Below are 142,511 nucleotides of genomic sequence, written 5' to 3'. Positions count from 1 at the left end.
AGAGAGATTCGGTAGCAGGTCCTGGCTCACAGAGCTGCTGAGGCGCAGAATTGAGACATGCACCACGAGTTATGTTTCTGATGGCTGCACAGAACGGCCTAGGACAGACTTCTCACAAAGGAGGCAAGATAAGCCTGGCTCAGTGTTCATTCTCACATCTATTTGTGCATTTATTCGCTTTTTCATAACTAAGCAATCACTGAGCACTTACTCTGTGGCAGGTACTGTGCTGCGTGTTTAGGATCAAACATCCATAAGACACCATCCTGCCCTTACTGAGAACCATCCTGCCCTTACTGAGAACCATACTGCCCTTACTGAGAACAGTCCAGTGGAGGCAGGCAGTGAACAGTATGATAATGCACAGGGGAGGGCCGCTGACCTGCCCCGTGCGGGTGAAGACTGTGTCAGAGAACACTTTCAGGGCCGACACCTGGGCTCAACCCCAAAGACTGGGCCAAGGTGAGGAAGAGAGAAGAGAGCAATGCGCCAGACAGGAGGGTCTGTGCAAACGCACAGCCAGACCGAGAGACGACAAGCTCTACACTGAGAACCACAGGCAACTTGGTGCATGGTGCTTGGGTTTCATCCTGCAGGCCCCAGGGAGCCATGGAGGCCAGACACACCCACAAAAGCTCAGGCAGGCTGCAGGGGGGAGAGGCAGGAGCCCGGAGGGGCAGGCGGAGGCTGCCACGGTACAAACGAGGACAACAGAGATGCAGAAGAGCAGGGAGATCTGAGAGATGTTTGAGGTTAAATGGGCGGCACCTAGAGAGTGACCCTTGAGGACGACTCATGTCACCCCTTGCCTCCTCCCGCAGGCTGTCCCCGAAGAGTTCCCCACAGGGAGTTTGGCACCGGATCCATCCTCTGCTGGGTACAGACAGCAGGACTGGAGGCCTGTGGTCACCACGTCGCTGCCTCTGTGGGGTGTTGAGTCTCTATGGAGCCAGGCCTCTGTCCTGGGGCCACCGACCAGGAAGGGTATGTCCTCTCCCAGTGCAGGAAAGGGTTAGCTCAGGAAGCCTGGGTTTCTCAAACCCTGCACGTTCCCGAGAAAGGCCTGACTTCAGGAATGGTCCTTGGCAGCTCCTGGGAGATGATCTCTGAGCCTGGAATATTCTGCCTGGTAAGAGTGTCTGTCTGCCTCAGGCCTTGGGCCACGCCTTACCGTCCAATCAGATACTAGTTGTTTATGCTTTGTGGTGAGCACCTGGCTTTCTCTGGGGGCTGGAGTCTGAGTAGCTGAGGTCAGCCACCTAGCACCGCATGCCCACAGGACAGACCCCCCAGTAAAACCCTGGACACCATGGCCTGGGCGAACCTCCTCGGTTGGCAGCATTTTGCACGTGTCCTCACACTCTGCTAACCGGAGCATTACGCACATCCTGCCAGTTCTGCTGGGAGGGACACCTGGATGCTTGTACCCAGTTTCTCCTGGACTTTCTCCCACACGCCTTTTCCCTTTGCTCACTTTCATCTGTATCCTTTCATTTGAATAAACTCTAACCATGAGTGGAACAGCTTTCCTGGGTCCTGTGCGTTCCTCTAAAGAATCATTGAGCCTGAGGGTGGTCTTAGTGACCTGGGACACACTCCACCCTGGGCGACAGCAGACGAGACAGCTGGAAAAGCACCCAGCCCCAGAGTGGTATTGCACCCAGAGCAGATGACTGAGTGAGGCCACGTGCAAACACCTTTAGTGGGACACTGTGCGCTGCGCAGAGCAGGTGGGCAGGGTGCCCCGGACACGGGGAGGATATTACCCAGAATTCCAGGTCACTCCGGGATCTCCCCAGGGCCTCCAGGACCTTGCTCTGATGCTGACCTCTGGGAGCCAACAGAGCACTTCATCTTTTCCTTTTCAGCCTTTTCAAAAATTCTAATGTCCTCCCTCGACTGTTGTTGCTCATTTCTTTTGCCAGGTAGTTGTGAAATTGGACCCCTAATGCAGGCACTTTCTAGAATTTACCCTGCAAAACAGATGTGAGAGCCTACGTGTGCCCCAGAAATGTAATACATCGCTGTGTGTACATTTATCGGTTATTCCAACAGCACGCTGTGATACAGCAGGGAAATTAAGCTTCCCAGCAATGGGCATGGTCCACAGCCAGGAAACCTGAGGCTTGCCTGGATGTAAGTACAAGCTTCTTGTGCTCACTCTTTATTTTTACCGCTGCAGGTTTGTACGTAAAACATGAGCTCTAATTCATGAGCGGCACCCACCTCCTCTTCACATCTATCTGGAAAAGGACTTAGATTGACAGGTCTTTCTGCTCACCTGCAGCCCGCGCTCATCCTTGTTCTCAACTCCAGGCCAAGGCATTAGGACTTTTGATAATATTTCAGTGAAATGAATGACTTTCAAGAGCACATCCTTTCTGTATTTGTAAAGCTGCTCTCCAGTGCCGCCAGGCCCTGCAACACTCTGGCTTGGTGTTCCCTTTATTATCTCCGCTCTCTGCTACATTGCGGCCTCGGCTCAGCACCTGGACCAGTGGCAAGCAAGACAGGCACTTCCTTACAGGCGCTTGCTCATGACCTTATAGGAGGCAGGGTTCAATGCGGGAAATGGAAATCTGGGTATTTTAAGCAAAAAATAATTTACTACAGGAGATGCGTAGTACTAAGTTATCGGGAGGGCTGCGGGAATGGCTTCTAGGCCGGGCTCCAGAAGGCCAGCAGGGGAACTGTGGAGTTCAAGGCCGCCCTGCCACGCCTGCTAACCAAGGCCTGCCCTCTGCTACCTGTACCACAGCTGCCTCGAGACACCAGGAAGCTCAAGACTGACCTGCTGAGGACACGCCCTGTGCCCTGGACGTTGCTCACCAGTCACAATAGCCAATGGGGCAAGAAGACTGCCGCTGCCTCACTTCCACAGTTCAAATCCCGCTCGTGCAAGTAAGTGGCAGAACCTAAATTGCACGCAACACCCCAGTGGCAGGGAAAGCGAGGCAAATGAACTTTCCAGAACCCGCAGTACAGGAAGCACACGAAGAGGCGAGGATGGGGCTTGTCAGGCAATGTATTGCACCCTAATCCCAGCCCCAGTAAATTCCTCCTTTAGCATTTCCTCTTCATTTGAAAACACCAGGGGCATCTCCACAGATAGGTCTCCTCCTATACCAGGGGCATCTCCACAGATAGGGCGCCTCCCAAAGCGAAGATCTTGCCCCTTGAGCTGGGATATTCCAGCAACAGTGTTGGAGGAACTGTTCCAGGTGAGGGTTGCTACACTCAAACACTTCCCGGAAGAAGGAAAACATTCAGTACAAGCATCAGGGAGTGTTCAGATGAGCGAAGAGTCAGCTGAGAGATTGTTGCCTGGAACATTCCTGCCTCCCTCCCACAGCAGGCCCTTCTCTGGGCCCCTCCAGAGATCTCTGCCTGTGATTGTGTGTCACCTGAGATCTGTTTGCTTGGCCCAGAGGTGGAGAAAGGCACTCTTCCTGCCTCCTCTCTGCCACCATGGCGCCTGGGAACGCCAGCCATGGCTGAAATGCCTCGTCTCTGAGGTGACACCACGCCTGATAGGGACACAATTACTAGAAGAAATACCTTCAATGTTACCAAGCTGTTGAAAGTCTCAGACACCTCTTGGAAAAATGTAACCTAAGAACCAATCTCTGGCAGCTGTCCACTGATCTCAGGAGGCGTCAGGGGCAGAAGTCACTCATTCGATAACTATTATTGGGTGTCAACTACATACCAACCACAAGGTTAGGTGTCAAAGACACACACACACACACACACACACATGATCGTGCCTGGAGGGAATTCACCATCAAGCAGAGAAAGCTGACGAATGAAGCGGCATGCTGGGGAAGCACAGGATGCTACAGGAACACTTTTAAGAGTGCAACAAGGATTGTCAATGATGCTTAAAACTGGAAACAAAAGGTTGGTGGAGGACATCATAAAAGATGTTCAAGTTAACATCATCTGAACACAGGATCAACCCTCACATCTCTAAAAGTGAAGCAGCCAGTCACTATGGCCCTCCCAATGTGATGGAGCAGAGAGCATGTAGCACCCCTCATGGAGTTGTACTTCAAGAAAAAATGGCACTGAGTCTATACTAGTATGTCTCTGATTTAACGCCCATTCACAGGAAACACCAGCGTTAAAGGAACATGTTAAATGACACTAAAGGGATGCAATCAGACCAATTCACAATGAGGGAAATCCTTACAGGGGAAATAACTTAGTTTCTTTGACAAATAAATTGAAAGAAATAGCAAACATATAATAGGAGGAGCTGATAAAGATTTATAAAAACTTACGACACAAACCAAAGAATGCAATTTGTAGATCTTGATTCAAACAAATCACCCATAAAATGACATTTGGGGGACAATGATCTGAACTGAACATGAACTAGATATTAGGTGACATTAAAGGATTATTATTAACTTCGTGGAGAATGACAATGGCATTGTGGTTATGTTAGTGTTGAAAGAATTGAGTCCTTACATTAGAGATAGATAAGGAAGAGTTCACAGGTCAAATGCTAGGATGCTTGGGCTGGCTAAAATATCCCAGATATGTTCATATGTTACACGCATTACTTGCACAGCTTGAAAAAGAAAAACTAAAGGGTAGGGGCCAGCTTTTTCTTATTCACCTTTAACATGCAAGAGAGGCCTCATTTAATCGGAGGGGTGGGGCAGAGGCATGTCTATGGAACCAGGTGTCAATGATGGAGGTTACTGCAGGGAAGATGCTGAGGGAAGCAGAGAACCCGGGAGGATGTGCTGGAAGACCTTGCTACTCAAAGAGTGGTCCATGGCCCATTGGCATCTCCTGTGTCATTATAAATGGCAACATCTCAGGCCCACCTCAGACCCACTGAACTAGAAACTGCATTTTAACAAGATCACCAGGTAATTCATGCGCCTGTGAAAGTTTCAGACCCACTGCCCTAAGTGCAGCTCGTCTTTTGATAAAGTTGCTTCATTACCCATCTCTGAAAGCTCCGAGTGACCGAATCCAAGATTTCATGCAGAATCCCCCAAGAGCACGGATTTGTGTATTAATCTGTTGCAACACCTACACCGGTTGCCTTACTAATGGCTGATCCACCATTTATTCCTGGCCCCCAGCCACACAACATCCTCCCTGCCATGCTTCCTAATTGGTAATCTGCCACCCATGACCTTGACCAGATGGTGTGCTGCCTTGGGACCCCTGGCCTCATCAGCTGATTCCACACTCGGCCAGAACCATATTACAAAGGGAGGCCAGTGCGTGGAGCATCCGTCGAGATGAATGGGCCCCCAAAGATTGTGGCATGCAATTAAAGGGAAAGAACTCTATTAAGTATTTTTATGAGAGGCCACGGCCCTTTACAGATAGGGGTCACCAGCCCTGCTATTAATCTAGTCTTGCTCTGTCCTCCAAATAGAAAATACTTTACATATGAAGGGATATGAGGAGGGCACAGGGCAGCTGGGAAGTGCGTCAAATCCACTCAGATAAGGGGGACTGTCTTCTCCATCAGTGGTATCTCTGCTGTTGGGCAGAGCCAGCCTCTCTGTCTACTCGGTGACTGACGTTTGTTCAGGCACCTGGCTGTTTGGTGATATTCATTCTGGTGACTGCTTTGATGAATAGGGTCTGAGGAATTTCACACTTAATCTCTGAGTTGAGATGAGGCATGTGGCCACCATATCACAGCCTCTTTCATGAAGTGTCTCAGAAGAGATTCTTCCCATCTTTCTGCGTATTGGCCATCAGACATGCTCAGCACCTTCAGATCTGACTCTTTTTGTTTTGCCTCAACTGCCTGGGAGGTCACAAAGGCGGAGCTGAGCAGCAGGGCTGTGTGTGGGGCGGTGGACTAGGATGTGGGCGCTGAAGCCAACTGCTTGAGTTTGAATCCCAAGCCTGCTGCCCCCCAGCTGTGTGACATGGACATGACTTACCCCTCTATGCCTCGGTTTCCTCCATGAAAAATGGGGATGAGAGTGACTTCTACCTCATAGTCTTGTTGTGAGGATTAGATGAGGTACTACATGCAAAGCGCTCAGAATAGAGCCTGGACTGGAGTGAGTGCTCATTAATGTTATTTATTATCACCTATGCAAACACTTGCATTCCAAAACTCATTCTCTGACACCCACTGGGTCCCCTGCAATTCAATTCTGACACTAGCTACCCAGTGCAGCGCAGTCCCCATGACTTCAAGGTGAAGTCCTTCAGCAGGACTTCAGGTAGTTAGTGTCATATCCCACAAGATAAAGGGCAAAGTCCCCAAGACCGTCCCTACTTCAGATGCCAGTTACAAGTGACATCCCAGGACACCTGCGCTCCGGTCGGAGTTGGCTACAAATTCAGGGATTTCCATGAGCCCCCTCTAGGTTTGCTAATTTGCTAGAATTACTAAAGGCTACAACCTGGGAACCACTGAATGAAAGAGATGCATTGGCAAGTTCTCAGGGGATGCAAGAGCCTCCTTGCCCTCTCTTGGGTGTGCCACCCTCTCCCCACCAGGAAGCTCTCCTGAGCACTGGCGTTCAGTGTTGACCTGGGGTTCATCACATTGATACGTTGGATTAAATGAACTCAATTTCCAGCCCCCTCTGCTCCCCAGAGGTCAGGGGGTGGGGTTAAAGTTCCAACCCTCAAATCGCAATCAGGAACTTGGTTTTCCTGCCTTGGCCAGCCTCTCTCTGCCTTGAAACTATTTAAGGGCCCAGTGAGAGTCACCTCTTTAGCATAAACCCAGGTACGGTCAGAAGGGACTCTTATGATAATAAAAGACACTATTGTTGCTCAGAAAATTTCAAGGATTTTTGAAACTCTGTGCCAGGAACCAGGGACAAAGGCCAGCTGTATTCTTTATTCTATCACACTAACCAAATATTCTGAGCACTCATACTGGGCCAGGTACTATGCTGGGCATTGGGGAATCATCTGTATTTTCAATGGTTTTCATTAAACCACAGGCCTGGTAGACAGTGCCAATTCAGTCTAAAGGCCAAGGAGGACCACGAAGCTAAAACATGTTGAGTGCCTGCCATGCTCTGCAAATACACATTGTTTCATTTACTTTCAATCCCAGAAATTAGAGGTTTTTAAGCCATTTTGATAGTGCATTCTAATTTATCAAACATATTCACAATCTCATAAGTATATATGGATTTCATTATGAATAAAATACCTAAGGCATTGTAAGCTAATAAGAATGACATATTTGGATGATCGCACTTCCCAAAGATGACCCTATCAACAATCTGTTCCTACCAACTGTGTTTGCCGTGTGACACGGACCCTCCTGGGCTGCAGGTGATGGCTGCGTTCCTTCGTCTTGAACCTGGACAGAACCCAGCTAGAGGAGACCATGGAAGGAGACACTGCTCTGCTTGGCTCTTTTTCTCTTGGGACATGTGTCCTGGGCCCTGAGCTGACACTTAAGTGCAGATGGCTCTTGAGGGAGGAGCTGGCAGTCAGCAGCAACCCTGCAACTTTATTATTTTTGTTAATTTTTAATCCTGACCTGAGGATATTTTCCCATTGATTTTTAGAGAGTGTGGAAGAGAGAGTGAAAGTCAAAAAGAGATATCGATGTGAGAGAAACACATCGATGGGTTGCCACCTGCACAAGCCCCAACCAGGGCCCGGGCTGGGGAGGAGCTTGCAACGGAGGTACGTGTCCTTGAACGGAATCGAACCTTGGATCCTTCCGTCCTCAGGCTGACACTCAACCACTGAGCAGGAACGGTGAATGCCACTCATCCACTTAGTGAGGAAGACTCAGCTAAATCAGATACAGACTGTAACCACTACGCGGCAGTGTCCTGCTCGCATCCTCTCTGCTCAGAGCCTCATCATCACCCTCGCAATAAGTATCCAAGCCCCATACCTGGGACCGCATCCTCCATTCCCTCACCTGCACTTGGGCACCGGCCTTCTGATCACCTGCAGCCTCCGTTCAGTCTCTCACAATGAACGATGATGGAATAAGTCGATACATCTGAATCTGTGCAAGACAGCAGCTCTTTCCAAAGTCTACATAACTCGTCAATGACGGCAGAGAGAAAGGGTCCCATTTACTTGTATGACAACCCTCTTATGTAGAACAATGGCAAAAACTAAGAGAACAATCCCTAAAGGTGCCTGACACTGTAGGGTTGAGGGCAGAAGCAGGGGAGTCCTGGTCCAGCCGTAGTCAATTTGTCTCAGGTGACTCGGTGTGGACAGTAAAATGACAGCACCAACAACTAGCCTCACTCACTTTTCCTTTAAATGTACCCTCTTCAAGGCTTTATTATCTGTCACCTACGGTTCCCATGATCCCCCAGAGCAAGATTTTTCATCTCTTGCACAGTGTAGCTTTCAGGGGGACCTCCTCCCCAAAAGAGAATTCTGTTAGCCCCAAATTTCCTTTGTAGCCAAGCCTGTAAGAACTCACCTATTCTCAAAAGTCGGTAAATTTATATTCCTCTTTCCCTGCAGGGGATCGAGGAGAGGAATGGAGTCGGCAAAAGCATTCAACTCACCAGTTATTAACGCTGTGGACGGATTATGTTCTCTGTGGACGAGGAGGGCTGTGCTTTCCATTCTGGGCCAGCACTGACCGAAGTATCTGGGGAATAAAAACTCATTTTAAAATTAGCCCAAGCAAAAATACATAAGAAAATGCATTGTAAAAAAGACTCATATGGTGCAGCGGCCAGATAATAGGATTTTGATCACCCCCCCCGACTCTGGGCGGTCTCTCCCCTGCTCTCCCTTCATTTGCATGCATAATTGAATGTTGACTGCATGATGAACACCGAGGAGAAAATACTGCTGTGAAATGACCAGGATGTGCCAAACTGGTGCTGTTCTAACCTGCAAGGAGCCCCTCCCCTCTCAGGGCCTTTCCTCTGTTCCCACAGCCTGTGCCTCCTCAGACGGTAGGCCAGGATCTCCATTCACAGGGCTGAGGGCCCTTGTAGGGCTGAGCTAGCTCTCCGCACCCTCGCATTTCCGCGGACATTCACAACTCCCAGGAGATCCCGAAATGACATTTCTTGACATTCACGTTTGCTTTTGCTCTCTCCTCTCATCCTTTGGAAAATATTCGGAAGATGTGATCTTTTCCCAAACATAGAGTGACTTCAGCATCTTGACTCCTGGGCAACCTATGCGTGTGCCTCTGCATCTCTGCTGTCCCTTGTCACAGGAGTGAGAGGGTCAGAGTTAACTCAAGAGAAGATGGGATTCATTCTCTATGCCTTCGAAAGAATGAGAAGGCTGTCCATAAAGGATGATGGATTTTATTTATTTATTTTGGCTAATCCTCACCAGAGGATATTTTTCTATTGATTTTTAGAGAGAGTGAAATGGAGGGGGAGAGACAGAGAGAGACATCAATGTGAGAGAGAGACACACACATTGATTGGTTGCCTCCTGCCTCAAGCCTGCAATCGAGGTACATGCCCTTGACCAGAATTGAACCCGCGACCTTTCAGTCTGCAGGCTGACACTCTATCCACTGAGCCACACCAGCTAGGGCCACAAGAACAGATTTATTCACACATATGAGTTGTTATACAGAGAAAAGAAAGTTAATTGTGGAGGCAAACTCACTTTTGCCTTTATGGTAAGAGCGTCCAATAGCTCGGGCCTGAACTTAGCGGAGTAACACCCAGAAAGTCTTTTCTCCTCCCGCCAGGTGAGCAGCACCGGGTACCCGAGCAGCAGAAACCTTGTACCTTAACCCCTCAAGGGTGTCGCCCGCGTGTTTCCGGAGCATCTCTAAGGGCCCCATCAACCTCAGCGAACTGCTCTGGGCAAGTTCTCTGACCTTCCGGTGAGCTGCCTGTCTGCTTTCTGTGATGATCCATTGACCCGAGGGGCAGGGGCAACCTGTTTTCCTGTCCACCCCTGGAAATTACAGGGTTTTCATGGACTCTCCTTAGGAAGAGAGGAAATGCCTTCTAGGTCCTTGAACTTCATGCAAAGTAAGTACAAGTGAGTCTTCTACAACTGCCCACACAGGTGGCTTCCTCAGCCCATTTCACTACAACCAAATGGCTTTTTCTCCCCCTTACGTATTCCCCATTTTAAATCTAGACTTACAAATGCAGCCATTGAAGGAAGAACAAACTAGTCTTTGGGCCTAATGTATTTTTTTAAATAATGAGTTTTTAAGAATGGAACCGATGTTGGCCTGCCTTCCTTTTGTCTGAGTACAAGCTCAGCACAGTGTGCAGGGGGTGCATGTGCTCCGACGCTGCCCAAGGATATGGGTTATTATTCCTCCCCCCTTGACCAGCAGGGTCTCATCTCTCTTTCCCTTTCAGCCTTTTGTTTGAACAGATGGGATTGGGGAAGCCAGGGAAGAAAGCCATTCTGTTCTCATTAACTCTCCCCACACACAAACACAAACCTGGGCTTTGGGGACTCGGGGACTGGGGCAGGGACGCTCCCTCGCTGCTGCCATCGGGACCTGATGTTCTGAGATACAAAGGCAGCCACGTCCCATGGCAATGAGACTGCCAACCAGCGAAATGACGCTTATACATGTTTTCATAAATACGTTCACAAAAATGTGTGCCTATATGATCCGCAGCAGAAGCAAATCGTAGGTGCACAGAATAAATCACTCTATTTATACTACACAGAATTCAGAAATCTTTTCCATTGCATAGTGATAGCTCAGAGTACACACAATATCTTTGTGATGAAAGGTAAAGGTGATCTGTGAACTGTAAGAGTCTGTCCCCATTTCTCATGTCTTCTCTCTATACAATAGAGTTGAAATATACTGAGAAGGGTGGGGTTCCTGTCAGTTCATGCTCTTTTGTTCAGCTGTCACGTAACGATTATTAATAAGGTTTCCAGCTTGGATGGCCTTGTGTGTGAAACCACTCCTGACCAAACGAAAGGTCACAAAACTGGAAAGCTATGGTCAAACATTAAAGATTTTCTCTTTCGGGGTTCTTATAAAAGTGTAAGGCTTTTAAATGTATATATTTTGAGAGAAAGTCAAAGGCTTTGTAGAACCAGATGTGGGTGTGTGACTGCCCTGGTGAGCCAATTCTGGGAAGTGCGATCTTTTGTTCTTGAAGCTGGAATGGGAAGTGGTCTGGCCTATTTGTTAGATTGCGTTTGCTTTCATTTTTTAATTTTAAAATATATTTTTATTGGTTTCAGAGAGGAAAGGAGAGGGAGAGAGAGATAGAAACATCAATGATGAGAGAGTCATCGATCAGCTGCCTCCTGGAGGCCCCCTACTGGAGATAAGGCCTGCAACCCCGGGCCTGTGCCTTTGACCGGAATCAAACCCAGGACCCTTCAGTCCTCAGGCCCAAACTCTATCCACTGAGCTAAACCGGTTAGGGCCGTGTTTGCTTTTTAATCTCCATCATCCTCATAATGATGATGAGGACACAGAGGCAGAGGGAAACCGAGCCCGAAAAGATGTCTTCTCGGGGCCCAGATGCTATCACCGAGCTTTTGACTCCAGGAGCCCCAGTCTCAGGAGGGTGAGGGAAGAAAAAAACTGCCCGGGACCAGATGTGTTGATATTTCATAGCCCATCCGCCCCTTCAAACGCAGTCCCAAGGAGGGAGATATGGCATTTATTCTTCTAGGAGGCTTACACGGGTGGAGTATGCAGAATAAAAACAAAATGGATAAAACTATGGAGACAGTAAAAAAAATCAGGTTACCAGGGATCTTTTAAGGGACAGAGGGATGAATGGGAGAGCACAGAGGATTTTTATTTATTGTTTGTTTGTTTGTTTATTTTTTATTGATTTCAGAGAGGAAGGGAGAGGGAGAGAGAGCTAGAAACATCAATGATGAGAGAGAATCACTGATCGGCTGCCTCCTGCAAGCCCCACACTGGGATTGAGCTCACAACCCAGGCATGTGCCCTGACCAGAAATCAAACCGTGACCTCCTGGTTCATAGGTCAACGCTCAACCGCTGAGCCACGCTGGCCGGGAGAGTACAAAGGCTTTTTAGGGAGTGAAACATTCTCTGTGCTACCGTAATGGTGGATACATTCTATTCTGCATTTGTCAAAACCCACGGAATGTAAACCACCGAGAGTAAGCCCTAATGTAAAGTAAGGACGTTGGGTGACAGCCATGTGTCAGTGCAGGCTCATCCAATTAGCAATGTGCCACTGGGGTGGGGATGTGGATAGAGCGAGGCTGCGTGTGTGAGAGGCAGAGGGCGCGATGGGAAATCTCTGTACTTTCCCCTCAATTTTGTTAGGAACGTCATACTGCTCTAAAAAATAAAGTCTATTTAAACAAAAATAAAAGAAGAAAAATCTACTTAAAATAAAATGAAGTGGATCTTGTGGCATGTCTCTTGGTGGGAAGCCCAAACACCCGGGAATATTATGTCAAAAGGCAAAAGCATTTCCAGGCGATAAACAGTCCTCTGTAGTTCTGTCTAATAGTTTCTTGCAGTTTGTTATAAACATACATTATCCGGTTTAATTTTTTATACCCAAAGAAACTTAAGCACAAAATGCTCCAAGCTGAGTTGTGATCAAAAAGAGAAATGGCGGCGAACTCTTACTCTTTATTAACAGGTGTTAATTTATGCACCATATTCAAAAGAACCTGATGAAAATAAAATATCTGGCCGGCTGGCATGGCTCAGTGGTTGAGCGTCGACCTACGAACCAGGAGGTCACGGTTCGATTCCCAGTCAGGCCATATGCCCTGGTTATGGGCTGGATCCCCAGTGTGGGGCATGCAGGAAGCAGCCAATTGATTCTCTCTCATCATTGGTGTTTATCTCTCTCTTCCATTCCCTTCCTCTCTGAGATCAATAAAAAAGTATATTAAAAGATATTTCTTCAACTCTCCAGATCACATAAAAATATACTGATATTTAGCATCCTATTAGGAAAAACAAAACAAAAAATGGACTCTGTTGTATATTGTAATTGTTTACTGCTAAATAGAAAAAACAATTCTCAAAGCATAGATTTGGATTTTAACTAGAAAATCTTGGGATAATTTTCAACCTTTTTATTTTCAAAATGCGGTCGAGATTGACAAGAACAGAGGGAGATGACTGTAAATTGCCCCCCACCCCCCAAACACACACACACACACACACACACACACACACACACACACACGACAGACTAAACTAAAAGGCTGGTGATAAAAAGGCAGCGGATCCCCAAGGGATTGTCCAGCAGGGGTCAGCCCTGGGTTCAGTCCTGCTTAGTATTTTTATTAACCAATCTGAAGGGGGAGGGGCAACCGCATAAACATGAAACCTGCAGATGGCTACTCATTACGGAGGAGGATTTGCAGGTCCGGGAGGAGCAGGAATGAAATTCAGAAGTGCATTTGGAAAGGCGGCCAGAAAAGGACAAAGGAGGCCGGGAGGCAGGGAGCCGGGGGAGCCGCGGCGCTGACTGGGTGCTGTGGGAGGAAGGCATCTGGGGGCAGTTCTGGGAGCACCCCCCAGTGGTTGTTTATACAAGCAAGTGTCACTCCTGCTTGTTGGGGGCACCTACATCCCTGCAGGGGTTTGGAGCACAAGGTGAAGGTCTGTGTGCCTGTCTTCGGGCGCTGGGTTTAGTCATGAGAAGTGGAGGGAGTGTAAGTTGGGATCGCTGCCTTTATGACCGCAGGTGCTCGCCCTCAGGGCGACTTAGGGCACATGGAGGGTTGAAAAGACCAGTGAGCAGCCAGGTCCACGCCATCCTTTATATCCCAGGCAGCCCGTCCTCAGCCTGTCCCTCTGCGCAGCCGGCTCCTCAGCACCGTTAGCACAAAGCCCACTGGCCTGGCCTCCCCTTCCCAGGGGCCCACTCACTGTCTCCAGTGCAGCCCACACATATGTGTTCAGCCTTCCTTACCTGCTCCACAGAAGAGCCATCGCCACTGATGAGACCTCCCCTCTGCTCCGAACCCCCCGCCACCCCCATTGCCTCTAGAACCTGACATTCCTGGGCCTAGGAGCTATCTCCCAAAGAGAGGATAGGAGCTGTCTCCCAAAGAGAGGATAGGGTGCTGCTCAATCCCAGGAATCAGCCTTCACATTGTGTGACTCACCAAATGCCCATCTTTTTAGGCACTTCCAACGGCCGACTGGGGCCTCGTCGTGTTGCTCTAAGGGATACATGACGTAAGAACATACAAAGTGCTTTCAGCGCGCCTGGCGTTCTATAAGGGCTTTTCATTCATCAAAATTATTCCCAGTCTAGCCCTAATGCCACTTTATCCAAGGGTCTTTTCAAAGCAATCTTCCTTGTTTTATTCGTGGTATGTGTTTTATCTTCCAGAAATGGATATTTCCAGGAAAATATTTAACCTCTGTGGATATTGCATGTAAAAGTGATATTTTCATGTAGAGGCTTGACGACCTGCTCCGTGCTCGCACGGGTGCTGGTGTGTGTCACCACTTGCCTCACAGGGGACTGGCTTGTCACGTGACATCCTTCAGCCTCTGATCTTAGCCAACTTCCAGCCTCGTCTTTCACGCACCCCCTTCTCCCCAGGCCTCCTCCCCAGGTGCTGCTCTGAACACCTGGCCTCCTGCCTTCCACGTACATCTGACCCCTCGCCTCTGTCCGATCCGCCGTGGACGTGGTGACCCAGGCTGTCCCGGCACCTCAGACACCTTGGGTTCCCAGGCTGTTCCCTCTTTCTATCACTTCCTCGTCTGGGAAACACACACACACACACACACAGTCAGTTATTCTCTTTAAGGACCACACAAGATGGCGCCTCCTCTGGGAAGTCCTCCCAGAACTACCCTGCTCCCCCCCCTTCTCTATGAAAGTGGGTCTCTTTTTCTGGGGTCCCAGTGTTATACCTCCCAGCACCCTGCTATCGGTCTCCATCTCTATCGCGAGAGTTCCTGGGGACAGAACTGTGTCTGGGTCCACCTACATCTCAAGTTCTAGGCACAGACACCCTCCCTAAGTGTTTCCCAAGTGCTGTAATTGAACTTGCTAATTTCATGAACGGAAGTTGTTCTTTCCAGAGAAAGGAAAGAAGACACCGGGAATCCAAGGATGGCCCCGGGGAAGGGGCAGATCTGGGTCTGGAGAGCCGAGAGCTGGTCTGTGCACTAGCCCCCCCCCCCCCCCCCCCCCCCCCGCCAGAGAGAGAAAGTGGACACCAGCAGCTTTAAATGACTGTGGAACCGGGGCCCTCTGCCCAGGGGAACTGGGTTTGGGTCAGCCACACAGAAGTGCAGGGAGTGAGACTCCAAAACGCAATTTCCCAGCCGGCGCCGCTGCCGCCTCCAGCCCGGGCCAGGCGCAGACTGTGTAATCAGGCTCAGCTGGCAGTCCGGCCGCTGCCACAGGGACGCACGACTGCATTACCGCCCTGTCCCCGGCGGCGTGGCCTCCTCCACGAGGGTTAACACCAGCGACGGTGGAACAAACAAAGGAAAGTGGCAGCTGCTCCGAACACCTGGCCAGGGCACGGCTCCCAATCCGCCCGCCATCACCGCGGACCCTCCAAAGCCTCGCTGCCTAATGAGGGTCCCGCATCTCAGACCGGAGGTATCTGGTGCCAAAGTCATCATTAGCGGAGGAAAACTGTGTCTGAGATGGCGACAAAGGACAGGCAGAACCGATTTCCTGCCAACTCTAGCACTTGCCAACGGCAGGCTGAGTAAACGGGTGGGACAAGGTGCCTCAGTTTCCCTCTTTATTGATTGGCAGGGATGCACCCTCATATCTAAGCTGCAGACGATCGGACCTTTTTGTGAGAGAAGATTCCACTTCTGTTCCTGGTGTGACCTCAGGGACCGAAAGGGGCCTTGCCGTTGTGGTCAGAACCATATAAGCTCATGAGCTGCGGGATAAAACGTGCCTCAGAAAGGAAACGAACCCCAGGAAATGAAATAGTTACCCAGGAGAGGGGCACCTCTGAGGGCTGGGCAGAGACAAGAGCCTGCTCTGTTTCATCGACGTTTGCTGAGGGCTCTGTGTGCCAGGCACACGCTGGGCACTAGGATGCAGGGGTGGGCAGGTGAGCCAGAAGCTTGCCCTTGCTCCGGGAAGCCTACAGTCTAAGGGGGCAAATAGACATTCAACCAATCTTCCCACGTGTCCATGTCAAATTGTACCTCTAAGTGCTGAGAAGGAGCAAAGAATTGTGGGAGTGGTTAGTGGGGGGACAAGTCATTGGGCAAGTGCCCACTGAGCTGAGAGCTGCAGGGCATGTGGGGTGACCCCCAGGAGGAGGGAAGGAGGAGCACTCCAAGCTGCTGGAACAGCATGGGCGAAGGCTTCTGCAGTTGCAGGAAGTGGCAGGCTCATTATTCACTGCACCAGTGTTGTCTGGTCCAGACACTCCATGCTGCAGGTCTTTATCTAGTGGGGAAAACGGTGGCAAGCAAGGTTGCATTCTTCTATGGAGGCAGGAGATGAGGCAGGGGCTCTTCCTGAGTCGGATGGTGGATCTCCTCCTGCGGGGGCTGGAGGTAGGCCCTGTGTTTCACTCGGCTGTCTGGCTAATAGGAACAAGGTCAAGATTCCTGATACAGCTCTTGGGTAGCAAATGGGAAGACGGGCAGGATTGCTCCAAGGAAGGGATTTTAGACAGGGCCTGTGCATTGCATCCTCTGTATCAGTCAGCTATCGTCACAATGATGCTGCAAAACACGTTGGCCCAGAATTCGATAGTTTCTCTTTCCAGCCTTTGCGCTCATGCTCACGGTCTGCGGTTTTTCTGCAGTTCAGCTGATGGAGAACAGGTTACTTGGGAGGCTCTGCTTCGGGCTGTGGGTCCTCTGGGCAGGGCTCCTGGCTTCAGGTTGGGTTCAGGATGGCTCCAGGCATCATGCTGGGGTCCAGGCTGAAGAAGGGGGCTACCCAAGGCATGTTCTCAGGAGAGATCACTGGATGCAAAAGGCCGGCCTTGCGAGCCCATTTTATGGCCTGTGTTCGTGTCATGTTCATTAACATTCAAATGGCCAAAGGAAGTCCCATGGCCAAAGCCAACATCAATAAGGCAGGGATGTCTTCCACCCACAGTGGGGAAGGGCAGGGAGTGAATGTATGTGGAACAATAATCCAACTCTTACAGCATCTTAAGACCAGTGTGTGATTATCTTAGGGCCAGAGACCGGTGTTCTGGAAGGCCACTATTTATATTGCCTGCTACTATTTCCTTTCTGTTCTCCCTTAGTAGTTAAATTCTTTTTGAAAATGTCAGATGGCCTCAGCTGTGCTGTGCAGAACCAAAGGGAAGCAGTCTTGTTCCCCCTGGAGCCTGAGTTTTAAATGGAAACTGATGTTCCCTGGGGTGAGAATCCCAAGTGGGAGATGAGACTCAGGGGCACGGTTTCTAAGGGTCTGTGTTCGGCAGCCCCTCCCCCGGCGTAGATCCTCCTTTCAGAACTCTCCTCTGCTCACTCCTTGGAGGATTCTGGGCTTGATCTCATAAGAAAGCAGTTTCCCTGCGGTTGCATGATATGTCAGACTGCAGCCGAGCAGACACTGTGCTCTCCATCCTCAGCCAAGTTGCCTCCAGTGGACTCGCCATCAGCAAGACAAGACACCACACGCATTGGCAGTAGCTCTGGCCAGCGAGGCCGGGCTCCCACTCCAGGCTTCAGGCACGTCTTCGTGTCCGACCGAGGCGAGCGAACATCACCAGTGCTCTGATTTTAGAGACCAACGCTTTGGAAAGTTACACACACTCCCACGGGGCTCTGAGAGGGGATGCTGAAGGGGATCGGGCTCTGCCACTAAACATCAAAACCCTGTCAATCTCCATGTCACAGAGGTTACCCAGACCCTCTCCCCATTCTCACTCATGGCCAGTAGTTCCCATGAGCAAGGGTCCTCCGACTTGAATGGGCTGGAATCGCTTGGGGGTCTTGATAAAATGCAGATGCGGACTCGGTAGTCCTGAGAGTCTGCATTTCTGATGCGTTCCCAGGGGATGCTGACGCTGCAGAGGGAGGATCGGCAGTGCCTTCGCTCTCGGAAGGAGGGGCAAAGAAATGTTTCTGGGTGTTGCAAAGCCAGGCCACGCTTTGCCCGACATAGTGGCTATTCCCGGGCATTGCTGAGATGATGACCCACTGCCCTGACCCGGAAGCGTCTGTCCCAGGCTCCAGGGTCAGGGCAGTGGCACCTGAGACCCGTGGGCAGTAGGTCATGCTCTTGCCCTCCGTAGGGCTTGAAACTTGGCCACAATCTCACAGAAGACGGAGCACCTGTGCTCCACCAGGCTGGTCACGTGCTGAAGACAGATTATCAGGGAGCTTCAAAGAACGGGGAGCTACCACTACAGGATCCAGCACGCAGGAGAGCAGGGAGAGCAATCAAAGGGCCATGTGGAAGCATAGCCCCAGGGAAGCCAAAGAACCAGGCCAGCTGCGAATGCTGGTCCTGGAGCAGTGACAGATGGGTGTCCTCCCCGTCTAAACTCACCCTGCAGCCCTCATGGACAAGGAACTGGGTCACCTAACCTTCAGGCTCTGTGAGCCAGGTAAGAGGACTGCTATCGGTCACAAAGACCAGACCCTGGGCAATGTCCACAGAGCGAGTCTCAACCAGCACACGGTGAGCTGTTCCACTCTCACCCAGGACTTTTCAACCTCAGCACGAGCGACACTTTGGGATCCGGCAGTTCCTTGCGGTGGGAGCTGCTGGGAGCCTTCTAGAAAGTTTAGTGCATCAGCAGCTTCTATCCACTAGGTGCCAGTAACACCCCAAAGCCCTCCCCACGAGCTGTGACTATCAAAAATGTTCTCAGGCATGGCCAGGTGTCTCCTGGGCTCCCAAATCGCCTGGGCTGAGAACCACTGATCTGGCCTTTGGTCTTAAGCTTCAGAAGGACTAAGCGCTTACAACCCTATTTCCTGAGATCAGAGTTTGCTGTGCAATCCGGTTCCTCTGCTAAAAACCCAGCACTTGTGTTATTTATTTTGGCTGGGAAGCTAAAAGCCATTATGTACATAAAACATTGCCCCAAGCACTGAACAGGGGTGGACAGCGTGGTGGCGAATTACACATTCCCCAGGGCAAGAACCCAGTTCTTGGATGCAGCTCCCCATGTATTGTTATTATTGCGACACTGGGCAAGGGATTTCATCTCTTTGCACCTCAGTCTCTATCTGTAAACTGTGGCCAATCACCGGGACTGCCTCACAGACATCTGAGGATGTTCAGTGCAGTCACTTAGCATGTCCAGTGCTCAGCCCAGTGCTGGGCAACTGGTAAGCCCAGAGATGATCTGCTGCAGCACTATGCAGCTGGGGCAGCATGGACCACGGTCCACGTGTTCAGGGCACAATGACACTAAGCCTTCTTTTTCAAATTTTTTAAAAAAGTTTTTGGAGAAAGAGGAAGGGAGAGGGAGAGGGAGAAGGAGAAGAAGAGGAGGAAGAGAGAGAGAGAGAGAGAAACATCGGTTGGTTGCCTCCCATATGCACCCTGCCCAGGATTGAACCTGCAACCTGGGTCTGTGCCCTGACCAGGAATCAAAACTGAGACTCTTCGGTGCACAGGATGACGCTCAATCATCTGAGCCTCACTGGCCAGGGCTTCTTTTTCAATTTTGTTTCTAATAAGTTCCTAAAATATTAACTCAAATATCTTGCCACTTAAAATGAAACTGTTCGAGGTCTTCCGATTACACATTCCTACACATGGATCTCCATGCGTCGGGACAGGCCAGCTCCTGACGCAGACACTCAGGTCATCACTCGGCTGCCACCGTGGTTTGGGCTTTGGCGGAGCTCTCGATGATCATAATTCCCGATCACTGTGTTTTCTCGTTTGGGCCTATAGCACGCTATTGTACAGAGACAAGAAATCCAAGGCACATGGGTGCTGAAACGCCAAGTTAGAAGGTAGCAAATAAAGGTTAATCAGTTCTGCCAATGCAATACCTTCCTAAGGTTAATTTATCAACCCAAATCTTAATTTATAGATCCAGAAATATCTTAAGTCAGAATCCAAAAAATACCATGATAATTATAGTGAATTTGGCTTTTCATTTATAAGAATAAAGAGACCGCTCACAGCCATCTTGGGTTATTTGTCCCAAAGTGCTTACAAATAGCCTGCTGCCCACCCAGGTGGACACTGTGCCTGCTTCCCCACGTTCCTTTGACCTTGACAATGACCCGAGTGCATTTGGGTATCCCACCCCTTCCTGGTAGGGGTAGTTTAATGGGGGCTTTGGGGGAAGCTGACCCTTCCAGGGTTCAGGGGTGGGCACCTAGTGATCTAATGTTACCTTACGGATGGGAGAAGATAGTTGCTGGTGTTCTATGGGGGAAACATACACACTTTCCTCCTGGAGGTAGAAGAGAGAGCATGGAGTCCAGGAGCTGTTTGCCATCATCTACCAACAGCCAGGCACGACCAACAACATGATGAGGGCTTAGGACAAGAGAAGGCAGAGCAGAGAGATGAAAACAGAGAAGCCCCTGGCTGTTGAGCAGATGAATCATCCCCACCCTGCAGCCCTCCCACCTCCAGCAGCACATGCTGAGCTGGCTGGCGTTGGATTGTGTTATTGGTTACTACCATAATCTCACGGCTGTACCTTCAGCTTCCTAATTATTTAGAAATAAACTAAAAAAAATTATATAAACTTAATTTGTTGAGATAAGTGCAACCTACAGGAATGACCAACATCATATCATCCAAGTAGAATTTGTTCATTTTTGCTTGGATAATCCACACCTAAATTTCAATTTTCCAAGACTTCTGCTTGGAGGCAAAATCGAGCAATGGACCGATTTTACTCTCTCATCCGAAACAACCAAAACATCCAAAGAAACACTTGAAACAGCAGTTTTTAAGATACCGCACACCAGGCAACAAAAGAGCGTGACCTGTGAGAGGTAGGAAACAAATAGCTGGGTTTCTACAGCTGCCCTACAAGCTGCCTGCAGAGCTGCTGGGCGGGGCACCGGGACGGGTGGGCTCGGAGCAGTGTCTGTGTTGAGGAGGAGCTGAGGGCCCAGGGAGACGAAGGCAGCTACGGTTCACAGGGCACAGCACAGACAGAGAACCACTTAGAGACACCCTGAAAGACCTCCGAGGATGCCCCACATTGAGCAGAATACTGGTGAGCACACACATGTAAGGAACCACACAGGAGACTGGGCAAAAGAACAACCCCAAAAGCTCAGACTAGAGGGAACCGAACGCAGGCTTACACACACATGGTAACTAATTTTTGACAAAAGGTGCAAAGGCAATTCAGAGGATGGTCTTTTCCAGAAATGGTGCAAAACCAATTGGATATCTGTATGCAACACAACACAAAACAAAATTTCATCCATACTTCACACCATATTAAAAGATTAACTCACATGAATCACAGACCTAAATGTAATGTTCATGGCAGCTTATGCGTGAAAACAACCCAACTGTCCACCAGTGAAAATGGACAAACAAATTGTGTATATTGATACAACGTAATTCCACGTAGCAGTCAAAAGGAATGAACTGGGTATTAATATATGCAACAACATGATTGAATCTCAAAAAATTATTGTACTGGGTGAAAGAAGCCAGACTCCCCCCCCCCCCCCCCGAAAAAAAGAAGATAATACATGATTCCATCTACCAGGAATTCTGGAAAATGAAAACGAACCCATAGTGACAGAAAAGAGACCAGTGGTTGCCCAGGGATGGGTGTGACTGGGGAGAGATGTCAGAGATGGGGAGGAGGAAGGGATTACAAAGGATACAGGGAACTCGGCAGGGCAGTGCTCACTTTGATTGTTTCATGGGTGTGTGCACATGTCAAAATAAAAGTTTGCACTTGAAATATGTGCAATTTATTATGTCAATTGCACCTCCATTTAAAAAAGAAAACATTTCATTTTTATTTTCTTATATACAGGGTGGGGAAAAAGTGGTTTTCCAGTTGTGAGTACACAAAAAAGAGTTTATTCTTGTGCTATTATTTATTAGTTATCGTATTATTTTCCATATGAACTGTAACCCTACTTTTGCCCCATCCTGTATGTTTCCCAAACCAGTATGCCACTGAAACATTTGTTAACAAATCAATCTTCTCCTGAATAATGATTTTCATTAAACTAAACAGGATGAATCATTTATGAATTGACAAATTACAACTTACTTTTTTCTGTATGTAAGGATTAGAAATGATATTAAAACAAACTTTAGAGTCAACAATAATGTATAGATCTAGAAGTGTTTGAAAATCATTCTTTTTAAAATCATTATGCAAGAATAACGAGTTTTAAAAAATCCCTAAAGAGAGATATTGAGAGATTGTCTATTACTGTTTAAAGATAAGTAAAAAAAAAAAAAAAAATGGAGGGATGCCGATTCAGTTTATTTCTCTTATTTTAGAGGTCTAGACAGGTGAGTGACTGCCCACAGAGACCCATGTCCCAGCTCCTCCTAGGGGTGGGGTCAAAGGAGCCATGGATGGAAAAGTGTGATCGCCGGTACTGTGCTCACCTGTTCGGTCATCGATTCACTGAAGGCGATGAGGCTCGGGGGAGATGCAGGTTATCCATAGAGAGAAATCAGCTGGTTCCAGGGGACAGGCAGCTTTTCTCCATTGTAGGAGGCAGCTTCCACTGGCTTCCCTCTGTATTAGTTCCCGATTGCTGCTGTAACAATCGTCACAGGCTCAGTGGTCAGAACAATACAAATTCATCCTCCTGCAGTTATGGAGGTTGAAGTCTCCAATGGTTTGGCAGGGCTGCTTTCCTTCTGGAAGTTCAGTGGGGGGGGGGTGGGGGGAGGGGGTGAAGGGGGTTGTCTCCTCGCCCTGTCCACCTGTCAGAGACTGCCCCTCCTTGGCTGGTGGCCCTGCACCATTCAAACCTCGCTCCCACCGTCACCTCTCCTCTCTCGGACCCTCCTGCCTCTCTTTTTAAGGACCCTGTGATTACACTGAGCCCATCAGGATAACGGAGGCTAACCTCCCCAACTTAAGGTCCTTAGTCCTTAATTTAATCATCTCTGCGCAGTCCCTTTAGCTGCGTGAGGTAACACATTCACAGGCTTGGGGACTGGACTGGGCATCTTTGGGGAGTGGGAGCACCATTCTACCTACCACACCCTCTGTTTGGACATTCGATATATCCTCTAGGTCCAGGTTTTTCTGTTCTTTTACTGCTTTTCCTAATTCTAGGACAAATGAAGCCTAAACTTTCCATTTACCCATCCCTCTGTACATTTCCTTCTGAACTAAATGCCTCACTTTCTTGTTTTCCTTCCAACTGTTCCTCCTGCACGTTCCTGTAGAAACACCTGGTTCTAACCCTGTGAATTTTGGGTAATCTAAGTTTTCACGTTTTTGTTTTTCCCTGAAGGAAACAGACGCCTCCCCTCCTTGCCCAGAGCAGCCTGGGGTCATGACAAGCCGACTGACCCTGGTCCAAACCCCATCTCTGTGACTTACCAGCGGGTGACATGCAGACGGCTGGACTCTGCTAAACCTCAGTTTCGTCATCGTGACCTGAAAGGAATAATACCCAGCTTTAAATGAGATGACGCATAGAGATGACGTATAGAACGGATGAGCTCAGTGATTGGCTCACAGTGAGACTGAAAACGCCTGCATAGTACACGGCTGGGAGGTGATTCTAAAGGGCAAGATCCAGGGCCTATCCCCGGAGGAGCAGCCTCACATTGTGGGCGGCCACTATTCCCGGCTTGTCTGTGACGTCATCAGCCCCCTGTGAGAGGCATCCAGCGGGTGGTTACAAATAGTAGAAAACAGACACAAGCAGGTTCAAATCCCAGCTCCGAGGTTTACTAGCCACGTGACCCCAGGCAAGTTAGTTAACCTCTCTCTGCCTCGGTTTACCCATCTGTTAAATCGGGTTGCTAAAATTGCCAGCCTCGTAGGGTTGCTAAGAATAAATGAGTTAAATTCATTTAGTGCTTAAAATAAGACCTGGGGAGCGCAAAGTAAGGGCTTCAGGTTTATTTAGTAAATAGTTGATGGGAACTACTGCAGGCAGGACTTGTCTCTGCTCCGATCAGCCTCAGCCTACAGGGGAAAGGGCTGCCCAGTGGGAGAGCGTTTCCGAGGAAGATTATGGTGTGCAAGGGCCCTGAACGCCAGCCCCTGGGCCACACCGAGGGCCTCCCTGAGGCAGTGACGTTTGTGGGAAGCTGGGGTTGTAATTGGTAAAGCCGTGGGGCTGTTTTTCCATGGGGCATTGACTTTGTATTTTGCCTGGTTCTGTTGAGGCGGCTCCTGGTGCAGGGAGCTTGGGCTGCCCGATATTCAGAATAAAAAGGAGAGGAGGTCTTGGGGTTGGAACAGGCCTGTTCTGAGCTGAGCAGAGGAAGTCTGAGGCCATGGAACGCAGGGCTGTAGACACAGCATTTCTGGGACTCTCTCTACCAGGGGAACCAGCTGTATCTCCCTGGCTAGAGGCCTAGCCTGACGAGGGGGAAACAGGATCAAACAAAGAAAGGTGTCATTCCCCACGTTGTCCACTTGGGGGAGCATTTTAGCCAAAGAAGGGGCCTTAGTACATATTGACGTCCTAACAGTGGTTCTCAACCTTCTGGCCCTTTAAATACAGTTCCTCATGTTGTGACCCAACCATAAAATTATTTTCGTTGCTACTTCATAACTGTAATGTTGCTACTTTTATGAATCGTAATGTAAATATCTGATATGCAGGATGGTCTTAGGCGACCCCTGTGAAAGGGTCGTTCGACCGCCAAAGGGGTCTCGACCCACAGGTTGAGAAGCACTGTAGGATGTCTGCTTTGGAGAAGACAGATGCGAGGTTGGACTTGTGAAGAATCAGGCCCATCAAACCCCCCTCCACAGGTAACATTCATCAAAGTCCTCAAACCTGTGGGCTGTGCCAAGGCCTATCCTGGTCAAAGGAAATCCTCGATGGGCGGAACAGATTTTAAAATCTCTGAGCCAGAAAGTGGCCATAGGAGACCCTTTTTCCCACTGGAAATGTGAGGGCCAAGAGTGGGGAGCCTTGACCAAGGCCGCACAGCCAGGCTCACTGTGTCAGACCAGCCAGAACCCAGGCCTCCTGAGTTCCTGGTCGTGGCTCTGTCACTCTGATCTGTGTCTGAGTTGCTCAGATGGGTTTCCTTGCCCTATAGACCGTCCACTGTAGGTATGAACCTATATATTTTATGAACAGATGAAAAAGCATGAGAAAACTGATGCTGAGAAAAGGAAGAGGTGGGTACAGCTCCCTCTAGTGGTGGACTCCGCTCGGGTCTCCAGCGTGGAGGCCTCCCCCTCCTCCCTGGGACTGACCTTCTCAGCAACCTGCTTTCTGTCTCAGCCCCTCTCCTCCCTTCTGCTTCCCTGTTCCCTCCTCAAAGATGCTTCCTGGACCTCCCATTCTAAAGGGCCACCCTCTACCCACTGTCACAGGCTCTCCCTGGACCCTCGTGCGCGCGCGTGCACACACACACACACACTATGTTTCTTTGATTACTGTCTGTCTCCCCGTTGGATGTAAGCTCTGTGAATTCAGGGTTACAGCGTATCTATCCCCAGTAACCAGAAGAGTGTCTTGTACACAAATGTATGTAATTAACACCTTAATGAAAGACCACGGCTTCAAACCCTCATGTATCTATACAATGGATTATGGTGCAGATCAAATTAAATAGTATATAAAATGACCGGGCTGCCTGTCGAGAATAAATAAACACAAGGGGTGCCCACGCACAGAGGGATGGACTGAAAACTGTTAGCAAAAGCAAGGGGCCTGTCTCATGTCCTGTGACAGTAACTGACATGTATTTGCATGAATTTGTTTATTTTGTTATACTCCTTGTTCCAAAACAAAACAAAACAAAACAAAAATACCTGCTATCGGCACAGCAAGATACACATGGCTCAGTCCGGCACGGCCACAGAGCTGGGAGAGTGTGAGGTGTTGCCTTGGGCTGCGGCTGGTTTGTTGCATGCAGAGTTGACTCAGAAATGTCAGAAGCACTTGCTGTTTACAGAATAAATGCAAGTGGGTGAGCAACAAGGCGAAGGAAAACAAAATTAGGAAGCTAAACGGCAGCTGGAGAAAAGGCTGGTACATAAAAAGCAGACCATGAAGAAGCGTCATTAGAAAGAGTGAGGCGCAAATTTAGGTCCTCGTGTCCACGTGGACGGACAGTGGGAAACCTGATTGTCACAGCACATGTCGGTGGCGGTGCCGCCATCAGGGCTGGGCTACGAGGCCCAAAGAGAGTCTGGGATCTGGGGGCAGGGACTTTCTACACTGGGGCGTCTTTCTGTTAATACTCAGCTGGTCATAAGCCAGACTTGAGAGCCAAACTGAAATTTTAAAAATCATCCCTTTGCGCCCGGCCAGTGTTGCTCAGTGGATTGAGCGTTGACCCAAGAGGTCACTGGTTCCATTCCCGGTGGCGGCAGGTGACTGGGTTGCGGGCTTGATCCCCGATGGGGGGCATGCAGGAGGCAGCCGATCGATGTTCCTCTCACACACATTGATGTTTCTCTCTCTCCCTCTCCCTTTCTCTCTCTAAAATCAATTTTTAAAAAATTATCCCGTTGCCCTGGTACTTTTCATCTTTTGCAAGTCAACAGGAAATTCAAAGTCTCTGACTTTAAATAGCTCCCAGTGTTTGTTTGTTTTTTCAGTAACATATAAAAAGCATATAAGAAAAGTAGAGCAAATTCTAAATAAAGATAAGCCAATGAGATTGGGACAACTGGGAACACTTTAGGAAGCTGACCTCAAAAAAGACAAGACACAAGGCTGTCTCCGTCGGAAATCTTTCCCCCTGCAATTTCTAAAGAAAGCAGAGATCGCTCATGCTTGGAGTGGCTGTCCGTGGCCCCATCTTTAACAGCAGACTATTCACCATGGGAAGGAGATGGATTCTGTGATGGGTTTTAATGGTGAGATCTCCAAGATCTCGGCTTCCTGGACACGAAAAGTGATGCCTCCTTGTCAGCCGGACTCTCAGCAGGAGGCCCTCTGGCCACACAGAGGCTCAGGCCCCTGAACTTCCCTTCTCCTTCCACCCCCTGCAAACCCTGTGAGCCACAAGGCCCTCGCTGTGTCCAAAGCTGGTCTCTTACTGAAGGAAGACAAAAACTGGGCCTGAGTCCTAAGAGCCAGAGACCCCTCTAAAATGGAAAGACATGCCCGTCGTGTGTGGCTCAGTGATTGAGTGTCAACCTAGGAACCAGGAGGTCAGGGTTCGATTCCCGGTCAGGGCACATGCCTGGATCACAGCTTGATCCCCAGTGTGGGGTGTGCAGGAGGCAGCCGATCCATGATTCGCTCTCATCATTGATGTTTCTATCTCTCTCCCCCGCCTCTCCCTTCCTCTCTGAAATCAATAAAAATGTATTTTTAATAAATAAAGTGGAAAGACGTGGCCAGACTGTTGTGTGACCAGAAGACATGGTCAAGGGCCACTGAGAGATGGGTGTCTACAGGGAAGTTGTCCTGCGTCAGGTTCGAGCCGCCAGAAGCACCGGGCTCTGGGTGGCAGTTAGAAACAATCGCAGACAAATTGCTAATTTCTCTGACTCTCAGCTCCCCTGAGAGATGAGCCCTGATCACGTCTGCCCTGGTCGCCTGCTGGAATCAAGGAGAAAATGGAACGGAAAGGGTTCACAAGCCATTACTACTAGGAACTAACAAGACATTATTATAATAACCTATGACCCAGCATCTCCAGTGAGAATGAAGTAGGTATAGTAGCTACCATGTAGGCACCAGTTCTATATCATGCTTTTCCATCTATACATTCCAGACCTAACAATATAGTTACTAGTATCCGAATTTGACATGGGGGGCAGCTGAGACCCAGGGAGGGAGAGTGACCCCCAAAGCCCATTCAGCTGTTAAAAGGCAGAGTGGGGATTCGAACTCACACCTGTCACTCTGTGTCTAATAAAGAGGCAAAGGGTAAAAGTGATACATTAGGGGTTCACGTGAAAAAAAAAATAGGACGGGGATGATAGCTGAAAACCTCCGGTTTCTGAGGAAGGCTGCTGAACTTGTATTTAATTTAAAAATGGGGACGGTTGTCATGGCGTCGGCAGAGTTGGGCAGTGGGCAGGGTGGTAGGAGGGAACGGTGGTCCTGGGCAGGCCGGGAAAGGGTGTCCCTGTACCCTTGGCCCAGGGGCTGGGGGAGCCATGTGGGCATGGCGAGTGGCCAGCTAGGGCTGGGCTTCTAAGAAGAGAGGACAGGAGACAGGACAGCAGAAGGTGAAGTCCACTTCGGGGCTCCCTCTCGTTCCCACATCAGCAGTGAGCAGACAGGGGACGGGCGCGCGGTCCCCAGGGAGGGACAGGCTGGTTACCTCCCTGGATAACAGGAGATTCGATGATGGCTGAGGCGCTGCGCACATCCTAACGTCTCCACTTGCTCCCTGGTGCCACAGTCCCCTCTCTCTCGCCTCTCATCTTCTCCCCCTCCCTCCAAGTTCACCTCTCGTCTTTGACCTTCCTGGCCTCAATTCCTGGTGTCCTCGGCTTTCCCTCCTGCCTCCTCCCTCTCTACCCTCTGACAGACCATATCAGCGAATCCCTCAACAGTGGCACGGAGAACTTTTTTTATTCATCACAGGATTTATTTTTAGCCTGAGACAAGTGCATCCTAAAAATGGAGTTCCTGATGGGCCGGGGCTGGGCAGAGCTATGCGCGGTATCTGGGCTTGGCCGCCCAGCCTGGCTCAGTCCACACGTGTGTGTGTGCATGTGCGTGTGTGTGTATGTGTGTGTGTGTGAGAGCCTCGGCTCCCTCCTTCCTGAGCTCACAACTGCAGCAGCCGGACCCGAGGAGGTAAAGACTCAGTTCCAGGGCCCAGCAAGGGCAGGAGGGACAGACCAGCCTCCCTGCCCCCCGCCTCTCTCAACAAGCCCCTAAGGATTTTTCCTCTTTTGTCCTGCACTCAGCATTGCTGGGCAGGACACCCCACTTCTCCCCGATGAAGCGGACGCACCTGTTTGTGGTGGGGGTCTGCCTGCTGTCCTCCTGCCGGGCGGAGGAGGGGCTGAACTTCCCCACGTACGACGGCAAGGACCGTGTGGTGAGTCTCACGGACAAGAACCTCAAGCAGGTCCTGAAGAGGTACGACCTGCTATGCCTCTACTACCACGAGCCCGTGTCTTCCGACAAGGTCGCTCAGAAGCAGTTCCAGCTGAAGGAGATCGTGCTGGAGGTGAGCGGGGCGCTGATGCTGTCCCGGGAGCTGGGGCTGGCCGGCGGGGCTGGAGGCAGGAGGGGCAGGGTCCCTGTCCTGAAACCTCCCTGCACCCCCGTGTCAGGTGAATGGGAGGTACTCTTGTTGCACAGTTGGGATGAGGGAACAAGCGTGGGCCCAGACGCCGACAATGGGGACCATGGACTGTGGCTGTCCCATGCTGGTCCTCTCGATTTTTCAAGGGCATTAGCCCAGCCATGTTTTTCGAAATGTCGAAACTATTGTTAAAAGGCCTGGCTGACATGGGATTCGGGGTTGGTGGTGGGTTTCACTTGGAGTGCTGTTGGCCCACTGGGGGTGCTGATGGCCCACTCAGGGTGCTGATGGCCCACTCGGGGTGCTGATGGTTCAATGGGTGTGCTGATGGCCCACTCGGGGTGCTGATGGCCCACTCGGGGTGCTGATTGTTCAATGGGTGTGCTGATGGCCCACTTGGGGTGCTGATGGCCCACTCGGCATGCTGATGGCCCACTCGGGGTGCTGATGGCCCACTGGGTGTGCTGATGGTCCACTAGGGGTGCTGATGACCCACTCGGGATGCTGATGACCCACTCGGGGTGCTGATGACCCACTAGGGGTGCTGATGGCCCACTTGGGGTGCTGATGGTTCAATGATGTGCTGATGGCCCACTGGGTGTGCTGATGGCCCATTGAGTGTGCTGATGGCCCACTCTTTGCACCCTCCCCGAGATCCCGGAGACAGGGGAGACCTTGACCTTGCGTCTCTTGGTGGGTCAGTGGGGAAAGTGACCAGGTGATGCTCCTTCCCTGTGGTTGGATTTGGTCAACATCTCACCGTGTGTGTGTGTGTGTGTGTGTGTGTGTGTGTATGAAGACTCAGTAATGGGATCTCTTTTCCTCAGAAAGTTCTTGGTGTGAGTTCAGGGCCGACACTGAAGTCAGTTCTTATTTTATCTGCATTACGTGGCCCGTTAGTAAACCTGGCGCTGGGGCCCATTCTCGAATGCGGGGAGCGCGCCCTAGAACTCCCCTGAGAACCCTAAGGTCACTCACACCAGGAGCACCCTGAGTGCCAAGAATCCCAGGAGTCACCAGGTCCCGGTCAGTCCCCATGCCCAGCCCTGCCCAGCCCAGGCGCAAACCTGTGAAAAGGACTATTTGAGAAAAATAGCCACTTATTAACCATCAGAAAGCTTGCCTTCATCAAATACTTTGATGAACAGAATTACCATATAAACCCTTGTGGACTTGAATGCTAAAAAAATAAATAAAAATTTAATTGACTAATAAAAGCCAGGAACGCCACCCCAAGCACATCCAAGTATCTTTGCTGATTTAAGAAGCACTTCAGAATCCTAAGTGTCTCCTGGTGGCCACACAAGCACCTATTTCGGAGGCTTCATGCATGGTGTGTGGTCAGCAGGAGAGCTCTAGTTGACAGACAGCGAAGTGTTTTTAAAACACCACCACTGCCGTTAGATTTTCCTCAGCTCCCTCTGCGGGCTGGAGGCGGACGTTGGGTGCTCTCTGTGGGCGGCAAGTGAAGAGAAACAGGGACAGCTCTTACGTCTTGGTAGTGTGCACACGGGAACATTGCAGGTGGGTAAAACCAGGGCTGCTTAGCCCGTAAAATCCTCACTCCCATCAGCGTCTCCACCTCAAACTGCCCTACTCAATTACTGAGAGGTATTTTCATGAAAAGTTTAAGCGAAGGCATAATGAATCTATGTATATGCTCCTCAGTGTCCCGTTAGCCTAGAATTCACAAAATTAAACAAATGCCAGTGCAAGCAGTGACCCCCGTTTCTGACTGCATGTCAAACTAACACACACACACACACACACACACACACACTCCCCCAGGAGTACATCTCCCTCGAAGACCAATACAAAATCCCAAGAGGGTCTTGCCTCCAGGCTCATAACTCCGCAGACACCTCTGATCCAAGAGCACCCGGCAGGGACGGACAAGGGGGAGGTTCGCACAGGAAGTCGGAGCCCCAGAGGCACCCCAAGCTGGAGTGGATGTCAGTAGAGGGAGGAGAATACAGACTGTGGAGTCAGGAGATCATCACATTTACAGGATAATAATTATACATGCTTACGAGATCATTAGATGAAAATGAACATTTGTTGAATGCTTACTGTGTACAAGGGCTGCCGTAGGCACTTTGTACACGCGGGCTGCTTTGGTCCTTACAACATTTCTATGACGTAGGTGCCTTACTATCCCCATTTCATATATGGGGAAACCGAGGCACGGAGAGGCCACGTTGCCCAAGATCACTCAACTAGTGCAGGTGAAGGCAGTCTTGTCCCTACACGGCACTGCTGCTGGGGTCATGAGACAGGTGTGAGGCTTAGCCTGGAGCCCAGGTCTGATGATGCCAGCTTCTCCCCAGCAGGGCTGAGCAGCTCACAACCTGGAGGTACTCCTGAGGCAAATGCCCAAACCGCGGAGGAGGCCGGGCATCCCTCCAGAAGGAGGGGCAGAGGCGGCCTTTGTTGAGATACCTGTCAGGTGTAGGCTGTTTCTCAGAACCCAGGACCAAAAAACGCCTCCAGAAAATCCATGGGTGGGAAGGGAAGGTAGATGTGAGCCTCTAACTATTCTTCATGGTCAAAACAACTATTTTGTCCTCTTTTTAAAAAAATATATGTATTTTATTGATTTCAGAGAGGAAGTGAGAGGGAGAGAGAGGTAGAAACATCAATGATGAGAGAGAATCATTCATCAGCAGCCTCCTGCCTGCCCCCTACTGGGGACTGAGCCCTAAACCTGGGCATATGCCCTGACAGAAATTGAACGTTGACCTCCTGGTTCATAGGTCAATGGTCAACCACTGAGCCACACTTGTCAGGCTATTTTGTCCCCTGACCGCCTCCCGCCCCCCCCGCCACTGCTCCCAAACGTGCACAAAGGAAACTCTGACTGGGAAGCCGTGGTGGCACACGCCACCTCTCCGGCACTTCGTCCCCAGAGGAACTGTGATGCTGGAGGACCTTGGGCAGTGTCTGTGAGGCCATTCACATACCTTATCATAGTATGTTGTGATAACTGTTCTATTTTAGTGTTAGTTATTGTTATTAATAACTTACTGTGCCTACTTAATAAGTTAAACTTTACCATAGGTAGCATGTATAGGAAAAAACACAGTATGTATAGGGTTTGGCACTATCCTCGGTTTTAGGCATCCATTGGGCATCTCGGAACGTATCCCCGGCGGATAAGAGGGGACTACTGTATACATTTGTTGGATTCAGAGAAACTATGGAGGATCTTCTCAGGCAGTGTTTTAGAATATGAAACTAAGTATTGTGAATCCCTGACTAGAAATATTAATTCTTCAAATATCCACAGATCTGAGCACTCTTAGTAATCTTTGCATTAATAAATGAACGAAAGAGCTGATGAATGGATGACGAAAGAGCAATGCTTTCCACGCCGTGAACAGTACAAACTGGTTCATTTGTTTGGGGTGAGCTAGGTCCCTTGCACTGGCAGGCAAGCCGGGGTCGTGGCACAGAAATAGACACACCATCCATGTGCCTGCACGCCAGGGTGACCCACAGCTCCTGCTGATTTCGACAGGACTCAGCTAGGGTGGGAGGTCCCCGAGCACCCCCTTTCTCCTCTCTGCCTCTCTCTGTTTGTCCCATGGTGCTTTGCTGTCCCACTGCATATTGGAGAGAGAGAATCATTGATTGGCTGCCTCCTGCACGCCCACAACCTGGGCATGTGTCCTGACTAGGAATCGAACTGTGACCTCCTGGTTCATAGGTCGATGCTCAACCACTGAGCCATGCCAGCTGGACTCCTTTATTTCTTTTTAAATTAGATTAATGTTTTTAAAAGAATTGAACATAGTAAAAAAAAAAATTAGATTAAGTCTGTCAGATTCAAGGACCTGCTGGTCCTCCTTGCTCAATCCCACTGACACGTGGTTAAAACTGCATTTTTAGCCATGGGACTCTCAGTCCAATATAGGCACAGCCTGGGTAGGAACCTCAGGCACGGCAAGGCTGGCCCAGCCCTCAAACCCCTTTAGCTCTGGCAAGTGTCCCAGAGGTTTTATTTCTAACCCCCAAGAGAGGGAGGCAATGAAGTGGCCGGAGTCAAGTAAATCTGCAGATGGGGCGAGATGGGGCGACGTAGGAACACTGGGCAGAGAATAGCAGCGCCCGAGGGTTCGGCATTTCTTCCAGCTGTTCGTGCCCAAAGACAGCCTCTCCACACGTGCACCTGCCACGCCCTGAAAGATCCGTGAGGTCAGGCTGGTCTTTGGGGCGAGTCCTCACATGGAGCCGGCGCTCTCTCGGAGGATGTGTGCGCATGCTCAGTCTCACACTGCCCTCTCAGAGCCCAAGTGCCTCAACCATGTGACAAGAGTTTGCTGTGCGGGTCTGTGATAAAGCCCGTGCCTGGGTGAGATGGCAAAGAGACAAGAAGTGCTATTGCCAGAGCATGGATTGTATTGATCATAGGCAAATTCTTCCTTCTGCATACAGGATTAATAGGGAGACAGATTTTACAACGTGGCCAACACACTGTCGATTCAGGAGGTTTTAGACCAGGGATGGGGAACCTTTTCTTGCCCAGGGCCAGCTGGATATTTATAACATCATTTGTGGGCCATACAAAATTATCAACTTAAAAATTAGCCTGCTATATATGGTCAGACATTTAATTAGCTCACCCCTAATGCCTTGGCAGGGCCAGACCAAATGATTTCACAGGCCTTATACGGGCCCACCCCTGTTTTAGACCCCAAAAGCCCTCAATACTCAAGCCCAAATTTAGGAAGCCTGGACATTGTACCCCTGAGGGAGACCTCCTCTTAAAGTCATACATTTTTAAGTTTGTTTTTCAATTACAGTTTACATTCAGTGTTAGTTTCAGGGGTGTGGCATGGTGGTTAGACAATCCCATACTTGCCAAAGTGTTCCCCGATCTTCCCAACGCCCACCTGGCACCACCCTAGTTATTACAATGTTTCTGACGAGCTTCCCTGTGCTGTGCTTTGCGTCCCGGGACCATTCTGTGACCACCAATCTGCAATTCTCTATCCCTCACCTTTCCCACCCAGTCCCCAACGCCCCTTCCCGCTGGCCACCATCACCACGTTATAAATCTTCCAACGGAGACGAGATACCACGGAAGTCACCACTATGGAACTATTGTAAGGACCAGTCCAATGTCAAGCAGTAAGATGAAAAGAAGAGAATCTGTGTGAGTCACCAGGCCTGTCGCAAGCAGCAGCCCTGCCCTTCCAGTGAGCGCTGTGGGCCGGTGTGGAGGGTGTCTATAATATACAGCTCGGCCTTCGCACCTAAATGACTTGTTCCACCAAGAAAGTCGGCCCCTGCCCGCCAGTACCGACCCCTAGGACGGAGCCTCGGAGGCTCCCTGTCTGTAAACTGGATGTGGTTTTACCCTGAGGAGTGGTTTCTTTTGGGACAGCCACCAGGAGAGCGGCCAGCGCGCCGCCCTGCAGCCCGGCTGGCCAGGCCAGAGCGCTCCTCAGTGCCCGGCGCCTGTCCCAGCAGCGCCTACCCTGCTGCCCGGTGCCCACGCCAGGCAGGCCTCTCCTCACCATCCGCCTGAGAGGTGGGCCAGCACACACTCACCTGCCTCCATCTTAGAGGGACACACAGCCATCCTGGCTCTGGACACCCAGCGAATGTGACTGCTCAGAGCCCCACAGCCGATGAGAAGCAGAGCCAGGACTGGGGCCCAGGTCCCCACGAGGCCCAGGTGGAGGGAGCTGGAGGTAATGGATGAGAGCGTGGGCTCTGGAGCCAGAGTGTGCCCCGAGTGATTTATGAAGGAAATGCAGCATCCCTGGGACTCAAAGGAAAAGAGACTACAGCAGCCGCAGCCTCCCCTGCAGGGCCAAAACCACCGGCTTTGATGCGAGGGCACCTGGGTCTGAGTCCTTGCACAGTCAAGGCCTCGAACTGGACATCTGACCACAGGCCGGGGACACTTCTCAGGGCTGGGTGATTCCTGTGTGGAACAGAAACCACTCCCCCCGTCACAGGTCTGAGGAGAGAGAGGAGGGGACGAGAAAGATGACCAGCACGTGCTGGTGCTCAGCAAAGGGCTCTGGTGAATCGTCGTGTCTGTGACCACCTGGCCCTCTGCTTGGTTCTCCACAGTGTTTGCCGCCATCAGCAGATGTTGTCTGGATAAACGCTAGCGGACGTCTCATAAAGTCGCCAAGCAGCAAGGCTCCTCCGTGTGCACTATGGGGAGGCGATCAGAGCCTCGGCTTCCAGCCACTGCTTTTGTTTTGTTTTTCTCACCTAAGGAGTGAGGCTATTTTCCCCACTGATTTTTGGATAGAGTGGAAGGGGAGAGAGAGAGAAACATTGGTGTGTGAGAGACACATCCATTGGTTGCCTCCCGCTCTCCCTGCCAAGTGGGGCTGGGGATTGAACCTGTAACCGAGGTACATGCCCTTGACCAGGAACTGAACCCGAGACCCTTTGGTCTGTGGGCCAATACTCTCACCACTGAGCAACCGGCCAGGGCCAGCCACTGTTTCACATTGAGGAAGTCTCTCCAGCAACAGAGCCCTGTCTCTGCCATATTTAAATTTTATTTCTTATTTATTGTTTTATGAGGAGTACCAACCCAGGGAAGGTTTAGTCACGAAAGGGGTGATCTGTCCCTGGCAGCAGTGCCTACCTTGTGGGACTCTGAGGGAGAGTGGGGTTTGGGCGGCTGGACTGCATTTTCACAGGCTCTCGGGCACAGAACTCTGCTGAGCAAAACTGGGAAACGGCATGGCCTAGCCCGTCAGTCAAATCCATTTTTTTTAAAAATCCACTGGGACGAAATGTGTAGGAAAGAGCTTGAAAACACATTAATTCACGTTTAACAGGATGGGAAATATGTAGGAAAGTGTTTGGAGGAAAAAATCCACTGGGATAAAAAGAAAAAAACCTGGCCTCCAGAAATAGCCCGCTCAGTCAGTCAGTGTGGACGTCGCTAAAGGCTGCACCGTGAGACGGTGCCTGTGTGCTGGAGACGGCTGTAGAGCTGGGTGCTCAGTGTGTGGGCCCGGGGCCGGCATCGGCGCCACCTGGGACCTTGTCAGAAATGCAGCTTCGTGGGTCCCACCTGGACCTGCGAGCCAGAAACTCTGGGGTGGGCTTCCCTCCAGGTTCCAGAACCGAAGCTTGGGGTCATGGGGTGACTTGAGGTGAATTTGTAGGGAACACACTAAGCACGTGCACCCATGCTTCTCCTGCAAGAATTCCATCTCGTTTTTTAGATTAGAAAATAGAAATCAGGGAGTTGTGAGCTGGTCAGTCTCACAGCTGATGAGTAGCAGTCATGGGTTCAGGTCCCCAAGAGGCCCAGGTGCAGGGAGCTGATATAACGGATGAGAGCGTGGGCTTTGCAACCAGAATGTCGGGGTTGGGATCCCAGCTGTGTCACTTCAATGCTGTGTGGTCCTGGGCAAGTTGGTTGGCCTCTCTGTGCCTCCAGTTCCTCATCTGCAAACTTCTACTTCATGCGGGTTTGGGGAAGGTTCCATATTAGGTGTGGGAGCGGGACCCAGCAGGTAGTAAACACCCAATATCCTTGTTGTTGTTATGGTGTTTCTTAACGTGGGGCAGTGGAAAGAACACACAGCACTGGCCCTTGGGTCTTCACTTTGGCATTGGCCAAGGTGATAACCCCAAATAGAACAATGGATAGCCTCCCTCGCCCCAAGGCTTTTTCAGGGGCCACTGATCCAGCCCCAGAGGCCCCAGCATTCACCTGAGTCTCAGGATGTAGCTGTGCCATCCCCTCCCCTGCCTCCTGCGGGCACATCACGTGCCAGCCCCCAGCTATACATAGATCAGGCCTCATTTGAGGGCGGTGGAAAGTGACAGGAGATTACCGGGAGGTAAGCATCAGCTCTCCGGTTTCAGGGCAGGACCCACAGTTGTTGAATCGCTTGACTTGTCGCCAGATGGTATCAGGGACAGTGGGTGAGAACAGCCACTGGGCTCTTAGCTTCCAGGGACCAAGCAGGATGGCAGCCAGGGTATTTTTAATGAGTGGCTTTAGGGACATTGGCTTTGAGCAAAGATCTGTGGCATTTCCCTCCATCCTCAGATTTTTTTCCAGACTCTTGAGCCTGGCGCCTGGCATATTGCAGGTGCTGTCCTCTGAGGCCCAGCGCCCAGTCACACAGCCCAGGGAGCGTGTCCCCTGGTGCTTCTGTATTAACTCCCCCTCCTTTCATGGGCAAACTTCTTGAACAAGTGATCCACACCTGCTCTAGCATGTCCTTGCCACCCACTCAACTCCCTCTGGCTTCTGTCCCCGCCCCTCTCTAAAAGGTCATTGGTGGCTTACCTGTCCTGAAAGGAGAGACTTCACGGGGTCCCCCTACCCCCGGGACTCCCTGCAGCATTCGATCCGACCACCCACTCCTTCTCAAGGCTCTCTCTTCCCGTGACTTTGGAGTCATGACACAGTGTTCCTTGTCCTCCTCCTGCTTCTCTTAGAGTCCACTCTGCCTCCTCCTGCTCTTGCCTCCTATGAGGTAGCCAGTCCCTGAAGATGCCACCCACCTCTCACCTCTGGAGCTCCCCTCGGAGCCTCTCCCCTGAGCTCCAGGTTGGCACCTCCAGCTCTTGGCTGGACTTCCATCGCCATGAACTCATTGCATCTGAATCCAGGTGGAGCTCCTTGCCCCTGGCTCTGGCATGCCCTCCTGACGTCACTGCTTTGTCCTCCACTCTGTTCCCTGGCTGGAGACCTTGGAATCATCTTGCCTCCTCCTCTCCTTTGGTTTCCTCCCTTCTCTCTCCAAAGCCATGCATGGCAGAGCTACCAGGTCCGCCTGACTCTCCATTTGTAACCTCACCTCACAAGTTACACCTTCTCCGTCCACTGCCACTGCCTTCATCTGAGACCAGTCACCTCCCACTTAACTATGGCATCAGTCTCCCAACTGGTTGCCTTTCCTTTCTACTCTCCTTTCTATCTGTCGGGTCTATGACCTCAGATCACCCTCCTCAAACCCAAATTAGCCACACTGCTCTTCTATTCAAACAGCTCCCAAGTCAGAACGACCAGTCCTAATATTCAGAGTCCCTCATATTTTCTCATGTGCCTGGAACACACTACTCCCTTCAGTGTCCCCAAAGAAGCCCTCTGCTCAAGGAAGTCAGCCCGATGCCTCTGTGATGATTGGCATCGAACTAGACTTCATCTTCAAGGGAATAAGTGACCAAGAATAGTAAATCCCAGTGCTTAAGAACACAGGGCTTGGAATCAGAGACCTGGATTTCTGACTTGGTTGCAAGGGCTGGGATGGCCGTAAAGTATGGACAATAACAATATCTATCGTGAGGCTGTTGTGAAGATTCTATGAGATAAAGCATGTAACGTGCTGGCCCAGTTCTTGGCATGCAGTAAGTGCTTCATCAGTGTTGGATTTTCTTCTTAATACCATGACAGCTGGATGGCGTTCTGGACCTTGGACCAATTCAAAAATACCAAAGCCTGATGTAGTGAAATGAAAAGAGAACAGTAAATGCTACTGAGGACCTACTATGATCACGGTCTGTGCTAAACAAAAGTGGGTGAGACATATTTTAGCATCAAGGATCTTGTGATTTCATTAGGGAGGAAGCTAATAAAAAATTAGGTAGGTGCTAAAGGACTAGAAAATAAAGGGTAGAGAGAGAAATATATATATATATATATAGAGAGAGAGAGAGAGAGAGAGAGAGAACACTACGAATGTCTACTTTATTATTGACTTTACATATTATTTCATAGAACTTTTTCCATAAAATTATTTTTGTACTTGAAAGAATCAGCAATGGCTGCCCACTTGGTTGGAGTGTCATCATGTACACCAAAGGGTTGCAGTGGTTCTCAACCTTCCTAATGCCGCGACCCTTTAATACAGTTCCTCATGTTGTGGTGACGCCCAACCATAAAATTATTTTTGTTGCTACTTCATAACTGTAATTTTGCTACTGTTATGAATCATACTGTAAATATCTGATATGCTATATGTGTTTTCCGATGGTCTCAACCCACAGGTTGCGAACCGCTGGGTTACAGGTTCAATTCCCAGTCAGGGCATATACCTAGGTTGAGGGTTCAATCCCTGGTCAGAGTGTGTACAGGGAGCAAATGATCAATGTTTTTCTCTCACATTGATGTTTCTCTCCCTCTACCTCCCTCTTCCTCTCTTTAAAAGTCAATAAAAACATATCAGGTGAGGATTTAAAAAACAAAAACCAAAAAAGAATCAGCAATGGCCAAAGTAAATCCTAATGCTTCCGGAAAGAATGAATGTGTGCCAAAGTCCAGGGGCAACATGTACCAACCAGTAAGAGACAACCCTGTTCTGTAGGGTGGACAATAGGTGAGACCGTCTGAGAAGTAAGCAATCAATCAAACAAACAAAACCAGCAGAGGAAAGACTAAGTCAACAGGATTCCAGTTTTCTGGAATTTAGAAGACAGTGACTCTCTCCTTTCTCCCATTTGTAACTCCACCCCTGCAATTGGCTCAAATGTCCTTGAATTTGTGAAGTGTTTGGGCTAGTCCATCATTTCATACACAGTCTGGTGTCTCTAAGGAACTACATGAGACATGAAAGAGGCACAAAAGGCTCCTTCTCTCAGGGAGCAAGATGCACGGTACAGAAGAGACGTACACAACTCTCACGACTGTGAAATAAGCGTCGGCGCCATGTCTCTGCGATGAGCTACTGGAATTCACAGAAAGGAGGCGGGGGTGAAATACGACCCTGGAGCTGGGCTTTGCAGCCGAGGGTGGCCAAGGCTGGCAGCAACATGAGCGAGCACTGGGACTGGGTGGTAGCCGAGTGCAGAAGGAACATCTGAGCTGGAGATCAGGGCCAGAGCAAAGGCGGAGGTGCCATCCAGCCAAGTGGGAGACGCACACAATGTCTGGCCTGCTCCCCGAGTCATCCGGGGTTCCTGGTCTTGGGGGGAAGGGATCGGGTCAGGAGTCAGCCCAGAAGGCCTTTCACCACAGCCATTCTCTAGTCCCCGCCCCCCACCACCCTCAGTCTCACTGCTCTCTCTTGGGTTGCAGCCGGTCAGCCTTGTGTCACCCTTGGCTTAGGCTCATGAGAGGGGCTCGCTAGGGCTGACAGAAGTGATGACAGAGCTCAAGTGGGCAGGCTTCGGGCCTAATCACAGTGGGAGGCGAGAGTGACGGGTCACTGCAGGGATTGTGCGTCAGTGTGCCAAGGAAGAGGTGAGCAGGTCTCGGCTTGTGTGGTCTTGGCCCATTGGTGAGAGCCGCTTCTGTCTGTGCTTCCACACCTAGGACGGTGAGGAGCTCTGCTCAGTTAAACAGGAAGCCAGGGGAGCAGAACTGAGTTTGTCTGAGACAGCACCTTCCCCGTCCACTCGTATGTCTTCCAAAGTCACATCTAATCAACGTGGGGATTAGGAGACCGTGATTGACATGCCTGGGAGAGGCACACATTTGCATCCACCTAAAAACCAACAAAACGCAGTGGTGTGTGCCTAGGAGACATCAGAGTTAAATTCTGTGTTGAATTTTCAGAGTTAATTTCTTATATTCTCGATAATATTTGTATTTCTCCTCTATGCCTAAGGTAGGGGGCCCACAGGGCCAAGTGTGGAAAACTTTAGGCCATACCACTTGTGGATGGGTACCCATCTTTCTGAGGGGGCAAGCATAGAGTCCTTTCGCCCCAGTTGGTCACAGTAATAATGGGAGTATGAGGGAAAGCCCCCTGAACATCTCAAAATATTATCCTGTGACATAGTCTATATCTTTCTGCCTTGGGCTCACGTATTCTCTTTGTCTTTCCCTTCAGCTTGTGGCTCAAGTCCTGGAACATAAAGATATAGGCTTTGTGATGGTCGATGCCAAGAAAGAAGCCAAGCTTGCCAAGAAACTGGGTAAGTGTGATTTTTGTTAGATACATCAGGAAGAAACAAAGCGTCTTGCAAAAAAAAAAGTATAGTTTCATTTATTCTTGCATGATAACTGGGCTTTATATGTATGTTCATTGTTATGATCTTGCATACCCTAGTCTTGGGTTGTAGAAAAGTTTCCGAAAAGTAAATACCAGCTTAACTTGAATGGTTTTACATTAAATCGTCTAATGAAGAAGGCTTCTTCCTGGAGAAATTGACCCTAAATATTTAAGCCTTTATTTTTAGATCCTAGAGTTAAAAGGCCAGCTTCTCTATCTCACTACCATGGTGGTCTCTCCTTCCATCATCTATTATTTCCTTACCTCTCAGCTAAAACAGCCAACACATACAAAATTAGTGGCAGTGACTCTGATGTCCCAGTGGTTTCTAAATTAAAGGCTAAACCCCAGCTGGGCATTATCACCAAGGATGGGAGGGAGGATTTAGATGAGGTATGCGTGACTACCGAGCTCGGGCTGTAATCTCCGGGTCAATATGTCCTGCATAAGTGCAAGCGAACTTTAAGATCCTTACAGTGCTAATCCCAAGGAGAAAGAACACAAACAACTTCCTGGTTTTCAAACATCCCACACGTGAATTGCCCACTTAGCTTTATTCCACATGACTAGTGAACAGTAGCCATAGCAGGAGGTTATAAAACAGGACCTTTGAAGAAAGGTTAACTGGATGTGGAATAGTAAGCATGGGGTGGGGGTTAGTGGTGGTTCTATCAATACCTCTAGGTAGCCCTGGCCAGTTTGGCTCGGTGGTTAGAACATCACCCTGTGGACCGAAGGGTCGAGGGTTTGATTCCCGGTCAAGGACATCTAACTTAGTTGCTCAATCCCATTGTTTTAAAGAGAAGTTGGATTTCCAGTAAATTTAGTTTGAGGAAAAAACTAGTGTTCCAGTGATCTAGAAATTTAGGGAAGATAAGCTGGGAAAGCATTCATATGGCCCAGTGAACATCCTCCCAGTCAGGATGTGATGGGGCTTGCAAAGTCTCAATGGGCCTTTCCCCAAGCTCAGCCTGGAGGAATTACCGTAGCAGGTTCCTTCTCAACTACCTGATTCTCGAAGTTTCCAGGACAGTGGTGTTTTGTGAGCCTTCTTCTTCATCTCCATCCTCACCTCCACTTGCCTGAGTTGGGTCGCCATAGGGCTGAACCAGTGCAATAGCCTCCTAACTGATTTCACTTGGAGCAAAATCCAATAGCAGGACACTGGCTGCTATTCCTGTGGTACCCTTGTGATCAGCCACTGCCAGGTTCAAGGATGCTTGATGCATTGCTCCTTTAGGTTTGGAAATGGTGCTCCAGGCTGTGCCCAGGGATATTCAGACGTGCCCTGGGCCACAGTAGGAGGGGGCCAGCCTCCCTTTCCCTAGAGATTCGCAGAAGAGTTCATTTGGAGAAAGCATTCTCCAGCAACAGAGAGTTTGAAAACAAGGAATCTAAGGAATTAAGGATGCTTTCAGCTGGACTAAACGCCAGCCTCAGCTCGTTAGCCTTCCCGGGGGAAATGCAGTCTTGCAGCAAGTATTTGTTCAGGTCACGGCATTGTGCCAAGAGCGATGGAGGGTGGGAAGATGCAGACCCTGCCTGGCAGCATTCTCAGCTAACTGGGAAGAGAGAATGTGCAGAACTCAGCTCCTCTAGAAAAGCAAGCTGTTCGCTCTGGCCACAAACATTTATGGGGTGCCCAGTGTGTTCAGGCTCTGAGTGACACCCTGAGATACAAAGATAACAATGGTCTTACCCTCTGAGAGCTTACTGCTACCGTGAGTACTTGTACATGGAGCCCAGAGAAGACCAGTCATGGCAGGGGACACCAGAGTGGCCTTCCTGGGGAAAAGGAGTCCTAAGCTGAGACCCGAAGTAGCTGACCAAGATGGCGGAGGGTGGGGGTCACCTCAGACTCGAAGAATAGGAGAACATACGTGTAGAGAATCATGCTCTGTGACCTTTCCTATATAAACCCTTTTACATCAGCTTGTGGGCAAGAAGCAAAGGGAGTTACAGGGAGTAAAAGAGCAGTTCTCAAAGGAGCACTGGTCTACCCAAGGGAGAATGTGAAGGGTGGGGTTGGCATGATGTTGTGGAAGGACCTGAATGGCAGGCTAAGGTGTCAGGTGGGCAGAGGGCATTGCAACTTTGTGGTAAGGAGAAGGGGGTCACAGGAGTTTTGGAAAATTGAAGCAGTGATGGTGTGGAGAACAGATTTTTCTTTTAAGTTAAAATCCAGGTGGGATTGTTGGTTCTTGACTATTTTATTTAAATTTGATTTAAATTTCCAAGAGCAATGGAGGGTAGGAAACGATGCAGACCCGGCCCTGGCAGCATTCTCAATGGACAGGGAAGAGAGGATGTGCAGAATTCAGCTCCTCTAGGAAAGCAAGCTGTTTGTGGGGTGCCCAGAAATCTGATCTAAATTTCCACTAGCAGCAGCTTAGAGGTTTGGTTTCAAGGGAACCATCTTAGGAGTAAGGCGGGCTCCACTCATCCTGACCCGGCCAACAGGATGGCTTTTCCTGCATCAGGATCATCTTGTCATGGGAACTCTTCCTTTCTTCCAGGTTTCCATGAAGAAGGAAGTCTGTACATTCTTAAGGGCGATCGCACAATTGAGTTTGATGGCGAGTTTGCAGCTGATGTCCTGGTGGAGTTTCTCTTGGACGTGAGCATTTATGCACAGTGCCCCACATGGAGTTGTTTGGGTTCCATACAGGGGGGAGTAAAACTTTAAAATAAGAGCACAGAAGCTGGGTAACTGGACTTGATCTAAGACAAATTTCCCAGGCTTCACAAAAAGTCAAGGACAGCGTACATCCCAGTGCTATTTACTTATTCCAGGAAGTGGGCCCTTAGGTCACCTGAGAAACTGTTTCCTTGTGATCAGAGGGTCACAGATCGGAACTGTGTAGTAGTAACATGTTATCTCTCTTAGCAGTCATATACCGACACCCCCTGAAATCCCCTTGGCTTGTTCCAGGGCTTCTGAACACGAGTTGGGAATTGTGAGGAAGTGGTGGCTAGTCACCTGAAGACCAGTAGGGAGAGGAGGAACGATCAGCCGAGTTACCCTCAGAGCAAAAAGGGGGAGGACCAATGAGCCCCAGTATCATCCTCCTTCTCAGTCAGGGAGGTCCACTACCCTCAGATCCATATGCACAGGCGGATCCATATGCTCAAACACTATACAAATATTCTATCCATTGGTACACTCACACTCTCAATTGCAGCTGTGAAGTCCAATTCAAGCTACTTTTGAACACAGATTCCTGTACAGAAAATGCACATCCATATTGACGATTCTTATCTACCAGCTCGTCCACAGTGGTCTCTCACCTCTCTCCACAGCCTCAAAACCCCTTAAAAGGGGGCACCTCCTATGAAAAAGTGCCCATAGGTTCTCGCTGGCCCGTCATTAACCCATAACTGCAAGCCCTAAAAAAGTTGAGGGTAGCAGCTGAACAACTCGGCCAACGTGGCACTGCCCCGCCCTACCAGCGAGGCCAAGGCTTTTAGAAGCTCACAACAGATGCCAGACTCTAGCTACCGTAAACAACAGGCTACGTGGTCACCCACACAAATAGAAATCCAGAGTGAGGGCAGATTTTAGAGTTGATCAAAACAAGGCTCTCTCACCATTTTCCTCTGTAAATCATGGATAATGCTGTTTTCTCTGTTGGCTTTGTCCCTAAGCTGACTGTTCCCAAGATAAGCCAGCAGCAGGAGAAGCTACATCACATTTCCTCATTAATATTCAATAAGGGGGGGGGGGGGGGAATCTGGCTTCCCACTGTTGCCTTTAAGAGAAAGCTGAACTTTCCTAAAGCTTTCAGTAAATCTTTCCTGGAGAGTCATTGACCAGATCTGGGTCTTATGCCATTTCTGAACCAATAAATGACAAGAGAGATAGAACTGCCCACACCAACCAGCCTACCCCATTGAGTCAAGGTCAAGTCCTCAAAAGGCGCTGTTGCTGTACTCATTAGGGGAGGGTGGGATGGATGCTGAGGCACCAACCGAAGTCCCACAACTTCCCTCCAAAGCCCTCTGCATACGTGCCCGACTCCTGGGGAAGGAACCGATTTTGTGTATTTGTGTGTGGCATTTCAGCTCATTGAAGATCCAGTGGAGGTCATCGGCAGCAAACTGGAAGTCCAAGCCTTTGAACGCATTGAGGACCACATCAAACTCATTGGTTTTTTCAAGAGCGAAGACTCAGAATGTAAGTTGTCTGTCAACTCCAGCCTGTTGGTCTAAAGGCTACATTCCCAGCAAGGTATGTCATGCTATCCGTAAAGACGATGGGCATGTCCCATGCGGGGTAGGAGGGAGAATCTTCCTTGCGCCCTGAGCAAAGGGACACCTGTATTGATTGTACAAAGCAGGCAGGGGAGCTGAAGGAAGGCTGAGGCTGGGCCATGTTCTCTGGCCTTGAAGGGGGTGAATGTTTTACAGAAGAGAGAAAGCCCTTCCTCCACTTTTCCACCGGCTCACCCACCACTTGGATTCTCCCTTAAAAGGGGACAAATAGTGGGCTGTCTTCCTGACACGGGCAGCTCCCATGGTCACCAGTTGGAGAGCTTCTCAGGCACTTGGACAGCATTAGAGGAAAGTTGGGGTAGGGCTGGGCTTAGCAGCTGCAGCACAATGTGGAAAATTGCTGGCCAACCCCGCTGACCACCAAGGCAGCCTGCAGTAGCACACCACACCCTTGGGCGTATTCCCTTTGAAAGTTTTGCGGCTGGGGTTTGGGTGGGCACAGTTACATATCACAGCATCAGCACAACCCTACAGGGGTTGAAGTCAGGAGGAATCAGGAAGGGGAGGAACCAGCAAGGCTAACAACCTGAGTGCCTTTTCTTAAAGTGCTTTGGCAGCGTGAGCCCAGAGTGAAGCCTTTTTCTGGTGTCTCAGCCTTGGAGAGAGGGAGTGGGCTTAGCTATGAAAGAGGACCTGGTAGCATTAGTCCAGGAGGGAAGTGCAAATAAGGGATGCTTTTGGCTATTTCTGGAAACTCCAAAATATTTTGAAATTATTTGTGAAGCTGTGTCTCTACCCCATCTGCCAACTGGCATTCTTAGTCATCGCAACCACCCACCATTTTCTCTCCCCCAGGGCCTACCTGAACTGTCTCCTCATTTGCTACGTAAACGTCTCTATTCACCCTCCTTAACAGTGTGTTGGGGGAAGGTGGCTAAGTGGGGAGTTTTGCCCTGGTTCTTTGGGTGACTTCATTTCAATGTTCACATTTCTATATAGATACTGACTACTCTGGGGAGATCAGAGTAGAAGACTAGACCGGGTTTCCTGAAGACAACTACTGTTTGCAAGAGGTTACGGGTTCAACCCTAACTTGAAGCACCAACCTGGGATTTGCCTTGCCCCACCCTTTTCCACCTTAGGGATACAGACTGGCTCCCTAAGAGAAGAAGGGAGTTCTCTTGTCAAAGGTCTAGGCCAGTGATGGCGAACCTATGACACGCGTGTCAGAGGTGACACGCGAACTCATTTTTTTGGTTGATTTTTCTTTGTTAAATGGCATTTAAATATATAAAATAAATATCAAAAACATAAGTCTTTGTTTTACTATGGTTGCAAATATCAAAAAATTTCTATATGTGACACGGCACCAGAGTTAAGTTAGGGTTTTTCAAAATGCTGACATGCAGAGCTCAAAAGGTTTGCCATCACTGGTCTATGCCATGCTTTCCTTCAGGGAAGGAGTTCAGGAAGGTGGAGAGAGGTTCATCAACGACAAGGAGGACAGGGAAGCGGGGAACAGAGAATTCTTAAGGAGCCCACTGCTGCTGTAAATAGACATAAGTGACTTAGCTATGGCTTTAACCATTTCCCTTTCTATACTCCCCACCTCCCTCTATTCATTCTCCAAATCTCTCACCCATCTTCTTCCCCTCCACTCAATCCTCCACCCCAACTATAGGCCTATATGACATATTTTGGGACAACCCAATCACTTTTATGAGGATGAGTTTGTGTGAATATGGATCAGTATGTAGAGGTTTGTTGTATACTTTCTACCCCTCTCTCATCTGTGCCTATTGTGCGTACCTCTGTTCTAGCAACTATCACACCACACTGTGATTCTTCAAGGGTCCATGACCCACCCTGGGCTGTGAGCCTTTGATTGTTGTCCATGTCTTCCTCATTTTGGTGTCCCCTGAGCCAGCATTATTCTTGAAATGTTTTCCATTGAAGGTTAGAAAATTCTTCATGCTCTTAGAATTCTAGCAAAAGCTTGTGCCTCTGGTGATGAAGGGGTATGAATTCCAGGAAATGGAAAAAGTTAATCTTGTTGGATCATTGGCTCTCAAGATTATGGAATTTTTGTAGAAACACTACTACTACTACCATTATCATCACCCTCACATCTAAGGCTTGAACCAGGATGCCTTTACCTAGTAACTGTCTGGGTGTGGTAAGACACAACATGACCATACCCATGCGGCCTCATGCCTCTCTTCCCCAGTTTGTACTCAAGTTTGGGACCAGAGTCAAGCATGGTCTTGATTAGTTTTAAGTGATCCTTTCAAGGGGTCAGGATGAAAAAAAGGAAAAATTAAAAAGAGGGAAAGAAATGCTAGGATTTACCAAAAAGAGTGCTCCTGCTAAGAGTTTAAAATACTTCTGTGCTGTCATTTTGATTGAGGTACATTTCTCCACACACTGTGTTCCCTCACACACAGGCTGCAACTCTCTAGGGGGCACATGAAAAGGTAGCAGTGACTTCGAGCGAAAGAACTTTTCCTTTGGGTTTGGGGTTTGACCACCCCTTTCTTTTCCCTTGTTCTCTCTGGGTTTTCTCCTTTCCATCTACCAGTTTTGTAAAACATACGACAGTGTGGCAAAGAGTTCTTTTGGGTGATTGAATGCCAATCAGTTCCAACTCCTTGGGGAAGCTGTGGGTTTAAATGGTACTAAATAATTATCTATCTAAATAATATGTACTCAATAATTATCCAATTAGGACTAATTGGCTTCCCACTCTCTCCATTATTTAAACAAAGAAATGTCTGCAGTGTGTGTCTTGCAAATGCCTCTCCTGTCTACTTTTTCCTCTTAGATTACAAGGCTTTTGAAGAGGCAGCTGAGCACTTCCAGCCTTACATCAAGTTTTTCGCGACCTTCGACAAAGGGGTAAGGACCGATGACACCTCAATTTGAACGCTTTCGTAGGCACGAAGTATTGACAGTTGAACTTGCCACCCCTTTTTCTTTTCTTTTGAAACGTTAACCACCCTCCACTCATGAGCACTTTCTCCAGAATTAGAAATGTAGCAGCACATCGCTACTGCATGAGATATGAATACAAAGATGTTTCACTCAGATGATGTCAGGGTATTTCTGAAAACATCCCAATGAAAAGGGATGAACCAACCACTCATATCACTGTCAGCACTAAGAATGGAGAGAGTGTGAGCCTGGAGTGTGCGGGACACTAATCATTGCTTCCTTTTTTTAGAGCATCCTCTCCCTCCCTGGGGCTGCATGCCTTCCCTCTTCTGGGTGGGGAGGGGCATTGACCTTGGAAGCCCCAGTGCTTCCGATAGTTACCCACATCTTCAGGAGATGCCACGGATCTACCTGTCTATAATTCAAATGCTTGTTGTTTTGTGGGTGTGGAAAGTGCCTCTAGAAGCCTAAGTGCACAGAGATAGAGGGACCTCAAACCAATGGGTACTTTATTTGGGGTCTACTCTGCTTGAAGTACTCTACCCTGGCTCCGGGTACCACTAAAATGGCTACTAATCCAGTGCTCTCTGCATGTTGGGCTCAAGTGGATATATTGCACTAGTACAATCTCTAGTCCTTTACACAACTTCCAGAAGAGAAAACATTTAGAAAGGTTAAGTAATATCCAAGGTCTCCAGTGAATTAATGGTAGTGCTAAGATCCCAATTTAGGACAAGCTGTGCTCAAAGTCCATGCCCTTTCCTCTGTCCCACATCATTAACTAGAAGGCTCTGTTCCTACCGTTGAGATTCAAGGTGCACACTTGCACATCCACACCCACATAACACACACAACTCACGCATGTATAGCAAACACAACCCACATTCATAACATACTTAAAACATACCCAACATGTGTGTAACACACATACACAGACAACGTATGCACTACATAACACACAAACCTAACACACCTACACACACACACACACACACACACACATATAACACCCCCAATGCACACACACTAAGAACATTCGAAGTATTCTATGAAAAATGAGGAAGTCTGTAGATGCTGAAGCAGGGGAAAAGTATGATAAAAAGAGATTGTACTCAATTCATACATATACTGACCCACTTCTATGACTATGGCCCCAGTTTACAAGCCTATAATCCAGAAGAGAGGTCCATAGTCTACATCATCTGAACTTGAAGAAAATGTACCCTAATTGGTTGGATTACATTAGAGAGGGATATTGAGCAAGGATAGCAAAAAGAATAATAATTATCATTCATTAAGTGCTTTTCATGTGCCAGGCGTTGTGCTAAGAGCTTATACAGGTTTTCTCATTTCATCTTCTCAACACCCAGTAAGAGAGGGATTAGTTTTCTCAGTCTACAGAGGATGAAACTGAGGTACCGAGGGATTAAGAGATTTGCTCATGTCACATAATGAGTAGTGAAGCTGGATGTAACCTCAGGTCAGCCTGACTTCAGTGTCAGTGCTCAGTACTACTCTACTCCAGAGAAAGACATGGCACATGTACACACGCATCTGGTACATGTAAGCCTTCAGTGAATGTTAGCTAGCTGTGATGGCTATCTGTTGTTGTTGTTCTTAAATATATTTTTATTGATTTCAGAGAGGAAGGAAGAGGAAGAGAGAGATAGAAACGTCAATGATGAAAGAGAATCATTGATCGGCTGCCTCCTGCATGCCCTACACTGGGGATCAAACCCACAATCTGGGCATGTGCCCTGACTAGGACTCCAACCATGACCTCCTGGTTCATAGGTTGATGCTCAATCACTGAGCCACGCCAGCTGGGCAGGACTGTTGTTAATAAAGACAGTCGTTTAGGTCCAGGAAGGTAGAGGTGGGGAGAGGATATTAGTGAAGAAGGGGAGGTACAGAGAAGCTTTAACTGAGTCCATCACTGGCATCCGGTTAGGATTGGTCAGCAGTGACTATGACTCCATAGTAAGAACCCATCGAAGGGAAGAGAGTCAGGCAGACAAGCCTGGCCAAGCAACAGAGCCTCAGTCCTTGGAAGGGTGGTTCAAGGTAGAGTTCAGGGTGGGGTTGGTTTGCAGATGTGCCCCCCAGCCCAACCGCATGGCTTCACGTCTGAGGCCCATGAAGAAGGTGAGGTCAGGCTGTAATTAAAAACTCAGAAGGCTCTTCACTAAAAGCTCTAGAAGACACTGAGTCATAAGTGCCACTGCTCATGTAGCCTGGCGGGATTTCATAACATTCAGAAAGAGAAAGGTAATGCTCCCTACCTCCGTGGGGAACCAGAGGGAAGAGCTGTCACAGAGACGACTCAATGCCATTTGGGACTTAAGAACTTGCACCCAGCAATTAGGGGTGTGGGTGACAGTGCCCAATGGTGATGGTGGGGTCCAGCAGGCATGGTTGCACCCATCATGTCACTCAGGATAGCACACAATGTAAACTTATGAATTGTTTATTGCTGGAATTTTCCTTTTAATGTTTTCGGATCATGGTTGACTGCAGGTAACTGAAACTGTGGATAAGGGGGGACTGCTGTCTATGAGCTGGAGAAATGTAAAGAGGGTGAGATGTCAGGGCTGCAGATGTAGACTTGGGAGTTAGTAGTTTCCAAACACCGTCCATATTGTAATCCCTCAGGAAGCTTTTAAAACTATGGGTTTCTGGGCGCTAGCCCTGGAAATCTGAATTTTCATTTTTAAGGATTTTGACCCAGGAATATGCATTTTTAAAAAGCTCCCAGTACATTTTACCTGGTACATCATTTTGGGACCAGAAACAATTGATGGCTCCTAATCCTCAATCAACCCCACAAGGGGGCAAGAGAGGGTCAGAGGGCTAAGGATGGCATCCACTCTACTGCACCTGATAGCCTAAAAGATGTAGTTCTAATTACCCCCCCCGACCCCCCACCCCCCCCGCCCCCCCCCCCGTGGCCTCCCAGCGACCTGTCCCTTTCTTGGAGTGAACAGTGAGAAGCAGAATCATTTTTTGAACCATATGGGGACCAAAAGAAGCAGTGGTTATCTAAACAAAGTTGATGGAGAAGACAGACATTGAAAAGGCCTAAATGCATTAAACTGATTTCATTTGCAACAATGAATGGCTTGCTAACATGTAGAAAAACATCTGTATCAAAATCCATACACTTGCCAATGTCAAAAAATGGCCATTCTGCTTTGTAGTTTTCTTATCTTTGGCAAAATCTATTCCAACTAGTTTTTTAAAGGCATAAAAGAACTCACTATATGGACCTCCTAAGCATTCAGGAGTAAAATCCATTCTCGTATCATTGTTCCTGCCCATGAACCAGGTCTGGTCCCAGAATAGTGTCTCAGGGACAGTCAGCCCCATTAAATATTTACTGAATCAATGAATGAATCAATATCTCAATCAGTCAAATCTCCTTCAGTCCTTACCACCCAAAATACAAATAAAAGACTAATAATAAAAAAAAAAGGGATTCTCTGAGATACAAGGCGAGGGCCCCCCATGGTGCGTGCTGGTGAGGATGTAGCAAACAGGAGAAAATTATGCTCAGCGATCCCCAGAATTAAACCCAAGAACATCACAATCCAACCTCACACGCATGGTCTCCACACTGCAGACCTGGACACTGGCAACCGAGAACCAGAGAACCTCTCCCCCAACACACACACACACACACACACACACGCGCGCACACTCACACACATGCACACTCACACATGCACACACACACATGCACACACACACACACGCACACTCACACACACGCACACTCACACACATGGGTGCACCAGAGCTTCCGATGAGCCCCTTCCTGCCTTTGGGAAGCCTGCATTCCAGCCGCCTGCAATGGGGTGAATTGATGAGAGCATGTCCAAGAGCAACAGGGAACATCTGACTAAACACGTGCGGCAGCAGTGGAATATCTATGGGGCCAGACAGCTTTCTTCACAGGGTCAAGGAGAAGGTGATTTTCGAGGGAGGGCTGGTGTACTGGCAAACGGGGTTTGAATTCTGGCTCTATCCCCTCGGGTAGATAATCCTGACAAACTGCATACTCCGACTGCACCTCGGGCTCATCATTTGTAAAATAAGTATAATACCAGCTTTTACCGGATACAATCAAAGGGAGGATTCATAAAGGAATCAGCCTAAAACGCGTTGCAACAGTGCCTGGCACATGGCAAGCACTCTATGTGGTTATTATTGTTACTTTTTTCTTCCTGGTTCTTAAAATAAGTAGTAAGTGAACTCAGAGAACCACAACTGAATGTCATTTTCAAGCCCAGCTCTGCAAAGATCTGTGTGTAAACGCAGACACTGGGTGTAGAGTTGCTATTTGCCCTGCCCCCTTGCTCCTTGCCCATCATCCATCCATAGCACCCTCTGCCCCATGGAAGAGGAAAAGAGTAAGAAGAAAAAAACAACAACCCATACCTCCGTGTCCCTTAAAACAAAATTAACATGACCGCAAAATCTCCTTTGACTGACTATGGCTCTTAACATGGCGTGTTTCCTTTAGCTCTGAGTCGAAAGCCAGCTTCTTTGTTAAGTACTGTCAGAAATGTCCTTCGGACTATCGTGACCTGGAATGAACAGCAGTCGAGGACAAAAACCATAGGCAGACCCAGGCTTCCTCAGAATGGACCTCCTTATGTAAGAGCTTATGTGACACCAATTCCCCTCCTCCCACTGGGTCCTGGCGGCCCCGGGCCACTGGGCTGTGGGTTATCGTGGCGGCCGGGTGGCAGCTCTCGGCAATTCCTCTTTAGTTTCAAGGGAACCACTGTTCATCTTTGTGCTCTCTTGGCCCACAGCTCTGACCTGGAAAAGAATAGCGTTTGGTTTTCTCCAAGCGTGGCACATTCCAGGCCTCTCGAGTCATTTCACAAAAAGAGGCCTGAGTCCAGCAGGTCTGCAGGGAACACAGCAGCCGTTCTGCCCTGACAAGGCGGTGGGGCCCCTTAATCAGAGAGGCGATGCCTTCCGGGCTACGTCTCGCTCCAAGCACCCTCTCTGGCACAGAGGAGAACAACCCCAGCTAGCTTACTGGGTACTAGGGTACTATCCAGTTTTAGCACCCCGAGTCTAAATCCAGGGAACCCCTCCACTCTGGACAAAACAGAGTGGCTGTTACCTTCTGATTGGTAACCAAGGGGACAGTTCCCAGAGCCTGAGAAACCATCACACAAGCCCTGTACCGAGAGACAACTGTAGGGCCGTGCTTCAGTCTGAGTAACAGTAGGTTTATGCCCTGATCGGGGATGAATGGGTGGGCCTCTGATTTTGAGTATATGCTTTAAATGGTTCCCATCAATTGCCTGTTCTATCCAAGTTGATTCGATTCAATCCATACATGCAAGGACACTGAGCATCTCTGCTGACCTCTGCGTCCTCCTCCAGCCTGGCAAACACAGTAGAGTGACGGTGACTGTAGAATTAGATTTCCCACTTTTCATTCCGTCTGCTTCCTGCCCCTGCTTGGACCTCATTGGCCAGAGAGGTTTTCTCCTCCCTATCTGTCCTTCTTGGATTGGTCCAGCCAGGCCTTAGGTGAGGGGCTCCTATCACTACAACATCTGCGTTAAAACTGTACATACCCTCTCAAGTCTTTGCCAGAGAATATGCACGCCTTATAGATGGACCGTCACTGCCTCTCTAGACTAGCGTTCAAGGAAGCTCTTGTCATATTTCTAATTGCTACAGGTTGCGAAGAAGTTGTCCTTGAAGATGAATGAGGTTGACTTCTACGAGCCATTTATGGACGAGCCCATTGGCATCCCTGACAAACCTTACACAGAAGAAGAGCTCGTGGAGTTTATAAAGGAGCACCAGAGGTACCCCAGGTGGCATGCAGGGGGTGGGGGGCCTGGGCCTGGGAAATGGAGAGGAGCCTCTCAGTCCTGACATCTCGCACCCCTAAGAGCAACTACCTGGAGTCAGCCCCCCAAAGAATGAACTCAGTAGAATGGCTTTGTTGGTCATCCATCAGTGGCAGGGATGTTGCTACAGTTTCTGGATATGGGTCTGTCTACACTTGCAAACAGGTTTAGACCACCTCCCCTCAGTCAGCAAATCCCCTCAGAGTCAGATATAAATAAAAAATTTCAATAACAGCAAGAGTGATTTAGGGACAGCCTCCTATATGCCAAATCCATGGTAGGTGCTATGAGAGCTATTTTACCTAGCACAGGGGTGGGCAGGGTGGGCAAAAGTAGGTTTACAGTTGTGAGCATGTGAAAGTTTATTCTTGTATTATTATTTATTAGTTACTGTATTATTTATTTGTATTACAACTGTAAACCTACGTTTGCCAAAACCTGTATTCAACATAATGGGGTAATTATTATTATCTCAATTTACAGATCAAGGAATTGGGCTCCGTGTAGTTAAATAACTAAGCCAAGATGAACATTCTGTATGCAGAACTGCTGGGAGAGGAATATTTGACACCACTTAGAGTAGCTCAAGCGTGGACCGGCGACCCTTTCCTGTAAAAGGCCGGGGGGTAAATAGTTCAGCTCCGCAGCCAGATGGTCTCTGTTGCAACACTCAGCTCTGCTGTTTCTGTGGGAAAGCAGCCGCAGCCAATATCTAAACAACGGGGTGTGGCTGTGTCCCAAAACGTTTATTTATAAAAGAGGAGGCACCGGCTGGATTGGGCTCTCCAGCTGCAATTTGCTGAGCCCTGCTCCTGAGGGAAGGGCAGTACTGAACATGGAACATGGTGGGGGGGCTCACCATCAACCCCCTCCCCCTCACACACACATACACTGGACATGTGCTCACGCATGCTCATTGGACCCGGAGCACTACGATTCCATCAACCAGCCAGTCCTGGTCCCTACAGGGAGGCAGTACTCAGAGAAGCAAATAGCCACATTCTAGCACTATTAGCCAACATTCAGAAAGAAATGAAACCATGAGCAAAATATAGATCCCACCTGCTCTTCCAAACATCCTGAAGGGGCTTTGGATGGATGACCCTGAAGATAAAACAAAATCAAGACTTCCTCTCTTCCCTCCCAGGTGGCCTCATTCTGGGCCTTCTCTGGGCTCTCAGGGGTGGCGCCTGTCTGGGAGGAGGGAGATGACTTCTCGCCCTGGGAATGACTACCCTGCGCCCTCTGGCATTGTTTGTAATAGAACTATAATCCCTGGGCCAAATGGGTCTGTGAAAAGGCTGAGAGCGTTAGGCCCAGCTCTCTGTGTGACCGGGCAGGGTACAGGGTTAGCTATGGTGCCCTCAGAATGCCTACTCAAGGAAGCTCATCTTCTTTATTTCCAGACCCACCCTCCGCCGCCTGCGCCCAGAAGATATGTTTGAAACATGGGTAAGATAGTGGCAAACTCCTTCTGCCTTGTCGAGACAGGTATATTCCCAAAGAGGAATACTCCTTTGAGTTCCAAAACTCAAACCAAGTTTTACTTGACTGGAGCGGATATCTAGATGGTAGAGTATTTGAAATGTGGACAACATCATGCTCAGAGAACCCAGTTTTCTAGCTTCTAGCTTATGCCTCTCTGGTGCTGCCGCTGGGCAACGTTACTGTGCCTCTGAGTCCACTCCCCCTGGGACCACTGGCCTCTGTGCACTGGCCGGAGGCCTGGGGGAACACAGAGGAGGAGCTGTGGAGTCAGAGACTTGGGTTCAAGGCTAGAATTGGACACCTTGTAGCTTTGCATCCTACGTCAAGTCATGTGATCTTTCTGAGCTTTAGTTCCTGCATCTGAACTTGGGGCTTTTCGTAAGGATGGACAGTGTGAAGAGCCCAGAGCATGGTAGGTGCCTGATAAAGGAACGGCAGCTGTTTTTGTAACTATCAGCTCAGGGCACTGGGAAGCACTGGGTCAGAGTACCCCCCAGGTCTAAGTCACAGACAATGCGTCAGGCGGGTCAAATAGCATCAGAAAGAGGGTCATGGAGATATAACCTCCCATCCACCTCAGATTTATACAAAATTCATAAACGACAACAACCGAAGTCTGTGGCGCATTTTCCAAAGCATTTCATGGATCCTTTCACTCAGGTCTTTGAGTGGTTCTAGAAAGTGCTGAAGAACAAGTATTATTTTAGCCCCAGTTTACGTGGGGAAACTGATCATATGGATGAGGTTGATTACTCACGAATACATAACTAATAAGCACTAGAACTTGGGACTTAAATTTAAATCATGTAGAGCCAAATCTCACGTTCTCTCCATTATACCCCCCTAGAATGGGCCGTGGCCCCACAAGGCACCATTTTGACAGTGGGGGTGTGGGTGGGAGGGGAAAGGGGCTAACGTGGGAACACGTATGCATTTATTTATGTTTTTAATCTTTAATTCAGAGTTGAAAGTGATGTGTGAAGAGAGCCATGGAGTAACCTGACACTCTGTTTAATAGCATGTCACTCATTTGGACGTTTGAACAGGGAACAAACATTTCATAAGACGCTGAAGAGAAATAAGCCAGTGTACAGGCGTGGACTGCTTGGCAACAACACAGCACATAGAAACATATTTCCCTAACATTCCAAACTTTCAAAAATTCAACCTTTAAAATGTTTTGTTATTAGATTTAAATACTGTAACAGTGCTTTAAAAATAATATTCCTTTTAAAATATTTTTACTTTTTACTTAATATAACTTCAGCCTTATAAAAAGTAGTGCAAGGGTTAGGGTTAGGGTTAGGGTTAGGGTTATGGTTAGGGTTAGGGATGGGAGTCAGCAATTCCTTCTAGAAGAATCCTCCCTGTGTTGCAATAACTAAGTAATTCCAAGAGGGAGTCAGAAACCTCCAGATGAGCCTCTGAGACACTCCTTTGCACCAGGGAGTCTGCTACTTTTAACTGCATTTTCCTTCTTTGCATCTCTTTATTCAACATGAGAACAAACATTCAACAGAGGCTGGAAGGAAACAGCCAAATCTGAACAGTGGTAATCTACCTGGTTGGTGGGTAATTGATGTTACTTTCTTCTTGGAATCTCTAATATTTGCTAATTTTCTTCAAGCAGTATGAAAGATTTTTATCACCATACTCTTTTTTAAAATCCAATAGGTATTAATAAGAACCCATTACCTGTGCTAAGCACAGAGACTATAAATGAACATTGCTGTCCAGGCCTTAGTTCAGGCCTGAGTCGATGAAACAGTCTCGAATCACGTGACCCTAGACCAGGATGCTCCCTGCTGTGACAGAGGTCATACAAAGTGCTGGGGAGTCCAGAGTAAGGTATTCACCTAAGTAACTCCCAAGCTCCAGTTTGGGGGGATTTGGTGTTGGGTCACGTTATATAGGCCCCTTCTCAGACTTTTTCAACTTAAGTAAGAGCCACTGACCTGAGTTTGCAACATCTTCTGCAAACCCTGTAGAGAGGACAGCAGATTCCTGAGCTCATTCTGTGCTGTTGGTGACGTCAAGGAGCAGAAACTTGTTCCTCCACCCTCTTAGGCTCAGTACTGGAGGCCTGCAAATTAAAGTGACAAAGAACAGATTAGTATGAGAAAAAAAACAAATAGATTTAATTACCTACTTCTGTATGGAAGTTCACAAAAAGTACAACTCAAGGAGGGGCTTAAAAAAAAGAGAGGCTTATATGTCATCTAAAATTTAGATTCCAAATAGAGGATGGGGAGGGGCAGGGGCCCTTCTGGGAGAACAAAGACTTTTTGGAAAGATAAATGGATGCTTGGGAGAAGAAATGGGAGACAGGATTGTCTGTTTGAGAAGAGTAGAGTTGCACTTGGGAAAGGATTTATGACAATTGAGTTCTTTTAAGAGGCTCTGCATTTAGGCAAATGAGGGATTTCAGGAATTCACATGCCTTCGGCTCTGAATAATTTGTATGCCCCATGGCTTTTCCTGGCCTACATCAGTGAGAGAGAAAGAACATGGGCTTTGGGACCAGGCAGAGCTGGCCTGAACCCCAGGTACGTCATGTACGGGCTCTGTGGCTTTAGGGAAGTCGGTTCAATTCCTTCAGCATTAAACAGGAATGAGACTTGCATCTAAGACTTAGAAGTAATGCACTTACAAAGCACTGACACAAATAGCAGATATTCATATCATCATTTTAATCACCCTTGATAGTTCAAGGTGTAATCCCTTCCCTCAGAGAGCTTGCCATTCAAGTAAAAAGATCATTTCCGAGACAATGTGATCTAAAGACCAAAGGGGTGATCTGGGCGGCCAATGATGTAGGGTTCAGAGAAAGCCCCTGGCTGGCCGGTCCTGCAACTCTTCCTCGCCTGTGTGTGTGGGATACGCACGGAGGAACCCTGACCTTCAGGCTTGCCTGTGGGTCTGCTCTGGGAGCCCATTACTGAAAACACCCGGCAACAGAGCACATGACTGCTTCTTTGCCAAGACAGAGGCTCTTTCCCTGGGTTACAGTCTCCATCTGGGGAACACCTGAGGCCTGGGAGGTGGCGGCCATGTCATGAGCAATCTCTTAGCAAACAGATATGGATTCTTAATTCCGAAACCAATTTCCAAATGCGTTCCGGAAGGGCAGGCAGAAATGGAGCCCACTTCTCGGAGTTAACACGGCCGCCTCCCCACGGATGGCAGGAGCAGGGACAGGGCAGCCTACTGAGAACCGACCAGGGCATCCTGCCTGGTGATAATAGCAAACATGAAACCTCAGACTCCCCTTCCGGCTGCTGTCAGATTTGTGTAATAAACCTGCACACACACACACACACACACACCCCAGATCTATCAAATTCAATTCCCCGGAGAACCTGACCAAGGCAGTGCCCGACTCTCTTGTTTCTAATAATAATATTTTCCATTTAATCTCGCACAGAATTTTTGGAGGTTTTGTCCATTTCCAACTCAAAGGGAAAAATTAGCATTTAGATAGGATTGCACCAGCATTACAATCCACTGAGATGGAAACGGGACCAGGGAGAGCTGAGAAGCCTGGAGTATTGTTTCCTGAGGACGGTTCTGATATGACACTCGGGAGCCCCGGGATGCCCTCTCCCTGGGACAGTGATAGTCAGCGTCCACTCAGATCTGTCCCCGTGCCTCTCGCTCGAGCATCGTCCCCTCCGAGCCTCATGAGGGTCACATTTCTTATAAAGAAGGTGCCTCCAAGCTCTCGCTGGCTCTTCTGCAGGAATGATCGATGCAAAGGAGACACGAGGCATGTGGTCCATTCTGTTCAGGACATAGAAACATGGAATGCCACCTGCTTGTCCCACAGATTTGAAATATTCTCACTTTTCACCATCACACCCTCACCCTTGCCCAGCCCCATCTCCAGCCCCTCCTGTGGCCTCCCACACTGAGACCGAGTTGGAGGCCTGGACGGCTCCGGCAAGCTCTGGTTCCAGAGCCAAAAGGAGCCCAAGGAAACGCCCTAGGAGTGGCAGACAGCAAAGCGCCCCCTACTGACCACGCAGGTTCTTCAATAAGCAGGGTCTCAGAGAAGCAGGACACATGTGTGAACAGAACAGACCCACATCCTAATTTGCCTCAAAAATTCCTGTCTGCTGCCCATTGGGGACAGCTGCAGGACCCACTAGCAGCATCCAGAAGCTTCCATCTCGGGCCTGTTACTGCTTTATTTGCTCATGGTGACTTCTTGAAACTCAGACTGACATTCACTGAGCTCCCTTCAGAGGGCTGATGAGCCAGACTCACATTCTTCCTCCTCTGCCTCTTCCTGCTGCTCCCCTGGACCCACCAGACCACGGGAGTGAGGCCCATTCAGTGCTAATGTCTTGTGTGTAGTTGGTGCTTTCCTGTCTCAAAAGCCCGTAAATGCCACACCTTCCTCCCAGTTGCTCATCAGTATTCCCTTCCTTAAGATGCATGCTGCTCTGTCACATTGTGCCTGTGTCCCCCTATACCTCTGTCCCCCGTGCCTCTGTCGCCCTATACCTGTCCCCCTGTGCCTCTGTCGCCCTATACCTCTGTCCCCCTGTGCCTCTGTCGCCCTATACCTCTGTCCCCCTGTGCCTCTGTCGCCCTATACCTGTCCCCGTGCCTCTGTCGCCCTATACCTCTGTCCCCCTGTGCCTCTGTCCCCCTGTGCCTCTGTCCCCCTGTGCCTCTGTCCCCCTGTGCCTCTGTCGCCCTATACCTCTGTCCCCCTGTGCCTCTGCCCCCTGTGCCTGTGTCCACTCCCCTCAGCTCCCTCCCCCACCTCCATTTCAATTCCCGCCTGTCTGCCCCTGCCTCCTCGCATCTCTCACCTGGGAGTGTAAGCTTTCATTCCTTTCTCCCACAGGAAGATGACTTGAACGGGATCCACATAGTGGCCTTTGCAGAGAGGAGTGACCCAGGTAGGACCCCTCCCCCTTCCGTCTGCTCTCTGACCCTGTGAGCAAGAACTGGCTTCTCACCTTGGTCAGCCCTCACCTTTCCTCTCCCTCACTTCCCGCCTGCAAGGCAACCGAAAGACACCGGGCACCCCCTGGTGGTCGCCTGCGAGGCACAGACCCATTTCAGTCATGCACAGCTCAGAAGTGTGGGGAGATCAGAGCCTCCTGCTGCTTAGCTGCCCAAACTGGGGCTGAGCCCGAGCCCGGGTGAACATGAACACAGCCTCGCTCTATAGCAGTGGTTCTCAACCTTCCTAATGCCGCGACCCTTTAATACAGTTCCTCATGTTGTGGTGACCGCCAACCATGAAATTATTTTCGTTGCTACTTCATAACTGTAATTTTGCTACTGTTATGAACTGTAATGTAAATATCTAATATGCTGTGTGTTTTCTGATGGTCGCGACCCACAGGTTGAGAACCACTACCTACAGGCAAGTGTGGGTGTGCACGCACGTGTGTGTGTGTGCATGTGCGTGTGAGTCTGTGAAAACTTCTGTTCACATTAAAAGCTGATGTACCTAGCCTATATAAATAACAATAAATATACCCTTTGCTCTGTCAAATATGGCCTGTGCTTAGGAAACTTAATGGGAAATATTGCCCCAAATAAGAGAACTGGGTCAAAGAAGCAGCAATTTCCAAAGTGTAAAACGAGCCTCTAAATGGATGAGAACTTGGACAGCTCTTTCCTGGCTTCACGCTTCGCCATGTCAGTGAGAGCGAAGTGCAGGAAAACCAGTGGGCAGGCAGTAAAAGGCCAGTCCCTGGGCAATATCTGTGGACAGAGGGCCCGGAAGGGAACGTGTACGTGCAGATTCTGAGGGGTGTTTTGAGAGACGTGGAATGATCCAGAATGTGGCCGGAGAAGCCAGGGGCTTCATTTCTGAGGGCGAAGCGCCCAGGCTTTGGGCTCTGAGGCCTGGGCAGGGGTTCCAAAACCTGACAGGGCAGAGAACCGCAGGCACCACGGCCACTCGCCGATGGGAACGGAGCCTCGGGGACCTGCGATGTCACGGAGCTCTGAGGCATGTTCTGAGGCTCCACCGGGCTTGGGAGCCACTGCTCCGGGGGATGAGGAGCTCTGTGGTGCTCGCAGGGTCCGAGCCTCTTGGACGTGCATAGGGACAGATGAGGAAACAGCCTCGGAGAAGAGAAACTGCCCAGGGGGCACCAAGAGTTAGCAGGACTTCCTGAATGAGGAACAGACTGCCTCGCACGGGCCTTGACACACAGTAGGTGCTCAGTAAATACCGCCAGGCAGATGACTGACCAACCACCATAGTCCCCTACAGACAAATCCCCGACTGTCTTTACCATATAATTTTAAAAGATGAGATACAATCTGTTAGGTGACCCAGGAAAGCGGCGCAAGAAATAGAGTCCAGTGAATCAGAGAAGAAAGGAAAGGAAAGTTTATTTGCGTTCTCGGGCGAGACCCACCGGCCCAAAAGGTGGGGCCAGTGAATTTCGCGCCTTCAGGGAGGGAGGGACATCTCTTTATTCAGGTGTTTGGGGAGGGCGGGGGCCTGAACTGAGGAAGTGCCCGCAGCAGGGATCATCACACATTCAACTGAGGGAGTCTCGGCCGCAGGGGGTGGGCGGCACATTCAGGAATGGGTCAGTATCTTGTGCGGGGATCTCTGTGAACTTCAAGGAGAAGCAGGTATCTGTGTCTGGCACGCTGACCCGTGAGAGATTCCAGATCTGTGAGAAATTCCAGAGGAAGTCCATTGTCTCATCCCATGTCCGCGTGTATCCGATCCCGGGCTCCCTCCGACCTAACATCCCGGCCTTTTTGTGATAAGGGTTGGCGACTCTCTGACTGCTTCCAGCTGAACAGGGACGACGAGGGGGGCGGCGGTTAAAGGCCGGGGTTAGGCAGAGTCGGGTCGGAGGGGAGCCGAGTGTAGGGATGGAGCAGGAGCTGATTCACAGTCACCCGTGACATCTCTGCGATCCGGGAGCGGATGAACTTGAGGAGGCACGGGGCTAGGAGAAAAAAGGCACAGATGAGAATCAGGGGCCCTATCATGGGCAGGACCCAGGTAGCTAAGGGGCTTTGGAACCAGCTGAAAGGGGAGTTGTCCTGGAAGTGTCCTGCATGTAGTTCTTCACTCAGCTTAGTCAGGGTCTGTACATTTTGCTCCACTACTCCAGACTCATTGATGTAATAACAGCATTCCTCCTGAAGGAATATGCAGGTTCCTCCTCTTTCTGCAGTCAGAAGGTCTAAGGCGCGCCGGTTCTGCAGGGCTACTTGGGCTATTGATGTTATCTGTCGCTGTAAGGAAGCTAAAGAAGCAGTAGTGGACTCCAGGGCTAACTGGAGCTTGTCATTAAAGTCCTGAGCAGTGACCAGACTGTTCCCGAGGGCCCCCCCCGCAAGGCCTATCGAGGTAGCGATACTCACCCCTAACATGACAGGGAGGAAAGCTGCCCGGCGAGTCCGGCGGCGGGACGGAGGGAGCAGCCAGGCGAGCTCTGACTCTCCATATAAGGTTAGTTGGGGAACTACTATGACGATGAAGCAGGGCCCGGGGTCAGAGGAGTTTATGCAGTTACTTAAGGTGCCATTGCACCAAAAGAAGGTACCCGGACTGGCCTTGGTGAGGCTGGATGCAGTGTAGTTCTGGGTGCAGTTCCACGTGACTCGTCCCCCAGTTACCGGATTACTGGTCTGGTAGCATATCCGTGGGGGCAGGGTGGGCTCTGGAGTTTCAGGTTCCCAAAGGGGAATGCCAGCCACGGGAGGCTGACATTCACCTTTCCCTTGGGCTCTTGGAGAAGTCGTGAGTGGGACGGCAGCCAGCAAAGACCTTCGGAGAGAGGCACACAGAAAGCAGTGGGAGACATTGGGCAGGGTGTGGGTCTCGTTGAGGAATAGTAGGGTGTGTTGAATAAGTTGGAGCCAAGAAGACAGGACTTCTACCCGGGGGGAGTCAGGCAGCTTCCCTTTAAGGGACTGTTCGGCCTGTAGGATGCTGTTGGAGACCTGGACTTGGGCCTCTTGGGCCAGGACATATTCCCGGGAGATGTAAATGGTCCCTGAGGGGGTTGAGCTCCAACTACTTAAGTATAGCTTTCCCACGACACCCGTAACCCACCGCTGGTCCCAGGGATCCTGGATTATGATGTGGAAGGCCCCATCCTTCCAGATAAAGGAGCCACCCCTGTAGGCATCATTGACAACACAGCCCCTCCAGCGGCAACCCCCATAGGTGTCGACCTCTTGATTACACCTGTCTGGGTCCTCTTGGTCGTAAGCAAAACAAGCATAGGGCCGGCCACCATGGTACACTGACCGGATGTCGACAGCCATCTGCATCCTTGTCTGGCATCCCGCTAGAGGGCAGTCCTGAGATCCTACCTGCCGGGTGACTTGTTTGCCGTTCTGATAGTAGGTTTCACGGACCTTGAATCTCCACACATAAGCGGGTGGGGGTTGGTGTAGGTTGCTCAGGGCCGGGAGGAGAAGGAGGGGGAGGACGGCTAAGGCGGACCTTAGTGGGACCCAATACATCACATTTGTAGAAGTCATGCTGCTCCGGGGTCCTCTTGAGCCTGGAGAGGTGGTGCCACGATGGGTCGCCAAGCAGCTTGGCCGCGGTGGGTGTTGTAAGGATCACGATGTGAGGTCCCGTCCACCTCGGCTCCAAGGTTTTTGGATGTAGATTTTTAAGGAGGACCGAGTCACCAGGGTGAAGAGCTGGTCCCCCGGAGTCCTGGTCAGTTGGTTCCGGTTTGGGCAGGAACCTGTCAGCGTGTTCTCGGAGCAGCTGCCGGATTAAGGACAAATATGGAAGATAATTACCCAGGGGAGGAGGATCGATAGGGAGACGATGGTTGAGCAAGAAAGGTCTCCCATATAGGAGTTCAAAAGGACTTAAGAAGGTGGGGCTCCTTGGTGTAGCCCGGAGTCTTGTCAAAGCCATGGGCAGGAGATCCGGCCAGGAGCTGCGAATTTCTAGAGAGAGTTTAGTTAGATGGTCTTTAAGGAGGCCATTAATCCTTTCAATTTTACCTGATGACTGTGGTCGGTAGGGTATGTGTAGTTTCCAAGAGATGCCAAGAGAGGTGCTAACCTGCTGTACGACCCTTGATATAAAAGCTGGGCCATTGTCTGACTGAATGGAGGTGGGGAGGCCGAACCTTGGGATAATGTGTGCTATTAGCGTCTCAGCCACCACTTCAGCAGTTTCCTTGCGGGTGGGAAAGGCCTCTACCCACCCTGTCAGAGTGTCTACCATGGTCAGCAGGTACCTGGTCTTTTTGTGGGGAGGCATGTGGGTGAAGTCTACCTGCCAGTCCTGCCCTGGGAGGTGTCCCCTCATTTGATGGGTGGGAAAGTTGGGGCGCATCCCTCCCTGGGGTGAGACAGCTGCACACGTGGGGCAGGAGGAGCAGGCGCTTGTGATTGCCTCTCGCAGTGTGGGCGAGGTGAAGAGGGGTTCAAGGAACTTCCAAAGTGCCAGTGGTCCAATGTGCAAAGACCGGTGGATCTGTTGGGCAATGGCCCCTGTCTGGGCTCGAGGGAGAGCAATTTTGTTATTTAAAAAGATCCATCCCTCAGGACCGGGTGAGCCTCCCCGCTGCAGGAATTTGTTTCTCTCTTCTTCTGTATATTGAGGGGAGATGGAGGGAAGAGAAAGAAACAGGACCGGGGCTGGGGACCCTTCACCCTGAGTTAAGCCTCTGGCTACCGCGTCTGCTTGGGCGTTTCCCCGCGTAACCAGCGAGGAGTCCGTCTGATGGCCTCGGCAGTGCATGATGGCTACCTGGGAAGGAAGTTGTAAGGCATCAAGTAAACGGGTTATGAGTTTAGCGTTGATAATAGGTGAGCCTTTAGTAGAGAGAAAGCCCCTCTCCCTCCAGATAACAGCATGACAATGGGCTATCAGAAAGGAATATTTGGAGTCTGTATATATGTTTACTCTCTTCCCTTTGGCCAGGTGTAGGGCGCGTGTCAGTGCGATGAGCTCGGCTTTTTGAGAGGTGGTGCCCTCTGGGAGTCGGGCTGCCTCCAGGGTCCGCTCGGGTGTCACTACCGCGTAGGAGGCTTTCCGACGTCCCTGGGGGTCCAGGCAGGAGCTTCCATCCACAAACAGAGTTAAATCCGGATTAGAGAGAGGAGAATCTGAGAGTCCTGCCCGAGGCTGAGTAAGGGCCTCGACGACCTCGGGGCAGGAATGCGTTGCCGCAGGTAGGGTGGAGGCAGCGGGAAGGAGAGTGGCCGGGTTTAGGGCTGGGGACTGGGTCAGGGTGATGTCAGGATTTTCGAGGAACAGAAGATGGAGTTCCTGCATGCGAGAGGGGGCAAGGAGAGATAGGGATCGGTGGGACAGGAGATCCTGTAACCTGTGGGTGGAGAAGACCTGTAAGGGTTGTTGGAGGCAGATTTTTTGGGCTTCCTTGGTGAGAATGGCAGCTGCAGCCAGAGCCCGGAGGCAGGGCTGCCATCCCCGGACCGTGGGGTCAAGCTGTCTGGACAGGTAGGCCACGGGGGTAAAGGCTGGCCCTAGGGACTGGGTGAGGACCCCAATAGCCATTCCCTGTTTTTCATCAGTAAATAGCTGGAACGGCTTAGAGGTGTCTGGGAGAGAGAGTGGGGGAGATGCCAGAAGGGTATCCCGGAGCTTAGAGAAAGCCTGACGAACGAGGGAGGGTGAGGAGAGGGGACCCACTGGTGTTTCTTTAGCAGCTTGGTATAGGGGCTTAGCTAGGAGAGCAAAGTTTGGGACCCAATGGCGGAAAAACCCTACCAGTCCCAAAAAGGACAAGATCTGGTCTGCAGAAGTGGGGGGCTGAAGGTCTCGTATTGCCTGTGCTCGGTCAACTGTCAGTCCTCGAGAATTGGGCATCAGACAGATCCCCAAGTAAGTGACGGTGGGGACCGACAGTTGTGCCTTGGCAGGGGACACGCGATATCCCCTGTCTCCTAGAAAATTAAGGAGATTAGCTGTATGCCTCCGGGACATGTTCAGGGAGGGGCTGCAGAGGAGGAGGTCATCTACATACTGGAGAAGAGTGCTGGGTTCTAAGGAGCATTGTTGGAGGTCTCTGGCTAGGGCCTGGCCAAACAGGTGAGGACTGTCTCTGAACCCCTGGGGCAAGACTGTCCAGGTGAGTTGGCGGGATGTCTGTTCATCCGGGTCCTCCCAAGTGAATGCAAACAGATGGAAAGAGTCTGGGTCCAGAGGGATAGTAAAGAAAGCATCCTTGAGATCGAGAACAGAAAAGTGGGTGGTACCGGACGGGACGCGTGAGAGGAGAGTGTAAGGATTGGGAACTACCGGGTGGATAGGGACTACCGCTTCGTTGATCAGCCGGAGGTCCTGAACCAGCCGGTAGGTCCCGTCTGCCTTTCTAACTGGGAGGATGGGCGTGTTGCAGGGGGAGTCGGTAGGGATGAGGAGACCCTGCCCCAGAAGCCGGGTAATGAGGGGTTTAAGTCCTCGGCGGTGAGTTAGGGAGATGGGAAACTGGGGGCGGGAGGGAAACGAGGTGGGGTCCTTAAGTCTGATCTTGACTGGGGCATGATGTCTAGCAACCACCGGGGTAGATGTATCCCACACTTTTGGGTCGACCAGGGACGCAGGCAGTGGGGGTTCGGCATTTCCATGAAGGGAGGGGGCCAGGAGGGGAAGGAGCAGGGAGGCTGAAGGGCTCCGAGTGAGCATCAGAGTGGCCCCTAGTTTGGTGAGAATATCTCGTCCTAACAGGGGCACGGGGCACGAAGGCATGACTAAAAATGAGTGGGTTATAGGGCTATCCTCAAGGAGGCAGGGAAGCGGCCCGGTGGCCAGCAGGCAGGTGGATTTGCCGTCAATACCCATGACCGAGATTTTGGAAGGATAAAGGGGCCCCGAAAAAGAGGGAAGGACAGAGAAGGTAGCCCCCGTGTCGATCAAGAAGGAGACTCGTGCACCCGCTACCTTCATTTCAACCCGAGGCTCGGCTAGGGTGATCGGAGTGGACGAGTCCGGGCGTCTTCAGTCTTCAGCCAATCCTAGCATGGCCAGCGGTGCGTCATGGCCCGGAAGGGCGACCCCACCACGTTGAGACGTGGAAGGCTCGCCACTTTTCCAGGAGCAGTCACTCTTCCAGTGACCATTTTGACCGCACGCCGGGCAGGGCTTGGTCGGAGCCCGGGGCTGGGGGCACTGCTTTGCCCAGTGGCCTTCATTGCCGCATTTGAAGCATTGTCCAGGCGGTGTGCGTCCTTTCGTTGCACTCCCACTGCGCACGGCCCTCTTGGGACCATGCGCAGCTGCTGCCGGCCTCAGGGCTGCAACCAAGGCTTGCGTCTGCAGGTCTACCTTCTGTCTAAGGCGGGCCTCCCGTTCTGATTCTGCCTTCTCCTCACGGGCATTAAATACCTTAAATGCCATATTCACTAAATCTCGGACAGGAGTTTGAGGACCATCCTCTGCCTTTTTTAATTTCTTCCGAATATCTGGTGCTGACTGCGAAATGAAATGGGTGGCCAAGACCGTTGCCCCAGCCAGAGACCCAGGGTCCAGACGAGTATATAAGGTCAGAGCCTCAGTCAGCCTGTTAAGGAAGATTGCGGGATTTTCATCTGGGCCCTGGGTGATCTCCCTTAATTTGTCATAATTAACTACCTTGTGGGAGACGGCCTTTAGACCAGCCATCAGGCACTGGAGCATCTGGTCTCGGCGTCGGCGCCCGTTTTGCCCTTCGGGGGTGCCTAGTTGATACTCCCAGCCCGGCTCCTGGCGAGGAACGGCCTGGGCCCCTACCGGCATGCTGGCATCCGTAAGGTGAACCTGATCTGCGTGATCCATTGCTGCCCCCAAGACTCTCTCCCTTTCATCTGAGGTCAGGGTGGAAGAAAGAATAACATGAATGTCATGCCAAGTGAGATCATAGGCCTGAAAGAGGTATCGGAATTCCTTGATGAACGCGGTGGGGTTGGCCGAGAAAGATCCCAGCCGCTTCTCAATCTGGGAGAGATCCGAGAGTGAGAAGGGAACGTGAACCCTAACCACTCCCTCTGAGGCTGCAACTTCCCGGAGTGGACAGAGGAGAGGAGGAGCGTGGGAACGCGTGTGTTTACACACCGGGGAAGTAGGCGGGGGTTGGGAAGGAGCAGCAGCAGTGGGTGGAAGAGGAAGGGTAGGGTCGGTGGGAGGCAGGGTCAGTGGGTCAGCGGCGGAGGGCATGGCCGGAGGAGGGTCCGGCAGGGAGGGAGGAGCAGAGGGTGCGGAGAGTGAGGATGCCGGGGCGGACGGCGCTGGGACGGACGGCGCTGGGGCGGCCGGGCCTGGGGCGGCCGGGCCTGGGACGGACGGCGCTGGGGCGGACGGCGCTGGGGCGGCCGGGCCTGGGACGGACGGCGCTGGGGCGGACGGCGCTGGGGCGGCCGGCGCTGGGGCGGCCGGGCCTGGGACGGACGGCGCTGGGGCGGACGGCGCTGGGGCGGCCGGGCCTGGGACGGATGGCGCTGGAGCGGACGGCGCTGGGGCGGACGGGCCTGAGTAGGGCGGCGGACGAGTGGGAGGGGAGGAAAGATTCTCGGGTGGTTCAGATAAGGCGGAAAACGAAGAGATCTCAGTAGGCAGAGTAGGTTTCTCACGGGCCAGGAGAACCTGGGCCGTGGAGCAGGAAGAACAGAGGGTGGGACGAGAACGCAAACAAAGGAAGGCTTGAATGTAAGGGATCTCGAGCCACTTCCCGGTTCGTCGGCAGAAATTACTGAGGTCGGTGAGGATGGTAAAATCAAATGTCCCGTTTTTAGGCCAGCTAGAGCCATTATCCAATTCATACTGGGGCCATGTCACGTTACAGAAATAAATGAGACGTTTCGGACGCAGGTCCTGCGACAGGCCCAGTTCAGCCAGATTGGTGAGCAGACACCCTAGAGGTGTGGTCGGGTCAGGTTTGGAATTTTGGTTGCCCATGGTCTGTTCCCCGCGGCCAGTAGCGGAGCCAAAAAGCTAGCGTCCTAGCGATTTGACTCGCGCCACGGACAGACGGAGTAGACCAAAGGAGTTAGGGACGTCTCCACTATCTCCTGAGGTCCAGAGGAACCTTCCTGGAAGGGTCCGGAGGTCAGCCTCTGACGCGGCCGCGTTTTGCGGACAGAGACGCCGGTAGGTGTGTGGCCACGGGGGAGCGGCACGGGGCGGGGCAGGACTCACCGCTGATGTTGCCACCGGGAAGAGGCTGCCGAGTTGAAGAAACGAGGTCCCGACGGGTCCTGGGCCACAAGGAGGGAGAGGCGGACACCTCAAGCCGTGGAGGGACGGCAAGACTAGGTGTTCGCGCCACCCGGGTTTCAAGGCACCAAATGTTAGGTGACCCAGGAAAGCGGCGCAAGAAATAGAGTCCAGTGAATCAGAGAAGAAAGGAAAGGAAAGTTTATTTGCGTTCTCGGGCGAGACCCACCGGCCCAAAAGGTGGGGCCAGTGAATTTCGCGCCTTCAGGGAGGGAGGGACATCTCTTTATTCAGGTGTTTGGGGAGGGCGGGGGCCTGAACTGAGGAAGTGCCCGCAGCAGGGATCATCACACATTCAACTGAGGGAGTCTCGGCCGCAGGGGGTGGGCGGCACATTCAGGAATGGGTCAGTATCTTGTGCGGGGATCTCTGTGAACTTCAAGGAGAAGCAGGTATCTGTGTCTGGCACGCTGACCCGTGAGAGATTCCAGATCTGTGAGAAATTCCAGAGGAAGTCCATTGTCTCATCCCATGTCCGCGTGTATCCGATCCCGGGCTCCCTCCGACCTAACACAATCCACATGCCACACTGTTCACCTTTTTAAAGTGCGCAAGCCGGTGGTTTTAGCACATACACAAAGTTGTGCCAACAGCACCCCTGTCTAACTCCAGAACATTTCATCACCTCAGAAAGACATTCCAAACATGTCAGCAGTCACCCCCTGGCCTCTCCCCCAGCTCCTGGCAGCCACTAATCTAATTTCCGTCGCTATGGATTCGACTGGTCTGCACATTTACATGGAATCATGTAGTATGTGGCCCTTTGCGGGGGGGGGGGGGGGGGTCTGGCATCTTTCACTTATCATAACGTTTCAAGGTTCCTCCTTTATGTGGTATGTATCCAAACTTTGTTCCTTTTCAGGGCTAAATAATATTCCATTGTATCACAACCAAATCTAAGCTCCAAATTATCTGACCGCGTCCCCCCCCCACCCTCCTAGTTTTATTAGAGTGTTTGAATGTCCACGATGTCCCAGTTTCCCCATCACTGACGTGCAGAGTTGGAAAAAGTCTTCAAAAATATCTAGCCCTTGTAAAAAAAAAAAAAAAAAAGCCAGTGTGGTTCCAGCTTCTTTCTACAGCTTCTGGCCACCCCTCCGCCCCTGGAGGAGACACCAGCAAAGGAGGCCAAGTGCCCGAGGTGGACAAGCTTCAGTGAAACAGAATCGGCTCCCTGGTGCTGTGAACGGAGATGCCATCCATGGGCAGCAGCCGGCTGGCCCGACTCCAGGGCCCTCCTCCCACCCCCACCCCCTTCCAGGCTGTGGGGAGGCCCGTCTGGCTCTTGGGAACAATGGAACAAAGAGCCTCGAGAAGCTGCAGGAACCTGTTTGACCGAGATTGCTGACGCCGATGAATCAAGCTCCTGAAACTCTCCACCTCCTCCCTGCACAAACACCCCTGGGCCCGAAGCCGGCTCTCCCAAGCCAGGGCTTGTTCCTGAGAAGCTGGGAGCAATGCGCCCGGTGGGGGTGGAAGAGCTCAAAGCATCTTTTTTCAAGGAGGGAGGCCCTGTCCGCTCGGCCCTGAGAAAGGGAAAGGGTTTTCCGGGAAAGTCTCTGCCCCCGGCTGGTCCGGCATTGCCCGCGGGTCACGGAGGCGTGAGCCTGGTGGAGAGGCCGGGCTGTGGACTAGGAACTGTATTCCTGCCCGGACAGCGGGTCCTCCTCTTTCTTAGCTCTTGATAAAAGGAACACGTGGCCTATGGCCCCAACCAAAGCCCTGGCACTCTGCACGGAAAGGTGACGCCTTCGGGGGCATTAGACCCCCAGCTCCTTAGAGAGCTGCCAGTCTGGAGGAAGGTGCCGCAGGCTTTAGGGCGACGATCCCGTTTGGTCCCTGAAGCCATCCGTGACCTCTGCACCATTAGGAAGAAGACGAGGATGTGGCCACTTCCTGTGTGCATGTGACAGGACAACCTCATGCGTGGAGGGGCAGGTTTTTTTCCCCATTTTACGCCAGAGGAACCTGAGGCCGGAGAGGCGGGCAGCGGGGAACCAGCTGAGCCCGAGTTCAGCTGAGGGCTGTGGGGCTCCCCAGCCACGCCCTGAACCGCGAGGCCCTACTGCAGACCTGCCACCCCTCGGGGTGACCACGCCGATGCCATCCAGGTGACAGCCACCCCCTCCACCAGCAACAGTAGAGAGACCCAGAGGTCCACGGCGCACTCACGGTCACACGGGGAGGGAGGCGCAGCGGGCACGCGGGTCTGGGTTTCTTGGTGGCTCCCTCGGTCTCACAGGCACGTGTCTGTGTCTGACTAACGGAGCCCTGGCTGCCGACCTGGCTGTGACCTGCCTGGAACCGGTCCCCGGGGCCCGGGCCGTCTCTTTCCCACCAGCCCCGGCCACCTGGGAGGGAGGAGCGCGTGGTCACCGGGTCCTTCCCACAGGGACGGGGCTCCCAGAGGCCTCCGCCCGCCGTGGGAAACCTGGAACCTGGCTGCGCGGGAGCCCTCGGCCGGGTCATGGGAGCGCAGGTCCGCGCCGTGGGGCAGGGAGCCGGCTCGGTTCCCACAGCGCGGCCTCTTTATTTAGCTCCGTCTCCGTCTCCGAGGCTCCGGGCTCAGCAGGGATGCGGCTGCGGCTGCAGGGGGCTGGGCTCGGCCACAGGTCAGAGGGGGAGAGCAGTCCGATGGCCTCGGGGGGAGCAGCGCCCCCACGGCCCCACCTGCATCCCTGGCTGTCTCCTCGCCTGCCCTTTGACCCTCACACTGCTGCTCGCACCCCCGGCACCTCCACCTCCGGCACCAGCCGAGGCGGGAGCGCCCAGGCCCCAGCGGGACGGAACCGGCTGCAGTTGTGCAGACCCAACACCTGCAGCTCAGCATCCCGGCTCCGCCACGTGCTGGCCCGTGACACTGAACAGGTCACGCACCCTCCCTGCTGTCTCAACTCCATCCCCTTTAAGATGGAGGTAACAAAATCCTCCGACCCTCCGTCGGACTCAATGCAAAGATTAAATGCAAAAGTACTCGGAACCCAGAAAGCGCTCGGTAAATACTCAGAACATCACAGAAGGGGGCGTGGGTCTTTAAGAGACAGGAATCGGCCCCCCTGACCCACCTGAGCGAGGCTCTCACAGGCGCCCCGGATGCCTCAGTCCCCGAGTCGGAGCAGGGACCCCCAAGGGACCGCCCACGTGCGTCCTGCGTGGTGACGTAACTTCCGGTGCGCGGGACTTCTCCCCTGTGCGGGCCTAGGCCGTCTGTAAGTCGCCCCTGTGTCCGGAATGTAAACATTGAATGAACCGGTGGATGGCAGGTTCCTTGCTTTCAGGTGGAAGAACTCGGATCATTTGAAAATAATGGCCAGCCCTGGCCGGTTTGGCTCCGTGAATAGATTCCGGCCCAGGGCACGTGCCTCGGTTGTAGGCTCGATCCCCCGCCTGTTCGGGTGCGTGCGGGAGGCAAACCAACCGATGTGTCTCTCTCACATCCGTGTTTCTCTCTGTCTCTCCCCCTCCCTTCCACTCTTCCTAAAAATCAATGGAAAAGGTATCCTCAGGTGAGGATTAACGAACAAACAAAAGTGGCAAAAGCTTACTGTGTGCCAGGTACTGTCTCAGGGCCTCACAGATACTAACTCATCTAAGTCACAACCACCCTGTGACATAGGTGCCATTATGGTCATCACCCCCTTTATACGGACGAGGGACAAAGACATGAAATAACTTGCCCTAAGTCACACGCTAAATGTCAGATCCAGTATTCGGACCAAGGTCATTTGCCCCAAGCGTCCCTGTGTTTCAGCCTCAGGCTGGGCTGCCCCCGTCTGTCCTGGAACATTTCCGGGTGCAGAGGGATTGTGCCCACATAGAACTCATCGTCCTGAAAGTCAGAGGCTGCTTTGGTTCTGGATGTAACTTCTCCGCCTCTAACATCAACTTCATTTATCAATAAACTCTGTGCATGCTTTTTGAGCTTTCCTTGCACCTCTGTAGACCCCCAAACCTTTGGCATTCTTAAACATAGGCAGTAAGCCCCAATTTTGACTCCTCCTGTTTATGTAACAACTCCAATCCACTTGATTTTTCTTGCAGAAACCAAATTTTTTAATTATATTTTTATTGATTTCAGGGAGTAAGGGAAAAGGAGAGAGAGAGAGAAACATCAATGATGAGAGAAAATCATCGATCGGCTGTCTCCTGCATGCCTCACTCTGAGGATCGAGCCAGCAACCTGGGCATGTGCCCTGACCAGGAATCAAACCGTGACCTCCTGGTTGACACTCAACCACAGGGCCATGCTGGCTGGGCTTGTAGAAACCAATTTTTATCCCTTCGATCTTTTTTGAAATCTCCAAACCTGCTCTAGAATGCAGAATAGGAAAGTTTCTTGTATGTAGCATAAAAAAAAAAAAAAAGTAATCCCACCATTATGGTTTTTCCCATCAGAAAACAGCAGCGCTGTCCTGCATGTGTTCAGCCTCAGTTCCACTCATGACCTTATCCGCCACCATACGTGTGCCTACACAGCCCCTCCCTCCCCTCTATGGGAATTGGTCTTTTGCACCGAGGGTGTACTTTCCACTTGGATTTGGGTCTGTGTCGTTGAATAGCATCTTCTCTGTGCATTTCTGATTTGTCAAGGTCTCTTAAAATTGGTTCTCCTCTCCCAACTACTGGCAACGTCACTTCCTGTATCACCCTCCCTTCTTCTCCGCTGCTGAAAGCAGGCACTGGAGATGTTTGGGAGGAATTCCCCCTTGTGGTCTGTGTAGTCTGCTCCATAAATCCACAGGGAACCCAGGGGGCACCAAGTTCCCCGGCCTATGACACAGCAACGTGCCTGGAAGAGAAGGATCCGTGGTGCCCAGATGGCGGCAGCCAGGGGCCCTCTGGGAGCTTGACCCTCTCGGCCACACTGCGGGCTGCAGGAGGAAGAACCCCCGTCCCACCTCCACCCCAACCTCCGAGTGGTGGATAATGAACTCTCCGGCACATGGCCCTGTGGTCTCACCCAGGCTGCCCTCCTCTCTGCTGCTGGGGGGGAGGTGGGGAGCTGCGGGCTGTAGAGACCCTCCTCTCTGCTGACAGGAGCCCTGCTTTCCAGGTGATGAGGCCCGAGGGGCCGTCTCAATCTTATGAACTAACAACATTAAAAGTGACTACACCCACGCAGGGCAGAGCTGCTAAGAATAGAGTGCATGTTGCCTGGAATGTGAGAAAATGAGGAAGTGTTGAGAAAAACCTTTACCCAGAGGCCCCAAGTAGCCAAACAAAGGCCTGGGTGCCCGAGAAGGGAGAGGCTTGTTAAACAGAGGCCAGAGAGAGGGGCCTGAGTGGCTGGGGGCCGCCAGCAAAGAGGAAACCTTTACAAAGAAGGGCGGTTGCCATACTGAATTCCTACACGGCTGGTGAGTGGCTGTACAGAAGGTCCACATTTCAGGCCACAGAGTCAGCCATGCGAGAACCGTAACCTCATAGTTTGGACCACGGGTGGGCAAACTTTTTGACTCAAGGGCCACAATGGGTTCTTAAACTGGACCGGAGGGCCGGAACAAAAGCATGGATGGAGTGTTTGTGTGAACTAATATAAATGCAAAGTAAACATCATTCCATAAAAGGGTACGGTCTTTTTTTTTTTTTTTTAGTTTTATTCATTTCAAACGGGCCGGATCCGGCCCGCGGGCCGTAGTTTGCCCACGACTGGTCTAGACCTAAACCTACATTTGACCCCTGGATGGCGGAACCTGGGCCTGTCAGTGAGGGGTCCCCCACCCCTGCCCACCAAGCCCGGGGCCACTGTCCCGCTGGCTCCCAGGCATGGACAGGCGAAGTCATCGTCATCGTCGCCTGTCACAGTGGCATCTGTCATTCAGTCTGGCCTCCAGCTTTGTCCCAAGGTCACCAGTGGCTCCTCTGTCCAGCGGTTGGATCTGTCTCCCCTCTCAGCTTCGCCCATGATCCTCAGAACCACAGAGAAGAGGGCAGGTCCTGACTTGCCTGCCCTGGTGCTCCTGGGGAGGTAGGGGGTGGGGGCTGGGGTGTGGGGGGGCGGGGGTGGAGTTCTCCCAGAGATTCTGGGTCTTCCACTTTCCCTGAGTTTTATTCCAGATCAGAGCATGGATGCCCAATATTCTAGGATTCCCTAAAATTATGGCATTTCTGTATGTGGACAGCGAGGCTCACATGGGCCTGCGTTCATGTGTACAGACCTGTACACACGCATGCGTGTACATACACACACACACACACACACACACACACACACACAGGCTTATTCTCAGGGACTTTCCAGAGTCTAAACTCTGTTTCCAGTTGGGAGTGGGGTGGGGTTGCTGAGGCTTTCTCTTACTAAACATTCTTCCAACACGCTTGTTTATGGTATAAATTTTGTTGTGTGCAGTCCTGCAAGATTTAAGCTTTTAAAGCAAAAAAGAAAAGAAAGAAATCTGTGTTCTTGAAACTCACAAGACAGGGTCTGCTTTTCCTATGAATCATCCCTCCCCCGGGGGCAATGAGTGCTGTGGCCTGACTGAGGGGAAGCACAGCCCACACGGAAATGGGGAGGGGGGGCACCCCATTTGCTTCTCAAACTATGGAACCAGCTCTAGGTCAGGAGCCGCCTTCATCGGAAGGTTTTAGGGATTCCAGGCCGCAGAAAACCCAGGGTCCAGGCTCCATGTCCTGGTCCCAGAGCAAAGATCCTTGGGAAACCAAGGGATGGCAAGTTGCTGGTTTCCGGAGCCTCCCCGAGGGCTGAGTGAGGACCAGGCCGGGGCGGGTCCATCTTCACCTGCAGGTTAGCAATCCGATCAGAGCTCGGCTTTGCGTTATGAGCCAGCCACTTCCCTGTGAACTTTTCATTTCTTTACTCAAAAACTTTATTGTTTCCTTTGAGTAAGCTGCTTTGTGGCAGGGTTCTCCTCTGACTCATTTTATAGAATAATCCTATAATTTGAGGGTACGCAGCCAATGGCTTAAGAAACCCTCATGGAAAAACCGCAGCCTCTGCCGTCCGTGCTGAGAGCCATGTAGGCACGGGGGTTACTCACCTTCTTGATCCGGCTGCAGATGGCTACGAGTTCCTGGAGACCCTGAAACAGGTGGCCCGGGACAACACCGACAACCCGGACCTGAGCATCATCTGGATCGACCCGGACGACTTCCCTCTGGTGAGTGGCTCAGACCCAGGCCGGGCCGTGGTCGCCGTCACAGTCTCATGCTTGGGTGTGGTGTGAGGGCCTCTCACGTGAAGGTGGATATGAAACAGGAGGGGCACTTGCATAAACTCAATGGCCACTCCCATCCAGAGGGGGAGATCTTGGCCACTGGGGTAACATTGACCTTGGGGCCTGGTGCTGACCCTGACGTGGTTAGATATATTTGTTCTCACTCCCTGGAGACCAGAAGTCTCAGCTGAGCTGGTGAAATGCTTCTGCCAGCAGCCCTCTAGCTGCCTGCAACCCATCACCACCCACTGCTGTAGCCTCTCTCATTTTTCTGGGTGGGGACCATGGTTCTGAGGCGACCCAGGTCCTAAATGATGAGAACCAGACGTGAACTCTTTGCATAGAGCCCAGAGCTGCACGGGGAGGAGGAGCAACCTCTCCAGGGCAGGGACCCTGTCTCCGTCGGGTTCTCCCAGGTCCTGGCCTAGTGTCCAGCCCGGGATTAGCGTGCGTCAGAGCCTTAAAGTCCGAACTCTTGCTGGTGTCAGCGATCAATGAGCAGCAAGCCTCGGTTGTGCTTGGTTTAAAGAGAATAAGCAGAATTTGGACAATGCACAAGCCCAGTGGTGACGATCATGAATGTAGCTGCTGTGTATTGGGTTCCTGGAACTAGGGTAAGTTCTTCACATGCATCACCTCGTCTAATCCTCTCAACACCCTGTGAAGTGGGGACTATTACAATCCCCGGGTCACAGAGGACAGGAACGGCAGCTGGAGAGGTCAAAACAGTGACTGGTCGGCGTGATGTGCCAACCCAGGTCTAGGTGATGCCAAAGCTTCGCCGGTCAGTCAACAGACCTCAGGTTGCGCTAAGTGCTGGTCATCAGAACACGTTTCATAGGTTATAGATGGCAAGTCTAGCTTCTTTCAGGAGTTACCATTCGGTGCATAGGCCAGGACTGGTCGTGCTATGGTTAAACAGACAACACCGAGGGGTTTTAGTGATCACAACCAAGGCAGGGACTTCCGTGACACCTGAGGCCAATGCCATCATTTCGGGCGATTATAACAAAATCACGGCCCTGTGTATGCTGTATGCTGTGACTTTGGCCACGGCCCGAATGCGTTTCTAATTTATCGGGACTGTTTGGTTATGCAAGCTTGTGGATGGTCTACAGCTCTGACCTGCTCTGTACGTTTGCCTTGCTTTTTGCAAAGGAAAAACTCAGACTATTCTGATTTCCAGAGCCCATCAGGCTTGGGAGACTTTCCACCGTTTTTAGCCCATGGCCCCCCATCCGTTAGTCCCGCCCCGTCGGAGATCAGCCCACATGCCTGGCTGAATGAAGAGGCACGCTTCTTACTTGCATGCCAACTGATGGCGAGTCACTGCTTTCTCAGCGACCTCACGGGCAGGGTGGCGCAGCGTAAGGGGTTTTTAAATGGGGCGTTGAGAGAGGCACAGGGAAATCTCTCCCACCACATAAACTATAAAGAGCCCCAAGTAATTCGGGGATCGACTTTAGACCACCTCTGCAACGCTCCCCCCTGCAGCTGCACACGCGTCCACATGACACGTTTCATGGTTTGTTATGACATCCTTTCTTCCCGTGCTGATTTAAAGGGCTGTGGGCTGGGCAAGTCTTCAATTACCTAAGTGCCCGCAGCTGTTGGGAGCCCTTTACCCAGCGGTGACCTAGTTACTATGATGGGATGGCAGGTGGGGGCACCACAGAAAGTGATTTTAAGGGAATGCCCTGTCCCCCGCCGTCTAATTTTACCTTCTGTTGCCACAGCTCATTGCCTATTGGGAAAAGACTTTCAAGATCGACCTATTCAAGCCGCAGATTGGGGTGGTGAACGTGACAGATGTGAGTACTCCCCGTGGAAGCTTGCCCAGGCTCCCGCGGCCGGCCCCATGTTCTGCGAGCAGCCTTGACCGTGAGGTCTGCAGGGAGTCCAGTCCCTCATAAAAGGAGCAGGACCCTGGGCCCTGTCCAAGCTCAGTGTGGCCCTCGCCTCGTCTCGGAGCCAGTCCCAACCTATGGTTCCCTGGTTCCCTTCCACGGCGCATGTCCTTGCTTATGGGGCCAGCCTGACCTGGGTCACGGCCTATTTGGGAATAAGCCCCCCTGTACTTTCTTCCAATGCCCCGAAACAAGGTCTCTTCACACAATGGACCCCGCACTTGGAGCTGCCATTGCAGGAGGATGGTGGCCCGTCCCCTGGCACCAGGTTGCAGACCGGAGACGGGGTCACAGGAATCGGGAGGAAGCCATGGAGATGGCAGGGCTTCTCCTCACCATCCAGGCCCCACTGGCCCGAGGCGCGGGAGGCTAGTGAGGAGGACTGGCCGAGCCTGAGGAATGGCAGACCTCAGGCCAGACATCTGATGCAGCTCCACACAGCAACACACAGGGGACAGACACACCAGGCAGACGGGTAATGGGCGGAAAGGGATGGTCACAGAGGGTCCATCAGAGCCACAGCTAACTGGAGCCAACGTGTGTGAAGGGGGCCCGTTAGCCATTCCTCTCGCCCTGTCGGCAGGGTTCAGTCAGCTGGGGAATTCTACATTGACGTATTTTGTAAACTAGTTTTTATATTAATAATAATGTCAACAATTTGCTCAAGTTGAAACACTTCAAAACAACAGTAGGATATAAGGTGAAAAGCAAAAACACTGCACTGTCGACCCCATCCTAGTCCGATCCCTGCAGGAAACGTGGGTGGTAGTTTTGTGGCTATCCTACCAGAAATGTAATCCTATATAAGAAAGAGCTAATATGCTAATTAGACCGAACAGCAGAACCACTGTCTGGATGAGGCCAGGGTTGAGAGGGCCAAGTCCCCTGCACGAATTTCGTGCATCAGGCCTCTAGTACATATAAAATAGAATATGTAATTAAGAAGTAGAAACTGGTAGTTACAAAACAGTCACAGGAAAGTAAAGTACAGCACAGGGAATACAGTTACAAATATTGTGATAACCATGTATGGTGCCAGGTGGGGATTGGAAATACCGGGGGGACCACTTTGTCAAGTACACGATCAACTACCCACTACGCTGCACACCTGGCCCCAACACGGAAGACTGTTAAAACAGTAACAAAGACGAAGAGCCACATGTTACCAGTAGTATCAACTCATGAGCAGCACCGGATTTCATTAATCAAATAAAATCGTTAAGAATGGGATATAGATGCTGTTAGGTAGGGATCTATCTAACAGCCGCATGGGGCCCTCGGCTCTGACGCGGCCGCGTGCCTCGCTCACTGCCCCATCCTGCCCCTCCCCGCAGGCCGACAGCGTCTGGATGGAGATTCCGGATGACGACGACCTGCCCACGGCCGGGGACCTGGAGGACTGGATTGAGGACGTGCTTTCTGGAAAGATAAACACCGAGGAAGACGACAAGGAAGATGATGATGATGACGATGACGACGATGACGATGGCGACAGTGATAATTCTGATGAGGAGGAGAATGATGACAGTGACGATGATGATGACTAGCTCCGGCTCCACCTGGTTTTGATGAAAACGGAATCCCGGCTCCCCCCTTCCACACGGACAGCACCAGGTGGCAGCCAGTAGCCCCGGCCACGCCCAGCCGCTCCTCCCCCTTTCCTGGCATCTCTTCCCACCCCTTCCCATCAGGAGCTGTACCATTCAGCACATGCACATGCCTTTCTAAATCCAGCCGCCCCGCTCGGCAAGGACAGTGGGGAACCGTTCCCCTGTGGATGGTCCTGACCGTCACGGGAAAGCTCTGCTCTCTGTCCGCCATCCGTGGCCATGGCAGCGCTGGACTCTGGCGGTCCGGGGAGAGCCCTCCCCTGACACCGCTACTCAAGTTTACTTGTCTCCTCTGACTCCGACAGTGACAGAATGGACAGCTTGCTAATTCGCCAACACGCAGTGGCCATATCATCATCAGAGCCCAGGGAAGACACACAATTAATCTTGTGGCCTGTGCCTGGCACATGGGTGAGACCCTCGTAGGGGAGGCTCAGCCTTGGAGATAGGCTTATGAGGCAGCTTCCCTTGGCTCTATGAAGCTTATTCTCCAAGTGAAGGTCAGACCATGATGAGCGCAGATCCAAACCTTTGGATGGCTATCGAGAGGCCTTGTACAAGCGCATGTGGATGGATGTCACCATTAGTTCCAGCATGTGGGGCACTAGGAGGGAGGGTAACGTGCTCTCCGAACATCCCTTGCAACGGTTCTCAACCTGTGGGTCGCGACCCTTTGGCAGTCGAACGACCCTTTCACAGGGGTCGCCTAAGACCATCCTGCATATCAGATATTTACATGACGATTCATAACAGTAGCAACATTGCAGTTATGAGGTAGCAACAAAAATAATTTTATGGTTGGGTCACAACATGAGGAACTGTATTGAAAGGGCCAGAAGGTTGAGAACCACTGCCTTAGGGACAAGTCTCACATAGGGGAGGGGGAGACGCTGAGACAATGTAAGGATTTTATTTTTCTGATGGGTCAGGTGGCTTCCTAGCCTGAGCTCGGGTCTGGACACCCCTTCCCATTTGGAGAAAGGGTTGGTTTATCCAGAGGTCAGTTAACTGCTTTCATCAGCACTCCCACAGTTGACCAGGACAGTAAACAGAGTTCATAGTGATGCCCCGAGGCACTAAAATAAACATGCCCAAGTGCCTTCAGAACTCTCTAAAAGTTATATCGTGCTCGGTAGTTTTAGCGTTAAGTTTGAATAATAATGTTCTAATTTATTTTCTCAATCTTTTGACATGTGTAAGACACTGCAAATTCTTCAAAAATAGGGCAATCCTTTTATGGAATACTAGCTAACTAACTGTCATTAAAGTCATATCTTGAAAATATTAAAACTGTCTCTTCTTTTTTTTTTGGAGAATTTTTATGAGTTCATTTGAGCCAAACTGATGGCCAATGCCGAGGAGCAAGACCCAAAAGCTCCCTAATATTAAGACTATCTTGGAAATCCTCTCTCTCCCTCTCTCTCTTTCCCTCTCTCTTTTCAGTTTTCCTTCCTGGCCTTCCTTCCTCTGCCCACCCTTTAAATACTAATGTTTCCCAGTATCTCAACTCTTTCTAACATGTTTCTAGGGTAGGATCATCCATGCCCATCAGCCACCACCTATGTGCTAATGACTTCCATGTCTGGGTCGCTAACCTTGACTTAGACCCATTTATTCAACTGCTCTTGGACATCTTGGTTTGGATGTTGCACAAACGCTTCAAACAATGTACCAAAACCCAAGGCCATTACCTTCACCCCTAGGGTTCCCCTCCTCCTCTTAGTGGAGCCCCAGTTTGGATGAGTGATGTCACCATCTATCCAGTTGCCTAGGTCAGTGGTCGGCAAACTGCGGCCCCTTGAGTGTGGCTCTTCCACAAAATACCACGTGCGGGTGCGCACGTACAGTGCGATTGAAACTTCGTGGCCACACTCAAGGGGCCAAAGAGCCGCATGTGGCTCGCGAGCCGCAGTTTGCCGACCACTGGCCTAGGTGACCTGGCCCCTTCCCTTCTACGTCCATGGCATTTTGTATGTACCCCCGATTCGAGGCACTTATTTATTTATTAATACATATTTTTTAATTGATTTAAGAGAGGAGGGGAGAGAGAGATAGAAACATCAATGATGAGAGAGAATCATGGATTGGCTGCCTCCTGCACACCCCCTACTGGGGATCTAGCCTGAAACCCAGGAATTGAACTGTGACCTCCTGGCTCAGAGGTTGATGCTCAACCACTGAAGTCATGCCAGCCATGCTCACCACACTTATTTAAATTGCAACACATATTTCATATTTGCCCTTTCAGTAAATTGTGGGCAAGGAATTTATCTTTGCATCCCCAGCACCAAGTAGATAGTCCGTTATTGAATTGATGAGCGAATAACTGATTCATCAGAATACCCCTAACACCCTAGGACTGCTGGGTAACAATGTGTAATCCCCAGGACTGCTGGGTAAAACACTGCATGCAGGGCCTCCGTCCTCTTATTCCACCCCCGCCCCCCCAACTCGAGGCAGGCGCATCCCAGGCTGGGCTACGCTGCCAACCAGCCAGGCCCAGTAACCTCTCGGGGAGGTACATTTTCACAGCCATCTTTGAAGCTAATCTTTCAAACAGCCAAGGAATGTGGTCCGTCATAAAAGTGGTCTGTTCCCCAGCCCGGGGAGATCCCCTTGTTCACCCCGGGAGTCGGTGAGCAACGCGCAGGCCGTTTAAATCCCGCCCTGAGCTCCTGTGTCAGAGGCTCTGGGGGGTCACTGTCTGGAAGCAGCTGCTTGGTCACTGGTCTGAAACGTTTGGAGCTGATAGTTACGGAATGTTTGGCCTGGAACGCGATGCCATTGCTTTAACGCGCATTATCTCACTTCATCTTCACAAGGCTCTCAGGAGATGGGTCTGGTTATTCTCCCCATTTTACAGACGAGGAATCTGAGAGGGACGCGGGGGGCTCGTGTCATTTTCCTGGGGTCACACAAACACTTTAAAAGAGTGTCACTATAATCCCATGTTTACACTTAAATCAAGGATTTAAATGAAATTCCTAAAATTAAGGAATCAAAGGATCCCATTTCTTTTTCTCAGAAAGTGTCCGAAGATGGACTCAAGTGCATGTCCCACAATCCTTTTCACTGATTACGCCAAGAGACCCCTTCTCCGTTCATTTCTGAGGCAATGATCCATTTAAACAGTATGGGGGATGTCAGATCATTAGAGCGTCAAGGTCATCCTATTAGGAAAAAATAACTCACTTGTGTTATCAAGAATGCACAATCATTTTCATGAGCAAGAAGCTGGAACAGGAAAAATGTGCAAAGCACCTCGTGTCATTTCCATAAATGCATCATCATTTTGTCTGGAATATGAATTCTCAGAACCACAGTAATAAGATCAGATATAGATACAGACAACATACCCAAAAGTCCAACATAGCTTTGCTTGTCCAATGTCAACATCAGCCTGTGTAATGAGAAGATGCCTGCGTGACACTTTGACACCAACAGGGAATTACTGAGTTTCCCTTCAAGCAGAGACACTGCTGTTCCCATGCCCCTGCCTCTGGCCTGCCTCTGGCACTGGCTCTGCCTGATGCCATCCTGATACCCGTCACTCCACGTCCATCACCTGGTAGCTTCTCACTGAGACTCTCAAAACTCTGCAACATTCAATGGCTGCACCATGGGGAATGGATGGAAAAGAAAGGAATCTCTGGTTTATGTCCGCACACAGCTTTCATCTTTTCTCCAGTAGCGTTTGCTCATGAGGATATAAATGGTGCACATCTTGGCCGACGGCCCAGAGAAACAGCTTATCAATGATCTATACCATGAACATGTTCACACCAATTGCTTTCTCTCACTCCTGTCCATGCAACAGATAAGAATGTGCGAGCTGTCGGCGCTCCGCACAGGTAAAGAGATCGCTGAGTGAAAATCCATTTGTCAAATAATCAAGCTCCCTTTAAATAGAGCTAGCTAAAATAAATCACCAATTTAAACTGAAATACCAAGCCACTCACAAAAACAATTCAATATTCACCACCACCACCACCGCTACCCCAAATCCAGCAGCGTATGACACTTTTCTCACTCTTGACTCAAAGATCTTTTTTCCATTTACGGATTTACTCAGAAAGGCCTGTTTCATCTCCAGGTTTTAGAGCCTAAGATTTTAATTTCCAATAGTCTATTCATTTAGAATATTCTCTTGGCCATAAAATGATTGCAACCGCAACCAGGTGTGTGCGTGTGTGTGTGTGTGTGTGTGTGTGTGTGTTTTAAATGCAATGGCGAGTCTACTTTCCCATTCAATCTACCCTAATTGACTTAGTTTTCACAGAAACTTGACAGGTTATCTCTAATAAGGTATCTAAATCATGCAAGAGTTGAAAATGTCCCGTAAAACTCTTTAGATGATAAAGAGAAACAAAATTCCACTTAGGATTTCTGCTTATTTTCCAAGTTTACAGAATAAAAAATGTAACATGTAACATGAGTTCACTGGGACGGGAGATTCAAAATGACCAGATGCCAGGCACACCCTGCCCCTCAGAGACACTGGCACCGTTACTGATGCCACAGGGAGAGGAGGTCACAGCATAACCTGTGAGTGCAGGCACGCGTGCTCCCGCAGACGGCTGCTGGCCGTCCATTCATTCATTCACATGTTCGGAATGCCTCAGAGAGCCCGCCGCCCTGAGGGCTCAGGGAGTCACACCAGACTCGCATACACACGCGATGCTCAGGAGTTCAGGCTGGTCAGCAAAACTGGCCCTCCTGGCTACAAAGTGCAGCGTCAGCTAATCCGGGAGAACACGAAAGACCCCGGCCACATCCTTGCACAAACGGTTAAGGCTCCGTCAGATAGAGCGAGACAGTCTGTCACTCAACTTTTTGGGTTGATGCTGGATTCTGAATCTAGAAATGCACAGTTCCTTCAACACAAAAGTGATCGTCAAAGAAACTTCTCTGAATGAGACCTGGCCTCGGCCCCTCTGGCCTGGCATCCGTGGAGACATGGTCATCTGTCAGGCTGGCTATGTGCACCCTGCAGTGAGCCGCACCCACCCGGCTGGACACGCCACACATTTGTACTCATAAGCGATGACTTCGAAATCCAATTGGGTCATAATTTAGGGGTCCAGAAGGGATTGCTAGTTAATGAAAGCCTACATTATAAAGACAAGGAATTATTAACAAAGTTTGGATTTTCTTGTTTATTTTATCCAAATAGTACTTCCGTGCCACAAGAAATACCAAAGACATTCATGTTAAAAGCCCAGGGGGTGGTCGCATTTGTCCCGAGGCTTCAGATAAGCTTGTTTCTATCTCACTGAGACAAGAGCCGAGATTTCGAGCCGAGATGTATACATTGCAGACTCAGTGCCAATGGGAAGTGACCCTTCGGGTGTTAGGAATCTGTTGTTGTGCTGGGGACACTCCTGATAGACTTATTTTACAGGTGAAACAAAATAAGCGGGGTTATCTAAGGAGAGGCGGGACAAGGCCCGGTAAAGGGACTCACAGTCCTGACATCCATTGTACTCAGTAGTTTTAGATTTCTTATCTGCCCTTTGACACCTGTCCCCGTTCCTGATGAGCACAATGCCGAGGGTGTGAGCACTGTTCCCCCTTCCCTGTCCTTTACTGAACGCAAACAGCAGGAGAGAAGAGGGTAGTTTAGGCACAACGGAGCCCAGACTTAAAGCCACAGGAACAGGGAAAACAGGGCTGCACAGCTCCTGGCCAGGCCTGTGGGTGGTCCCTCGCCCCCCAGCCAGTGACAGGATGTTGACACAGCACAGGGACCAGCACCGGGTCTTGCCCCAGGGGCAACACGGGCAGCACTGGGTTTTCTGGGGGCGGGAGGATTCTCAAGTTCTTTTCATTGAAAATCCAATGACATCTGCTTCCGGCGGGGCCACATCTCTGGGCAAACCCAAAGCGAAGGAGCAAAAGCAGTTCCACCTCCGACAAACCCAGGTTCTGGTTCAAGGTGAAGTGTCCGCAGGCCCCTCCTCTGCATCCGAAACGCCAGCTCAGTGAGATCAGACCTCAAGGTACAGTGACCGAGGGATGGAACCGCACACTGGATGCGAACTTCCACCCACTACCCGAGACCGTGGCAGGTGTCCCCCTCTCCGACACCCTTTTTCTCACCTGCACCACTGAGGGAGCCCACCTTGAGAGGCTGTGAGGATAACAAGGCCCTGGCCTACGTGCCTGGTGAATACGTCAGGACCTTCTCTTCCTTCTGACTGTATTGTCTTGTCCAAGACGTGGTCTGGTCTAAAGGTTCCGAGCATCCTCTGGGTTAAAGCTCAGTGAGTACGGTTCTCGCTGTGGGTCTGATAGCTCCACTCACTAGCACTGAATCCCGGGCATGGGCTGTGCTCTGGGCTCAAGAACAACTCGCATTTACGTGGGGTGGAACATGACCGCAAGGTTACAGGGTAGTACGTTCACAGCAGGGATTTATTTTCTGTAACAAGATGCAGGAAGCATCAATGCTACCCAGAAACACAGCATCACATTACAACGCAGGGTCGCTGCGGCAGGACTGTTTAAATACCGTGCCAACGTTCTGTGCTACCCTCAGGGTTCCAGCTCGTTTTTTGGGATGACGCTCAGTTTTTCAGCTGTATTGGGAAACATACAATAAGGCTTCCAGGGTCATGGAGGTGGAAGGGTAATTGCCACAGAACTTGACCTTTCTCTCTGCTGTCAGGTCAGACAGGCCTGAACAAGGTTCCGTGGACTGGCCTGCAGGTGGGCGGGCCCTGCAGGAGACAGCTCAGTGCCAACACCGCTCACTCCTGGGAGGAGCCGGTGTGACCAAGGGAAAGGGGTACAGGAGGGAGGGAGGGGTCCCTGGCTATGCAGCACCCTCCCAACCATGGTGCAATTAGGAAATCTCTCGAACACACGGCCTGTGTAGAAACACATGCACCTCACATGCTCACCCATAGAAACACACAAACAAGTTACCTACAAAGAGATACACCATCTGCCACAGACAACACAGATGTGCAGGTGCCTAACATGCAAACATGCCATCTATGTGCTAACACACACGCCGAGAAAGGCTCATGTGCATGGAAACACCCAGCCACACAGGATGCGCGTCGCTGCTGAGAGAGCCTGACACAGCAGGGCCTGGGGCGAAGAGCCAACTGCAGGCCTGATTTGCTGGTCTCACTGAGTGGCTGGGACACTCTCTCCCAGGGGCAGGCACGGGGAGGGGCAGGGTGATCGCGTTCTGCCAACCCGAAAGGCACATGGTTCCCCACTGAGCCATATCCACATCTAAACACGTGCACTCAGAGGGGAAGCTGAGATGCAGGACAGAGGACTCCATGGGAACCTCATCCCTCTCCTACACTCGGCAGCACAGCCTTGTTTTCCCGATGGAAAAGGAGGTCCAAGCTCAGGCAACAAGCCACACACGACACACACATACACACAACACACACAGGCACGTGCACACACACAGGCAGTGCACACACATACACAGGCACATACACACAAAACACACATGTGCACACACCCACAGGGGCCATCTACCTCTTACCACCCGCTGTATGGGACCTGTCCTGTCCGTAGATTTGAAGAGAGAGGGAGAAAGGGAGATGGTAATGGCCGGGCAGCACGCTGGCCACGCACTTTCTCGAGGGCTTGCTTCATGAACCTGAGCGAAAGCATTCCGTGCTTCGACTTAACTGCTAATGCAAAGGATGGATGAACGACCACTCCTTACCATCCCTTCCACCTCCGAGCACGCAGACTTCAACATTCAGGTCACGGGCGATTAAAAACGGCCATTACCTTCGAAAGGACACACTTCAGGACAAAAGTTATCTACTGGCTGAGACACCGCCAGGGAGACAGCGGTCTCGGGCGGGCGCTCATTACCTCCTGCTTCAGCATTTAACGTCCACATTGTAATACCTTCGGTTGAAAGTTATAGAAAAATCTATAAACAGTTAAGGCAAAGGAAATCCGTCTCCTCTAACATGGGTGTATCTATAGGCGACCAGCCCCAGGGCACAGAACACCCCCTTTTAAGAAGAACAGCCGATTGGTTCCAGGAATTGAAATAAAGACGGGGTGCGGCTCTTCAGCGTGTTAACGCCAAGGACACTGTCCCCGCTATTAAGGGTTTGAATGTGCAAAGTCCGTGTCCAGAGACCCTGCATTTTATTTTGGTATTCTTTCGAAAAAGGGTTCGTACAAAGTCAGTGTAAAAAAATCAGTATTCAACTTAAAACAGAAACAGTAACTTCAGAAGGTCTGACAAGGCTAAGGGAGAGAGAAACGGGTAGAGGGGAAATATATTAACCTTTCTTCACCTGCGGGGGGTGCAGGCGCCGAAGCAGCCAATGCGACGGGACCCCTCGGGGCTGGCAACCGCAGACCGGGCTGGGAGCCTGGGCCCTGGGGACGCTGGCGAGCAGCGAACCACGTGCAGGGACATGGAGGGCGTGTCCACCGCTGTGCCCCCGACGCAGCAGCCTCGGACGTTGTAACCTTCACGCAGCCAAAGTCATAGACATTCACCATCTCCCGAAACATATTCCTGAGAAAGACATCACCCTAAGGAATGTCCGGCTTGAAGGGACCTACAGGCAAACACTAAGAGGATGGAAGCACCATGGTTACGGGTGTGTGTTCCAGCAGCGGAGCCATGCGGTGACACAGCGCACCTCGGCCCCACGCCAGGCCGACTGGCTTCCCTTCCTTCTTTCCCAACACGTCTTCCTTTCAACCTGAAGGCTGTTCGTTCAAGAACACCGTTTCCTTTTTCAGGTACAGATATCCAAAGCCGACTCTGATTTAAAGAATGACACACGAATCCTGTGCCACCTGTGGACGCATAACCAGGGGGCGGTGTGGGAACACACTGAAGGGAGTGGACGGGGCCCTACGTGCCCGGGAAGGCACGAGGGAGCACTTGGTAAAGGTGTGCTGTGGATACAGGAGGCAGAGGGAGGCAGGAGAACCCGGTGTGGCTCCCCCTGAATCCCTGCACAGGCCTCTGCTGGGAAGGCTCCCCGCCCCCAGCCCAGGCCCCGGGAAAGCCCCTGGAACCAGCTGCATTTAAGAAGCTGATCACGGACCCTAAGACTGGCCCCCACTCCCCTTTCCCTACACTCTGCAGCCCATCCTCCCTCCCTCTCTCTGTCTCTCTCTCTCTCTCTGGTGCCCTCAGGAATGAAACCAGAGACCTCTTGGTGCATGGGACGATGCTCAACCAACTGAGCCACACTAGCCAGGGCACCTTTCCTTCTCTCTTGACCAAACTCTACAAGCCAGGTCAACACCAGGGGCCGACCAGCCCTTCCCGGGAGTGAGCGGCAGAGGGCAGGAGTGGGGTGCACAGTGACGGTGGTCAGAAATCAGGGGCCGGGCAGCAGCTGTCAGCTGTCACCGCGGTGGCATAGCCTGGTCTCCCCTGGTAGGCACTCCCGGGACGTTAGAGGCTCCACGCTGAAGCTGCCAGTCCACCAGTGTCAGTCCTCCCCGGTGGGTGGGGAGCAGGGGAGGGGAGCAGGGAGGGGTTCTAAGGGACATTCCAGCTGGCTTGCCCTCCTGGCGATCTACAGGGGGCGGGGGGCGGAAATCCACGCTTCCCTACGCAAACAATCCGTGGGAGCACCTGAGGCACACGGGCAGGGCCAGGTCCCTGGCAGCTCTGAAGGTTGGGCTTCCCGGGCCGGACCTGCCAGCCAGGGGTGGTGGTGTGTGTGTGTGCGTGCGTGTATGTGTGTGTGCATGTGTGTGTGTGTGTGTGTGTGTGTGTCTGTCTGTCTGCTGGGGGAGGGGAGAGGGGAGGGAACGGATGGGTGAAGACAGGTGCCCATCACAGAGTGAGCAGAAGCTACCTGCTCTGGCCGATAGGGAAACAGGATCAGAAACAGAGCGGCCTGGTTTTCTCTTTGGGAAAAGAAAGATCCAATCGAATCGTTAGTGCACATTTTCCGTTGTGATCTCTCTCGGTGGAACCTAAGGCAACAAGGAACAGCCCCGGCTGCGGGGGGAGTGGAACTGGACCTTTACACACTTACACACACACACACACACACACACACACACACACACACACACACGTCTGGCTTCCAGAACCAGGATAAAGACGAGTCCCCTGGGAGCTGTGGGAGGGTGTGGCGCCGTAGACGGCGGCGGGGACGAAGCTGTAAGGTGAGGCTCCCAGAGCCGCCCGCTCCGCTTTGGTTACAGCTGCCACAGGAACGCCGGGGGACGGCCTCTGGAGAAGTCCCATCTGCCAGTCAGGTGTCCCCCGCACAGATTTCCAGGGCGACACCTCGTCTTCCTTCCAAATAAAGTGCAGGTCAGGCCGCTGGTCCAGCGCCGGCCAGTCTCGGCAATGAACGTCACACACACCAGGTGGCCCTCCGTGCACGCGGGTCTCCCTCCCTGTTCTTTTCTTGGAATAAAGCCGCAAACGCAGGACTTTCACACCGACGTCTCCGACTGCAGGCGGAGGACAAACTTGTGCGACTTGGGGTCTACGAACTCCTCCGAGAGCGCGATGAAGGGGATCTTCTTCACAGTGACCACGAGGCCGAAGTCCAGGCACTTCAGGACGAAGACGAGCCCATCCCGCAGCCCGTTCGTCACAGCCTCATCGCTGACCAGTCTCCACTGCGTGGACAGCCAGCGCTCCTTGTCGTACTGCAGCGTGGGGCCCGCGCGGAGGTAACGCTCTAGGAAGGCCTGGAACAGAGGAGGAGGCCGTTAGGGAGAGCCGCCTGGTCCGAGGGCAGCCCTGGCCAGGGCACTGCCGTCCGGGCACAGCCCCACCGCACAGGCCCTGCCTGCAGGTCTGCCTCCTCCCACACTGGGAGCTCAGCAAGGCCGGGCACAGAGAACACACCTGCAGGGATCGATCTGCGCACACAGACGCCTGCTCTCCCGCCGGCTGGCTGTGGGACTGGGGCAGTCACCTAAGCTCTGAAAATGGGGATGACAGCACCTAACTCACAGGCCTGCTGTGAGGACGAAGTGGGCAACGAACCATCTCATGGCAGGAGGTGACTACGATCAATGTTGCCAATCAACGCCAGCGATGGGGGAGGGGGTGCATGGCAAGTCGAAGGGCTGGCCAGGCCCCACCTCCCCTCACACCTCCTGGCCAGCTCCTTGAATTCTCTGCCCCCCACCTTCATGGTATCACTCCATCTGCTGAATGTCATCTTTAAATCCCCCCCCCCCCCCCCCCCGGCCCTTTAAGTCTTCTCCAACCACCTCCTGGGCCTCCAGGACAGATGAGCACACCCTGAACGCCTGGGATCACTGCTGGACGCCCGGGCGGCTTCCCCTTTCGGGACAATTAACTGCTGACCTGGGGTCTGGGCCCCACATGGGACTCTCCTCTCCTGGGGGGCAGGCACTGGCTTCCCATTGTACCCAGCACACACCCGAGCTCACAGCACGTGTATCACATCCATCAATACCCTGACTCGGCTGCAGAAAGGATGAGCTGGCGAGACGTAGAAAACGCTGGGATGTGTCACTCTGGTCGGGGCACAGGTGGCAAGGGGTTCCCAGCACCCCCCTCGCTGCTGCCTCAGGTCCTGATCTCAGCGCTGCGAGCACCTGTTCTAAGCAGAGCTGAGCCTCTGGCACAAACACACTTCTGATATGACAAGAGCTCTTAGGAACCACACGAAAAAGAAACAATTCAACAATCAGAGAAATGAAGTCAGTAAGACAACTTATAGGAGAATAAACAGAACATTAACCTATGAAAGACGTCCTGTCACATTAAGAATTTTTACAAATATGAATTCAGATAGTAAGAAATCTTTTTCCTTCTCTTAGGTGGGCAGTGAGTAGAAAGAACGGTGACCCCGACGCTGCCGAGTGTGGGGGAAGAGGCGGCGCCCCCCCGGATCCGAGGCTCCCAGAGGCGAGTGTAACACTGCCTCACGCCTGGGAAGGACGGCCTGTGACCCGGCGGCTCCTCCGTGAGAAACGCGTCCTTCAGGAACACCAGCACGCAAGCACGGAAGCACGTGCAAAGCGGACAGTCACGTCAGCACTGTGCAGGCCAGGGGCTGGCACACTGTTCTCTGAATGTACATGTTCTCGGCTTTACAAGCCCCACTCTGTCACCGCCACTCAGCTCGGCCTCGTGGAGAGAAAGCAGCCACGGAAGATATGTAATAAGGGGGCGGGGCTGCGTTCCGATCATACCGAGGAACAGAAAGGGCCCAGGCCCAGTTCAGACTCACAAAAGAGCTCAATTGGAGAGCGTACCAACAGGCAATCAGTTAAGTGAATCACAGGATTCAGTGGAAGGCAGTGCGGCTGTTAGAGGGAGTGAGTTCCATGTGTAGGACAGAGATCGGGAAGCCCTGACATCGAAAGACAGCCGAGAGCTTTAAGGAAGAAAGCAAGTTTCCAGACTATATGTATATAGGACACCATTTGTCCCTCACCCCCCATTTCTGCTTTAAACACAGTCACACACACACACACACACACACACACACACACGTGCACCCCCCCCCACGCTATCAGGAAGAACTGTTTGCCCTAGGGCAGTGGTCGGCAAACTGCGGCTCGGCAAACCACGGCTCACCAGCCACATGGGGCTCTTTGGCCCCTTCAGTGTGGCTCTTCCACAAAATACCGACTTTCTGCCCATGGGCCATGAAGTTTCAATCAGACTGTACATGTGTCTCTGCATGTGATATTTTGTGGAAGAGCCACACTGAAGGGGCCAAAGAGCCGCATGTGGCTCGCGAGCCGCGGTTTGCCGACCACAGCCCTAGGGGAATAAAACTTCACTTTGTACGTTATTCTATTCTTTAATGTTTGGAATTTTATACAAATATTATTATTACTAATTCATAAAAGTAGACACTTTTGAAATGAAAAAGAAAGCAAGTGGGAAATTACAAAATCCCACAGGAAGGGAAAGGCCTGCTTCCGGGGGGGCCCAGCCTCACTGTGCACACGCAGACACGCCGCCCTCACTGCTCTGCATTCCCCCTTCTGGAGCCTAATATTCTAACAGAGTCGCCCACGTCCAACAGGTGCTGGAGATGCCACAATCTATAAGTGCTGTTCTACTTCTAAGTCATCTTGTTTGGAGTTAGGACAGATGACTTTGCAAATCACCTGCATGTACTAGTATATTCATGGATACATGTGATGGTGCTGACTATGTTTTCTAGGCAAGTCAAAGAATCTGCAAACCTATGGTCCTTTCCCGGAACATCTGCTTTCCTGAGGTTGTCACTGGTTAGTGAGAATGTAACCAGCAGTAGTTCGTGTGTGTACAGGACAGTGTGGGAACACAGGCCCTCAGGCCGATACCAACAGCTCCCGAGTGTCCCACGTGTGCTCTAGGCCAGGATCCCTTACCCCGTGTCACGCTGCCACACGTAATGTAATTCTCACACAACAATCCTATCAGGTGGGTACTGTTACCACCCCCAGTTCATAGAAGAGGAAACGAGTGTAGAGTAACTTACGCGAAGTCACAAACCAATGAGTGGCGGGACCGGGACTTGACCCACGTCTGTCTGGAGAGAGGTCGTTTGCCAAACCCTGACTCCATCTTGTCTCCCTGGCCACCTCCCTCCACGAGCGACACGACTGTTTCCTAAAAGTGTGCTCACATCATGACCTCAAAGACCATTCAGTAACACGAACTCCGCAACATCCGAAACGCCTAACAGAGGGCTGGCCTCATTTCTGCCTCTGATAATAATAGCCATTTGCTGCGTTCTTACCACACAACAGGCACTGTTCTGAGCTCGCCACACGAATGAACTCCGTTATTTCTCACAACAACCCAGTGAAGGGGATATCAGCATTATCCCCAATTTGCAGAACAGGAAACTGAGGCACAGAGCCGTTCAGCGGCTGGCTTAAGGTATTGCCGCCGTTGGTGGAGGAGCAGGTGAGAATGGGTTCCTGGCTCCGGAACCCACCGAGGACCCCTCACCACTACCTGTACTGTCTCTACGTGAAAGTCGTTTCTCTGCTCGACTCTAGAGGCCTTCAGAGGCACATCCAGAAGCCAGCTGCACCCAAAGACCAGAAAACAGGTGGGCCTCACTCGTCCCCATCAGCGGTGCTTCGAAGCAGCCTCTGATTTGGTCCCTCCCGGTCACACCCGAGTGCGGGCCGGGGGCGGGGCGAGGCGCACCTTTGGGGTCATGCTGTGGGCGATGCAGAAGGCCAGGTGCTGCAGGATGCTCTCCATGCTGTGGTAGTGCTGCTGCCGCGTGGTGCGCAGGTACTTCTGCAGGGCCCGGGCCATGGACGGGAAGACGGCCTGGGCGGCCTCCCTGGGGCCCATCACCTCCCCCGGGGCCTTCTGCTGCTCCTCGGCCTGGAGCCGCTGGATGTGGATAAAGGCCTCCTCCACCGCCACCACCAGCCTGGGGACAACGGAACCGGCGTCAGGGCGGGGCTGGAGAGCTGTCCTCGGACCTGGAGGACCCCTGCCCTCCTGCCCTGCCCAGCTCCCCCCAGGTCCCCCAGGCCCTTAGCTGTCACTCTAGACCAGGGGTGGGCAAACTTTTTGACCCGAGGGCCACAATGGGTTCTTAAACTGGACCGGAGGGCCGGAACAAAAGCATGGATGGAGAGTTTGTGTGAACTAATATAAATTCAAAGTGAACATCATTACATAAAAGGGTACGGTCTTTTTTTTTTTTTTTTTTTTAGTTTTATTCATTTCAAACGGGCCGGATCCGGCCCGCGGGCCGTAGTTTGCCCACGGCTGCTCTAGACAGTAGGTAGGGGAAGGAGAAAGAGAGAGATAGGAGGTGGCAGGGAGGGAAGGAGGGAGGGATGGGAGGTGGGAGGATGGGAGGGAGGGAGGGAGGGATGGAGGGAGGGAGGGAGGGAGGAACTGGGGCTGTGGCGGGCGAGGAGGAAGGAGCCTGGGACCTGGAGGCGACCTCTGTTCTCAATCCCACCACTGCCTTGCTCGGGAGACTCGCTCTATCTGGACAGCGGAGGGAAACACACGCTAAGGCCCCTCCGCCTCTGAGCGGGGCTGGTGGAGCCGAAGCTGCTTACAAAGAGCCGGGCTGATCCCCGTTGATCCTGCCGCCACGCAGCAGTCCCGGGGAAGGAAGGAAGAGGCCCGGCACACACGGTGGGACCATCTCTGTCCCTCCCAGTTCATAGGACCAGGTGTAGAGAAATAGCGGGGGCCTGGGGTGCAGGATGGGGCCACTCAAAGTGCAGGCCGTGGGCCAGCAGCTCGGCATCGGCCGGGAACTGGTAAGAAATGCCAGTTCTTGGGCCTAGAGCTGCTGAATAGTAAGTGACCTACGTGGGTAGGGCCCCGAGGCCTGTGCTATGAGCCCCCAGGTGATGCTTATGCACGAGAAGTTTGAGAAACACCCCGGCACGATCACTCCCGAGGCTCACGCAGGTCATGTTCGGAGTGAAATTTCACTCAGGGGGACGCTGTACCTCGCTCTCCGCTTCTTCACCCGCCGCTCGTGTTCCGCCTCCTCGTAATACAGCTCGTTGTGGCTCGAGTCCCTGCGCCGAGCGGCGGCGGCGATCATAGCCCGGGACTGGCCAGTGGCGTTGTTACTGGGGCCTTTGGGGAAAAGATGGTGCAGGAAACAGTTTTAATGCCACGGAGCAGAACTCTGGTACCACAGTCTGTCGGGACCGCCCACCACCCCCCGTGAAGCAGAGACACAGATCTCCAACGTGACTCCCCTCGAGGGGGGGCGGTCCCCCCGCTTCTCTTCACTCTGCTCACGAGGGGAAGGAACCTCCCCGAGGCCCAATCTGCTCGGTGCAAAGGGAAAAGGAACTCGGAAGGAGATGAAGAACGCGCAGCAATTAAGACGATGGCCAACAATAACACAGAGTGTGAAGATGTTACTTACCATCTGTTACAGGACGGCCCGCTTGGCCGCGAGGGCGGCCGTAACGTCACAGTTCAGCAACAGGACAAGGAGGGAGAGAGAGAGGGAGGGGAGGACAGGACAGAGAGAGAGTGAAGTCCAGGGACAAGTGACACCGACCACACACAGGAACACGGCCCTGCTGGGATCTCACGGCAGCACAGCTTTCACAGAAAAGACGTGATGCTTGAGGATCTGTGAAACGGCCCCCGTGTTCCTCCGGACTCAGAAGTCCTGGTCTCGCTCCTCTGACCACTGGCCGCCTCGACTTGTCAGAGAGACAAGGCACCTCAAGCTGTCTCGTGTTTCACCTACGTGGTCGATGACTAGTTTTGCTAGTGGGAATTTTCGCTGTTTTCAGGTCACAGGCGAAAGGGACCAATCCTTCAGGATTCGTGAGAGCGTGCACATCTCATTAGCCAAAAATAATAATAAAGCACCACTTAAAAAGGCGGAGGATGTTACATCACCACCGAAACTGACACCACCTATAAATCACTTGACTTGCTAACAACATGATCCTCTTGGAGGGTTTGCAAAGCTCTTGCCCTGACCCGAGCGGCCCAGCAAGACATGACACCGTGTCCTGTTTCTTGCGCCGAAGCATCTGATAGCCCGGAGGAGCTCGCTCTGGCGTCCCAGCCTGGCCTCTGGCCTCCGCCACCCGCTCGCTCCGGCTTCTGGCCAGGGCCGAGGAATGCCCGAAGTGTCTTGCCAGAGGCCTGAACTACTGACAGTTATAGAGTCTTCACGGGTTTGGGTGGCTGAGTCTTTGCTTTGGGTACTTTATCCACATTTTGAAAAGCAGCCCTTTCCTAATAGCTTTATTTAATGGAAGATGTTCCCAGCAGGAGACAGGAAACACACACATCACCATTGTTTTCAATCATAAAAATCCCAAAATGAATGAACTTCCCACAGATGTAGACCATAAAGCAACATTCCTCAGAAAATGTTTGGGGGAGAGAGGGGGATGGGGGGAGAGAGAGAGAGAGGTTGTTTTGAAATGAGAATGGACCACAAAGGCAAACACCGAGAGGAGGTTGAACCAGATGGGCCAGGAAGTTGCCCCAACTGCCCCCCGACACCCCCAGAGCCACCGTTCCAGGCACGTACCATCCACGTTGTAGACTTTCAGCCCCGCCATGTGCTTGGCTGCTCGGAATTTGGAGGCTGTTAGGAGGTTGGGGTTATAGATGGTGAAATCCTTATAGTAATTTTCCAGAACCACCAGTGCTGCTCGCTGGATACTGAAAAAAAAAGGTGGGGGGAGGGAGCAAGATTAATGCAAAGCGTGTTCGTTGAATGAGCAGGTCCTCTTCTGAAGCAGGTAAACCACAGCGCCCAGGGGTAACCGCATAGAAGCTATGGGTTCCACACCTCTGTCTTCAGGATTCGAGAGGAAACCAAGTCCTATGGTTGTGCCCTGCCCGGTCTGTGCCATTAGCCATAACCCATCCAGCCAGTAGCTGAGAAAGGAGTAAGTTATTACTGGGATTTGTTTCGGCCACACAGAACTTTCCTATTTTCCCCAGTTTACGGAAGAGGAAACTGGGGACCTCAAAATGGTCTAGACATTTACCGATGGCTGCAGAGCTAAGGGGGGGAAGAGCACGGTATGGCTTCAGGTTCCCCGGGTCCGAGGGCCGTGTCCCCGGGCCTCATGGCCCTGTGCAGCGGTTCTCAACCTGTGGGTCTTGACCCCTTTGGGGGTCGAATGACCCTTTCACAGGGGTTGCCTAAGACCATCGGAAAACACATATATAATTAAATATTGTTTTTATGATTAATCACTATGCTCTAATTATGTTCAATTTGTAACAATGAAGTTGGGGGTCACCACAACATGAGGAACTGTATTGAAGGGTCGCAGCATTAGGAAGGTTGAAAACCACTGGCCCCGTGTGAGGGACGCTGGGCTCTCCTACTCCACAGATCAGAGCGACACCCACACGGGGCAGCGCGCACGTGGGAGAAGCTGCTGCAGACGTGAGTTAACGCTGATTTCTCCTCTTCCTTCCACCCACCCGTCTCCCCCAGGCCGGCTAGATCGCCCCAGTGGCCCGCAACCTATAACCAATCACCTGCTTGGCCCTGGGAGGACAGGGCAGGAGCAGAGAAGAGGAACTGCCAACAGGTAACTACGAGGTGGAGATGGAGGGCGCCCACACTCAGTACTGGCAGCACCGCGAGCTTCCATGTCCAAGTCTGTTGGGGAGGCCAAGCCGTGCGTCCCTTGTGTGTGGCTGCCCCGCCCTCCCCACCAAGGACCCACCACGGAGGTACCATCACAGGAAGTGGGCCAGGACGGGCCTCGGCATAGCTTTCCTTAGGGACTTATTAGACCAGAAAGTTATGCTACTCTCTGTTTTTCATGCAGTGTTTCCTGCCAACGCTCAGCCTCCTGAAAACCAAGCCTCGCTAAGAGGAGGCATCCGTGGTGCAAAGCAGAAACAGCACCGAGGGCTGCCTTCCAGGCCGGACCCTGCTTCAGCCGTTTCCCCTCTCCTGGCCTGTGATGCGGAGACAACACCAACCATCCCGCGTGGCTGCTGAGAAGAGCCCATGGGCTGACGCCAGTGAAGGCATCGGTCATCTGGAAAGGATTGCACATCTCAACGTCACGTTCCTGAGGATGAGGGCTTTGCAGTAAGGGGTGGGGCTGGCTGGTGGCTAGAATGTTCATGCCGCCTCAGGGCATAAAAGCAGGACCCACTCTCCACTCCCACGGAATCACAAAATGTATTCCACACGCAGTGACGGGAACGTCCGTGTTCGCCCGAGCAGAGTCACAGAATCGAAGAAATCTCAGGCCACCTAGTCCAAACCCCCTACCCCCGCACCAGTTCCCTTACAGCGTCCCCATAGCACCGGCCTCCGCCTGAAGGGAAAATGCACTCTCCCTGAGTGACCTTTCTCTAAGGCCCACCCACCGCTTCCTTCCCGCGACAGCCCATCCGATCCCGGAAGGAAACAGGTGTCCTCCCATGTAAATCTTATTTTGCAGATGAGGCCCTGAGGCCTGGAAAAGCATGTGCACATGCAGCGCGCGCACACACACACACACACACACACACACCCTTATCGATTTCCTATTCATTCACTCTTCCCTGGATTTGATTGTGGCTTCTGCCATTAAATGAATACATGCTATTAAAATCAGAAATATGAAGCTTCAGAGCTCATCCAGGCCCGTAAATGTCATTAACTTCTTCCAGAGCGGGGAGAAAGGCCGTCCCTGCAGGTGTGGGGGGGGGGGGGGGCTCCTTCAGGTTTTAGCCACCCCTGTTCCGATGCCGATGCCGAGGTCGGGCTGCCAGGAAAGCACTGAAGAGTGTCCCCATCACAGAGCCAACTCAGCGAAGGCCTCCCTGCGGGCTAAGTGCTCACCATCCCGCAAGCCTCCTACGGACGCCGACATCGTGAAAACCCCGGTAACCAGCCTCCCGCCTCCATTCACGGGCCAAGTGTGGATTATGAGCGCCCACCGATGCCAATGACGGGCACACGGCTGTGAACAAGATCTCAGAGGCGGAAGGCAGGTAAGGGGCAAGGCCGGGCTAAGGTGAGGGTGAGGAGGACGGGGTGGGACGAGAGGGAGCGTGTGGGCAGGAGAGAGGGAGCCCGCTGTGAACACCCAAAGGACCCCAACAATAAATCAGGCCACTCAGGTCTCGGGGCCGCCCTGTCTCTATTCTGAGAGGTGTGTCTGCTCCGTGGCTGCATTTTATCATCATTATTATTGTTATTATTATTGTTTTAATCCTCACCCAAGGGTATTTTTCCCATTGATTTTGAGACAGAGTGGAAGGGAAGGAGGAAGGGGGTAAGGAGAGAAATATCTGTGTGAGAGAGACACATCGATTGGTTGCCTCCCACATCCACCCTGACCGGGATTGAACCTGGGGCTGGGGATCAAACCTGCAACCGAGGCATGTGCTCTTGACGGGGAATTGAACCCGAGACTCTTCGGTCTGCAGGCTAGCGCTCTAACCACTGAGCAACCAGCCAAGGCACGTGGCTGCATTTTAGGCCTGAACCCAGGGTCTCTGAGAAAACTCTACCCTGCAGGACCCCAGGGGAAAGCTGACTCAGCTTTCTGAGAAAACTCCCACCCGAGGGAGCTGGACGGGGCCCTGGGTTTTGTCTGATTGGCTTCCCGCCAGAAGAGTCACCGAGACTCCAGCTGGGTGTGAGGCCCGCCTCCGCCCTGGACGTGGAGATAAGCCTGACAAAGCACCAGGACGGTTTGCAGCAATACTCCTGTGAACCCCGGGACGCCGCGTCATTCGCCCCTGAACGCTGCCGCCCCCGCTGAGACCCGGCTCAGGAGCGCCGCTATCTCCTGCTCCTGCCCTTTAATTAAAATGTTCGCCTACAGCTGCAGGCGGGGAGGTGGGAACACAATCCCACACAGATAACAGGTAATGGCCACCTTGGAACGTGAGAGCGGGGAGGAGAAAAACTGGGATCTGCCCGTGTTTATAGACAGATCTGATTAGACGGCAGGACGCGCTGGAGGAAGGGCTGGGTTTCTCTGGGACTTTGTCTCGAGAAAGCAGGAGGCGCACACACATCTGCCTGAGACCTTGCGGCGTGAGGCGGATCGTCCTGCGGGTCCCAGATCGGTGGTCCTGTCCTGCTGCCCGGGCCCTCGGTGCCTCCTGCTGGCTCCTCAGCTCCGTGGACACTACAGGGACCGAGTTCTTTGCATCAACACTCACAAGCTGGACCGTGTCCCAGGCCTGGGCTTTGAAGGTGGGCTCTGGACAAGCCCTGCAGGTGTCCCCACTGAAGCCAGAAGCATTCTACACGGACAGTGAGAAGGAGGCGGAAGCAACAGGGCCTGGTCATCAGAGTGGCCCCCACAGTGCAGTCTGGGAAGCACCCGGGCACTCTCCGTGCCCAGTACTGTCCCCTGTCTAGGTGTCTGGTGAGCAAGTGTAACCCTGGAAAATGCCCTCTCTAAGAATACAAGCAAACCCACACTGGGCATGCCCAGAGGAGACCTCTGCATCCCACCACCACATGCAGCCACCTGGCCCTGCTGGTCTCGGGACCTGAGCCGCACAGAGCGGTCATCATGTCCTTCTTGGCCGTGGGTGGTTCTGAGTGCGGTGACAACACTGATGACACAGCCTCCTTCGGAGTCCATCCCGTCACGGCTGGCCGGCCGTCGGGCTGCCTTTCCCACAGCAGAGAGATGCGGGCAGACCTCCCACAACTGGGGGACACACGGAGCAGGTCTGGCGATGGCAGCCCCACTTCTAGGCCGGGGCACAGACCGCACCACACTGCCACCTCCCCGACAGCCTGCCCCGGCCTGCACTGCCCTGGGATGGAAATCCAGCCTTCGCAACACTTTGCATTCCTGTGTGGAACCAACCAGATAAGCATCAAAGGTAACCACCTGCTCAGGGCTCTCTGAGGAGGAGACGGAGATGGGAGCTAAGCCCCTCCAGCCCCTCCCAGGATGCTCCAGGGGCCTACTCACACCAGAACCTCCGGCCCAGGAAGCACGAGAGGGGCACACAGCGAGAAGTCTGGAGGGAGGGAGAGCAGGGCCTGTCCCTGTGCCCTCTGGAGCGTCAGCCTCTCACACACACGATGTCACACCCATCAAGCCGGGGGCGAGTGTGCAGAGCGCCAGGCCCTGCCCGCAGCACGAGTCCTCCAGAAAATGAACAGCATGCCACTTGGGGCGCAGGATCCTTCCTACAGGGCCATGGGCGGGGCAGCAGCCCCCCCCCCCCCTCCGTGGCCTCACTCTGCAGGGTGACTCCCCTGGCCGCAGGGTGACACTTGGGGGCAGACGCGGTGCGAGGGAAGCCACCCCAGCAGGCAGCTGTGCAAACAGGCTGCAGTGCCCAGCGCCTTCATTAGCCACCGTGAACAGGCACCACGGGCCCAGCGCACACGCAGCAGCTCTGCCCGCCTTCGAAATCCTCCCACGGCAAAGCAATCTGAGCAGAGGCCTGCAGGCGCGACTCCGTGCGTCCGAGTCACGTTTGTCCTCTGCGTTTTTAGGGACTGGGGGTGTGGACCGGCAAGCATCTCCACTAAAAAGCAATGAAACAGAACGCACATTTCTGAAAAGGAAACTGTCTATGAATCCATGACTGTAAATAACATGGCCTTTTAAAAACGCTCCCCAACTTCACCTCCCATGGTGCTGGCTCCTCCTAGACCATGGATACTGGTTCTGAACATGGGTGGTGATGGGGGGCGAGGGGTCCCACAGCCCAGTGATCCCCGTCCTGGACATCATTTGACCCAGAATCACAGACTCGAGGCGCAGTGCATAGGAGCCGAAATTCCTCTCCAACTGCAAACCTGGGAAACCAGGCAAGTTGTATGTTTCCAGAATACCCAGGTGGACCAGGCACAGGCCGGACATTCCCGTTCCCACAGGGAGGAAGTGGAAAGGAGAAAGGGGCGGTGGGTCCCACGCAAGGTCACAGCCCAGCACCTATTAGATATTAACTCCTACATAGATGGTATATCGATATTAAGTCTTGAGAAAAACCCTCTTTGGTTCAATGCTCTACCCTCGGGCCCACAGGGAGGGAAGTCCATTTTCCCCTGATAAAGCCTGTTAGCAGCCTCGCTTCATCCCACCTGCCTCCTGCGTCCTTGGTCCCAGCTGACCCTGCTGCTACTGGGATAAGCTCATCTTTGTTCCTGGCTTCTGCTGAAGGGGTGATTCCATCCCGGGTTCGCACCCATGTAATCTCCTTATCAACGGTTGGCCAGCCACGCCCTGGGTGCTCCCTTTAGGACACCCTTCATCATCATCATCATCATCATCATCATCGTTATTATTATTTTCAATCTGGATAGGCTGAGACAAATACTGTAGGGTTTCACTTATATGTGGAATCTAAAGAAAAATATAAACGAACCAACAAAACAGGTCCACACTCACAGATACAGACAACAGACTGACGGTCGCCAGAGGGGAGGGAGAGGAGGACTGAGTGAAAAAGGTGGCGGGATCGAGAGGTACAGATTGGTAGTCACAGAACAGTCACGGGGATGTAAAGTACAGCGCAGGGAAGAACGTCACTAATATTATAATAATCATGGACGGTGCCAGGCGGATATGGAACTATCAGGGGGCACACTTTGTAAAGTGCTACATGATGGTCCCAGCGCCGTGCTATACACTGTGCTTTACCCTCATCTCTGCTGGGTAAACTGCAATTTTTATAATCTCCTTGCGTTTTACTAGAAGGACTAAGAAGAACCTGAGCTGCATCGCCCATCTTTTGCTTGCAAACCTCCTCAGCTAAGTACCCAATTTTGTCCCTCAGTTCTACCTGCCACCGAACGCTGGGCAGGAGCACAGAGCAGCCGAGTTCTCTGCCACTTCCCTGCAAGGACGGCCCGTTCATGATCCAGTAACGGCGCCCTCCTCTGGATCTCCACCTGTGGACTTTGGGGGAGTGGGGGAGACACGTTCAGTCCATCCAGTTTCTTTCCAACACAGCCGGGCTACAGTCACGCACGATTGTGAACGCCTGCGGCTTGAAAAGCAAGCCAAGAATCACTTCGTTGACAGCACGGGTGGGTCTGTGATCAGTAACCAGGCCCTTGAAGAAAAGGTCCAGGGTCAATACCAACTTGTAAGACACTCTTGTCTCAAGGAATGGAGCGTGCTCAGAAAGCCAGTGAACACGCGCTGGCAGGCCTCCAACGCCATGAGCTTTAGCGACGTGAATATCCGACGGAACGGGTCCCTGTGGATGGACAGGCTGCCCCGAGGGCGGGGATGAGGGCTCCCCCTGCTCTGCGGTTTCAGTCTCTCGTTGCTGAGGATGGTCGGCCGTCACTTTTCAATGAGTTCATGTACCTCCTTACAGAGCTCTTCCTCCCACTTGAAAGATGCTGCTTCTGGACTTTGTGAGGTAGAGAAGTCAGTAAGTAAATCTGTTAGCACTACACGCAGAGTAAGAACACACAGACACGCCGGCCAGTGTGGCTCAGAGGTTGAGCGTCGACCCATGAACCAGGAGGTCACGGTTCAATTCTCGGTCAGCACACATGCCCGGGCTGCAGGCTCGATCCCCAGCGTGGGGCATGCAGGAGGCAGCTGATCAATGATTCTCTCCCATCAACGATGTTTCTATCTCTCTCTCTCTCTCTCCCTGTCCCTTCCTCTCACTGAAATAAATAAAAACATGTTTTAAAAAAAGAAACACACAAACTCTGAGAATGAGGGCCCGAGGCGGCTGTGGGGGTCTGCCACATTGTGGACCCCAAGGCACCATCCCTCCCAGCCCTCCCCACCTCACACAGTCCTCTCCTTACATCTGGGCTGGGGCTCGGACTTGCTTTGACAAGAGAATTCAGGGCAAGTCGTGCTGGGCCAGGTCCAGGGCTGAGCCCTAAAAGGCCGGGGAGCGCCTGCTTTGTGCTCTTGGGAGCCCGGAGCAGTTCAGCTGCCCTCACAGGAACTACTCCCCAAAGGGGGGGCCTCTGGGAAGGGAGAGAAGCCCAGCCCGGCCGCCGCCCCAGGCCCGCAAGCACACAGGGACCATCAGCCAGGCCAACTGAAGGCCCTCGCTGCTGAGCCCAGCCCACGGAACGGGGAGAAATCATAATAAAACCATGAAAGGCTGCTCTCCACGACTAGGTTCTGGGTGGCTTTCTACAGCAATAGGTAAAAATAGGTCTTCTTTGGGACAAGGGACACGCCAGGAAGCTAAAGCGCTTGGAGCAAAGGCTCAACCTTACTGCCGTGGTTGCTAGGCCCGGGCCTGTTCGCGCACCGACTGGATAAAAGAACCAGTGGGCTAGTAACGATGCAGAGCACAAGGCCGAATCTCTGACAATCCCCGCTCTCTCCGCCCCAGCCCCAAAGCGACGAGTTAAACGAAACAGAATAATGTGTAAAAAGTAGCACCCAGCCTGGCGCTTGGGAAGCGCTCAAAAATGCTTATGAGTTCCTCTGTGCACTGTTTAAAAATTGATTTGAGTGAGAGAGAGAGAGGGAGAGAGAGAAAAGGGGGGCGGGGGAGAGAAGGGAGAGAAACATGGATCTGGTGTTCCACTTATGTGTGCATTCTGTATGTGCCTGACCGGGATCAAACCCCCAACCTTGGCCTATCGGGACGACACTCTAACCAACTGAGCTCCCCGCCAGGGCCCTGCGTGCACTCTTAAAGCAGTGACGGGAGCACGGACATACCCATTCGGAGGCACTGTGGTGAAACAGTTAAGATTGTTCTGGAACCAAGCAGTCTGGGTTCCAATCCTGGCTCCGACAACCACGAATTGTATGGCCACCGACAACCTACTCAACTCTTCGGTGCCTCAGAGTGAGGCTAACAGTGTGGGCCTCACAGGACTCTCAGGATTAAATGAGTTAACGTTAAGAGGTTAGAAGGTGCCTGGCAGGTGGTAAGGACTAGGTAACGGTTAGGGTTGTCCTACATCTTGGGTTCAGTCTGTTACTCTTAGCTTCTACACGCCAGGAGTCACAGCATTAACCTTTAAAGATTTCAAAATGGAGAAATTATCAATCAGGATAATTAAATGCCATTTTTAGTCTCTTTTCTCTTTTCTTCTAGATTTCTCCCCAAAAGAGTCAGATCAAAACTCAACAGTCTTTGGTGAAGTCTTAGAAAAGTTAGCAACTCATTGTGAGAAGGGAACCAAGAAAAGTGACAAGTGACATGTGTGCACAATTACAAAGCAAACACGCTGAGACGCCGGGGTGCTGTGGGGAGCAAGGAGCAGGGCGTGTCGCCCAGGCCCCTTAGCCTTCGGCTTGGGGACCCTCCCCTATACAGGGCTCCCATTACCCGGCCCAGGCCTGCCGAACCCACCGCCGGCCCCACCCCTGGGGGCAGGAGGAGTAAATGAGATCGAACATCCCTAAGGCGCTGGGCAGAGGTCAGGAAGTCTCTCTTTCTCCTTATAGTATCTCACTTTGTGCAATAACCTTTTCCGTTTCCGAACATTTCAAATCAGCCAGGACTCCGTTCCTGCCGGCCAGCAGGGCCCCTGCAAGGACCTTTTATGAGCGCTAACAAGAAGCAGATTTTCTCTAAGAAACTGAAGAATCGGCGCTCCTCAGACAACTCTCCAAAATAGCTCAGTCCATTCAACAGAATCCTCTTTGGAAACAAAACAAAAAAGACCCGACCGCCGCCCGCACCCCGGCCCACGGGTCGCCGCTGCGGAAGACTGACGGGCACAAAGGCCCGTGCAGGCCTGTGATGCCCTCGGGGGCGGAGGACCGGCTGCTGGGACCCCAGGGCTCCCTCTTGTCTGTTCTGACCCCCTCCCCGGTTTCTACGCTTTACAAAGGGCTTAGAAGTTGTATTTCTGGCACAAGCGACTCTTCCAGCCACCGCTGGGTTGGGCCAGATTTAGCCTGAGGATCGGCGGGCGACCGAGCCCACGCAGTGCCTGCAGGGAGATGCCAGGCTGCCCCAGCTCCTGACTGGCCCCAGGGCTGCGGGCTCGGCCCGAGGGCTCTACTTGTGATAAAGGGTCTCCCCTCCTCCAGCCCTCGTTCCGCCCCATAACCAGGGTCTCCACAGGAGGGAGGGAGAGGGAAACGAAGGGCCCTGGAGAGGAGGCGCGAGGAGATCCTGGGACCCCCTGGCCCTGGCCTCCCGGGGCTGCTGGGAACCGGAGCTCCCGCGTCTGCCTGGGGTTAATGCTTCAGGGTCAGCAGTACAGACGGGAGGTTGCTGGTCATGGCGAGGACACCGGGAGAGGTTGGCGGCCAGCCTGCGGGCCCCACGGCGCAATCAGTCCAGCCCCTCCCACCCAGGTCGACCCCCGCAGGGCTCTGGGCACGGTACCAGGACTACTGCTGATTTCCGAACACTCACAGGCACACTGCCCTGGGCTGTTCTGCTGGTCCCCCCCATGTCCCCCAGTGACGGGGAGCCCTGGAGGGGAGGTAGCCCATCACCTGATTTCCTAAGGTGAGAAGCCTCCCTTCCCTTTCTCCCTCCGCAGGTGGGATTCACACCAATGAGGCAGGGCTGGGGCCAAAACACAAACCCCCAGCGGGCCTCCCTGCCAGCGCCTCGGCTGCTTGTATTTACAAAGTCCCCAATCACTCACCTCTACTGGGACCAGCCAGGGACCCTCTCGCCCCTCAGCTGCCTCCAAGCCTGTCCAGTCCTGAGGCAGACTGCTCCCCACGACTTGGCTGCTGCGCCCCCATCGAATGCCCTCGCCCGCCCTGTGCTCCCATCACCTGGCCCAGGCCTGAGCCAGCAACTGTCCACCACTCCCGGGGGCCGAGAGCCCGGCAGTTCCAGAACAGCGCTCTGAGAGCAGCGTCCTGGGTCTCGGGGCCCCAGTCCCGGGCTCTGCCCAGCACAGGGGTGTAGACAAGTCTGCTCGAGCCCAACGTGAAACACGGCGACAGTGAGGTGTCTGCGATGAACATGCTGCAGGTCTTACTTCCCTTCAGAGCCCCCAGGCACCCGAGAGGACTCGAAATGCAGGTTTACTGCACAGACACGTGGATGGGAACTGCTTCCCTGCGATGGGTCGGTGTGGCCGCGGCCTTGAACCCTAAGCCACCCGGTCCAGGATGAGCAGGCTGGGCCCGAGGGGTGCGAGCGGGTGCGTGCCAGCACTGAGGGGGTGGGCAGGGTGACCCGACTCCAGGGTGACGTACTTGGGCCCCAACCAGAAACACGACCAGGCCCATTGGTCTGATACCCACTGAGGTGCCTTTTGGCAGCTACGGCACCACAGCAGTGACGGCTACAATTAACGTGACGACCAGGTGCCAAGCAGGTTACACGCATCGGCAAAGCCAGACAGCCCGGGGGATTCCTCCAGTGTGTAACCACGTGACTGCCAGCAGCGTGCTGTGCTCCAGGCCGGGCGCCGAGGATGCAGAGACACAGCCCCCCGCCCGGGGAGTCATGGTTTGTGGAAGGAAACAGACGGAAGAATAGGCCAGTAAACACAGAGCGGGAGACACCATCCTGCGGACATTAACCCGGCCCTGCGTCAGGCCGTGTGGGCGAATCCACAACCACAGCCATATTATTTTGTACAAATTACTTAAATTCCCCAAATGCTCCTTTCCTCATCGGTAACAGTGATTAATAATACTCAAATTGAAGACTAACCAGGGCAATTTACATAAAACGCTTACCTTGGGATGAATAAAAATAACATTAAGTAAATGAATGATGGTTATTGCTCTTTTCGTTAACCGCACGATAATTAGGTAGAATGCACAGATTTAGAGCATGACATCTCCCTGTATTTCTAACTTGTTCTCACGAATGCACCTTCGAAACACCCAACCCTGGGGTCCCTTCGCTGCACTGATTCGTGACTGGAGGGTCGCCGGGGCGACCTTGTAATTTATTGCCCAAACCAGGGCACCTCTGAGAGTGGACAGAACAGGAACGATTGGTACTCCCACTGGGATGCCAGGGTAAACCAGGTGTACCATTCTGAGCAAGTGGAACCGCTGATCACTTAGTCCATCATTCACAGACCAAGTTCAGGGGCAAAGGCAGCAGCCCTCACTGGGCATCCTTTCTCCCTTTCGCCAAAAGTTTTGGGAGGTGCCACCAACATTGAGACCAGGCCCAACGAAACTCCGACCTGGATAACAGCCAGCAACTGCACCCCAAATCCCTAAGTTAGGACAGTTCATGTCCACGAACACCAAGCACACGCGCGCACGTGCACACACACACACACACACACACACACAGCTCTTCTCCAAACCTGAGTCAGAGCCAGCCCGCGCCCTGGCACCTGTCACCGCCCCTCAGTCGCTGAAGACTCCCGAACGCCCCGCTCACCTGAGGTGCCCCGCGCTGTAGAAGCGGGACTCGCCGTCGGTGGAGCGGACCACCTGCAGCGAGAACACGGGCTGCAGCTGCCTGAGCTCCAGCAGGACGATGGCCAGGTAATGGATGAAGAGCAGCGCATCCACCAGCGAGACCGCGTATTGCACGATGCCCTGGTAATTCCGGTCCCGGGAGTCCAAAATGCGGACCCCGTAGAAGAGCCAATAGGAAACCACAAAGAGGAAGATGAGGACCAACAGGAGGGCCCGGAACACGAACACCCGGGGCAGGTCGGCTCTCTGCTTGCGGAAGAAGAGGGCCCAGGTCCCGATGAGCAGGATGAGGAGTTTGAAGGCCACGGAGATGAAGAGTCCCTCGCAGATGGTGCCGCAGGGCTCCAGCTGGTCCCTCCACAGGATGGGGGGCAGCAGGATGAAGGCGATGGGGGTGAGGAAGACTAGGAGTCCGAGCGCCGCGGCCACGGTGAGGCCCAGGTAGCGCTTGCAGTCCAGCCCCACGCTGTCCTCCAAGTCCTTGCTGATCCTGGCGATGTCCTCCTGTGAGATACTGTGCTCTGAGGTGCCGGTGATGGCCGTGGTGGTCTCCCCCCAGTTGTCATCCTGACGGGAGAAAACAACCAGGATGCAGAGCCGCACGCAGCGAGTCATTTGCAAAGGCCACCTGCGGACACGGTGGGTGGGCGGGAGGTCCCACCTGCAGAACCGACCCACCCGCCTGGGCTTCCTAGAACATCAAAGCTTAACACGTTCAATACAGGACTTTTTAAACTTTAACAATCATCACGGACATTTCTCAAAATGCACTGTATCTATTTACAAACAGAGAGAATGTAATGTGACCTTTTTGTTGGCTTGTTTGGGTGACTCATAATGACGTGATTATCACCCCCTCCCTGTTGGAGTCCCCTGAGAGGCTTGGAGGGGCCTGGGGCTACCTGTTCTGCACTAACCAATCCCGTTGCTTGTTAGACTAACACAGGAGGGCCCACCTGTGGCACAAGGAGAAAACCCTCCTCCTGTTCTCCACTCATGCCTGGGTCACGAAGGCTACAAGCCCACCTTCTGGAAGGGCCCTCCGGTAGCTCACCCAGCGAAAGGCATCGAAGGGAACTTTCCTTGCTCGGATCAAGGCTTACCTGCAGCGAGGACACACAGTTTTTGGAGCTCCGTGACGTTCCCAAGGCCCATTTAATAAATACCAGCGTCGAGCACTCCCTGGCAACGCTTCTCAAGGAACAAGCTAAGCAAATCCAGCGACTCTGGCCAGGGCAGCTAGACCTCCTCCCACGACACACGTGTTCCTGGCAAGCTGAACCTCAGGGCCCGGGGGTACCAGGATCATCACGGCGTGTCTGCCTTTTGCTTTATTGCTTTCTCTCTTTTTAACTCTGAGGTGGTTTCTAGTTACAGCCAAGAGTCTTCATTGAACAAGACCCAGTTGTCAGGATTTTAAGCAATTTTGCTATTTTGCTGGCAACTCTGACTCCACCCCGAAAAGCAACAACAGAGAAGGAGGCAATGAAAAGCCACATGGAGTCCAGGGGTGGGCCTCAGGGATTCGTGTGTGGGATTTAACTGGGGAAAAAGTCAGACGGAGGGAAATTCATGTGTAAGACACCAACTTAAAAAAAAATCTAGTTTACCAACTGAATCTGCAAGATAGAGCTCTCAGGACTGAACAATAACCTCTAACCTAGTAAGGATAAGAAATTGGATTCACAAAATGCACAGGCCACGGCAAGGCGCGGGGTAGGGGGCGAAGGGCCTGGCCTGTGAAGAGACAGTTCCTCAGTTTGGAAAGCGACGGAAGCCACACACCATGAGGGAAGGGACCATTTAAGACGAGGAAGCACCCAGGACTCTCGGACATCGCTGGAGGAAGCATAAGGCGCACAAATCGCTCTTGAAAGCCAGCCTAGCGCTTCCATATACATTTAAATATATGCTTCACTGTATGGCCCAGCAGCTCCACTTCCAGGTTTTTATCAAAATAAAATGAAAACATATGTCCACAAAAGACTTGTACGGGAAGGTCTTTCACAGTTTTATTCATCGGAGCCCCAAAATGGTGCAACCCAAATGCCTGTCGGTCAGGAAAACGAGTAACAAATTGTGGGACATTTGTACCCTGGGACACGACTCAGCAAAAATCCCGAAGGAGGAACTGCGGAAACGCACCACAGCGTGGAGAAATCTCCCATCATGATGCTGCGTGAAAAAAAGTCTGAATCAAAAGAATGTGATTCCACTGACATGAAATTCTAAAACAGGCAAGACTAACTGACAGGGACAGAAATCAAAGCCGGGCTTGGAGAGGGGGCAAGGGGAGACAGGGAAGAACCTGAGAGAACTTTCTAGAGCAATGGAAATACATTTATCGATAGGAGTATGTGTTATATGGGTTTTATTCAGCTCTTAAAGTTTACCAAACTGTACCCTTTAGTCTGTTCATGTCTCTGTGTATAAATTTATTTCAGTTTTTAAAAAAGAACAAAATCACAAGCAGGTGGGAAAATTCAAAGATGGCACCTTGCTTCCACACCGGGGTGAGCTCACGGGCTCCCTAAAATAACTGACCTGGCTATGCTCTTAGTGAGGGCGACACGGGACTCCACACTGTTTACGGGGCCTAGTCTTCGGTTGACACTCAATGCCAAAGCGTTGCTAACTAAATCCCTGTCCATGTTAAGAATGTGTGCACATCTGAGCCTAAAAAATGCAGATGGCTAAAGGGCTGTCTGGTTCAAGTTTGAGGTTCTTGGAACAGAAAGGATCGAAGACCCTCGAATCCATGTTCCTAGAGTTTCAGGGAAGAAGCTGAGGCCCACCAAGGTGACTGCCAAGGTCACACAGCAGCTGAGTACAGCCTCCCAGTGCATTTCCCATCACGTCATCCTGGTGTCAACACCAATAGCTTCCCAATGGAGCTACAAGGCGTAGAGAAGCTGCAAAGAAGAAGTGCCTTTGCACGGGCCATCAGCACCTCTGGATCCACATCTAGAAGGAAACGGACCCCTGTGGCACTGAGGGTGGTCCACTCAGGAGTGGCCCCATCCATCCAACCACCCCTCCAACCCTCCAGCCCCCTGGCCCTCCCAGAGCCACGGCGGGCAGTGAGAGAGTGAGGACTACAGACATTACCCATCCTGGACACACCCTACCCTCGTCCCGCAGCTGCAGCTCTGGGTCCCAAGGGCACCCTGTCTGCTCTGAGGAGCCCATCTACCTGCTCAGAAATGCACATCTGTGCAACCCCACACACACACAGAGACTTCTCCCACAGTCCTACCTCCTTACAGCTGTGTGTGCACACACCGGGTTATTTGGGGCCCAGGCTGGACATGTATCTATCTCCCAAGCTGGGGAGGGTATGCACACATTTTTCTGAGTGTAAGTTCAGATGTTTATTTAAGTCAGATGGGCTGCCGGAGAGTGGGGGCCCAGAGAGAAGACCCCACACAATGTTTTATAAAAATTCATAAATTACCAAAACAGCTGACCCTTGAACAATGTGGGGGTCAGGGACACTGACCCCGGGGCTCCGTCGAAATCTGCACATAACTTTGACTCCCCCAAAACTAAACTACTAGTAGCCTACTGTTGACCAGATGCCTTACCACTAACCCAAAGAATGAAGACACATTTTGTATGTTATATGTATCATATACTGTTTTCTAATAATAAAGGAAATTAGAGAAAATATTACTCAAAAAACCGTAAGGATGAGAAAACACATTCCCAGGACTGTCCTTACTTAATGAAAAAGATCCGTGTGTAAGTGGACCCGCGACAGTTCAAAAGCCGCTGTACTTAAAACACTGAGTGAGTTCCCATAAAATCCTGATCTCCAGCCTTTCCTAAATACGGCAGGACCCAGGCCCACAGGCAGAGCCCCCGCGCTCCTGAGCAGGGAGCAGCGTCTGGATGTAGGAGCTGCTGCTCCCGACGGAGCAAATGCATCCTCGTGTGTCCCAGACCCCTCCCCGCTGCAGGGCCCTGGCGCTCCCGAGCCACAGACTGCTGCCCATCCCCAACCTGCCGGACACACTTTGGCCTTTTGTGTGTCGCACGGCGGTTTCATCCACCTGTTCTTTCCCACCCGGCATCTAAGCACGCCGCCCCCGATCGATTTCACGTCCAGGAGTGATGCTCACTCAGGGCTGCCCTAACCGCCCGCTATTCTCCCCACAGGACTCGGGGTTTCCGAAAGGAGGGTCCTTTCCTCTTGTATCCTGTTCCCCTTGCAATGAGTCTCCGGACACTGAGCCCACACTTCTCCCTCCTCTGCCCCGGTGTCAGCCGAGCTGGCTTCTTTCCAACACGACTCATAGCAGGCCCACCCGCCGCACTTCAGAAGCGCCCGCAAGCTGGCCAATGGCAGCACAGGCTGCCCGTAAGACCAACAAGAAACCACAGGACACAGATAAACTAGTTAACATGCTGGAAAAATAAAGGTAAAAACCCAAGAGAACCTACCGCTACAAGACTTAGGAAAACATTTGCCGAAAAGAGCCTTGATGGAGGGGCCGTGAGCTTACAGACCACCCTGGACCCTCACCTGAACTTCCTCCGTCCGTGTGGAGTCGTTCCCCAGCAGGGGCTCCCCGGTGGGCGCCTGGATGGTGACAGCCTTTTCGGATCCTCTGCCATCTTTGCTCCGGGGTGATTTGTGCCTCTCTCTATTTCTCTCCCTGAAAAAAAAACACACACACACACAAAAAGAACATCATCAGCTAGCACATTTATCCCATGTTAATTAACTCTCATTTCTTTCAAATATATTGTAAATTTCACTTTGAATTTAGGAAAATTACACACACACACACACAGTGGCAATACCCACCTACCGCCACTCCTCCTCCCCCACAAGGAGTAGGGTGATTTTAGCATTTCCTTCCTGCTATTCCAGGACCCCAAACAAAGACTGTTACACCTCCATCAACAGTGATCACATTTTTTCAAAGCCTAACTGTGAATTTCAGAATCTGTGGAGCTAAGGCACATTGTAATGGTGAAATGACGGCCTCGCTTTGGTTACAATTTGACTGAACTTATTCTCTAGGCCCCGCCTCTGCCCTGATTCTGATTTTGATTGGGACAACACTGCAAAATCGTCAAGCTTTGCTCTGTCCAAAAAAATCTGGGACACACTGTCACCCTACACCTTTTGGACAAGAAGAAAGGAAATTCTAAACCAGCACAGAGAATCTTTTACTCCTCATTCCTACAACTTCAAACTAAAAGTCATTCCCACAGGGTCCAGCTGAACTCAAAGACAGCCACAGAAACAAACAGAAGCTGGGACAAATGATGCCCAGGTGTGTGTGTGTGTGTGTGTGTGTGTGTGTGCATGTGTGTGTGTGTGGCGTGTGTGTGCGTGCGTGTGTGTGTGTGTGTTCAGGTGTCCAAAGGACAACAGGCTGCTGGGTGATATTAATCCTGGGTGGTCTCCCCGGGTGACTGTGAGCACCTGCTGTGGGTCAGTCCTGAAACTGCAAAAAGAATCAACCACTGTGCAAACCTCAGAGGTCACAGCCTGGACATCAACCACCCCGACTGGGAACAGTCAACGCAACCCAAGGAGCCAAGAGCGAGTTCCCTCAACCTCCTGTCCACAGGCTGCCGTGACATCAGCCCTCCCTCCTCCAACCACTGTCCTCACTCACAGGTCTCCAGGCGGGACAGAAGCATGGCACCGCTGACCCTGGGGACCCTTCGGTGCTGCCCCTACTATAGGTGGGGTCTTGCACAAGTTATTCAATCTCCGAAAGCCTCCGTTTCCTGCTCTGTGAGATGGGGATAATGATACTACCTCAGAGGTCGTGTAGGCAGAGCCGAGGACAGGGGTGTGGCAGTAGGTGTAGCTACTATCATTATGGCTAGTACTCTTAGCCGAGGGCAAAGTGTGTACCTTGGCAGAAAGAATTGTAAAATGAGCCATCAACACACCCTCACACCCTTTCCTGCCCCCACAGCACACCTTCCATTAATCTACTACTTAGCTAACAACACCACATGCAGGCGTCCTGTTCAAACTCCTACCTTATCAGGACGGCCCGAGGATCAGCATGGGCTAAGCCCTTCAAAGAGCTGGGAGGCTTCTGACTCTGCGACTCTAATCTCTAAGTTACTTACATCTATTGTAAATCAGAGTCCAGCAATAGATGTGTTCTGGTCAACTCGGCTCATGTCAGCCAGGCAACCGGGGAAACAGCCCAGAGATCTGAGAGTCACTGCCAGTCACTCTACTCCACGCCCACCCCACTTCTTAGAGCACTTTACTGAGTGCGCGGTGGTATTAATGTCATTCTACCCCAACAATAACCTTGAGGCCAGTATTACTATCCCCATTTTACAGACGAGGAAACTGAGGCTCAAAGAGTTAAAGTGACTTCCCAAAGCCACAGTCCGTGGCAGAGGGGGATCGGAACCCAGGCCTGCTCCCTGCCTCCACTGATACCCACTATGCTGCACTGATCTGAGAAGCCTTAGGAGATTCTGCAGCATGAACATTCCTACTGCCCATCCCCTCACCCTATACCCGAGGAACTAGCACAGCTGTGAATATGCCTCTGAAGCTACTGCTAGGAATCACGACGGGCTGTGGCCTAGGACGCGGAGTGGGTGGCCAACACTCTGCCCAAAACAATCACTTGCAAAGGACTCACTGTGACACCCACAAACAACCGGGGAGATCCCCACCTGCCAGAGTTAACTGCTCCCGCGAAGTCTAGAGCCGCTGCTCCCAGGGTCCCCCGCCTCCAGGCCAGACCAGGAGCCTCCTGTCCGATTTCACTCTTGTTCCCTTTCCCCACCCACTCTCATCTCTGTCGCTCTCTCTGCCATCAGCCACATCACATGCAGGCCTCACCCATCCACCTCATCGCCGGTCCCATGGGTCAAATCCTGCGACTGCACAGATTCCAGCGGAAAGCAACATTCTTCCACCGAGTGCGGCTGCCCCAGGCAGACAGCAGGTGGGGAACCAGCAGATTGGCAACAGCCTCCCAGGGACCCGCCATCACTCCAACCGCACCCACCCAGCCTGACTTGTGAAGGCCCGACAGTACCCAGAGAGATGCGGCGGCCTCAGTTCCTCTGGTCCCATCGGGGTAAGCCAGAGAAGAGCCATCTGATCACCCAGGGGGGTTTCTCATCCCCAGAGCCAGAAACCCCAAACCAGCGCTTCTCAGAACTCAGTGCAGAGAAGCCACGGGGTGCGGGTGTGGGTGCAGACTCGCTGGCGCCACCCTCAGAGGATTCCTCTGGAAGGGAGACAACAGGAACTGCATTTCCACCAGCGCCCCAGGTGACCCAGGAACCGGTCCCCAAGGCTCTCCCACCACCTGCCCCTGGGGAAGGGGCTGTTGGACGAGCTGCTTGGAAGTCGGCCTGTCGGGGAAGTGTCCTGTATACAGCAGGGGCTCAGTCATGGGTGTGACACTCAGCTGTACGGTGTCCCAATGTCCAGCGGCTGCTTTATTAAACCAGCACTAGGTGGAGGCGGCTGGGAGGAGGGCTCAGGGCAGCGCGCTTGGGACAGAGGGACACAGGGCAGCGGGCATGGGACAGAGGGACACAGGGCAGCGGGTATGGGACAGAGGGACACAGGACAGCACGCATGGGACAGAGGGACACAGGGCAGCGGGCATGGGACAGAGGGACACAGGGCAGCGGGCATGGAACAGAGGGACACAGGGCAGCGGGCATGGGACAGAGGGACACAGGGCAGCGGGCATGGGACAGAGGGACACAGGACAGTGGGCATGGGACAGAGGGACACAGGGCAGCGGCCATGGGACAGAGGGACGCAGGACAGTGTACATGGGACAGAGGGACATAGGACAGTGGCCATGGGACAGAGGGACACAGGACAGCGGGCGTGGGACAGAGGGACGCAGGGCAGCGGGCATGGGACAGAGGGACGCAGGACAGCACGCATGGGACAGAGGGACACAGGACAGCATGCATGGGACAGAGGGACGCAGGGCGAGAGCTTCCTCTGCACAGTCAAGTGAGTGTAACGATTGTCCTAGCAGCTCAGCATGGGCCGAGTTGTGCTGTCCTTGTGTCAAGGGAGCAAGAACTGCCCTAAGGCTTTTAGGGAAAGCAGGGTCCTGAATGCCTGCTCCGGAGGGTCTCTGAGCCGGTGCTAAAGAGCAAAGTCCAACACCGGCCAGCGCTTCCCTTAGAGAGCTGCAAGCCACAGTGCGGCCGCCTCAATGCCCAGGCCCCGGACGCCCATCCCAACAGCGCCCAATGCCCTAACTCCAGGAAAGTGCCCAGCGCCCCCTGGGCAGGGCTCCCAGTGAGGACCATCAGGGGATGCAAACAGGAGACGGGGAGTAAGGCGACCAAACCCAAGAGAAACGCGTGCACCCTGGGGTGTTCGCAGCTCCGCCTGAGCGGGCCGGGTCACCTGTGTGCCTGCCTTTGCCGAGCAGGGGTGTCACACAGGAATCCGGTGTCTTTATCGCCGAGTCTGTTTCCATGCAACAGCTGCCTGTGTGAGTCAAGATAAGCGCATCTGTGCACGTGTGCGCGCGAGAGGCGGGCGGAGCAGGCAAGGGCACGCAGGGCCCGGCATTTGTCTGTGCCTGTGCGTGTGTGAACGCACCTACCGAGGCGCTTCTGCAGCTGAGCCCTTGGCGGCGGCTGCAAACCCCTGGCCCCCCAGCCAGGATCCCTGGCGAGTCCCCGCCGGGTCCCACTCAGTCGGCATTTCCTGGGAAGATGATTTGGCGCTGTGTCTGCTGTTTGTCTTTCTATTTGGGGAAAGCCAGCCCCACCGGGGACTCCTCCCTTTCCTTCTCCACCACCACCCACTAGCTGCCCTTTCTGTCTGCTGACGGCTGGGGCCCGGCTGCTTCCTCTCCCACTGACTCTGCGGCCTGGGAACAAAGCCACCCGTCCCCCACCGCTCCACAGCCCTCCTCTGGACAATGCGTTTTAGCGTATCAGTCACATGAGTTACCCTTCATTTCCTTTTCTTTTTCCCCTGCCAGTTACTCCTGCACAGCCCAGGGGAGAGGGCGGGCTTCCCAAGGGCCAACCAGTGGGCCTGAACCTGCCTACAGCACCCACTAGCCTTGTAACCTCAGACAAATCGTGGTGCCTCTGGGCCTCAGTCTTACCACCTGGGGGATGGGGGTACCACTGCCCACGGTGCTGGGTGGGCTGGGAGGATGCGGGGTGAGGACCGATGTCCTAGCGGGCACTCTGCAAGTGGTCCCGAACAAGGCCGGCCGCTGCTGTACTGAACTCAGGGAACTGGGGCTCCGAACCCAAAGGTTTGGCGAGGCCGGCCCACCCCATTTTCCCAGCAAGTTAACTGACACCCTCTGGAGAGGGCAGACATCGCAAAACCAGCGCACTGACCTCTTTGCTAGGAAAGAGTCACCTGTCATCTGCTTGGAACCCAGCCGCCCTCCCCAGTTAACCACGGGGTCCTCGTGCACCCCAAGTTTGGTACCTCTCCGGTGGAAGGTCTAGTGAAATTACCCTGAGAGCAAGGCCCGCCCCTCTCCTCCGCTTCCATCCCATTCCCCTCGAGTCCTGAGCAGGCGGCCTGCACAGGGACACTGCTGGGTGGCAGTCTCTCGGCTGGCCCCGGGGCCTGCTGGCACGGCTGGCCGTGGAGGGTGCTGTTATGGCCTCACCGGCTGTCGCCTGCTCCACAGTGACACGCCCCACGGGCCCTCAGACAGAGTCACCACAGGTGGGCGATGCTCATTCTAAATAAACAGCCAGAGTGACCCATAAATCTTTAATGGCCAACCCTTCCCCCGCAGCTTTCCCCGAGCAGGCGCTCGGTAACATCCCCTGATTAATTCATTAAACGCGTCAGCTTGTCTCAGCGTTTGCGAAGTACTTTCCACATGAGTCCTAGAGGTACTGAGGGTCCTACGTGCTCTTTTCATGCAAAGTTACAGTCTTTTAATTTTTTGCACAGGCACGGCAGTCCTGGATCAATTTCTGGGGCCCCAAGAGGCCTGAGGACACAGCAGAGCAGGGGCCCTGACGCAGGACATGCGTGTAGATAAAGGACACTGGACGGTCTCTCCTCAGAAGGCTGCAAGGTGTCCCCCTTATTCAGCTCCGAACACCACGGGGACCCCAAGTCCAGCTCCATCACTGTGGTGTGGGGAAGGGAAGCTTGGCCCATGGATGAGAAATTGCTTTTTCCAGACAGGTCCAAAGATGCGCTATTTTGAAAGAGCTGTTTCTAGTATGTATTTTTAACTAATTTGATATGTTTACCCACTGGGTGAAGTCTGTGATGACATTGTTATCACGGGAGCCTTACCTGGCCTTCAATGCAACTTTCCCCCCAAATTCTTAGGTTTATAACAGCCATACATGAAAACTCAGAGAATTATGAAAGTTTAAGAAAAAATATCCCCACGATCCTAATAATCCCAGAGACGGATTCAGATCCCTAATAACCCCACAGATGGACACGGTCAATACGTTAACATTCATCTTATCACAAGAACATAGAGCTCGATAACATACAAAGTTGTGAATCTTGTTTTTTACAACATGGCCTCACGAACATGTTTTCAATGTCGTTAAACAATCTTTGCTAACCGTCCTTTTACTCTTTTGTTCCATTCATATTTTTAATGGCAAAAGACACACTAGCAGTGGTAGCGAACCTATGACATGCATGTCAGAGGTGACAAGGCGAACTCATTTTTTTGGTTGATTTTTCTTTGTTAAGTGGCATTTAAATATATAAAATAAATATCAAAAATATAAATCTTAGTTTTACTACGGTTGCAAATATCAAAAAATTTCTATATGTGACACGGCACCAGAGTTAAGTTAGGGTTTCTCAAAAAACTGACACGCCGAGCTCAAAAGGTTTGCCATCACTGCACTAGGGCCTCAACCTTCCTAATGCTGCGACCCTTTAATACAGTTCCTCATGTTGTGGTAACCCCCAACCATAAAATTATTTTCGTTGCTACTTCATAACTGTAATGTTGCTACTGTTATGAATCGTAATGTAAATATCTGATATGCAGGATGTATTTTCATTGTTCACGACCCACAGATTGAGAACCGCTGCACTAGGCAAAGACTGAATGAGGACAGAAAGATAATTGAGACATGAGTCTTCCGTCAGTCACCGTCTGTGTCCCGCCCCTTCCCTGTGGCGGACACTCCTGGCGGCCGGAAGAGCATCCTTCCGGACCTTTCTGCGGGTGTATCTGTACCCAGTTGCTGGTAGGAGGACCTGCTCCGTCAGGGAGGCACCGCTACGGTCACCTTCCCAGGCCACGCGGGGCTGGACCACAGGGGTGTGCCTCTGGGTGGTGTCCAGTTGTGGCCTTTGACTCTGGGGCTTAAATGCCAAGGCCATTCATCGCATTACTGCAGCCACTGGTCAGCGACCTCCTACTGTGTGCTGTGTTCAATGCTTAGCCTCATGGAACCCTCTCCACAGCGCTTTGAGGAGGATCCTGCTATGCCCATTTCACAGGTGAGCCTGAGGAAGGGGCAGCACCGTAATTTTGTCAACTTCATCCCCTCGTTCTTGACTCGCCAAACACTCAGTAGGTCTACAGTACAGCAGGCTCGGTGAACACCCGTGCACGCCTGCGTGTCTGCTCAGAGTGGGGGTTAGCCCCCAGTACCTAGGACAGCGATTTCAAAAGCTAAACGGACACGAGGCCAATCCCACTTCATTGCACAAGCCTCGTGTCAAATGCAAAATGGACCCTGAGTCAGCAGCTCTGGCTGCAAAGCAACAAATTAACATGTTTTTTCAAATTTTCATTTCCATTCTTGGCAAAGCTGTGGATGACTGTCATCTATGAGAAGGACTTGGAAATGGGGAAACATTTCCACTGCAGAGAGAAACTCTCGTTTAAAATCAATTGTGAGAAATTAAGGTCATCAGCGGTAATGGAAGCAATAAAATGCAATTTGGTGGCGTGGTTACGCCCCACACCAGTTAAGTGCTCCGTAAGCTCGGCTTCTCACGCACCAGGGACTGAGCCACGGGCACTCGCAGCCCTGCACCCTGCCAGTCTCCCCAGCAAGGAAAAGTGGAGCCATCCACCGCTTACGTACCCCTGCCTGTGGGATTTCTTCGAATGACCGGAATAGTAAGAATATCCAGAATACGTGGACTCGGTATCCATAGCAATGGCCAGCTCGCTCTGGAGGAAGGAGCAGGTGTTGTTTCTCCGGCGAGGTAGAGAGCTTCACCAGCGGGGTTCCTGACACCTCAAAGGGCCTGGGAATCAAGGAGCCACTCGTCCACAGGAACAAATTCTGGGAAAAAGGGGAGAAAACAGCTATCAGCCTTCAAAGCCAACCTGCAGGGCCGGAGCGTAATGAGAGCAGCGCCTCCTCCTCCTCCTCCGGGGTCTCCATGCTCAGGCAGCAACAAGCTTCCCGGGCATCTGGGAGGGAGACAGGTAGGTGACAGTCAAGCCACGCCCCGGCCACAGCAGCAGGAAAACCAGAGGCAGGTGAGACCTGGCCCTCGGCCATTTCCCGGATACAGCCCAGCCCCCACAGGTTCAGGCTGGGGGAAGTGGCTTCCCATAGCCCTGACACGATACCCAGCCCCCACTGCCAGTTTGCTGGTTACAAAAACAATACCCAGGAAAAGTCACTTTAAAGGGATTTGCTCATAGTTTCCAAAGGCCAATCTAAAAGGGGAAAAAAGTTCTCAGTCACTTTAATCCAGGAACCCAAATTCCTGAGAATTTATCTTAGGGAACTAATTTCTTTTTTAAAGAAAAGTTGTAATTACTGCATTATCTGTAGTAGTAAAAAGCTAGAAACCATCTAAGTGCCCCAACACAGAGGAATAGGTTTATCCACCCAAAGAAATACCACAGAGCTGGTTACAATGATAATGATGAAGAATAGAGATGTTTATGATGACGTGGCTACTGTACAAAGCAGGCTACCGGGCTGTGGCGACCACCGAGTCCACACGGCAGTTACAACCCTATAAAACCACGCGGGTAGACACGGGGATGAGGAGCGACATCAGAGAAAGGGAGCAAGTGATTGATGAGTTGCAGGCTCCTCGCTCTTTTCCCACATTTGCATTAGATGCCGCTTGGCAATAAAAATAAATGAGAAACGTTTCCAAGTAAATTCCTGAGCCCCACACGCCAACTTCTAGAACACCCGGGATCTGAGAGTGGCGCCTCTCCCTTGCACCCATCACCCCAGAGCTGGGCTCCGCCCCACAGGGCTCCTCCTTCCAGGGCCCTGGAAGCTCACACTGCAAACAGCCAGTGAGAGAAGGGCCAGGAAACACAGAGGACCTGCAAATGCCATGCCCTTGTCCCTGGGGAGGGGGGAACAGGCCAGGCTCCTGGCCCCAGCAACCACCACCCCACCACCCTCAAAGGGCGAGCTCCTCCAGGGACCCATACCTCGCCTCCCTGGCCCTGGGTGCCGTGACTGGTCATTTCCATCCTCCTCCGCCATCAAGGGGCCAGGTGAGAAGAGGGAGACCCGGTTCTAGCAGACCTCTCTCCTGCCTAGTACAGCCTGGGATTGGCCATTGGCCTCGAGCGTGTTTCCTCAATTGTCCAACCAACCAGCCACCATCTTCCAGGGATTGATCTGAAGACGTAAGCAGATGCAGTATCCGGAGCCAGGTGCCAATCCAGGTCTCACTGGCTTATTAGCTGTGTGACCTCAATCATAGTACGAACCCTCTCTGCAGCTGCATCCGTAAAAGGTATATAACAGGGCTGCTGGGAAGAGGGAAGAGCTACACGTGTGAACGCTCCCAGCCATGGCTCCAAATACTGGACCAATGAAAGTCGTGACTCCCAGGATGCCTGTCCCGGGTCCAAAACCTGACGCCCTCCTGTCTTTCTCAGGAGAAGGAAAGCTGTGGGCAAGGAGCAGGCAGAGCAGTGCCCAGGCGGTCTTCCCCCCCGGAGGCTGGCCTGCAGTCAGGTGGCGCTGGGCTGGCATCTCAGCCCACCTGTGGCTAAGGAGCTGCCACCTGAGCAGGGCAGGCTCCCCGGGGAGCCTCAGGCCTCCTCGTCCCTTAAGGAGAAATCAGCAGCCTATTTTCTGGGATGACTGTGAATGTGAAAACAGATGACAAATGCGTAGGCATTTTGAAAAAAGGTTAGTTCTGCTCTCGGACCTACCCCCACTTTTCCTAGAAGACTTTGCCAGCCCGCTCATTGTTTATGCTCCCTCCTCTGCCTCCCACCATTTTCATGAGCAATTTCCACGGCTTTCAGCACCTCAGATTCTCACTCCTTTCTGCTCGGGGCTCTGCTGCGTGTAACCTGGCAGCCACCGGCATCGGGAGGTGGGCCAAGCTCCCAGGCCTGCCCTGAACCAGCCTCCTTCCCCGAAGGCCCTTCGCCCGGCTCTCCGCTGACCCGCGGGCTCCACCGCCGGCGCTTCGCCCAGAACCTGACTGCCGCTTCTCCGTCCAGAATGCACACCCACAATGCCTGCCCTTTCTCTGCCTTCCAAACCGGAATTCCTGATGGCCCTTTCCAGCCCAACTTCTAGCTTCACACCTGCTGCCAGGGGGCCTCAGGGGCAGGCGGCCCAGGCCCCGCAGACCCGGCTGGCCCCATCCAGGCTTCCTGGCCATGACTCCGAGGGGCACGCGCTCACCTCGCCGGGCTTGTTTCTCCCCTGTAACATGAGGCCATTTCATTCGATCACCTCCTCGGGCGGGCGGTTGTGAGCCTCCACGGAGACTCCCTCCGCGACGCCTCTGGCACCTGGTAACGCACGTGTCCTCTTCCCCCTCTGCCAGTGGACGCCATTCTTCATCCTCATTAAAAATCCTGGCCGTCCATTAGAGCAACTCCAGGCACGTCCCGCCGGGGAAATCGTATGTTTCTCTCTCTCCCTCTCCCTTCTGCTCTCTTTGGGAAAAGGCTGTACCCAACCTACCAGCCGCCCTTGTCCCGTTTCTCTCCCACAATTCCAGCCTGTACCTATCACAGGGGGGTCTGCAGGTGCTGCCACTCCCCCGACTGTCACCGCGATCCTTTCCACTGAAGAGCTCTTAGCCGGCCAGCGACTGCGATGAGCCTAACGAAGGTCACGTCCCTGTCCTCCTTTCCCCAGATCTTAGCCTATCTACCCACTCACCACCGCCAATTCATTAAGCAGCCAAGAGACCCACTGGCAAGCCCAGGGCACAGCCACGCCAACGCACACAGCACAGCGTCACCATCAGTGCGATGCACTGACACTGCTCCTCTGTGCGCCCTCCCCTCGCCCCGTCAGGTTATCCCTCAAGACGCAAACTCGCCTTCTTCCCCAGCCGTGGACTTACTCCAACAGGAGATCCTTGAGACGAGAGCTATTGTTTACCCCAGGACACTGAACACAGAGGTACCAGCAAGAACCGCCCCCAATGCTCTGTTCCCACGCAGGTGCTCTGCTGCACCCGGGAGTCTCATCCATCACCCTCACAACGCGCTCCGCTGTCCAGGCCGACCCTTTCCCCTTTCCTCCGTCAGGGCGATGTAATCATCCTACCTCCCACCCCTGTAACTCCACCCCGTGCCATTTCCATCCTCCCCCCCTTATCCCTCACACCCTCCATCACCAAGTGCTCTGGTCCTCCAGGACCTTTCCCTCCACCCCCTCCCGTTCTCAGCCGCCCACTTCCTCCAGGGCTAACCTATTATGGAGCCTGCAGTCTCCTCACTGAGCCCAGTCTTTACAGAGCCCAGGCCCCTTCCTCTGCATCAGACTGTTCCCATCATCACTATGAACTCCTGTCCGAGACCTAAGGGGGATTAAGAAGCAGCAACAGGCAGCCCCGTGACAAAAATCCAGAGTGAACTCATCTTAACAGCCAATGTTTAGAGCTTCAGTAGACAGCAGTCCCCCCTTATCCACAGGGGACACATTCCAAGACCCCCAGCGGATGCCTGAAACCGCGGATAGTACTGAATCCTGTATATACTTCGTTTTTTGCTATACACACATACCTATGAGAAAGTTTAATTTATAAATTAGGCACAATAAAGAGACTAACAACAATAATAATTAAGTGGAACAATTGTAACAATATACTATAATATAAGTATTTGAATGTGGTCTCTCTCTCCCAAGGTATCTCAGAGCACTGTGCTCCTCCTTCTTCTTGTGAGGCCGTGAGATGACACAATGCCCAGGTGATGAGAGGAAGTGGGGTGAATGAGATGCTATTAAGTAAAACAATGGTGCTGAGCTACCTCGAGGTGGATCTGATAACCTAGGCCACCACTAAGTGGCTAAGGCAGGTAGATCTACGGTGTGGATCCTGGACAACAGGACGATTCACCTCTCAGGCGGGATGGAGAGAGATCTCACCACACTACTCGGAATGGCGTGCAATCTAAAACTTATGACTGGTTTATTTCTGGAATGTTCCATGTAATATTTTCAGACAGCGGTTAACCGCGGATAACGGGAACCCTGGAAAGCGATACTGTGGGTCAGGAGGGACTACGGTGTCCTGAGGCGTATCACGCAATGACAATATTTACAAGATACTAGTAGTTTCCTTGTATGTACAAGAAATGAGCAGAGCTCAGATAAGGCCAGCGGGCTGCCTTATCAGGAAGGTAATGAAGTGAAAGAGAAGGAACCAGATTCCCAGGGTGATAGCCCACAGGCCGCTGCGTGGCCGGCGGGGATGGTGTCACGTACAGGCGCTAACAGGGATCCTGGCCCAGCGTGACCTTTCACATCACAGGCAGATGTCACTTCCTGTAAGCCCCTCCCGGTCTAGCCCGGGCCCTTTCGCAGCAGCCTGTACTTTTGTTTTATCACAACATCCAGTTCTCCATCTGAGCGGGTACCTTCTGCAGGGACGGTCAGCTCCGGAGGGCAGCGGCCACCTTCGTCACCCCCTCTCCAGCCCCGAGGACCTAACAGGCATGCGGTGCGCGCTGAGTGAAGACTGGCCGTCCTCAGGAGGTGAAGGCCACGCATCGACTGTGCAAGACAGTGTAGAGATCGATCGCCTTACATCCCCGTTTTCTGGAGGAGGGAAAGGTGCAGGGTTCGATTCGGCGGTGATGACAACTACCTGGAGCGGCGCTGCCTGCTGCTCACACACCTGTCACACTCAGACCCACCCTGGCCCGCCGCCTCCCCCGCCCGCCTGTCAATATCCCCGCCTGCTGCAGGCACCGCAGGAGGCAGACACCGGGACAGGGCAGGGCTGGCACACCACGTCCACGGAGGCACGGAGAAAAGCGAAGTGAAGACTGGTGGTCGAAGGGAATCTTCCCCAAAAGTCATGTTCACGCACATAAACTATACCTACTCCTTATATGGAGAGTGCAGAGCCATCGGAGGGAAATGGCATGTTGCGGTAAGGGCTGCAGTAAACAGAAGCTGACCTTCATGGAAAGGAAATTATAGAAACATCCACAGCTCTGCCTGGAGTTGTTAGGTAATTAAGGCACTGGCTTGCAGGGGAGAAGGTTCCCTTACAAGGGGTACAGTGACACACACTGAATTTAAAGGGCTGTGGCCCTCACTCCCCTCCTGCAGTGGGTGTATTTCTAAGGGAAACAGTTTCTGTGGACATTACTTTAAATATTTAATTTTCATCATATATAGCATTTTAAAGGGTTCATTGTTATTCTTGCTATGTTCTTTTACTTTATTTGTATTGTTGACACTCTTACAGATGTCCCCCACCCCACCCCTTTGCCCACCTCCACCCAACCCTCTCCTCCCATTCCCCTTTTCCTATGTTTAGAAGCTAACATTCTTCTCAATGTTGTGGACCTCCAGGGGAAAATGACAATTTAAATCACTTTGTTTGGAGTCAACTTTTCTTCTACAGAAGAGAAGCAGTGAGCGCAGGCTCTGGGGTTCGACTGTCACTGTTCACATCCCGGTCCCGGCACTTAGCAGCTGTGTGATCTCAGATCAAGTTGCTTAACCTCTCTGTGCCTGTCTTCCTACCTGTAATGAGGGGATTCTATTTTACTGACCTTAAAGGCTCATGGTGGCTATTAAGTGAGATGATTCGTATAATTTAAAACGGTGCCTGGCATGCGGAAAGCACCCACAGCTGTTAGGGCATTCTTCTCCTTCTTCCTCAGGAAAGTGAAATTCTCTCCGTTACAATCCCTTTGCATGGCATAGGACTTGAGTATCATTGTCGTTGAACTTACGTACCTTTGGGGGTCTATAATAGTCTATCCTTAATGAATACCATTAACTGTAGCTAAGTAACGTAACGATTTCCATTCTGTTCCTTGCGGGCCTCCTTTCACTGTTCCCAGGTTGGAAGTGAATTATCGCGGAGATCAGAGAAGACTGGACGTGTTTTACAGGGTTTACTCGGAGGACCCCGGGGCTGTAAGGGAGGGTGTGGAGAACTATGGCAAGGTCCGAAAAACATTTTGCTGAACGTGTGGTCTGTAGACCGTAAGACATCCAGGTCACTGATGGAGGGGTCAGAGGGTGTGTGGCACTTATGAACAAATCTCATGATTCTTTTGTTACAACAGAACTTCTTATAAGTGAACGAGAGGCCCGGTGCACAAAATTTGTGCACAGGTAGGGTCCCTACGCCTGGCCGGTGATCAGGGCCAATCAGGTTCCCTGCCCCCCTGCCTCCTCCTTCCCTCGCTCCCTTAGCACCCCGCCAGCTCACCAGCACCCCGCCCTGTCCCCCCTCCTCCCCCCCCCCCCCCCCCGCCCTACTCCCGCTGCTGGTTGCCTGCCATGTTCTGCGCCGGCCCCTGGTGGTCAGCACACATCAGAGCGAGCAATCGAACTCCCAGTCTCCCAAACTCCCGAGTGGACACTTTGCATATTAGCCTTTGCTATAGATAAATAGATAGATAGATGATAGATAGATAGATAGATAGATAGACAGAGATATAGATATAGATATAGATATAGATATAGATATAGATATAGATATAGATATATGATTCTGGGCCACCATTCACAAGGAAAGAAACGTCAACCCCATTTTACCTGTCTTGCCAATGACTTCAGCTCACCTTCCCAGAATAACTGCTTGGCTTGAGTCACTACTGAGCTCTAAAACACCCCAGCAGCTCAGGACAGATTTCTGAGGAGTTGCGAATAGTTCACGTGTCTGGGGTTCGATGGTATATATTTGTTTTCAAGACAGAGACTTGACATTCAGCAAAATAGATCTCACAGGACTACCTCCTCTGAAAACCCCATGGCGCCGGGTCCAATGCCTGCTCTCCAATAAGGGGGATGCAGGACAGCGATGGAGACCGACAGCAGAACACACATGCACCCTTTCATCAGGCTTCAGCCAGACCGAAGGCCCTTGGAGAAGCACGGACCAGCCCCAAGTCCACCTAATCCTGTCTTGTCCCCCTTCTGGAAAATAGCCTGGCACGACGCCCAGATCACTTGCCCATACCCAGCAGGTCCCATAACCACAGCTAGTTCCCTTTACAGATCGAGGACGTGTGAGGGACTGTTTCAAGTCATTTGCACGTAATATCTCACTTAATTCTCAGACCAAACCTTCTAAGGGAGGTAAAATGTTCATTTCACATTACAGTTAAGGATACCAAGGTCACACAAGTGGAGTCGAATTCCAGAACCTGTGCTCTGAGCTATGGAAGAATGTATAGCTGTGCAGCAATTACCAGAACTATTTACTTACACAGAGGAGGGTGGGCAACGATCGTAAACGGTCCCCACTCAACACGTAAGCCATAAAGAATGCTGCAATTTCAACTCCTACTCACAGGTTCAGCGTCCCAGGCACTGGCGGGGGGGGGGGGGGGGGGGGGGGGGGAGTCCAGGAGAAAAGAAAGGAGCTCACAGCCCAAAGGTGGAAACTGCGTACGAAAATACAATGTGATAAGGGCCATGCAACCCAAATGCGGCTGAGGCCTGGGCTAACCAGCAGTGTATGTGTCTGTGTGAGGGAGAATGCCCTCCGCACTCGGGGCCTGCTTACTCCTCAGCAGAGCAGGGCCACCAGGAACTGTTGCCAGGTAAGAAAACCCCCCCTTTACGGTTTCGGCTGGTCACTCAAACACATCACAGTAAAAAGCGGCTGCCCGGCAAGCAGTCCTTACCAACGGGCGGTTGGCAAAGTTCTCATCCCATGTTATTCACAAGGTGAGTTGCAACCAAGTCGCACAGCCAACACTGTGAATGAAAATGTCACACTAATTATACTTAGACACCAGCGTTTGGGAAATGCTACCTGCTCACGGATAGGTGAAAAGTGTTAGTTCTTTGAACTCCAGACTCAACCAGTTTCCTCCCACAAATCAAAGCCCCAACGATATCACATTGATTTAATTTGACTCTAAGAACTCTAATTAGTGGTTCCATAAAATGACTAATTACACCTCCCTGCACGCAGACAGTGGCTGCCCTCTCGCTCCGAGGGCCTGGGAGCTGTGTAATCAAACGACCCACTGAAGGCGAATGCTCATTAGCGTTGTGGATGGGCGACCCAAGTTATAATATTTCCAGCAGCCCTGTAAAACTTACACACATACAGCTGAACACGCCAGCTCCTTTACAGCCGGCTAGGCTAGCTTTTGGAATACGTGTCTAAAAAATGCACTCATTTCCAACCACAGCCCCTGGGGAAAAAAAGAAGGGTTAACAAAACGCCAAGTGCCAGCCACACCATCGCCATCACAAAGCGCCCTGGCGTCTCTTAACGAGCAGAAGAAAGAGCTCACGACACCTTCGCGGCGCGAGCAGATACCTGGTTGGAAGATGTGAAAACGGAGCCACAGATTTCTGGGCTCCGAGTCTCCCTCCCAGCTCATCTCCGGCCGCCAGGCCGCGGCTCCGCCCCACTCCTGCCTCCGCCACCGACGCGTTTAAATTTTCATAAACTTCACACTCCCCTGGGCGCGCGGCTGGGGGCAGTTCAAAGGCTGCAGTTGGGAAGGAGGTCCGGCCCCGGCGAAGCGGCCCGGGCGCAGGGAGATGTCCTCCAAGCGGGTCCCCCGGCAGCGGTTTGCCGGCGCCTTCAGCTCCACCCCGGCGTTTTTGAAAGTAAACTCCTACCTGCCTGTTGCGCTCGGCGATGCGCCACCGGACTCGTCCCCCGGCCTCGGACTCGCCCCCCCTCCCCGCCTCGGCCTCCGGGGCGGCTCAGATTTGGAAGCGGGGTGTGAACACAAGCCAGCTCTGTGCCGGCTTCTGGCCCCGGGCCGGGCGGTTACCGGGTCGAGCCCGCGGCGGGGTGGGGACCAGGGTGCGCGCCCGGCCCCCGGCTCCCGGCCCGCACGGCGGATGCGGCCGCCCGGTGCCTCCAGGATCGCCCGGCCATTCCCTGCTGGCCGCCGGAACGCGCACCCCGAGGGGCACCCCAAAGTGCAGCCAGGGGAGAAGGGGCGTCCGAGGCGCGAGGAGGGAATGCCGGGACCCAAGGAAGTGGGGTGCGGCGGGAGCGCGAGGCAGCGGCAGGAGGGGAGCACCCCGCGGGGAGGCGGGAGGAGTGTGGTCCCGGGAAGCACGCTCGGGGTGCGGTCCGCAGGAGGGCGGCGGGGGAGAGCGGCGAGCCGGGCTGCGCCCCGCGGCCGGGGTGCGGGATCGCGCTGGGGGCGCTCCCCGCCGCAGCTCTGCGCCCGCGCCCGCCGCCCCGCCCCGCGCCGGCCTCCGGCCACACTCACCTCGGCGCCGGCGTGCGGGCTCCGCGGCCGCGGTCTCGGCTCGCAGCGGCCCCGGCTCTGCGGCCTGCGCTGGGCTCCTGTGGAGGCAGAGCCGCCGCTGCCGCCGCTTTCCGCTTCCTGTCCCGGCGCCGCCCCGCAGCCGAGCCCAGCCCCGCGAGCCCGGCGCGGCCGCTAGCCAAGAGCAGCGAGCGCGGCCTCCCGCCCGGCCCACCTGCCGCCGAGGGCGGGGCCCGCGGGGCTCCCCTCCCTCCGCTCACTCCCCGCATCGGACACACTCACACACGCGCACTCATAGGCACACAGACCCGGAGACTGATTCCCCCAACTGCACATACTCACACATGGCCAGGCACTGACCCCACCCAGCACCCCAACATGCTTGCACCCTTAAACTCACACACACACACACACACACACACACATATACATGGCCAGACACTGACCCCACCCAGCACCCCAACATGCTTGCACCCTTAAACACTCACACTCACACACTCACATACACACATTGGCCAGGAACTGACCCCATCCAACACCCCAACATGCTTGCACCCTTAAACTCACGCACACACTCACTCATACATACACACATGGCCAGGAACTGACCCCACCCAGCATCCCAACATACTTGCACCCTCAAGTTCACACACGCACATATTCACAACCGTGCACAAAATCCAAGCCCATTTGCCCTCACTGGATCTCAAACACACATAGTCACCCCCTCCCCCCTCAGGGATTAACCCCCCAAACACACACACACTAGCCTGCCACCAGGCTTTACTACTGAGCTTTAAAAACATGTGTCCTTCCTGGCTCTCCTGGCTCAGTGGTTGTGCATTGACCTATGAACCTAGGAGGTTCAGGTTTGATTCCTGGTCATGGCATATGCCCAAGTTGCAGGCTTGATCCCCAGTGTGGGCAGCCAATCAATGATTCTTCCTCATCACTGATGTTTCTCTCTCTCCCTCTCCCTTCCTCTCTGAAATCAAAAATATATATATATTTTTAAAAATGTGTCTCTTTTGCCCAGTTGGCATGGCTCAGTGGCTGAGCAACAATCTATGAGCCAGGAGGTCACGGTTCGATTCCTGGTCAGGGCACATGCCCAGGTTGCGGGCTTGATCCCCAAGGTGGGGCGAGCAGGAGGCAGCCCATCAATGATTCTCTCATCATTGTTAGCTGTGTCTCTCTCTGTCCTTCTTCCTTCTTCTATAAAAATAAAATTAAAAAAAATAAAAATGTGTCTCTTTCGTCTTTAAAATGTAGACCCTTCAAAGTTACAGGAGGCAGGGATTTCCAATTCCAGTTATGCTTCTGAATTGCCCCACATGATCTAAGGGCCTCGCTGGATTGTCACGGAAAGCGATTCTAACCCACTTCCCATAAGTTTCGCTGCCTCCCCATGAGGTGCTTTCGTGGGAAAGAGGGGTAGTGTAAAGTAAACTCAATTTTAAGATATAAATTCCCCTTTCAATGCCACCTACTGTTCGTTTATATCTGACAATCTCAGGTATTCAAATTGAGAAAGTAGAAGTTGGAAAACTTCCCAGGAACTGAGCGGTGGGCTGTGTAACCAACCGGGAGTCCTGCCTGGACCCCATTATCCGGGACAAAGTGGGTCAGCCTCATTCAGCTCTAGCCCAAAGTCAAGTTTTCCAGCTTAATCATACCCAAGAAGAAAGGTAACATTTATTTGTCTCACATCTGTTTTTTGTTTTGTTTTTTTCCAAACTCCATCAGGGAAGTGGGGTACTCCCCATTGGCTGTTCTCAAGATGGCAGCATGGCTGTCCTTTCCACACATTCATGGGTGTATTTCTCTCATCCCGCCTGTTCTCACGGCTTTCCCAAACCCAGAATGCTACCCACTAAAATTCTCCGGGGCCACCCAGATCCAGCTCAAATGCCATCTCTCGCCCAAGGCCGTCTCCGGTTCTCCCAACCCCATAGCACTGTTTCTACAGCGTAGTTGCTTTAAAATGTACTTAGCAAATGAATGAATGACTAAAATACCACTTGCTCTGGGGAAATTAATAATCTAACCAGGGAACAACCTAATCAAAAAGTCATGACATAGGCACATTAGAAATAGTTAACAACAAAAGAGAACATATACAATGGCAAGGGCTCTGAAGGCACACCGTAAAGAAACCATCTACCCAGCCTCAAGAATTCAGAATAAATACACCTGAAAAAAAAACACACACACAAAAAAACAAGAGTTAAGGGAGAAAGGGCTCTGACCAACAACACAGATTGTTCTGGAATCCATGCTTCGAGGCGGATAGACTGTACCCATAAAAGAACACCTGGTGCCCTCACTTAGGTACCGTTTCCATCTCATTTACAAACATTTCTAATAAGCATCATCTGATTCCCAAACCCAGGCTAGACTAGAAACACATTAAAAAAGAGCAGGGGGTGAGTTCCGGAGACCCAGGACCTGCCAAGGGGGCATCGTGAGGACGAATTCCTTTTCCCTGTGATTCCTCTGGGCACCCTGGGACATCACAGAGTAACAGTGTCCCTAGTGGCCACCCTGAGTTATAATGGTCGGACAGAGAGTCTGTATACGGCACTCTATTTAAGAAGACGGGGAAGTTGGGAAAATATACTAGAAAAATTGTCATCCCCAATCGTTGCAATGTTAGAAAGTGCCGGTTCTTTAAAGGGCCATTTCCTGCCAAGTCTACACATGTGTAATATCTTCTTACAGGTGAATACTTCCAGTGATGAGGTATTAAAATATGGGTTATTAGTGCCCAAGGGGCGAGTCACAAGTCAGAGCCAACTTGTCCTCACCTTGAGGAAAGAAAGAGGCGGACTAGGCATCAGGGAAGGACTGTGGCTGGAGCAGGGAGTGGCTTATCTCAAGTGCTTAATAAGTAGGAGTTGAATACATGGGTAAATGGCATTTGTTTGAAGTCTGGGCAGGGGTGTGGAGAGCACAGTGTCTGGGATCCAGTCAAGGGCAGTGGGCAGAGCAGTGAACTCCAGGTAAGGGCTCATGCTGAGACATAGTGGATTCCAAATCCAGTGGCTGATTAGTAGAGACCTTAGAATTCAACACTCAGGTTAGAACTGTTTAAAACAGGCTGGTAACACGATAAAGTATTCATTCATCTATCCATTCACTCAGAAGCTTATGTGTAGTCCCTATTACAAGTTGGGTGATGTATTAGCTACCAGGGATACAAAGCTAGACAATGGAAGAGTGATCAGTGATTCAACAATTGATTCAACAAATATTCACTGAGCACTTACTATATGCCGGTCACTATTCAAGGCTCTAGGGATCCATCGAAACAGACAATGTTTCTGCCCTCATGGAGTTTATATTCTAGTGGGGAGAGATGGACAAACAGACAACATGCATAGGGGTAACGTGCTAAGAGAAAACAGGGCAGGATAGGAGGCCGGGGGCTGGGGGCAGGGGAGGAGGTGGGGGTGCCCTCCCCCTCCTAGAGGAGCTCAGGCTGATGTGAGACTGTTACTTAAACAAAGCCTTGACATTGGATACCGGAGTGTGACAGACCAGAGGCTGCTGGGAAGGTGGAGCAAAGGGAGGCGGGCCCTCAGCCTGCAGAAGCAGCCTGGCTTCCCCGGCCCTGACCTGTGAGCAGAACGTGAAGGATGAGTATCTGGCAGATAAAGAGGGAGGAACATCCTGGGCAGAGGCACAGGCATGTGACGGAGCATGTGCGGGAAGCCGTATCGGATGGTGTGCGGTGCTGATGAGCTGCGGAGAGGGGGTGGGGTGACCGGAGGCTGCCTAGTGCGCAGGTCTGAGGCATGAGGCATGAGATGCCACTGGAGAAGGACAGGAAGGCAGGCAGTTGGAGCAGCAGGATTTCTCAGGCCACCTGCTGGCAGTTTGGCGTGGGGACAGCGTAAGGGAGGAAGCAGGGCGAGGATGGGTGGGGAGGGTGGGCACCACCTGGAAGCGAGGGGCCGACGCCAGAGCTCAGGGAGCCTTCTATGGTGGGCTTAGATGTCTGGCTTTTTCTGGTAGGCAATGGGGAGCCACTGAAGAACCTTTATGAAGGTGAGGAGCTCATGGGGACTGGGGAGTGGCTTTGTGAGCCAAGGATGGAGTCAGGAAGACCAAATAGAAGACGAGTGAGACAGAGGAACCTGAACTGACGAATGGCCTTGAGCTACTGCAGCCTATGTAGCCACAGGCCAGTCTCAGTGACATGTGGGGAACCAGGAAGAAGAGGAAGTTCAAGGGGAAAAGGTGAGTTCAGTTCTAGCTTGTCGAGTGTCCGTACCTTTGGGACGTGCAGGGGCAAACATAACAGATCACATTTATTGTACACCAGGCACTGTGCTGAGTATCTTCCAGGTCTTATTCATTCCTCACTATAGCCCCTGTTGTAGGCATTAGACCACCTACAGTTTACAGAGAAGGAAGCTTGGGCACGGACAGGCTATCACACAGCTGCTAGTGGGTGGGGAGGCCAGGCTTTGAGCCAGGCTGGCCGCGCATAGATTCCCATCTCTAATCTTTCAGCCAGACTTTCAGCTCTGTGCAGTGTGGGTTTAGAACTGGGGAGGAGATAGGCTACGGACAATGAACATTGTTTCAGGAGGTGACAGGTCATTGATGATACCGCAGGGAGGAGAGCAAGAGGTGGGTAGAGAATGCAGACTGTGCAGCAAGGAGATAGGATAGGGACGTGCAGGGGTGAAACAAGTGTCACTGTTGTTTTGTTTCGACGTAGGCTTAAGCCTGTTTATAGACCAGGGAAAAGAAATTTTAAATCTCAGAATTTAAGAAAGAAGGGGACAGGGGGAAGGACTAACCTTGCATAGGTGGAGACAGGAGAGCAAACAGGTCAAGGGCATGTTAGTATTCTCCATGAAGTAGGAGGGAAGAGGTGTGTCTGGTGGCCTTCTGGGGCCCTTTGACAAGCTGATTGTCACTGGGATGGAAACCACAGAAAAAATACACACATTCCCATTTTTTTCCCCCCAAACGATTTGGATGGTCTCACAGTTCCTGGGGGCCTTTGTGAGACACCAGTGTTCTCTAAAGTCTCTTCTACCTGGCCAGCATGGCTCAGTGGTTGAGCTTCGACCCATGAACCAGGAGCTCACGGTTCAATTCCCAGTCAGGACACATGTCTGGGTTGCAGGCTTGATCCGTGATTCTCTCTCATCATTGATGTTTCTTACTCTCCCTCTCCCTTCTCTGAAATCAATAAAAAAAATATATATATATATATATATATATATTTTAAAGTCTCTTCTGTGTCTAAGAATTATCTTCAATGCGTTGAGTTTGAGGTGAGGGTGGGATGTCCAAGTGGAAACTTGAAAAAGCAGCTGAAGTGGTGTAATTTTCTATTGACTGACTTTGATGGGCTCAGGAGTCTAGTCTGTGGACCAGAGCAGATGTGCTCTGTGTAAAGCCACAGGCCCCCGAGGCCCTTAGCGAGCAGCCGTGGCCATAACCCCGTGCACTAACCCCACGGTGGGCCGGGCCCGGTGAGCATGCTGCTGGCAGGTCTGGGCAGGCCGGCTCACGCCCAGGCTATCTTTACCTTGGGGGCTGGGAGGGGACGCAGGCGGAGCTCAGGTCTCAGAAGCAGGATCCTCCCAGGCCCAGTCAACCCTGCACTTGTGCAGCCTGGTTATCAGGGAAAAGGATACGAGCCAGGGCAGACGGCCTGCTGGAGATGCCAGCCCGTGCACATGGCCTTGGGCCTCTGGGTGTTCCCAAGGCGGCCCCACTTGCCTGGGCGGTGCCAAGGATCACACTCACGCCGATCTCGGGCAGGGCTGGGCTAGTTAATCACACCTTCTGGGGCCCGGAAGTTTCTTTAATGTTGTTTTTAATCTATGGAGACGTCATCCGCAATGCATTACCTATTTATGAGAAACACTTGAATAACACCCCACATCTCGCGTTAAGCTGATTCCCTGGACTGACACCAGGTGGCGTTAGGTCCTGAGGGTGAACCGGCCTCCGGCACTGGAGGCCTGGCTCTGACTCCTCCTGGCTGTGATGTGGAGCAGACACAGGCATAAAAGGAAGATACACCCCCCACCCCCTCCCCCAGTCACAGGTTCCCTGGGTTCTGCAGAAGGTGGGGAGGTGGGGAGGGGCAGGACTGGGCATAGGATAACACCATTCATCCACCCCGGTGCTCAGGGTTGTATTAATCATGCCTTTTGATTTTCTGCATTTCAATTCCTTTGGGTAAACACCAAGGAACACGGTTGCCGGGTCACAGAGTAACAGTATGTTTAGTTTTGTAAGAAACCTCAGCCTGCCTTCCAAAGTGTCTGCCCCGTGTTCAAGGATGCACCCCCTCCCAGCCCAGCAGTCTTCAGGATATCAGCATGGGAATCTGGACCCACGAGCTCTCCCGCGCCCCCTAGGGGCAGAGGGTGGTACTTCTCCCTTTCTACAGCAGCCCTGGCTCTGCCTGTGTCCTGGGAGAGGCTTCCCCATCTTCTCTCAAGGAAGATGGGCTCCACTTCCCCTCCTCTCCCAGGGCCACGGATCTAGAGGGTTCACTCTCTCCCCCTCGATGGCTTAGCGCTCTTGCTTCTCAGGAGAAAAGGGCTTTGTGCCTGTCCCCTCAGCCATCCATCACCTCCCTCCCTTCTTCTCAAGTCACAGGGAAGACGCCCATCACCCTGCTGCCCCGTCCCAGTCTTTCCTGCGAGCACGCAGCACAGGCTGGTGAAGAAGCTCGACACCCTCCTTGTGCCCAGGGACCCGCTACTCCAGTGACAGGCTGACCCCTCAGCCTCAGAGACGTAGCTAACATTTCTGTATACGTCTCCTTGCTTGGCCTCTGGCCACCACCCCGCTCTCCCATGCTCTGCCCGGGAGGGAGGACTGCCTTGCCTCTGTGGGCCGGTCTCTCCTTGGAGTTGGGTGACTTGGCTGCCTGGTGAGCTCAGCTCTCTCCCAGGCCCCCCACAAGTTAGAACTCGGTGGCTTATCCAGCTCTTCCTCATTGTCAGGTGGGAACGGCAGTCTTCACCCCAAGACAAAGCCTCATCCTCTTGGCCCCGGATTTTCCTCTGTGGCCAGGAGGGGTGAGCTTCCCACCTACACCCAGGAAACGATGCTCTCGGCGAGGTCCTGTTCGCCCATTGGCCAGCAGCGCCGGGACTCCCCTGCCACCAAACGGCGTGAGGACTTCATGGGTAAAGGAGGGGAGGCGGCGTGTGGACTGGGAAGGGGACAACCTGCTGAACTACATGCTATGCTTGTGGGTCCACCCCAGTAGGCCCATCACCTCCCCCCCCCACCGCCCCCCCCCCCCCCCCCCCCCCGTGTCAACACAGCATTCTAGAAGAAGTGGGCGATGAGGCAGGGAAGCAAGGGGTCCAGGAGAGAGAGGGCGCAGAGGTATCCAAATCAGGTAGTAAAGGTAGTAAAACGAGTCAATTTTGCAACCTGCGTCTTTAATGGGATCGCTCGGCTGAGGTGGTAATCTTCCCCCCTTGGTTGAGGGCAGGTGCACAAGTAAGTACTGAAATAATGAAACAGTAGCTGTGGAATTCCTTCCAGTGGGGTTGTATGCGCAGGATTTGTAACCAGCCTCAGACTCACCCTGCTGCGTTGTAGCTGCTTTCCTGTACTTACGCTGTGTGAACAGGGTAAGAGAACCTGAAACGCCGCATTTACAAGATTGATTTAGTAATTGACGAAAGGAGTATCATTGCGGAGAATAATGTCGCCTGTTAAGCCTGCCACGACAGGAGTTGCTTGGAAGGATCCGATATATTAAATTTGTAATTGTGCTTTCAAATGTCTCAGGAAATAGGATTAATTACAAAAAATCAGGGGAGTAAATGTTTAAGGATTTAACCTGTAAAAATTAATTAGTTTAACGTTGATCACAGAGCCGGGGAGAACCACATTTTAAAGATCTTTTGAGTTGTAAATTTTGAGCTGTTAAACCAGTCGAACAAGCTGGTTTGTAAGTTGAACTTGAAGCCAAATTTAAAATAAACTAGGCTTTAAAAAGTAAGGCTTTAATACATTGCATATTACATTTGAAAAGCACACAATGAACTATAATCAGTGTTTTCCAGGTACAAAAGCCTCCTTTCACCATATGAAAAAAAAGAAGAGAGAAAAAAAAAACCCACAAAAAACCCACACCTCATCCACCTCTGCTTGGTCGCTTCAGGTCCTGTCCGACTTGCTTTTTTATTGCTTGTATTACTTTCTGCCAAACTAATGAGCAAAAAATGATGCTTTGTTATGGCTTTGATTTCTGTTTCTATGACTACCGCCAGGCCGAGCATCTTTTCATGTTGGATCGGACATTTATGGTGCTCTCGCAATTTCTGCTGAAACAGGAGGTTGATGAACACGACCGGAGGTCGAAGAGCAGCACGGGGCCCATCCCCGAGGGGCGTGCTGGGGCAGCCACACTCCCAGGGGCTTCTCACCCACCCACCTCGGGCCTATGAGAGAGAGCAGCGAGCCAGCAAGGAAGGAAGGAGACCCTGAGAGGGATGGTGGAGGGAGAAAGCTAGTTTCTCCTCCTCTCCCCCACACTGGGGAGGGGGTCCTCTTACCCTCAAGCCAAATGTGAGGAGCCTGAAGAATGCTGCCTCTTAGAAGTGGGGAAGTCCTTGACTTGCAAATAGGATTGACTGGCATTTTCCCACCTGGCCAGCTCTTTACTAGGGGGGGGCGGCGGGGGTTGGAGGGGAAGAGAGAAAGTTATAGGTTTTCCACCAGGGGACACCGTAGGATTCCACTGAAAGTGAGGCTATCACTACCACCTTCCGGCAGTGGAGCCCCAAGTGAAGAAAGGAGATGAGGCTGAAACATGGCACCAGGCAGGCAGCTCGCCCCGCCGACGTGCTGGCTGAGGGAAGGGAAGCTCTGGATGGTGTGGTGGAGGAGGACATGATGAGAGGAGTGATGGCTTCGGCACCTGTCGCAGCCATGCCCATCCATGCTGGCTTATGCTGCCGGCCCTGCAGACTGTCTGACCGCACACTGAAGGCTCCGTGGCAGCTGGGCTCTGCATTCGGGCGTGCGTCTGACTGTGCAAAGGTTCGTGGCTGAAACAGACCTCGCTTACGCCTGGTCTCTTCAGGTTTCCTGTCTCTCGCTGGCCATTGCCGAGGCCACCCATGGGCACAGGGGTGAACTGACAGCTGCCTCCGCTGCGTTGCCCAGCTCAGACCTTCTTCCCCCTGGTTTCCGGGCGCTGCCATGTGCTGTGGCCCCATAAGCCCACACGACCATTTTCAGGCGTGTATGAACCTGGGAATGCGCAGGAAGTTAATGCTCCACGGGGCGATCCAGTTCCGTCCTCTGGGAAGCAGAGGCCCAGGTGCCGTTGGGAATGCAGCTGTTTATTTGGGGATAACAGGTCAGGGCAGATCCCGAGGGCACTGCAGATGGAGGCTTTCGGCCAAGTGCATGTCTTGCAGCCAAAAGGCAAATTCTTTCTAGAGAGATCAGAACAGCACCCCTCAAGGCTGCCACATGAACCAGGGGGGCTAAGCTACATTCCAGCCAGTGGACGTGACACTCCCCTGTTCTCCCCCCTAGGGCAGCCGGCTCTGAATGCCGCAGGCTCCACAGAGGGTCTCCGCAAGACTCAGCCCTGGTTGCCGACAGCAGTAATCAGCTCCATCATGCGTAGCTTGATTTTCCCTCCTTCCTTTTACCCTTTCCCTCGCCGCCCCCCCCCCCCCCCCCCCCCCCCCCACTCCTGTTCCTTGAGATCACTTCTCAGATTATCTGTCTGCAAACCTGATCTCAAATTGCTTGGTGGGAACCTGCATAAAACCACCGACTTACCGCGTTTCCTAATTCAACAGCGCCCTCTTCTGCTGGTACAAGGAAGCTGCGTTTCTTTCATGAATGGGGTGTGTGTGTGTGTGTGTGTCATGGGGGTATGAATATGTTTCTGGCTTTGATTTTGTGATACTGTTTCTGGAGCCACTTAAATTCAGGTGTTTCCACCTCCTTTCCTTTGCTTATCAAGCCCCTGGGAGATGCCTCATGACACCGGCTGCACTCTGCTGGAGGTCATTTAATTAAAATATTTGCTTATTATTTTTTAAATCTTTGCTATAGTTTTTCCCCCCCTCTTCTGTCCAATACTAATTTGGTTATTTGTGGCTTCCTATATTTTTTTCCTGTGATAATTTTTATCATAGGTATTTTTTTAAGTATTTGTATTTTCAATAAAACAACTTTTGGGTGCATCTATCTATAACTTTCTTTTTCATTCCGTTAACTCCTTCTCTTAACTTCATTATTTCATTCCTTATATTTTTTTTGGCTTTAGTCTATTATTCCTACTCTAACTTCTCAACTGGATAGTTAACACAATTTTCAATCTTTTCATTTTCCAATATAGATAGTTAATGCACAGTATCTTAGGTAGTTTTAGCTGCATTCCAAACGCTTTTATCTGTACCATTTTCATCATTACTCACTTTTAAGTTGTCTTAGCCCAGGCCCTTTGCAAAGCAGAGCCTGAAGCAAAGTTAGGATATTAACATGTTTGGAAGGCACAGCCCAGGGCAGGGAAGGTGAGTGAAAAGCAGTGAGGCAGGGCGCAGGCACAGAGACGTGATCCAGTGCCTAACAGCACCCCTTACTCCTTCCAGAGGCGGCCGGCTGCTTGGTAGCTGTGTGCACTCCGTGTATGGGATTTCCCCAGAAAGCCTGCAAGGAGGGACCCCACCTTAGTGTCTGCAGGAGAGAGAAGGAGGTGTCTTCCCAGCTGCCTTTCATCTCACTTCCCATTGGTCAAGATTCATACCACGGAAACTCATTACCCTGCATTCCAGAGTGTATCACCGGGCCCTTCATCGCCGTGCAGGAACTCAGATCCCACACCCCTAGTGAGGTGTTCATGGAAACCTATAACAACCCAATCCAGGCAGCCCTCCTGATGGCCAGGGCCTCGGGAATGACCCTCAGGGTCACCTCCGCAGGTAAAGAATCACAGCTGAGGGCTTGCTGAGGGCAAAGGAAATATGGAATGGGTAATGGAAGAACATATACATATATACATACACACATATATGGATATTTATAATGTTTTTCCTTCCCTTTTTATCCTCTTATCATGAAACACAAGATGTATTGACTTTATACCATATATTGATTGATTTCAGAGAGGAAGGGAGAGGGAGAGATAGAAATATCAATAATGAGAGAATCATTGATCAGCTGCCTCCTGCATGCCCCACACTGGGGATCAAGCCCACGACCCGGGCATGTGCCCTAACCGGGAATCAAACCATGACCTCCTGGTTCATAGGCCGATGCTCAACCACTGAGCAACACTGGCTAGGCTTAAGTATTATTAATTTTACATCAGCTATTTGAGTTGCAGGATATAAAGAAGAAGAGTAGGTATCACTCAAGGACTTTGCCTCCTCTTCTGGGGGAGGGGTTAGTGCATATCTAGTTGTACACAGGACAGTTGTATGGCGTTAGGTGGAGTTACAACCTTCCTACTGTCTTCATTTGGAGATTGTGTGGTCTAAGGTGATGTGACGGATGCCGAGTTGACAAAAAGTAGCCTTGTGATGGTTAATTTTATGTGTCAACTTGGTTGGACCTTGTGGTGTCATATAGTGCATCCAATGTTATTCTAGGTGTTTCTGTGAAGGTGTCTTTGGATGAACTTAACAGTTAAATCGGTTGACTGAGTTGGGCAGATCACCCTCCCTACTGTGGGTGGGCCTCATCCAATCAGTGGAA

General features: G+C 52.1%; 3 protein-coding genes across 4 annotated transcripts; 1 reads left to right on the top strand and 2 right to left on the bottom strand.

Moving 5' to 3' along the window:
- The first annotated feature begins 28,663 nt into the window (after nucleotides 1-28,663).
- On the top strand, nucleotides 28,664-81,792 carry CASQ2 (calsequestrin 2). Its single transcript, XM_070396581.1, has 11 exons — nucleotides 28,664-29,095; nucleotides 40,945-41,029; nucleotides 43,623-43,723; nucleotides 45,169-45,280; nucleotides 48,140-48,213; nucleotides 53,956-54,086; nucleotides 55,538-55,583; nucleotides 60,475-60,529; nucleotides 76,828-76,928; nucleotides 78,722-78,796; nucleotides 80,227-81,792. The coding sequence occupies exons 1-11, from the start codon at nucleotides 28,862-28,864 to the stop codon at nucleotides 80,437-80,439; spliced, it is 1,227 nt and encodes a 408-aa protein (XP_070252682.1). The 5' UTR covers nucleotides 28,664-28,861; the 3' UTR covers nucleotides 80,440-81,792.
- LOC138995712 (ERV-BabFcenv provirus ancestral Env polyprotein-like) lies at nucleotides 61,961-68,867 on the bottom strand. The gene is made up of 2 exons (XM_070396355.1): nucleotides 62,982-68,867; nucleotides 61,961-62,560 (listed from the first exon to the last, which is right to left on the bottom strand). Exons 1-2 carry the CDS (start codon nucleotides 64,107-64,109, stop codon nucleotides 62,507-62,509), a joined length of 1,182 nt encoding a protein of 393 aa, XP_070252456.1. The 5' UTR covers nucleotides 64,110-68,867; the 3' UTR covers nucleotides 61,961-62,506.
- A 5,106-nt stretch (nucleotides 81,793-86,898) lies between the features above and the next one.
- Nucleotides 86,899-130,870, bottom strand: VANGL1 (VANGL planar cell polarity protein 1). Of its 2 annotated transcripts, none has more exons than XM_070396291.1 (8): nucleotides 130,791-130,870; nucleotides 121,249-121,452; nucleotides 113,726-113,858; nucleotides 109,160-109,767; nucleotides 97,473-97,606; nucleotides 95,908-96,040; nucleotides 94,625-94,859; nucleotides 86,899-91,176 (listed from the first exon to the last, which is right to left on the bottom strand). In XM_070396291.1, exons 2-8 carry the CDS (start codon nucleotides 121,317-121,319, stop codon nucleotides 90,916-90,918), a joined length of 1,575 nt encoding a protein of 524 aa, XP_070252392.1. In that variant the 5' UTR covers nucleotides 121,320-121,452; nucleotides 130,791-130,870; the 3' UTR covers nucleotides 86,899-90,915. The 2 variants fall into 2 exon arrangements, with proteins under 2 accessions (XP_070252392.1, XP_070252393.1); XM_070396292.1 differs by lacking the exon at nucleotides 130,791-130,870 and adding an exon at nucleotides 130,183-130,213.
- Nucleotides 130,871-142,511: the final 11,641 nt, after the last annotated feature.

This window comes from Myotis yumanensis, unplaced genomic scaffold (genome assembly GCF_028538775.1).
Source record: "Myotis yumanensis isolate MYYU_CA2020_CCGP unplaced genomic scaffold, mMyoYum1.0.hap1 SCAF_17, whole genome shotgun sequence".
Taxonomy (NCBI): Eukaryota; Metazoa; Chordata; class Mammalia; order Chiroptera; family Vespertilionidae; genus Myotis; species Myotis yumanensis.
This window is presented reverse-complemented; position numbering and strand designations above follow the sequence as displayed.

Excerpts from the sequence above, each read along its gene's own strand:
- CASQ2 (XM_070396581.1), top strand. The coding sequence starts at position 28,862 with ATGAAGCGGACGCACCTGTTTGTGGTGGGGGTCTGCCTGCTGTCCTCC. Across the intron at positions 60,530-76,827 it reads TGCAGAGAGGAGTGACCCAG|ATGGCTACGAGTTCCTGGAG; the intron begins GTAGGACCCCTC and ends ATCCGGCTGCAG. Across the intron at positions 76,929-78,721 it reads ACCCGGACGACTTCCCTCTG|CTCATTGCCTATTGGGAAAA; the intron begins GTGAGTGGCTCA and ends CTGTTGCCACAG.
- VANGL1 (XM_070396291.1), bottom strand. The coding sequence starts at position 121,319 with ATGGATACCGAGTCCACGTATTCTGGATATTCTTACTATTCCGGTCAT. Across the intron at positions 97,607-109,159 it reads TACAGCGCGGGGCACCTCAG|TATCCAGCGAGCAGCACTGG; the intron begins GTGAGCGGGGCG and ends TTTTTTTTTCAG. Across the intron at positions 96,041-97,472 it reads GAAAGTCTACAACGTGGATG|GCCCCAGTAACAACGCCACT; the intron begins GTACGTGCCTGG and ends TTTTCCCCAAAG.
- LOC138995712 (XM_070396355.1), bottom strand. The coding sequence starts at position 64,109 with ATGACTTCTACAAATGTGATGTATTGGGTCCCACTAAGGTCCGCCTTA. Across the intron at positions 62,561-62,981 it reads TCCTCCCTGTCATGTTAGGG|CCCCGTGCCTCCTCAAGTTC; the intron begins GTGAGTATCGCT and ends TTTTTCTCCTAG.